Source organism: Oryctolagus cuniculus, chromosome 20 (genome assembly GCF_964237555.1).
Source record: "Oryctolagus cuniculus chromosome 20, mOryCun1.1, whole genome shotgun sequence".
NCBI classification, from domain to species: domain Eukaryota; kingdom Metazoa; phylum Chordata; class Mammalia; order Lagomorpha; family Leporidae; genus Oryctolagus; species Oryctolagus cuniculus.
Window position 1 is genome coordinate 5,847,771 of NC_091451.1, and position 121,896 is coordinate 5,969,666.

Here is a 121,896-nt window from a genome sequence, read left to right on the forward strand (position 1 = left end):
AAATATTCCTTTTAAATGCCATTATTTGTGGAGGCATTACATGTCATGAAATGGATGAGGGGCTGGCGCTGTGGCGCAGCGGGTTAACGCCCTGGCCTGCAGTGCCAGTATCCCATATGGGCGCCGGTTTGAGTCCCGGCTGCTCCATTTCCAATCCAGCTCTCTGCTGTGGCCTGGGAAAGCAGTAGAAGATGGCCCAAGTGCTTGGGCCCCTGCACTCCCATGGGGGACCCAGAAGAAGCTCCTGGCTCCTGGCTTCAGATCGGTGCAGCTCCAGCCATTGTGGCCATCTGGGGAGTGAACCAGCGGATGGAAGACCTCTCTCTCTGTCTCTGCCTCTCTCTGTAACTCTTTCAAATAAATAAAATAAATCTTAAAAAAAAGAAAGAAATGGAGGAAACATGCTTCAGTTGAGTCATTCCTGCTGGTAAACATTTAGGTTGTTCGCAGTTTTCTCCATAAACAGTGCTACTAAGTCATCTTGGAGGAATACACGGTGGGGTTGGCACTGTGGTGTAGTGGGTAAAGCCACCCACTGCCTATGGTGCCGGCATTCCAAATGGGTGACAGTTCACGTCCCAGCTGCTCCAGTTCCAATCCAGCACCCTGCTAGTGCTCCTGGGAAAGCAGCAGAAGCCCCTACACCCACATAGGAGGCCTGGAGGAAGCTCCTGGCTCCTGGCTCCTGGCTCCTGGCTTCAGATCGGCCCAGCTCTGGCAGTTGTGGCCATGTGGGGAGTGAACCTGTAGATGGAAGACCTCTCTTTCTCTCCTTCCCTGTCTCTCCCTTTCTCTCTCTCTCTCTCTCTCTCTCTCTCTCTCTCTGTGTGTGTGTGTGTGTGTGTGTGTGTGTATGTGTGTAACCCTGCCTTTCAAATAAATAAATAAGTGGTTATTTCCTTAGGATAAATAACTCAAGTAATTCTTTCTTTTGGAAGAAAAATAAGGATCAGCAAAAAGAAAAACACCATCTATAATTTCACCAGTTTGAGAAAACTGCCATTAACATTTTGTGGTATACCCTTCCAACCAGCAAGCTGACTTGCTAGCCATCTGCATTTTTTTCAATATTTCTTTCTTAAAAAATTTTATTTATTTGTTTGAGAGGCATAGTTACACATAGAGAGAGACAGAGACAGAGACAGAGAGAAAGGTCTTCCATCCGTTAGTTCACTCCCCAGTTGGCCACAGTGGTCAGAGCTGAGCCTATCTGAAGCCAGGAGCCAGGAGCTTCTTCCAGGTCTCCCAAGGGGTGCAGGGGCCCAAGCACTTGGGCCATCTTCCACTGCTTTCCCAGGCCACAGCAGAGAGCTGGACCAGAAGAGGAGCAGCCAGGACTTGAACACCAGCCCATACGGGGTGCCAGCACTGCCGGCCCCCACTAACTACATTTTTTAGAAGATTTATTTGAAAAGCAGAGTTAGAGAGAGAGAGGAAGAGGGAGAGGGAGAGGGGGAGGGAGAGAGAGAGAGAGAGATCTTCCGTTTGCTGGTTCACTCCCCAGATGGCCACAAAGGCCCAAACTGGGCCAGTCCGAAGTCATGAGCCTGGAACGCCATCATCCAGGTGTGTTCACATGGGTGCAGGAGCCCAAGCACTTGGGCCACCTTCTGCTGCCTTCCCAGGGCATTAGCAGGGAGCTGGGAGGGAAGTGAAGTCACCAGGACTTGAACCAGTGCTCATACGGGATGCCAATGTTGCAGGTGGCAGCTTAACCCAGGGCACCACGATGCTGCCCCTGAAATATGAACTCTTGAAGGCTCTGGATACACGTCGCCAAGAGCTCATGGTGTTTTAGTCCGTGCAGCTGGCAGCCTTGCCTACATCCATTGAAGGAAATGCAAAGCTTGAGGATAACCTCCTGCAGAGTCCAAGGCAGACTCGAGGGAGGACTGTCCCTAAAAGCCCGAGACGGAGGCCCGAACCCCTCTAGAAGCTGCTGGGTAAGCAAAGCGAGGAAGCGAGAAAGCCAGGCTGCTCTTGCACACCCCATGCTTGCCTCTGCCGAGCCGATCCCAGAGCCGCACACTCTAACGAGCATTCGATCCGACGCAGTCCTCGGAGTTTCACGCTTTGCCAAGGGTGCATGGCCAGACACCCTCTCTCTGCACCTGGGGGAGGAGCTCCTAAAGACTGGGCAGCTGGGCCGGCGCCGTGGCTCACTGGCTAATCATCCACCTGCGGCGCCGGCACCCCATATGGGCGCCGGGTTCTAATCCCGGTTGCTCCTCTTCCAGTCCAGCTCTCTGCTGTGGTCTGGGAGAGCAGTGGAGGATGGCCCAAGTGCTTGGGCCCTGCACCCCATGGGAGACCAGGAGGAAGCACCTGGCTCCTGGCTTCGGATCGGCGCAGCGCCGGCCATTTGGGGGGTGAACCAACGGGAGGAAGACCTTTCTCTCTGTCTCTCTCTCTCTCACTCTCTAACTCTATCTGTCAAAAAAGAAAAAAAAAAAAAAAAAGACTGAGCACCTGCCAAAACCAAGAGCTGGACCGTGGGACAGGCCCCAACAGGTGAACGGCTCCCAGCTGCCAAAACCAAGAGCTGGACCGTGGGACAGGCCCCAACAGGTGAACGGCTTCCAGCCCCAGCACCTGCACCCTCCGGAGAGGAAAGGTGGAAAGATGAAGAGCCGGTGTTCTTTTTACCCAGCCGTTCCAGGTACAGGTGTATGCTCAAGCAATTACTCCCCAGGCCAACGTAAGAAGCAACGCCGGGAAGTTGTGAGCCAACACTGCTTTCTCCCTTCCTGCGTGGCAGGCCCTGGACCCCAGGAGTTTGTCAGTATTACGGCTCAGTTTTGTAGATGAGGAAATAGAAGCTCAGAGAGGGTAAGTAACTTACCTGAGGCTGCACAGTTCACACGCGTGACTAGAACCTCTCTGATCAGATCCGTGTTACACGGACGCACATGGCCTAGTAAATTCCTAGTCCTTTCCTGCTCTCCCATGCCAGGCAGCTCCGGGAACTGTGGAAATGTCACATCCAGGAATAATTCCTCGGCTCCTGCACGTGCACCTGGTCACACTGGTGCTTTGGGGAGGGCGTGCCCAGCACGGAAGGCTCGGGACTGCATCGTCTGAGACACTCAGGTGAGGGAGGCAGCATGGTGCAAAGGGGCGTGATCCTAGGATTAGAACGGCCGACGTCTTGCTTGTGATCTGTCATCAGATGCCTGCCGGGGTGTCTGTGAGCTCCCCCGTGCACTCCTGCAGCCCTGTAGCGCCTGTGTCCCCATCTTTCAGGGGTCCTGGTGGGGCTCACCAAGCCATGCATTTGAAGATGGAGCCACCAGTCAGTGCTACCAGTGCTGGCATTGTGGCCATGCCATATGGGAGCATCTGTTCAAGTCCCGGCTGCTCTGCTTCTGATCCGGCTCCCTGCTCATGTGCCTGGGAAAGCAACGGAAGATGGCCCTGAGTGTTTGGGCCCTGGCTACCCACATTGGAGACCCGGATGGAGTTCCAGGCTCGTGGCTGTGGCTTTGGCTTGGTCCGCACCTGGCCATTGCAGCAATTTAGGCTATGAACTAAAGAATGAGAGAGCTGTGTGTGTGTGTGTGAGTGTGTGTGTGTGTGTGTGAGTGTGTGTGTGTGTGTGTGTCTTCCCGCCTCTGTCACTCTGCATTTCTTCTTCTTCTTCTTCTTTTTTTAGAAAACTTTTATTTAATAAATATAAATTTTAAGAGTACAACTTTTGGATTATAGCGGTTTTTCCCCCTATAACCACCCTCCCACCCACAAATCATCCCATCTCCTACTCCCTCTCCCATCCCATTCCTCATTAAGATTCATTTTTTTAAAAGATTTATTTATTTACTTGAAAGTCACACACACACACACAGAGAGAGAGAGAGAGAGAGAGAGAGAGGTCTTCCATCCACTGGTTCACTCCCTAATTGGCCCCAACAGCCAGAGCTGTGCTGATCCAAAGCCAGGAGCCAGGAGTTTTTTCCAGGTCTCCCATGCAGGTGCAGAGGCCCAAGGACTTGGGTCATCTTCTACTGCTTTCCCAGGCCATAGCAGAGAGCTGGATCAGAAGTAGAGCAGCTGGGACTCGAACCAGCGGACACATGGGATGCTGGCGCTTCAGGCCAGGGCGTTAACCTGCTGCACCACAGAGCTGGTCCCCATTGAGATTTATTTTTAATTATCTTTAGATTCAGGAGATCAACTTAGTATATACTAAGTAAAGATTCCAACAGTTTGCACCCACACAAACACACAAAGTATAAAGTACTGTTTGAAGACTATTTTTATCGTTAATTCTCATAGCACAACACATTAAGGACAGAGATCCTACATGGGAAGTAAGTGCACAGTGACTCCTGTTGTTGACACTCTTATTGATGACATCAGTAATCACCCGAGGCTCTTGTCATGAGCTGCCAAGGCTATGGAAGCCTCTTGAGCTCACAAACTCCGACCTTATTTAGACAAGGCCATAATCAAAGTGGAAGTTCTCTCTTCCCTTCAGAGAAAGGTACCTCCTTCTTTGATAGCCCCTTCTTTCCACTAGGATCTCACTCACAGAGATCTTTCTTTTAGGTCCTTTTTGCCACAGTGTCTTGGCTTTCCATGCCTGAGTCTGCATTTCAAATAAATAATAAAATAAATCTTTTTTTAAAAAAAGATTTATTTATTTATTTGGAAGTTAGAGTTACACAGAGAGAGAAGGAAAGGCAGAGAGAGAGGGAGAGAGAGAGAGGCAGGCAGAGAGAGAGGCAGAGAGCGAGAGGTAGAGAGGTCTTCCATCCACTGATTCACTCTCCAGCTGGCCACAACGGCCAGAGCTGTGCTGATCTGAAGCCAGGAGCCAGGAGCTTCTTCTGGGTCTCCCACGTGGGTGCAGGGGCCCAAGCACTTGAGCCATCTTCTACTGCTTTCCCAGGCCACAGCAGAGAGCTGGATCAGAAGTGGAGCAGCTGGGACTGGAACCAGTGCCCATATGGGATGCCGGCACTGCAGGCGGCAGCTTTACCCACTACACCACAGCGCCGGCCCCTAAAACAAATCTTTAAAAAATGTTCCATTACCATTAATAAGATGCACCTGGCATCCCAGGCCTACCTAGTGCGTCTCCCCTGTTGTGTGAGCCCCGTCCCAGCTGTCTCACCTGTGCTGATGGATGAAGCCTGTGCAGCTGGCTCTGCACTGGGACAAGATCCGTGCTTGTGCTGCTACTGGAATGTGTTTAAACCCAGAGCCAGGGAGACAGCGACTCCTGCTCACTGAAGAGAGACCCTCCTGCCTCTTGGTTCACGGCAAGCATGGCACAATTGGTGCAGGGCCTTGCGTGAGATTCTGTTATGTGGGTTCACAAAAGCACACGCACGTGGGAACTGAAACGGGGACAGATCTGGGGTGCGGGGAAGACAAGGATGGCCTGCAGACATCACCCAGGTGTTCTTCATTTTAGAGTCTGACGAGAGCGCAGGGTCCTCGCTCCTGTATTTAATGAAACCTCCCTGGTTGTCCATTGTTTTATAACCTGCAGACAAACCACACCAACTCAAACTTTGGATGTCAGCATTGTAGGCTCTTTTATCCAATTCCAAATGTTGTCCTATTTTCCCTGTGATTTCTCCCTCATCCCGTGAAATATTTCTAAGTGAGTTGTTTCATTGCCAAATATGAAGGAATTTTCCAATACCTTTCTTTTCTTGACTTCTGGTTTAATTCCACTGTGGTCAAAGAACAGACTTCGAGTTCAATTCTTCTGCATCTCCCGGTGTTTGTTTTGGGCCCCGATGACCGTGGGAGCTCCTCTATGGGTGTTGGAAGAGGATGGGCGGCTACGCTAGCTGGGTGGCCATTTCTGTCTACGTGGACTGGCTGAGCTGCCCAGGTCTTCTCTTTTCCATCTGTTATGTCTGTTTCTTATGCTGAAATTTCCGTCTATAATTATGGGGTTTTCTATTTCTTCTCTACGTTCTGTCAGCTTTTGTTTCACATATTTTGAAACTTTGTTATGCCTCAATGATAAATCCATTCCCTAATCATTGTGCAACACACCCTTTTACCTGGGTAATATTTCTTGCTTTGAAGTCTACTCCAGTATTCCTCTGATTACTGTCAGCCTGGTTTATCCTTCTCCATCCTTTTGCTTTAAATCTATCATTTTTATATGAAAAATGTGCTCCTTGTAGGAAATTAGAGTTTGCAGTCTCTGCTTTCTACTTGGGACAGTTTAGACTACTTACATTTAGTGTGATTATTGCTATGTTGGATTTAAAGCTACCATCTTGCAGGTTGTTTCCAATTCGCCTTTTCTTTTTCTCTCTTCTCTTTGAATCGTGTATTTTTTCAATTATTTCATTTAATCTCCAGTTAAACTGTTTTAACAGAAAATGTTTCCAGGGCCGGCACTGTGGCACAGTAGGTTAATCCTCCACCTGCAGCACCGGCATCCCATATGGGCGCCGATTCTAGTCCCAGCTGTTCCTCTTCCAATCCAGCTCTCTGTATGGCCTTGGAAAGCAGTAGAAGATGGCCCAAGTGCTTGGGCCCCTGCACCTGCATGGGAGACCCTGGCTCCTGGCTTTGGATTGGCACAGCTCTGGCCGTTGCGGCCACCTGGGGACAGAAGACAGAAGACCTTTATCTCTGTCTCTCTCTCTCACTGTAACTCTCTCAAATAAATAAATAAATCTTTAAGAAAAAAGAAGATGTTTCCATGCCTACTGAAGCTAAATTAATGATTTTGTTAAGGTATTGCCAGGGGGAAGACTTTTTGTTTTAATTAAAAGAGTGTGGACTTTGGAGCCACCAGACCCATTTACTGGGCACCTGGCTCTGTCCCTGACTGGCTGTGTGGCCTTTGTTGACTTCACATCCATAGGATTCAATTTCTCCATCTGGAAAATCGGCACACTCGTTACTACTCACCAGAGTGCAGTGAGAATCGGATGAAGTTTGTCAAGTACCCAGAGTGGGCCCAGCACATACGAAATGTTACTGTGTGGGTATGGACTGTCCCCCAAAGGCTCCTGTTCTGGAAGTTGTGTCCTCACTGTGGTGGGGGGGCCTTTAAGAGGAGGGGCTCTGGGCTCTCCTTGAATCTGCTAAGTCCCTGCTCAGGAAAACTGCACCTGATAGCAGAGTGCCTTGTTTGGGTCCTGGCTGCTGGGCTTCTGACCCAGCTGCCCGGGAAGCCGCAGATGAGGGCTCAAGTGCTGGGGTCCTTGCCATCCCCATGGGCGAGCCCAGATTAACGTCCAGACTCCCAACTGCGGCCTGGCCCAGCCCTGTCTGTGGCCAACATTTGAGGAGTGAAACAGTGGATGGAAGAGTCTCTGTCTCTGCCTGCCCCTACGTGTCCCTGCCTTCCAAATAAAATGAAAATAAATAAATAAAAGCATTTTGGACAAAGAGGTAGGGCCTAACAGAAGGTCATTAAGTCACTGGGCCCCACCTCACAGGGGGACTAACGCTGTCTGTCCTGTCTGGAGTGGGCCACGCCCCGTGGGACTGGGCAGGTTATTATAAAGTGAGGCCCCCACCACGTGCATTGATTATTGTTCATTGAGTTACTTTCCCCTTCCTGGAACAACTGGTATTTAAAGGTTTATTTTGAGAGTCAGAGTCAGAGTCAGAGAGAGAGAGATAGGGAGAGGGAGAAGGAGAGAGAGAGAGACAGAAAGAGAGAGGTCTTCCATCCACTGATTCACTCCCCAAATGGCCACACCAGCTGGGGCTGGGCCAGGCTGAAGCCAGGAGCCCGTAGCTCTATCCGGGTCTCCCACAGGGCGAGGATCCAAGCAGTTGGGCTGTCTTCCACTGCCTCTCCAGGTGCATTAGTGGGAAGCTGGATCAGAAGCAGGGCAGCCGGGACTCGAACTGGTGCTCTGCTAAGTGAGAACCCAGCCTGTCACAGCACGGCGCTGGCCCCAACAACGTTTTTGTGCTACTCGTTGATTTCTCTACTCCTTCTGCAAAGGTATTGCAATGGAAAGCTTCCGTTGATGCAGCTCCAACGATGCCAGGCAGTGAGGGTTTTATTTCCCATCTGTGAAACCAGACCCAAAGAAGAGAAGGGAGTGGGGTGGTCTTGTTTTAGACAATGACAGGGGCCTATGAGGAGCGTGTGCTGTCTCCTGACAGGTACCCACTATTCCTCCTAGGGCCCCGGGGATCAGTTAGCTACAAGTGGACAAAAGACTATCTGTCCTTGGCTTTGAAAAAAGCCTTGACCTTGTACCAGGGAAGGCACTGAGCACTCTGCATTCAGCTGCCTCTCCCCAGCCCGGCTCTGAACAAAACCACTTCCTGCTAGCAAGGCCTGGGCTGGTCCCAGACGCTCGGTGGTGGCCAGCACAGACATGCAGCTTTGTCTGCCCGCCGGGAACCTGGGCCTGCTGCACCAGGCCGGGCTGTGTCAGGGGCACGGCCGCTCTCCACATTGGAACCCCAGGAGAGGCTGATTTGTGAGAGGATTCACACTTTACTATTTAGGGAAACTGCCAGAAAGGGAATCCAGAGACTCCTAAGCCCCAAGCCCTCCACCTGCAGCTCCCCCTCGGCCTCCGCCCTCCCATTCTGAGTTGTCTGGTTCCTGTCACGGTGAACTTGGGTTTTCTCGAGTTTTCCCATTACTAGTAGGGTGGTCTAGACTTTTACTAATTTGGAACATAGATTTATTTTTATTTTTAAAGATTTATTTATTTATTGGAAAGTCAGAGTTAACACAGAGAGAGAAGGAGAGGCAGAGAGAAAGAAAGGTCTTCCATCCGCTGGTTCACTCCCCAAATGGCTGCAATGGCCGGAGCTGGGCTGATCCCAAGCCAGGAGCCAGGAGCTTCTTCCAGGTCTCCCACATGGGTGCAGGGGCCCAAGCACTTGGGCCATCTTCTACTGCTTTCCCAGGCCATAGCAGAGAGCTGGATCGGAAGTGGAGCAGCTGGGACTAGAACCGGTGCCCATATGGGATGCTGGCACTGCAGGCAGTGGCTTTACCTGCTATGTTACAGCACCGGCCCCTGAAATATAGATTAAACTGGGATGCGTGCCTGCTTCTGACACACTTCAAGGCTTTGGGTTCAAATAAAGAGTTTCCCTCTCCGTTTATCACAGATAGAACATCTTGCTCTGACATTTACTGCTTTGCAATTTAGAAAATGGTCTGGATCCAAATGTGTAAGAATGGTTATAAATGCTTACACAGGAGGGTGCTTCAAAAGGTTTATGGAAAGTTGAATTAAAGGATAAGTGTATTTTCACGCCAAAAAAAGAAAACAACTTTGAAATCCATGCATACCAGGGAGCTTTTAAAAGTTCATGAACAATGCATCTTAGGAAAAAATTTTTACCACCAAAATAATTTATTTTTATTCCATTTTCCATGAACTTTTTGAAGTTTGCACACACACAGTATTTTTACTCAAATCTTTTTGCAAGGTTGAGGGACAGCTTCAACCCACCACCTCCGAGTTCTGGCTGCCTCAAATATTCCTTCACGTTCATATTCCTTGCAGCGTGCCGTAGCTCTATGCCGACCCTACTTGAGCAAGATAACAAAAGCAAAAAACTCCTCAAGCATTAATGGAGCATTTACTATATGCTACCTGCTTCACTGGTAATGTTTCCTCTCCTCCTTACACACCGCTCTGATCTGGGCATTGTCAAACCTCTGTGCGGAAAACTTGAGTGTTAGCGAGTGATCCACGCAGGGGAATGCAGCTACTAAGTGACTGCTCTGGGCTTAGAACCCAGGCCTAGAACCTGACTCAATTCAGCACCTCTTAGAGAGGGAGAGATAGAGAGAAAGATCTTCCATCCACCGGTTCACTCCCCAGATGGCTGCAACAGCTGGAGCTAGGCCAATCCAAAGCCAGGAGCCAAGAGCTTCTTCTGGGTCCTTCACATGGGTGCAGGGGCCCAAGCACTTGGGCCATCTTCTGCTGCTTTCCCACGCCGGAGCTGAGAGCTGGATTGGAAGTGGAGCAGCAGGACACGAACCGGCGCCCATATGGGATGCTGGCTCTGCAGGTGGAGGCTCAGCGTACCATCACAGCGTCAGCCCCTCGGCACTTGTCCAACTCTTCCTGATACGTCCAGAGGTGCGTCACTCTCCTAGGATCGTGATTATGAACCGCGGATTCTGTCTGTGGGGATATGGGGTCCACACAACAGAATGAATAACTTCCCGACACAGCAGACAGGACGGGAACTGGCACAGGCCACCCAGCCCCTCCCCATTGCTTGCTGACAGACAGCGAGGCAGGTGGGGTTCCAGCAGAGCCAGCAAGTGCAGCCTGCTGGAATCAGCCGCTTCCGTCTCCTCAGAGTGTCGCCTCTTCCCCGCACCTCCTGCCACAGGGAGGGCCGGACCCCAGGCCTGCACGAACTCCCTAGCCATGCTGCTAGAAGGGCTCGCCCTCCTCTGCCTTCCTTCAAGGCCCCTTTAAGAGCCCGGGCTTCTGAGAGCCTTGGGTGATTGCCCCAGACAAAACCCATCAATCAAGTTCTCTGTTTCCATAGCAACTTGCACCTAACGTACAGCATCAGACACATGATATGAAAAGGAACTACTTTTCTTTCTTCATTGTCTCCTTAGACTGTAACATCTCCTCGGGCCAGTGTGGTGGCACTGTGGGTTAAGCTGCTACTTGCTACCGCTGATGCCACAAAAGCAGGGTTTCAAGTCCCAGCTGCTCCACTTCTGATCCAGCTCCCTGCTACTGTGCCTGGGATAGCAGCAGCAGATGACCCAGCCACCCCCTGGGAGAACCTGGATGGAGCTCCTGGCTCCTGGTCTCAGCCTGGCCCAGCCGCAGCTGTTGAAGCCAGCAGCTGGGCCATCGTTCTCTCTGTCTCTTTATCTCTCCCTCTCTGTCACTCTGCTTTTCAAATTAAAAAAAAAAGACCTGTGACCTCTGTAAAGGCGTGATTTGTAATTCTGTCCCATCAAGCATGATAGCATGAGGTGATTTTGAAAAAGTGACTGAGATATATCAGCGAGATGTTTAGTGCAGACACCATGTGTTGTTGACGGAGTTGGTTCAAGTCAGAGCCACAGGTTGCTTTTAAAGATTTTTTTTTTAAATATTTATTTATTTACTTGAAAGTCAGAGCTACACAGAGAGAAGGAGAGTCAGAGAGAGAGAGAGAGAGAGAGAGAGAGAGATCTTCCATCCACTGGTTCACTCCCAATTGGCTATAATAGCTGGAACCGCGCTGGAAATTAAGTTTATTTTGGTGCAAAAAAATCTTGAAATCCATATTTTTTTTAAATATTTTTCCATGACCTTTTTAGGGGCTGTGGTGTAGCAGGTAAAGCCGCTGCTTGTGGTGCTGGTATCCCATGTGGACACCAGTTCAAGTCCTGCCTGTTCCACTTCCGATCTAGCTCCCTGCTAAGGCACCTGTGAAAACACCAGAAGACAGCCCACTGCTTGGGCCCCTGACCCACATAGAAGAAGCTCCTGGCTCCTGGCTTTGGATCAGCCCAGTCTCTGGCCATTGCGGCCCTTTGGGGAGTGAACCAGCAGATGGAAGATCTCTCTCTAAATCTGCCTTTCAAATAAGTAAATCAATCTTTTTTTTTTTTTTTTTAGAGATTTTATTTATTTATTTGAGAGACAGAGTTACAGACAGAGAGACAGAGACAAAGAAATCTTCTAACAGCTGATTCACTCCCCAGATGGCCACAACAGCCAGAGCTGGGCTTATCTGAAGCCAGGTATAGGTTTTTATCTGGTGCAGGGGCCCAAGCACTTGGGCCATCTGCTGCTTTCCCAGGCCACAGCAGAGAGCTGGATTGGAAGAGGAGCAGTCGGGACACGAATTAACACCCATATGAGATGCTGGCGCTGCGGGTGGAGGCTTAGCCTACTGCACCACAGCACTGGCCCCAGAGGAAGGAAGAGGGGGAGGGGGAGGGGGAGGAGGAGGAAGAAGGAGGAGGAGGAGGAAGGAACCCCTGTACCCTCGAATAAGCTATTTTTCATCTTGCAATTATGGTGGTTTTTTTGTTTTGTTTTGTTGTTGTTGTTGTTGTTGTTGTTGTTGTTTTTGCTTTTTCAGGGTCAGTCTGGACAGGGCTGTGTTGAGTTTGCTTCTCACTGTCTGGGATGTGAGCAACTCCACCTAATTTGGTATCACCCAACCAAAGAGAAGATGTTTGTTCTCAACTCTGTCATGTGGGTCACTGAAGAAAGTATTGCTATAAACCTCTTTTCCCATAAATATACTTTTCTGGCTTCCAGAGAGCCTGGGCGTGGTGAGCTGGGTTCACATTTTAATCTCTTTCCAAGAACTGCAGTTGGTTATCTGAGCCTTGTGTTGCTTACGAAGACACCATCAAGATTCAGTTCCAAATCTGAAGGCACACAGAGATGCGGCCAGCACTCAGCTCCTGCAGGAGGCAACCAATACTGAGTCTGTGCTGCCAAGAGACAGGCAGCAGTGTCCTTGGGAAGCAAGCACTTGGCCAGGATACCTGGAACCGAGGGCTCGGCCCCTCCTGCTGCTCCTAGACTGGCCTCCCTTTCAATTTTTGCTAAGCAGAGAGAAATTGCAAGCTGGTAGCGAGCCAGGACAACTGAGCAAGAACGTCTTCAAACACAGGTTTTTAATATTGGTCACTTTATAGCTTGTGTCCTGAAGGGAAAAAAAGAAAAAGCAGAAACAAGCCTTTTATTTTAAAAAAGGAAGCTCCAGGGTCCGGCGCTGTGGTGCAGCAGCTTAAAGCCCTGGCCTGAAGCGCCGGCATCCCATATGGGCGCCGGTTCTAGTCCCGGCTGCTCCTCTTCCTATCTAGCTCTCTGCTGTGGCCTGGGAAAGCAGTAGAAGATGGTCCAAGTCCTTGGGCCCCTGCACCCATGTGGGAGACCCAGAAGAAGCTCCTGGCTCCTGGCTTTGGATCAGCACTGCTCCACCCGTTGCGGCCATCTGGGGAGTGACCCAGATGGAAGACCTCTCTCTCTGTCTCTACCTCTCTCTGTAACTCTTTCAAATAAATAAAATAAATCTTTTAAAAAATTAAAAAGGAAGCTCCAGAGCTTTCAGTTTGCTTTTATATTTGTAGAATGACCTGGCCTGTCGTATGCCAATGCATCCCAGACCTGGCGGATGGCCAGCACCACCTGGCAAGCTTTGAAAGACACGTGGGGTCCACCCCTCTCAACACTCTGTGTCTCCACCATGGTGTTGAGTGGTGGGGGTGCTATGCCTCTATTTTTAAAAACCTCCCCAAATTGGTTACATCAGTGGTTAAACCCCGGAAATGGAACACAGTCATTTTTTTAAAATGAAGCGAAGTTAAATGTGTGAATGGGAGAAATCTCACATTAACCACACAGAACATATAGCAGGTTCCCACAATACTTCATGTATACAGTTGTCCCCTGGGGATCAGTTCTAGGGCCCCCTAAAGGTTTCCAAACAGCATATTCTCTTGTGCATTTGTTTTATTTTTTAAAAGATTTATCTACATCTATCTATCTATCTATCTAAAAGGCAGAGTTACAGAGAAAGAGAAAGGAATAGACCAAGAGAGAGAGAGATCTTCCACCTGCTGGTTTACTTCCCAAATGGCCACAGCAGGCAGGGCTGGACCAGGCTAAAGGTGGGAGCCTGGCCCTCCATCGGAGTCTCCCATGTGGATGGTAGGGGTGCAAGTACTCGGACCATCTTCTGCTGCCTTCCCAGGCATGTTAGCAGGGAGCTGGACTGGAAGTGGAACAACTGGGACTCGAACAAGCACTCATATGGGATGCTGGCATTGCAGGTAGCAGCTTAACCTGCTGCACCACAAGGCTGGTCCCCTCTTGTATATTTGAAATCGTCTTTAGGTGGCTTATAGTATCCAATATAATGTAGAGTCTATGTCAATTGTGTATTGTTTAGATATTTTCCACCTGTGGCTGATTGAATCCATGAATGTGGAATTCACACATGCAGAGGGCTGACGGGGTCACTGTACAGATATTTATGTACACACATGCTGCACCCAGTCCTTGGCGGGCAACATAATGGGTTGTCAGGCAGAGGGTCCAAGGGGCAGAGGAGTGATGGGATCTTAGGGGGCTGCGGCAGTGTCTGTTTGTCGACTGATACAAAACTATCTCAGTAAGACTCAGTCCTGCACTAACCTGCAGAAAACCATTCTGGAAAGGGTCCCAGAACCTGAAAGAGTGGTCTACCCATCTGCATCGGCTGCAAGAGGATTGACTGGGAAGATTCAGGTTAGGATCACCAGGAAGGCTTTGGAATACAGTTGTGAATAAAAAGAGGGTGGACAGTGGGCCAAAACCACAGCACACCATGGGACCAGTCCCATGAAGCCAGTGCTGCCACCTGCTTAGCTCCAGGTGCTGGACTGGTACCACTGCCATTAGCAGACAGTTGAAGAGCACATCACAGATTGCCCCGTGGCTCAGGAGATGTCATCTGTGAGCCCCTTTAGCATAGCAATGACATCCTTTTTTTTAAAAAAGATTTATTTATTTATTTGAAAGTCAGAATTACACACAGAGAGAAGGAGAGGTAGAGCCAGAGAGAGAGAGAGAGAGAGAGAGAGAAGTCTTTCATCTACTGGTTCACTCCCCAAATGGCCGCAACAGCCAGAGCTGCGCCGATCCAAAGCCAGGAACCAGGGGCTTCTTCCGGGTCTCCCACACGGGTGCAGGGGCCCAAGGACTTGGGCCATCTTCTACTGCTTTCCCAGGCCATAGCAGAGAGCTGGATCAGAAGTGGAGCAGCCAGGATTTGAACTGGCGCCCATACAGGATGCCAGCACTGCAGGTGGTGGCTTTACAGCCGCTACACCACAGCGCTGGCCCCAGCAATGACATCTTACTCATCTTCACACTGCCAGCCCCGAGACCAGTCTCTGGCCCCAAATGAGCTGGACGCTGATGAACTACAAGAGCAAATACATTGCAGTCGCTGGATCTTACGTAGCAAGTGAAGGGGTGGGAGGCTGCACTTGCCTGACTGTGTCACTGCCAAACTCAGGAATGAAAAGGGCCACAGACTTCTCTGTGTTCCTGCACAGGTGGTTTGTCAGACAAGGCTTCTGCAAAAAGCACATGGCTTGGGTTTCATGGTAGATTTGTTCTGTCTCTTTCTCTGAGTATTCTTTTTAGCAGAGATTTTCATACAAGCAGGATTCTGTGAAGTGATTCTTTTATTTTTTTAAAATTTATTTGAAAGTCAGAGTTACACAGAGAGAAGAGAGAGAGGGAGAGGGGGTCTTCCATCCACTGGTTCACTCCCCAATTGGCCGCAATGGCCAGAGCTGTGCCCATCCAAAGCCAGGAGCCAGGAGCCAGGAGCCAGGAGCCAGGAGCCAGGAGCCAGGAGCCAGGAGCCAGGAGCTTCTTCTGGGTCTCCCATGCAAGTGCAGGGGCCCCAGGACCTGGGTCATCTTCCAGAGGGAGAGAGAGAGCAAGGTCTTCCACCTGCTGGTTCACTTCCCAGATGGCCACATGGCTAGAGTTATGTTGATCCGAAGCCAGGAGCCAGGAACTTCTCCCGGGTCTCCCACATTGGTACAGGGGCCCAAGGACTTAGGCCACCTTTTATTGCTTTCCCAGGCCATAGCAGAGAACTGGATTAGAAGTGGAGCAGCCTGAACACAAACCGGTGCCCATATGGGATGCTGGTGCCACAAGTGGAGGCTTAGCCCACCCCCCACAGCACCCACCCCTCACATTTCTTGATCATTGAATGTGAGATCCTGCTAACATAGTTTGAGAATCTTAACAAGACTTGTTTTCCTCTTTACACTTGGTAGGGGTGGGGAATAACTAAGTGTTTAAGGACTATTTATTTTCATTGCAGTTTTGAAACCGAATGATTCCATGTTTGTTTTGTTGTATCCTTTTGTGAATTAGCTCTTTGGGGCCAAGGAAAAACTCAGTGTTTCATCAGTCAAACTGTTCCCTTTTGTTTCAACCCATAAAATGCTGATTCAAAGCAAAGTTAACACAAATGCTTCCAAACGAGGTTTCTGGCATTCACAAATGTTTTTCCTTACTAGATAAGAGAGAACTACCATTAACATCATTAGTGTTATACCGCTTTCAAAAAGAGAAGGTGGACAGAACTAGGTAGGACGTTCAAAACACTCATAGAAAATGTATATCATCTTCTCATTCCATTTCTCCAAAGATGTTTATTAAAGTTTAAAAAAAAAATACTCTGTTTAAGAGTCAGAGACACAGAGAAACAGACACAAGACAGAGAGATCCCAATTATTAAATGCTTGCAACAGCCAGGGCTGGGCTGGGAGCCAATCCAGGTCTCCACATGGGTGGCAGGGACCCAACGACTTGAACCATCACCACTGCCCTCCAAGGTCTGTAGTGACAGGAAACTGAACGTGGCGCGCTGGTGTCTTAACCCCCAGGCTGAACGCCCGCTCCGCCGTCTGTTCCACTCTCCTTGGCTGTTCTGAATATACTGTGTATCACTCACGTACCCGTTGTTGTGTGAACTTACTTTCAGGTCTCAGTGGGACTGCCTGTGTGTGGTCCTCTGCGCTTCACTTTCCGTGGAACTACGCAGTGTGGCACGTTCCCATCAGCGCTATCTGACATCTGACATCTCCACATTCCCATGAGCACTTGCTCTTCTTGCTCTTTGCTCACAGCCACCCTGGTGGGTAGGAAATGCTATTTCATTGTGGTTTTGATTTGCATTTCCCTACTAACTAATGATAGTGAGTATTCTTTTCATCTATTTATTGCCCTTTTATATATATATATATATATATATATATATTCTTTGGAAAAATGTCTGTTTAAGGGCTCGCATTGTGGCATAGCAGGTAAAGCCGCCACCTGTGTTGCTGGCATCCCATATGGACGCCAATTCAAGTCCTGGTTGCTCAACTTCCAACCCAGCTCCCTGTTAATGGCCTGGAAAAAGCAGCAGAAGATGGCCCAAGGGCTTGGGCCCTGCCACCCACATGGGAGACCTGGAAGAAGCTCCTCCCTCCTGGCTTTGGCCTGACCCAGCCCTGGCTATTGTAGCCATTTGGGGAGTGAACCAGCAGATGGAAGACCTCTCTCTCTCTCTCTGTCTCTCCTTCCCTCTCTCTGTAACCTTGACTTTCAAATGAATAAACAAAACTTTTTAAAAAAGAAAATGTTCAAATCCGTTAATCATTTTTAAATTTTTAAATTGCTCTTTTAAAAGTGGAGTTGGGGGGCCGGCACTGTGGTTCACTGGGTTAATCCTCTGCCTGTAGCACCGGCATCCCACATGGCTGCCGGTTCTAGTCCCGGCTGCTCCTTTCCCATCCAGCTCTCTGCTGTGGCCCGGGAGGGCAGTGGAGGATGGCCCAAGTCCTTGGGCCCTGCACCCACATGGGAGACCCAGAAGAAGCTCCTGGCTCCTGGCTTCGGATCGGCGCCACTCTGGCTGTTGCGGCCATTTGGGGAGTGAACCAACAGATGGAAGACCCTTCTCTCTCTTCTCTCTCTCTCTCACTGTCTGTAACTCTACCTCTCAAATAAATAAATAAAATCTTTTAAAAAAAAAAAAAAAGTGGAGTTGGAAGCTTTTTTTTTTTTTACATTTCAGATTTTGTGTTAATTCTCTGCACATCCACATTCAAAACAACTTTTTTTTATATTTCTGAATTAAACCAGTTTTTAAAAATTAATATTAGTGGGGTCAGTGCTGTGATGTAGTAGGTTAAGCCTCTGTCTGCAAAGCCAGCATCCCATATGGGCACCGGTTCGTGTCCTGGCTGCTCCACTTCTGATCCAGCTCCCTGTTACGGCCTGGGAAAGCAGTGGAAGATGGCCCAGTCCTTGGGCCCCTGCTCTGTGCCTCTGCCTCTCTGTAACTCTGCCTTTCAAATAAACAATTTTTTTAAAAAAAAATTAGTGTAAGAGTTCTTTATACTTTCTGAACACTGGATCTTTATCACATACGTGATTTTAACACATTGTCTCTCATTCTGGAGGTTGTGTTTTCATTGTTTTTTTCTTTATGATAGCTTTTTTTTTAACAGATTTATTTATTTATTTATTTGAAAGTCAGAGTTACACAGAAAGAGGAGAGGCAGAGAGAGAAAGAGGTCTTCCATCCGCTAGTTCACTCCCCAGTTGGCCACAATGGCCAGAGCTGAGCCGATCCAAAGCCAGGAGCCAGGAGCCAGGAGCCAGGAGCCAGGAGCTTCTTCTGGGTCTCCCACGCAGATGCAGGGGCCTAAGGACTTGGGCCATCTTCTACTGCTTTCCAGGCCATAGCACAGAGCTGGATCAGAAGTGGAGCAGCCGGATCTTGAACCAGCACCCATATGGGATGCCGACACTTCAAGCCAGAGCATTAACCTGCTGCGCCACAGCACCGACCCCTAGGATAGCTTTTTTGAGATGTAATATAATCATATACCCTACAAAGTCATCCATTAAAGTGTACAATTTGGTTTTTAGTATATTCTTAGAGCTGCACAACCATCAGCATCATTTTCTATTTTTTTACCCCCAATCAGATTTTGTTTTATTTCTCCCAATCCCTGCAACAGCGCAGAGCCTCATCATGTCCATCTCCAACTGGTTTCTAGTAGGCTAAGATTGGGGCAACTCTGTCAAAGCCACTGACGCAAAGGGCACGCAAACACTGTGCCCAAATGCATCGGCCAAACACGAGGAAGTAAACAGTGCACTGGCGCAGATATTTAATAGGACTGGTGTGAGTAGAGTCTTGATTTGTTCTTGATAGTAGTGGGGAGAAGTTTCAACAGGACGCCAGCTAGGGCTTCTTCATAGATGCCCTATCAAATTGAGATTCTCCTTGTTTTTGTTTTTGTTTGTTTGTTTGCTTTGACAAGGCAGAGTGGATAGTGAGAGAGAGAGAGAGACAGAGAGAAAGGTCTTCCTTTGCCGTTGGTTCACCCTCCAATGGCTGCCACGGCTGGCGCAATGCGGCCGGCGCACCACGCTGATCCGAAGCCAGGAGCCAGGTGCTTCTCCTGGTCTCCCATGGGGTGCAGGGCCCAAGCACTTGGGCCATCCTCCACTGCACTCCCGGGCCACAGCAGAGAGCTGGCCTGGAAGAGGGGCAACCGGGACAGAATCCGGCGCCCCAACCGGGACTAGAACCCGGTGTGCCGGCGCCGCTAGGTGGAGGATTAGCCTAGTGAGGAGCGGCGCCGGCCGAGATTCTCCTTGTTTTGATGAGCTTAATAATTTTGAAGAGTTTGAGCCAGATATTGTCCCTCTATTGAGATCATCTGATATTCTTTTATGAGTAGACTGGGATTATTGGGTGTTGGGAAGGTCAATGCCATTCTCAGTCGTGTGTGTACCATCAACACGACGTCTTGCTGCTGAAGCTACCAGAGACAGTGTGCGTTAGGGGTCTCCACCCTGAAGTTCCTCTTCTCCCTCCTTTCCATGCCACACTTGTTGGGAGGAAGCCACCGTGGTAGGCCCGCTTCCTTGAGGGGAGTATCATTATGCATTATTTGGAATTCTCCCAAACAGGGGAGTTTACCTATTCTTTCCATCTATTATTTATTTATTTATTCAGTCACTCACATCAGCATAGACTCATGGGAATTTACTTACACCCTGGGTTCTAACCCAGTGGACTTTAGCTGCTCACTCAGACGATTCCAGCTCTTTGAGTTGCTTGCTGAGTCCTGTTGACATCCGTATATCCTCATGGTTATGGGTTGCTCTGGTTTTGGTTTGTTTTTGTGCACTTTCTTAATTTCTAGCACTACAGAATGCTCCAGGCTCACCTTGTCTGTTTCCTGCCTTTGTCCCAGATTCAGCCATTTTCTTCCAGCAGCCATGGCTCCTTTTCATTTTATTTTCTTTTTTTTAAAAAAGGTTCATTTTTTATTTATTTGAAAGGCAGAGTTATACAGACAGGAGGAGAGACAGAGAGAGATCTTCCATCTGCTGATTCACTCCCCAAATGTCCATAACTGCCAGGTCAAAGTCAGGAGCCAGGAGCTTCAACCAGATCTCCCACGTGGGTGCAGGGGCCCAAGCACTTGGGCCATCTTCTGCTGCTTTCCCAGGAGCATTACCAGGGAGCTGGATTCAAATTGCAGCAGCCGGGACACAAACCAGCGCCCATATGGGATGCCAGCATTGCAAGAAGAGGCTTAACCTGCTACACCACAGAGCCAGCCCTGGTTCCTTTTTTAGAGAATGGTAACAGAAACCAAGACCATGGGGCTGGTGCTGTGGCACAGCAGGTTAAAGCCCCAGCCTGCAGCATCAGCATCCCATATGGGTGCCGGTTCAAGTCTCAGCTGCTCCTCTTTCGATCCAGCTCTCTGCTATGGTTTGGGAAAACAATAGAAGATGGCCCAAGTCCTTGGGCCCCTACACCCATATGGAAGAAGCTCCTGGCTCCTGGCTTCGGATCAGCTCAGCTCTGGCCATTGCAGTCATTTGGGGAGTGAACCAGCAGATGGAAGACCTCTCTCTCTCTCTCTCTCTCTCTCTCTCTCTCTCTCTCTCTCTGTAACTGTCTTCCAAATAAATAAAATGAATCTTAAAAAAAAAAAAAGTAAAGCAAGAAACCAAGACCTTGGAGACAGATGTTCTCGTTGTTATTAGGTGTTGTGGCTTCTAGGTCCTCTCAGGTGACAGAACAAGGAAAACTGTGTGTTCCAACCTGTGTGTATATATCCCTAGCTATAAATGTCTCTACAACAAGAATACTTCAAAAAGTTCATAGAAAATGAGTATTATGCAAAAACTAGCACAGGTTTCAAAATGTTTTTGTCCCAAAATCAAATTTATCTTTTATTTGTTTATTTATTTAAAAAGGAGAGTTACAAGGGCAGGCGCAGGGGAGGGAGAGAATCTTCCTCCCAATGATTCACTCCCCAAGTGGCTGCACCAAGCTGGGCTGGGCCAGGCCAAAGCCAGGAGCCAGGAGCTTCTCCCAAGTCTCCCACGTGGGTGCAGGGGCCCAAGCACTTGTGCTGTCTCCCGCTACTTTCCCAGGTACATTAGTAGGGAGCTGGATTGGAAGTGAAGCAGCCAGGATTCGAACCAGCGTCCACATGGGATTCAGACTTTGCAGGCAGTGGCTTAACCCACTGTGTGCCACAACACCGACCCCCCCCCCCATTTGTCTTTTAATTTCATTTTTCCATGAACTTTATTACTGGTATCACAATATAAAATATATAAATGCTCTCAAATCCAGCCCTGACTGATATGAAAGACATACTCTCTCTCTCTCTCTCTCTCTCTCTCAATCTCTCTCAATCTTTCTCTCACACACACATACATACACACACACACACACACACAGGTATTTCAGAAGTTCATGGAAAATTTATGTAAAAGATAAGTTTAATCTGGTGCAAAAAATTTGAAATCCATACCTAGCTTTTTCATGACATGAATTTTCTAGTAACTTATTAAAGACTTCGTGTATGCATGGATTTTAAAGGTTTTGTGCAGGAATGGGAGTTTGGCACAGCAGTTAAGACTTGAATGGGATGCTCACATCCCATAGAGGAGTACCTGGGTTTGAGTCTTGGCTCTACTTCCAACTCCAGCTTCCTGCTACCAGGCACCCAGGGAGGCAGCAGGGGATGGCTCAAGTCCTTGGGTCCTTGCTACAAGGTGGGAGCCCCAGATTGAGTTCCAGCCCCCTGGGCATTTGGGGAATAAGCCAGTAGATGGGAGGGTAGGTCTGTCTGTCTCTCTCTAATAAATTAAACACAAAATTTTAAAAAGAAGCCAGCTGGAGGAGAGACACCTTTGAAAATCTCTTTTCCATTAAAGTAAGCTTATCGTTTAACTTCATTTTCTGTGACCCTCTTGAAGTTCCCTCACATAGCCAAGGGAAAAGATTCCATGTTTAAAATGTTTTAGTTTGCCTTTTTAAATGGAAATCTGTTTTTATATATGCCCAGAATGCTCTCTCATAAGGCAAAGATCAACTGAGAAATGAATAAACAAATGTTTTTTCACCAGTCCACTAAGACACTACTAAACTTAAATAGTTACCCAAGGGGCTGGCGCTGTGGCGTAGTGGGTAAAGCTGTTGCCTGTGGTACCAACATCCCATATGAGCACCAGTTCGAGTCCCGGCTGCTCCACTTCCAATCCAGTTCTCTGCTATGGCCTGGGAAAGCAGTAGAGGATGGCCCAAGTCCTTGGGCCTCTACATTCATGTGGAAGATCCGGAAGAAATTCCAGGCTCCTGGTTTTGGATCGGTGCAGCTCCAACCATTGTGGCCATCTGAGGAGGGAACCAATAGATGGAAGACTCTCTCTCTCTCTCTCTCTCTCTCTCTCTGCCTCTCCTTCTCTCTCTGTGTAACTCTGACTTCCAAATAAATAAATAAATCTTTAAAATAAAATAAAATAAAACACTGGCATCCAGGTAGTTTTTAAAAAAAAGTTACCCAGAAGTCGAGGAGGGAAATAAGTAACAGACAATCCACCAAAAATAAGACAAAGTGCTTTTAAGTTCTTCAATGGCTTTCTGGAATTCTTTAATCGTCCACAGCTGTTCTTTAGGATGCACACTTGGGCCATTTTTGAAGGCTTACTGACAGTATGATACTCATCCCGTATCAAGCGGCTAAGGTCGTGTGCTTCATTTACAAACGCAGGGACTCTTGCGGAGACGGGAGACCCCAGGTTACTTGGAGTAGGGCGTGTGAGAAGACAGGGTTCTCATGACCAAGTGCAGTGTGTCCTGAATCTTCATGTTGTTCCTCTCTATCAGGGACGGGTGTCTCCCAGCCTTCACGGTCTCCTCAGGCTCAAGGGGGAGAAGGGTGTGCGGGTTGAACAGAGACCGAGGCTCCCCCAAGATGCCAACTCTGTGAAAAGAATGACTGGTACAGATGAAGCAGTAGGCCAAAGACTGTGGGCACGCCTCTGTGCATGTGTGTGTGTGTGTGCACTAAAGCCAAGACTAACACACGCACATGCACACACACGCCCGTTTTTGTAAAGCTGTTCTATTTCCCGTGAACTTCCACTGCATTCTTACACGTTTCCCAAAAACATTTCTATTTTTTGCATAGCAGAAAAAGCTCCTCCTTAGGAAGTCTGTGACTTAGGGCTGGCGCTGTGGCACAGCGGGTTAACACCCTGGCCTGAAGCGCCGGCATCCCATATGGGCGCCGGTTCGAATCCTGGCTGCTCCTCTTCCTATCCAGTTCTCTGCTATGGCCTGGGATAGCAATACAAGATGGCCCAAATCCTTGGGCCCCTGCACCCACGTGGGAGACCCAGAAGAAGCTCCTGGCTTCAGATTGACGCAGCTCTGGCCATTGCAGCCATCTGGGGAGTCAACCAGCAGATGGAAGACCTCTCTCTCTGTCTCTACCTCTCTCTGTAATTCTGTCTTTCAAATAAAAAAAATAAAATAAATCTTAAAAAAAAATAAAGTCTGTGACTCACTCCTCCCAACTCAAACTCCTTGGAGTCTGGCACGACCTTGCAGCAATGTCTTTCTTGTCTAGGCGGAGGTGCCTAGGGATGCTCTGGCTGGGAGACAGGTGGGGAGGGGCAGGGGGAATGTAGGGAGGCAGGTGCTCTCATCCCTGCAAAACCTGGCAGCGCCCCCCCGCCCCCCGCCCCGCCTAAGCCACAACAGGCCTACCCTGTCTTGCTCCTTGGACCACTTACTTCGGCAGGGGTACAAAGTCCAGGTGTGTCTGAGCCGGGAGTTTGGCGCCTACTTGAAGATACTTTTTCTCAACGATAGTCTGAGCTTTTTCCCGGTGAGAGGGCAGCAGGGTGGACATGACGGGGGAGCGCATATTAATGGCTTTCTTGATTGCTGGCCGTTTTGCCATCATTCTCCTGCGAGGGGAGGAGGAGGTGACATGTGGGTCACTTTGCCCTGCTTTCTAGAACCCCGCTTCAGCTTAGGGAAACCGGAAGGTCATACCTGAACTGCACGAAGGTCATGCGTTTCTTCTCCCCTCCTAATTCTTCGTCCTCACGTTTTCTTCGAGGGATGTTGAACATGCTGGTACGGAAGAGCCGTCCTACCTCTTCCTCAATCTCTGTCAAGTGCTGACGCCGGAAGACAACCCAAGCCACATACGTGCAGAAAGTGTAAAAACACTGCAACAGAAAGCAGGCAGGGATTACCTTCCCCAGCCGCACTAAGTCACACTGCCATGTAGACGCAAGCCGCGGCGGGGGGCAGCTCCTCAATGTTCCTGCAGAGCTCTGCGAAATCCAACACCTACTCACGTTTGCAGGGGAAAAATCAGATCAGAAATTAAGGTGGGGCCGGTGCTGTGCTGCAGTGAGTTACAGCCCCGATCTGCAGTGCCGGCATCCCATACGAGTGCCAGTTCCAGTCCCGGCTGCTCCTCTTCTGATCCAGCTCTCTGCTATGGCCTGGGAGAGCAGTAGAAGATGCCTCAAATTCTTGGGCCCCTGCACCCATGTGGGTGACTCAGAAGAAGCTCCTGGCTCCTGGCTTCGGATCAGCTCAATTCTGGCCATTGTGGCCATTTGGGGAGTGAACCAGCGGATGAAAGACCTCTCTCTGCTTCTACCTCTCTCTGTAACTCTGTCTTTCAAGTAAATAAAAATACATCTTTAAAAAAAATTCAAGGCACAGCATCTAGTGTATTAGCATCCTTTTCAGGTAGGATATGTAATAAAACTGAGTGCCTGACAAAATGTACAGGTTACTGCTGTATGTCATGCTTCCTGCCAAAGAGAAAAGCTCTAAAACGCAAGCTGGCACTGTGGAGCAGTGGGTCAAAGCCACAGCCTGCATCCCATGTGGGTACCAGTTCGAATCCCGGCCACTCCACTTCTGATCCAGCTCCCTGTTAATGTGCCTGGGAAAGCAGCAGAGGATGGTCCAAGTGCTGGGGCCCCTGCAGCCATGTGAGAGACCTGGATGAAGCTCCTGACTTTGGCCTGGCCATTGTGGAACCAGCAGATGGAAGATCTCTCTCCTCCTCTCTTCCTCTCTTTCTTCCTCTTCCTCCTCTCTCTCTAACTCTTTCAAATGAATAAATAAATCCTTTTTAAAAAAAAAAAGTGGGCATCTTAAAGAAAATTAAAAATATAAATGTAAGTGACTCACCTCAAAGAATTTCCAGTCTTTCTGCGTATCTGAGATTTTCTCCCTACAAAATAACAAAGCATGACTCTCGGGTGAGGAGAAAGTTCAGTCTTCCAGTGGTCTGGCTCCTGTCCATCTTCCCCGATTGTGGGGTCATCACCTCCGGCCCCAAGTCTAGTTAGCCGCATCAAAGCTATCAAATGGCGTTGATAAGGAGTCTCAACACCTTATTCAACTGCCTTGGTTACTCCAAACGAAACCCTTAGAGGGCACGATCAAATGGTGTGCTGATTCTACAGACTGGGTACAGTGAGGAAGCGCGTCCCTGCCCATGCTGCTGGGGAGGGGAATGCCGGGAGGAAAGGCAGTGGAAAAGCGACCAAGAGGTGATGTGAAATATCAGGAGGGTTTGGCAGCACAGAACCAGAGGGTAAGTCCCAGTGAAGGAGAAGAAATCTTCAGTGACGACTGTGGTTGCTGGGTGTAAAAGCAACAGCCATGCAAGGCAGGCATTGTGGTTCAGGGGGTCCATCTGCCACTTGGGACGCCTGCACCCCATACCAGGGTGCCGGTTGGAGTCCCAACTACTCCACGTCTAAGCCGGCTCCCTGCTAATGCACCTGGGAAGCAGCAGGTGATGGCCCAAGTGCTTGAGTCCCTGCCACCCATGTGGGAGACCCGGATAGAGTCTGTGATTTCTGGCTTCTGCTTGGCCTAGTGTGAACTGTTACAGCCATTTGGGGAATTAGCCAGTGGGTGGATAATCCCTGTCTCTCTCTCTCTCTCTCTCTCCCTGTCTTTTAACTATACATATATGTACACACACACACACAAACACATACACACAACTTTTAAAAAAAGGAACACACAAAATGGACAAAATTCTATATCATGCCATCAATAGGCTGACTTGCACCTTATCTCGTAAGGACAGAAATTTCCCCAAGAGTCCTTGCAACCCAAATTCAGGCCCAAGAGCATTGTACTGGTCTGGACACACTGAGTGAGACTGTTTCTCCTCTCAACATAGGCCATGCCAGTTCCGACCCCAGCTTTAGGGAAGCAGGCAGGCCTGGAAGGTGGCTATGCGCCTGCAGTCACTTGACCTGTCCCGTGGGCCAGAGCTAGCCCGAGCACTCGGGTTCTGCTGCTGCTTTTGCAGGCGTGGGTCTTCCTTGCAGTAACCGTGACTCCTGGGACTGGCCCTGGGACTGGGCTCTCCAGAGCCATCCACAAACCCAAACCCCTCAAAACCTATCACCTCTTCACTTTGCCTGTAGGAACCCAAACTAGCCAGTCACTTATGGGTGTGAGGCTGATGAGGCGGCTCAGCATTTGCTGGGACCTGTTCTCTCTTCCTTCACACTCTTAACTATACACTAATGTCCTCAAGTGCAAGCATTTTTTTTTAAGATTTATTTTATTTATTTGAAAGGTAGAGTTACAGAGAGAGAGAGGGAGAGGTCTTCCATTCATTGGTTCACTCCCCAAATGGCCTCAATGGCCAGAGCTGTGCCAATCCAAAGCCAGGAGCCAGGAGCTTCTTCCAGGTCTCCCACGCAGGTGCAGGGGCCCAAGGACTTAGGCCATCCTCTGCTGCTTTCTCAGGTGCATTAGCAGGGAGCTGGATGGGAAGTGGAACAGCTGGGACTCAAACTGGCGTTCATATGGGATGCAGGCTGGGGTTTTAACCCGCTAAACCACAGTGCCAGCCCCAACTGCAAGTCTTCAACAAAGAATTAAGGCAAGAGCTACACTGGGTACAGACTGGATGCCAAATGCTATGCTGGCCCTTCTCATTTATCGCTGCACCTGGTCCTTGTGGTTTCCCTTTGAGGTCACCAGTGTTGTTATTCCCATTTACAGCTGAAGAAACTCAAGTTGTGGCTCAGGTCACATACATGGGAATTTCAAAGAGTCCCTGGGGAACACTCATTATTAGAAAACTATGTGTACATCAAAATAAGCTTATCTTCCTCTCTCATTTTCCACAAATTTTATGAAGTACCCTCATGTACTCAGGAATCCAAGCAATATGATAAAATATTTCCTTGTGGCATAATTATTTATAGTTTTTAAAATCCCAAGTCAGTTTGTAATGTGTATGTGAGTTGACATTAAGTACAGGAAGTGAAATTATCATTATTATTTTCATTTGAAAGACAGAGGGCAAAGGACAGGTACTGATTCACTTCCCAAATGCCTACAATGGCTGGAGCAACCCTAGGGTTGAAACCAAGGGCCAGGAACCCGATCCAGATCTCTCTTGTGGGTGCCAGGGACACAATCACCTGGGCTATGACCACTCTCTTCCAGGGTCTGTGTTAGCAGGAAGCTGGAATCAGGAGATGGACTGGGGATTGAACCCAGGCATTCTGATATGGGATCAGGTGTCCCAACTGGCTTCTTACCCGCTAGGTCAAATGTTTGCCCCTAGAATTAGCTTTTTTAAGATTTATTTATTTATATTTGAAAGGCAGAAATACAGAGAGAAGGCCGGGGGCTGAGAGAGAGAGAGAGAGAGGTCTTCCATCCACTGGTTCCCTCCCCAGATGGCTGCAATGGCCAGAGCTGCGCCTATCCAAAGCCAGGAGCCAGGAGCTTCTCCCAGGTCTCTCTCGTGGGTGCACGAGCCCAAGCACTTGGACCATCTTCCACTGCTTTCCCAGGCCATAGCAGAGAGCTGGATCAGAAGTGGAGCAGCCAGGACTCAAACCGGCACCCATATGGGATATGGCCTTTACTAGGCCAAGGTGAGCATTGGGCTAGTAGTTAAGATGCCGGTTAAGACAATGGCAGCCAACATCCAATGCTGAGGCTGAAGACTCAGATCTGCTCCCAATTCCAGCTTCCTGCTGATGTGCACTGAGGGAGGCAGCGAGTGATGGGCCAAGCACTCAGCCCCTGCCACCCACTTGGGAGACCTGGCTTAAGTCCCTGGCCTCCAGCTTCAGCCTGGCCCCAGCCCTGGCTGTTGTGTGAATGTGGGAAGTGAATCAGCTCCCGTCTGCCTCTCAAATGAACGGAGCATTATAAAACCGGTCCATCCTTGCTACAGGAACATACAGAGGGATTATACAAAAGCCAGCTTCCAGTTGGAAAATGGTCAACCCTAAATGAACAGGCAACACATTCTTTCATACCAAAAAAAAGAGCACAGTCGCTGTCGTCACAAATGCTTTCAAAGTCAGATAGAATGAGTTTGGGATTTTTATGCACTTTTAAACTTCAAAATTGTTAAAATAATAAAACCCAACACAGGTAAGGGTGCTTATTGGTAATGATAACAAAATGTTTTAGCCTTTCCGGAGAACAATCTGGCACTACATATCCAGAGCTGCAAAACAGCATGTGCCTTCTAGGTAAATATAATCTGGGTAGCAGGCCATGAAGAAATTGCCCAAATGGGGGCTGGCGCTGTGGTGTAGCGGGTATAGCCACCACCCGCAGTGCCAGCATCCCATAAGGGCGCCGGTTCAAGACCCAGCTGCTCCACTTCTGATCCAGCTTTCTGCTATGGGAAAGCAGTAGAAGATGGCCCAGGTGCTTGGGCCCACGCACCCATGTGGGAGACCTGGAGGGAGCTAGTTTCGGACCAGCCCAGCTCTGAGTGAACCAGCCGATGGAAGACCTCTCTCTCTCTCTCTCTCTCTCTCTGCCTCTGCCTCTTTGCAACTCTGCCTTTCAAATAAATAAATAAATCTTTAAAAAAAAGAAATTGCCCAAATGAAGTAATTTATGTAGATATTGAATGCAGAAATATTATAAGACAGAAAAAAATGAAAGCACACCAATGTACACAAAAAGAATGGTTAAATAAATGACAGTATGACATGACAGAATAATGACAGCTGCCATTCAAAGTTCTAAGAGAGATCATATAAGAATAATAGAAAGTACACAGAAAACGTGGGCAAGGAAAACGTACATGTGAATGACTGCATGTGTATGCCCATTGACAGAGCTGTATACACACTCTGAAAAGGTGGGGAAGGGGCCAGTGCTGTGGCAAAGCAAGTAAAGCTGCTGCCTACAGTGCCAGCATCCCATATGGGCGCCGGTTCGAGTCCTGGCTGCTCCACTTCCGATCCAGCTCTCTGCTATGGCCTGGGAAAAGCAGCAGAAGTTGACCCAAGTGCTTAGGGCTCTGCACCCACTTGGGAGACCTGGAAGAAGCTCCTGGTATCTGTCTAGCCCAGCTACAGCTGTTGTGGCCATTTGGGGAGTGAACCAGCAGATAGAAGATCTGTCTGTCTGTCTGTCTCTGTAACTTTGACTTTCAAATTAAATAAACAAATCTTTAAAAAATAAGAAAGAAAAGATTGGGAATGTGGAGACAAATACATCGTGCATTAGATTCATCTACTGAGTTAAAAAAAAATCCTAGCTGTGGCGAGGATGCATGATGCAGATCTTAGGCTGCTGTGAACCTGCTCAGAGGAGACTGTGGTTTGAGGACTGGAGCTTTCTGTCCTGTGACCCCAAACAGTCCTGTCATGAGGCTCTTTTTAATAATTTTTTTAAAAGATTTAATTATTTATTTGACAGAGAGAGAGAGAGAACGAGCTTCCATTAGCTGGTTCACTCCACAAATGGCCACAATGACCAGACGAAAGCCAGGAGCCAAAAACTCCATCCTGGTCTCTCACATGGGTATCAGGGGCCCAGGTACTTGGGTCATCTTCCACTGCTTTCCCAGGTGCATTAACAGGGAGCTGGATGGGAAGTGCAGCAGCCAGGTCTCAGATTGCCATTGTCACAGGTGGCTCCTTAACTCACTGTGCCCCAACACCAGCATCCTCCTTTTTGCATTCTAATTGCAATAGCATAGAAACTGCTGCTGCAAAGTTGTCTTCCCACAGACAAAGTCATCTCATAAGCACCGCTTAGCAGGTGGTACTCACAACCAGGGTGCTGCACACTAGGCAGCGAAAGGGACGGAGCCATGCAGTCCCCTTAGGACCACACTGGCCGCTCACTTGCCTCCCCCACCCCCCAGCCCCTACTCCCTGCAAGGCAGCAGGAGCCCCTCCTGGCTGAGAGGCTGAGGTATTCACTGCCATACAGTGCAGTTTCTAAACCATCATTGGAGATTCTGGGGTTCCTTCCAAATCCACTTCGGCTCTCTCAAAGGAGACATCACAGGTGTTTAGGACAGAGTCTCACCTGAGTTCAGGTATTCTGGACAAGAAAAATGGGACACTTTCTCTAGAGTACCAAAAATTAGATGAAAGTGGGATCTCTGGACCGGCGCTGTGGCGTAGCAGGTAAAGCCGCCACCTGCAGTGCTGGCATCCCATATGGGGGCCGGTTCGAGTCCCAGCTGCTCCACTACTGACCCAGCTCTCTGCTATGGCCTGTGAAAGTAGCAGAAGATGGCCCGAGTGCCCCCTGCATCTATGAGGGAAACCCAGAGGAGGCTCCTGGCTCCTGACTGCTGGTTTCGGATAAGCCCAGCTCCAGCCGATGTGGCCATTTGGGGGATGAACCAGCAGATGGAAGACCTTTCTCTCTGTGTCTCTCCCTCTGTCTGTCTGTAACTCTGCCCCTCAAATAAATAAATAAAATCTAAAAAAAAAAAGTTCATGGAGAAATGGGATGAAAAGACAGGTTCACTGTGGTAGGGAAAAAACACGGAAATCCAAGTGTGGTGTCTTCAGAACCCGCATTTCCCGCGACCTTTGGGAAGAGCCGGGCACAGTGGGGCGGAGGGAGGGCCCTGGGCGCTGGCTTACTTCCCACAGGACATGTGGTGCTTGTCCGGCATGCCCAGGCCCAGCACGAGGACACAGTACTTCTGCGCCAGGTATCTCTGCGCTGCTTCCAACTTACTCGCAGCCAGCTCCATCTCTTTTTTCTCCACAAGGCCTCTGCGGGTGCGGAAAAAGACACTGTGCGTTAACCTCGGCAAATGCCTATCAGGGTCCGCAGAAACGTCAGCGCCGTCAGCTATGATCATGAGAGACACAAGTGAGCCCACAGACCTCACTTTCCCGATGAACTCACCTGAGCTGTGGCAGGAAAAATCCTCAAAGCCCCTTGCGACTTAATCACTGGACTCGGCATCTCGGGTTTACGGAGAATTTCTACGGTTTTATATATCTGTTATTACTTAATGCTATGTGTCCTTAATTTTTATTTTATTTTTTTATTTTTTGACAGGCAGAGTGGACAGTGAGAGAGAGAGAGAGACAGAGAGAAAGGTCTTCCTTTTGCCATTGGCTCACCCTCCAATAGCCGCCGCGGCCAGCACGCTGCGGCCGGCACACAACGCTGATCCGAAGGCAGGAGCCAGGAGCCAGGAACCAGGTGCTTTTCCTGGTCTCCCATGGGGTAAAGGGCCCAAGCACTTGGGCCATCCTCCACTGCACTCCCTGGCCACAGCAGAGAGCTGGCCTGGAAGAGGGGCAACCGGGACAGAATCCGGCACCCCGACCAGGACTAGAACCCGGTGTGCCGGTGCCGCAAGGCGGAGGATTAGCCTAGTGAGCCGCGGTGCCGGCCTGTCCTTAATTTTAAATTTTATAAAATTTGTGTTAATGAACTTATTAGACTCCACCTATACCGATTCACTCCCTAAATGCCCACAGTGGCAGGGGCTGCGCTGAAGCCAGGAGCGAGGCGCGCAAGCCAGGTCTTCCACATGGGCGACAGGAACCCAATCAGTGCGAGAACCTATTTAGGCCACTGAAGCCTCAGGGCCGATGAAGCTGGGTGCAGATAGGGACTCTGAAGGCTAGGGAGGCGCTTCTTGCTCTGGGCATTCCCAGCTGCTAAGACAAGCACTGCAAACATCACCAGGCAGCCTTCTGCTGGCCCATCCGCCTGCAGGGTCCCTGTGGCGCCCTGCACCTCCCCCAACAAGCATCTGAGCACACCAGTGAAGCCTGGCTTCAACCCTGCCCTGTGCCCAGCGGGCCCGACCCCCTGCCCCCACCCCTGCCCCCACCCCGACTCTCTCTCTAAGATTTAATTTGAAAGGCAGAGTCACAGAGAGAGACCGAGAGACAGAACAGCCTCAACAGCCAGGGCTGGGCCAGACCTAGGCCAGGAGCCCCTCATCTGGGTCCCCCACATGGGGGCAGGGGCCTCAGGACTTGGGCCATCCTCTGCTGCTTTCTCAGGTGCATCAGCAGGGAGCTGGATTGGAAGTGGAGCAGCGGGGACTTGAACCAGTGACCCTATAGGATGCCAGCATTGCAGGCAGCAGCCTAACCCATTATGCCACAACGCTGGCCCCAAATAAAGTCTTTTCCATTTAACTAGCTGCCTCCTTGCCTTCTTTGAATCTTAAAGTGCAAAAAAACTAACAATCACTTGGGCCATCACCCGCTGCCTGCCAGGGTCTGCATCAGCAGGAAACTGAATTCAGGAGCTGGAGATGGCAATCAAACCCAGGTACCGTGATGAGGGGTGTGGTGGATTAACCCACACTGTGACTGCCAGGCGGTTGCCCCGTCCCTAGGTCCCCAGTGTCACATCCGGGTAGTCCTAGTTCCCATAGAGCAGTTCAACCAACAAATGACTCAACTGGTTGTTGAGGGCTGGCTGTCTCAATTTTCCAATTTTCCTGATACCTTGCCTCGGCAGCACTGGCTGTGGTCCTGGTGTCACCACAAAGCCTGCGCTTGGGGCTGCGGCCACGGGCCCACCTTTGGTTCTGTGTTTAGCTGGGCTCACTGGGGGAGGCAGGTATGGGTTATCAATCACTGTGGGAACCCCGGGCATCAGTGACATAACCCGGCTCCCCTGTGAAAACACAGCCCCACCACCCATCAAATTGCAAACGAACTTTCTAGAAGACAAAGCTGTTCTTGGCTGACACCATGGCTGAAGGCTAATTCTACAAGACTTCTGCAGTGTGATCCTGCCGGAGATTATTAAAAATAATATTATTAAAATAATTATAGGTTATTAAAATAATCTAGGCTAGGGAAGCTGACTCAGATGCAAATGCAGAGTCCAAGCTGATGTGGCTGCAGCAATTCTGTCTGTGAAAGCCATCCCTCCTCCTCTGCTTCTCTTTCCACTTCATTCTGCAACACGGCCTTAAATACGCCCGAGACACTGGTCTTTAAAAATGCAAGCGGCTGGGGCCGGGTCTATGGTGTAGTAGGTAAAGCCTCCGCCTGTGGTGCCGGCATCCCGTAAGGGCACCAGTTCAAGTCCTGGCTGCTCCACTTCCTATCCAGCTCTCTGCTAATGGCCTGGGAAAGCAGAAGAGGATGGTTCAAATGCTTGGGTCCCTGCACCCATGTGGGAGACCCGGAAGAAGCTTCTAGCTCCTGGCTTCAGAACAGCCCAGCTCCAGCTGTTGTGACCTTTTAGGGAGTGAACAAGGGGATGGAAGATCTCTCTCTCTCTCTCTGTCTCTCCCCCCACCCTCTCTGTAACTCTGACTCTCAAATAAATAAATAAATCTTTAAAAATGCAAATGATAACACTGATAAAATTTTGTTGAAACTGATATATTTATATATTACTGACAACAGAACAATGGTGTAAAAAAGCTGGAAAATAATTTTAAGAAACATGAGAATGATCATAAATTTTGACCCAATAATCTCTCGCATGGAAATTTATTCTTTAAGAAAACGATCATCCAGGGTTGGCGCTATGATGTAGCAGGTAAAGCTGCCCCCTCAGTGCCAGCATCCCATATGGATACCGGTTTGGGTCTCGGCAGCTCCACTTCCTATCCAGCTCTCTGCTAATGGCCTGGGAAAGCAGAGGAGGATGGTTCAAGTGCTTGAGCCCCTGCAGCCATGTGGGAGACCTGGAAGAATCTCCTGGCTTCGGATCAGCACAGCTCCAGCCACTGCGGCCATCTGGGGAGTGAACCAGCAGATGGAAGACCTTGCTCCCCCTCTCTCTCTACCTCTTCTCTCTCTGTGTAACTTATTTCAAAAAAATAAATTAAAAAAATCATTCAAGCTGGGCTCCTCTCATCTGCTCTCCTCTCCTCCTCTCGTCTCTCTTGGCTTCTCTCTTCTCTCTCTCTAGCCTCCTCTTCTCTTCTCTCACTCCCCTCTCTCCTCACCTCCCTCCTCCTTCTCTCTTACTCTCCTTCTCCCTCTTCACCTCTTCCCTCTGGTCTGCTGGGTTCTCCCCAATAAACCCTTTCCCCTAAAAAAAATCATTCAAAATTGGGGAGCAAATTTTACACACAAAATATCCAGTAAAGGTGTTATTTATTAGAAAAAGTGGAAATCACCAAAATATATAAAATAGAGGAAAATTTTAAAGACTTGATATTTATTAACCTGATATATCAGTGGGTCTCTGTGAGATTTAACCCAGGCATCAAAATCTGTACCCTGAAACACCATTTTATACTATCTCTTAATAGGTTGTCAATTCGTATATATTGGTTTGCTGGAAATTTGTGCAACTGCCATTGTGAGGATGGTAATAATTGGAAAAGTGCTTCTGATACGATGTTTGAAGCCCACACATAATTGTGCCTTTGTTCAGAAGCTTCAAATCCTAAGGATGAATGGCTCGACCCTAGAAAAGAGAGCGGGGGGGGGGGGGGTTGGGAGTGGGTATAAGACACACTGTACAGCGGGAAGGCAGAGGCTTTTAGACAGACCTGGGTTCAAATCTCAGTCCCACCAGCAGCTGCTATGTCCTCTCCAACAAACTCCCGAACCTCCCGGAGACCGAGTTTTTCCAGCTATCAAATGGGAATGAGGCTACCGCTTCCAGAATGAGGGCTTTTCAAAACCCAAGCCGGCGGCCTCTGACATCTCTCTCCAGCCCTATCTGCTCTCTTCCTCCAGGCTATGGGTTTTTTTCCCACATGCCCAGTACTGGGTCAATGCAACAGTTTGGATATTGACTGTCTCCCAAAGGGGCATGTATTAAAGGCTTGGTCCCCAAAGGTTTTTTTTTTTTTTTTTCAAAAAGAAGATTTATTTGAAAGTCAGAGTTACACAGAGAGAGAAGGAGAAGCAGAGAGAGAGATAGAGAGAGATCTTCCATCTGCTGGTTCACTCCCCAATTGGTTGCAATGGCTGGAGCTGTGCAGGATCCAGGAGCTTCTTCCAGGTCTCCCATGCAGGTGCAGGTGCCCAAGGACTTGGGCCATCTTCTACTGCTTTCCCAGGCCACAGCAGAGAGCTGGATCAGAAGAGGAGCAGCCAGGTCTTGAACTGGTGCCCATATGGGATGCCGGCACTGCAGGTGGTGGCTTTACCTGCTACCTCAAAGTACTGGCCCCTATTTTTATTCTTTTTTTTTTTTAAGGTTTTTATTTATTTATTTGAGAGGTAGAGTTACAGACAGTGGGGGGGGGGGGGTCTTCCATCACTGGTTCACTCCCCAAATGGCTGCAACGGCCAGAGTTGTGCCAATCCGAAGTCAGGAGCCAGGAGCTTCTTCCCAGTCTCCCATGTGGCTGCAGGGGCCTAAGGACTTGGGCCATCTTCTACTGCTTTCCCAGGCCACAGCAGAGAGCTCGATTGGAAGAGGAGCAGCCAGGATTAGAACTGGTGCCCATATGGGATGCCAGCACTGCAGGCGAGGCTTAACCTGCTGTGCCATGGCACCAGTCTCCCTATTTATATTCTTAAAACACATCTTGACCCAGGCTAGCCCCAGCAGGAGCTCAGTAACCAGTGTGGCTACTGGCTACCCTACCAAGCAATGCAAGTCCAGATGTTGTTTGAATGCTTTTTGTGCTTATGCAGTTCTTGCTAAACGGTTTGTAAATATCTAGTAAGAAAAGCCAAGAATTACAAAAATTAGTGGATTTGTCCAAAATGACATTCCACATGACGGCAGAAAAACCCGAGGTTTCTTAGGCGGCTTTGACAGAATTTAACTGCTCTAGGCAGAAGTGGCTCTGAGAAGCACACCCGGGGCAAGAATCTGGCAACTCAGAGTCCGGAGCAGAACAATGGCGCCCGGCATTGGTGACCTTTTGGAAGCCATGGAACTTTCCATGTGCCCGGAATGCCCTCCCCAGCGTGTGTGGCGCCAACCCAGTGATATTTTGCTCGCAGGAATGCTGGAGAGAACCATTAACTTGTCCCTGCAGACTGTTTCAAAATGCAAAGCCCTTGTATGCAGTCAAGCAGTTTGAAAAACAGATGTATCTGGCCAGCAGTTTTGAAAAGAAAAAAAAAAGGGCCGGCGCCGTGGCTCACTTGGTTAATCCTCCACCTGCGGCGCTGGCATCCCGTATGGGCGCCGGGTTCTAGTCCCGGCCCGGTTGCTCCTATTCTGGTCCAGCTCTTGCTGTGGCCCGGGAAGGCAGTGGAGGATGGTCCAAGTCCTTGGGCCCTGCACCCGCATGGGAGACCAGGAAGAAGCACCTGGCTCCTGGCTTCAGATTGGCGCAGCACCAGCCGTAGTGGCCATTTGGGGAATGAACCAACAGAAGGAAGACCTATCTCTCTGTCTCTCTCTCTATCTATAACTCTGCCTGTCAAATAATAAAAAAAAAATTTAAAAAAGAATAAAATAGACACCTGGTCTCCCAGATTTACTACAAGAAAAGTAAAATAGATCATTAATAACTTCCCAGTGTTGACAACATGTTGCAATGATCAAATTTCTGGATACCTGAGTTAAATAAAACATGCTATTAAAATTAATTTCACCTAAAGGATTTTGAAGGTTTTCACTGGGAAGAAATGGTAACTATGTGAGATGGGATATGTTTATCCTGATTTGAATTTTACTCAAGGTCTACAAGTATTGAAACACCAGATGGTACTCCATAAATATGTATGATTCTTATATATCAGTTTATTTTTTAAGAGTTATTTATTTATTTGAAAGTCAGAGTTACACAGAGAGAGAAGGAGAGGCAGAGAGAGAGGTCTTCCATCCACTGGTCCACTCCCCAGATGGCTGCAACGGCCAGAACTGCGCCAATCCTAAGCCAGGAGCCTCCTCCTGGTCTCCCACGTGGGTGCAGGGGCCCAAGGACTTGGGCCATCTTCTACTGCTTTCCCAGGCCATAGCAGAGAGCTGGATCGGAAGAGGAGCAGCTGGGACTAGAACTGGCACCCATACAGGATGCCGGCACTTCAGGCCAGGGCTTTAACCTGCTGTGCCACAGCGCCGGCCTCTATACATCAGTATTAAAAAGAAGCAGAAGCTGGTGTTGTGGTGCAGTAGGTTAAGCACCCAATACTGGAGTGTGGGTTTGAGCCCTGGCTGCTCTGTTTCTGATGCAGCTTCCTGCTAATGCGATGAGAGGGGAAGACGGCTCAAGGGCTTGGGCCCCTGCCACCCATGTGGGACACCCAGATGGAGTTCCAGGCTTCTGGCTTCAAAGCACCCAAGACTTGCCTGTTACAGGCATTTAGGGAGTAATCCAGCAGATGGAAGATTCTCTCTCTCTCTCTCTCTCTCTCTGTGTGTGTGTGTAACTCTGCCTTTCAAACAAATAAAATGAAGCATTTTTTAAAAATGTAAAAATATATATGTGAAAGTGACTTTAAAAATATTTATTAGGGGGTGCTGGTGCTGTGGCGTAGTGGGTAAAGCTAGTGCCTGCAGTGCCGGCATCCCATATGGGCACCAGTTTAAGACCCAGCTGCTCCTCTTCCCACCCAGCTTTTTGCTATGGCCTGGGAAAGCAGTAGAAGATGGCCCAAGGCCTTGGGCTCCTGCACCCATGTGGGAGACCCAGAAGAAGCTGCTGGCTCCTGGCTTCGGATCGGCGCAGCTCCAGCTTTTGCGGCCATCTGGGGAGTTGAACCAGCAGATGGAAGACCTCTCTCTTTCTGTCTCTACCTCTCTCTGTAATGCTGTCTTTGAAATAAATAAAATAAATCTTTTTTTTTAAAAAAGTTATAATCATCTCTACCTAAGACAATAATTAGTTTTGATACCGGCCATGGGGCTGGTGCTGTGACACCGTGGGTTAATCCTCTGCCTGTGGTGCGGGCATCCCATATGGGCACTGGTTCTAGTCCCAGCTGCTCCACTTCCAATCCAGCTCTCTACTATGGCCTGGGAAAGCAGTGGAGGATGGCCCAAGCTTGGGCCCCTGCACCCGTGTGGGAGACCTGGAAGAAGCTCCTGGCTCCTGGCTTCGTATCAGCTCAGCTCCGGCCATTGTGGCCATTTGGGGAGTGAACCAGTGGATGGAAGACTTTTCTATCTCTACCTTTCACTGTCTATAACTCTACTTCTCAAATAAATAAAATCTTTAAAAAAAAATACTGGTGTGATAAGAGTCCAAAGTACCTTATGAAATCTTACTTACACCATATAGCTTTTGGGTTTCTTTTCCAGTGAGTTTTTTTCCAAGTAATATGCTAAGTAGTACAATAATGCCATGAGAAAATTGTCAAGACTCTTATTCCTGTGAGGAGATATGAAAAAAAGAAAATACATAAACATTCGCATAATTCAAATATAAGGTTTCACATTAAAAAAAAAAAAAACCATGGGCACACAGCAAAAGAATAAGTAGAAATGTTTCATTGTGCCTTGTGCACAATTAGTTGGCCATTTAAAATTCCACCAACTGGGGCCAGCGCTATGGCAGAGCAGGTAAAGCCGGCACCTGCAGCACTGGCATCTCATACGGGTGCTGGTTCCAGTCCCAGCTGCTCTAGTTCTGATCCAGCTCCCTGCTAATGTGCTGAGAAAGCAGTGGAAGGTGGCCCAAGTCCTTAGGTCCCTGCACCAATGTGGAAGACCAGGAAGAAGCTCCTGGCTCCTGGCTTCGGACCAGCCCAGCTCCAGCCACTGCGGTCATTTGGAGACTGAACCAGCAGGTGGAAGACCTCTCTTCCTCTCTCTCTCTGTCTCTGCCTCTGTAACGCTCCCCAGATGACCACAATGGCCGAAGCTGGGCAGATCTTGAGCTTCTTCCAGGTCTCCCATGGGGGTGCGGGAGCCCAAGCACTTGGGCCATCTTATGCTTCCCCAGGCCATAGCAGAGAGCTGGATCAGAAGTGGGGCAGCTGGACTCGAACCGGCATCCATAAGGGATGCCTGCACTGCAAGCAGTGGCTTTATCTGCTACACCACAGCGCCGGTCCCTAGAAGCGGTTTTTAAACAATGAAAATATGCCGCCTAATAAAAACCTTTATAAAGTGAAAGTGCTGGCTCCTCTTTAAAATTTTTTTAATTAAGTACATAAATGTACCAAGTTAATAGGCTCTTCTCTCACGTCTTCATCACCATCCGCCTTCCTAGTGGCAGCCACTTTTGGGAGTTTGATGTGAAGACGCCCTAGGATTTCTAAAGCGGGCAATCACACACCACACCCTCCCTCGGCAGCATAGGCTGACACATGTCTCCTTCTGGCCGTCAGTGGGATGATGCTATAGACACCATTCTTTGCTTGTGCGACCTGGACCCCTGTGACACTTGGTACAGATTCTCCCTGTCTTATCAACAGCTGAAGAGAGTGCTTCGTATCTCCCAAGTTATTTAGCCAGGCCCTTATGGGTGGGTATTGACGTCTTTGAAAAATGCTGGCGGTATGGCCGGCGCCGCGGCTCACTAGGCTAACCCTCCGCCTTTCGGCACCGGCACACGGGGTTCTAGTCCCGGTCCCAGTCGGGGCACCGGATTCTGTCCTGGTTGCCCCTCTTCCACGCCAGCTCTCTGCTGTGGCCTGGGAGTGCAGCGGAGGATGGCCCAAGTGCTTGGGCCCTGCACCCCATGGGAGACCAGGAGAAGCACCTGACTTCTGCCATCAGATTAGCGCGGTGCACCGGCCACAGCGGCCATTGGAGGGTGAACCAACGGCAAAGGAAGACCTTTCTCTCTGTCTCTCTCTCTCACTGTCCACTCTGCCTATCAAAAAAAAAAAAGAAAAAGAAAAAAAGAAAAGAAAAAAAGAAAAATGCTGGCAGTAGAGTGAAATCACTGGAACATTTTTCTCGCCAGAGACTGGGCGGACATACAATGCCGTCTCAGGTGTTTTTCATTAGAAGTCATTGTCGTCTTTCTAACTGTTCTTCTCACACGACTTTTGTTGTCTTCTCTCTATGCCCAAATGGAACTTCTTATTCTGGCATGCTTTTTTTTTTTTAAGATTTATTTTATTTATTTGAAAGGTAGTGTTACACACACACAGAGAGAGAGAGAGAGAGAGAGAGGCAGAGAGGTCTTCCATTCACTGGTTCACTCCCCAAATGGCCGAAATGGCTGGAGCTGCACCGATCCGTCTCCCACGTGGGTGCAGGAGCCCAAGGACTTGGGCCATCTTCTGCTGCTTTCCCAGGCCATAGCAGAGAGCTGGATCAGAAGTGGAGCAGCCGGGCCGGCGCCGCGGCTCACTAGGCTAATCCTCCGCCTAGCGGCGCCGGCACACCGGGTTCTAGTCCCGGTTGGGGCGCCGGATTCTGTCCCGGTTGCCCCTCTTCCAGGCCAGCTCTCTGCTGTGGCCAGGGAGTGCAGTGGAGGATGGCCCAGGTGCTTGGGCCCTGCACCCCATGGGAGACCAGGAAAAGCACCTGGCTCCTGGCTCCTGCCATCGGATCAGCGCGGTGCACCGGCCACAGCGGCCATTGGAGGGTGAACCAACGGCAAAGGAAGACCTTTCTCTCTGTCTCTCTCTCTCACTGTCCACTCTGCCTGTCAAAAAAAAAAAAAAAAAAAAGAAGTGGAGCAGCCGGGACTCGAACCGTCGCCCACATGGGATGCCGCTGCTGCAGGCTGGAGCTTTACCCCGCTGTGCCACAGGCCCCCTGGCGTGCTTCCTTCAGCTATACCTGTATGGCAGAATGAAGGGGCCCTTTCCAAATGTTGGTAACTCTCCGTCTCCAGTTGAGTTGCCCAGGAAACAGACCCCAACAAGGAGACAGGAGAGTAAGAGGCCTATTTGGAGAGCGATTTCAGGTAACATCAGTGGGGGGTGGGAGGGCAGGGGCAGAGCTGTCAACAGGTCATCATCGTAGAATCCTGGGATACAGCTACCCCAACAGAAGGAAACTGGGGTTTTATCTGTGAGCTCCCCCTCTGGCACAGACACCTCCGTGTTCCCAGCATGCCCTGCGGTTGGACTGAGTGTGTCCTAGGGTAGAGGCAGGCCTTGCATTAGTCACAGGTGCTCGCCCTACAATGCGTGGTATGGGGATTTGGGGAGGGAAGTAAGAGGTTAGAATCCCTACCCCTGACTGAGTACTCAGAAGAGCAGGTGCCACGGGCCACACCACAAAGCTGCCACTACTACTTTCCAATTTTGAAGTTTAGGGAAGCCAGGCTGAGAAAGGTTAGGAGGGGTGGACAACTGGCTCAGCGGTGAGGACCTCGTTCGGGATGCATACCGGAGTCCCTGGGTTCAATTCCATCTCCGCTTCCAATCCACCTTCCTGCTAATGAGCACCCTGGGAAGCATCGAGGTGATGGTTCAGCTACGTGGGTCCCTGCCACCCACACGGGAGACCCAGACTGTGTGGCAGGGTCTGGCTGCTGCAGGCTGTCTTTCTCTGTCTCAAACACAATAAATTAAAAAAAAAAAAAAAAAAAGCTTAAAAAGGCCTAGAAACTTGTGTAGAATCACACACCTAGTACTTGTCAAGGCTCCCAAACTTAACAGGTGGAGAAAATAAATCGTTCATAAATTGGTAAATCCTGGGGCCGGCACTGTGGCGCAGCGGGTTAACGCTCTGGCCTGAAGCACAGGCATCCCATAAGGTGCTGGTTCTAGTCCCGGCTGCTCCACTTCTGATCCAGCTCTCTGCTATGGCCTAGGAAAGCAGTGGAGGATGGCCCAAGTCCTTGGGTCCCTGCACTCGCGTAGGAGACCTGGAAATAAACTCCTGGCTCCTGGCTTCGGGTCGGCGCAGCTCTGGCCATTGCGGCCAATTGGGGAGTGAATCAGCCGATGGAAGACCTCCCTCTCCCTCTCTCTCTGCCTCTCCTCTCTCTGTGTAACTCCGACTTTCAAATAAAATAAATAAACCTTTTAAAAAACTTGGTAAGTCCTTTAGCCATTCTACAAATATGAAATGTCCTTTAAAAGTTCACGCAAAATAGAGATGATCAGAAAACGATGCCTAGATTTCAAAACAACTGTTTGCACAGAAACAAGTGCATCCTTTCATTCCATTTTCTGAAGCCTCCTCAGTTTGCAGCCTATACTGGGACTCTGGCCTCCTCCTCCCTCCTGGGACCTGGGGGCCCTCAGGATCTCTGCCTCCTCCTCCCTCCTGGGACCTGGGGCCCTCAGGATCTCTGCATCCTCCTCCCTCCTGGGACTTGGGGGCTCTCAGGATCTCTGCCTCCTCCTCCCTCCTGGGACCTGGGGGCTCTCAGGATCTCTGCCTCCTCCTCCCTCCTGGGACCTGGGGCTCTCAGGATCTCTGCCTCCTCCTCCCTCCTGGGACCTGGGGGCCCTCGGGATCTCTGCCTCCTCCTCCCTCCTGGGACCTGGGGGCCCTCAGGATCTCTGCCTCCTCTTTCCTCCTGGGACCTGGGGGCCCTCGGGATCTCTGCCTCCTCCTCCCTCCTGGGACCTGGGGGCCCTCAGGATCTCTGCCTCCTCCTCCCTCCTGGGACCTGGGGGCTCTCGGGATCTCTGCCTCCTCCTCCCTCCTGGGACCTGGGGCTCTCAGGATCTCTGGCTTCCTCTCCCAGGATTCTTGGTGTCAGCCTTAGAGACTGAGTCCCGTGCAGACGGCTTGCCTAGGAGCCAGCCTCGTGCAGTTTCTCCAGAAAGCGGGTTTGTCCTCACTTAGCTGACGGGAGGCCTGCAGAATGAGGGTGAACGTTCGAGAACGTCTCGCCGGCACGACGCACCTCATAAACGTTGTAAAGGAACAGATGCGCTGCTTCTCAGAGTCCTGCAGCAAGAGCAGCACGACAACTGGAAGGAGAGAAGGGGACAGTGTGCAGAGCCGCCTTGGACGCTCACGCCAGACAAGCTCCGGGAGGGCCAGGGCAGGCACTCACACTTCACATCATCCAGCGTCACGCAGCCCAGCCGGCCTCGCTTCTCTAAGGCTTTGGTCGCGTCTCTTGAGGCAAGCCTTTTATCTGTCAACCTGTTTTGGAACATAACAGCCTCCAGCAGTGTTGCCAAAGGTTTTGCAGCTAATCTGCCTAAGGTCTGTACTATCGGGAGCCCCGGAGGGGTGGGGGTGGGGGGTCCTGCACAGCTTTTGTTTAATGCGACATCATCTCAGAATGCATTATATGAGGGGCCAGTGCTATGGTGCAGCGGATTAACGCCCTGGCCTGAAGTACCGGCATCCCATACAGGCGCCAGTTCTAGTCCCGGCTGCTCTTCTTCCAATCCAGCTCTCTGCTATGGCCTGGGAAAGCAGTAGAAGATGGCCCAAGTCCTTGGGCCCCTGCACCTGCATGGGAGACCCGGAAGAAGCTCCTGGCTCCTGGCTTTGGATCAGCCCAGCTCCCACTGTTGCAGCCATTTGGGGAGTGAACCAGCGGATGGAAGACCTCTCTCTGCCTCTCCTCTCTCTGTGTAACTCTGACTTTCAAATGGATAAATCTTTTTTTAAATGCATTATATGAAACATTATAATAGCTATGCTAAGAGCAAGAGAAATGCACACTGCCAGATATAAAATGATATTAAATTCCATCCAAAATAGATCATTTCAATCTTCTATTTCTGATGCCGCTGCTATCTGGGCCTTTAATGAATGACACAATATTGACTAGGAACCCATAGCGCAGTGATCCTAGAGACACATTTAAAGGGACTAATGTCACTCCCACAATCCTGAAATAGTGCATAGTATTCTTTCCTTGGAGGGCATCTGCGTTGCAGCCTAGAATGGAATGGGGTTCTCCCCCGAGTCTGTGAAGACTCGGGCCATTCCTCTGAGACGCACTGGCTGCAGAACAGGCATGGCTGAGAGGCTAAGCTACCTTTCTGAAGCTGAGCCATCCATTTCGGCAAAGTGAACGGCTCTGCCTTTCTTTCCTTTCTCCTTGAGTTCCACCGCAGGCATGAAACTGCAACAGAGATAAGATGATCAGGAACTTGACTTTTTCCCAGGGATAAACAAAAGCCCAGCTCGTGTATTCCGAGGACGAACAGACGCTTGCGGTTCAAAAGGTCCACGGGAAAGGGAATTGAGAGTTCACTTTGGTGCACCAGTTTCCAGGTCCTCCCATACGTGTCAAGTGCTCTTATACAATGTCTTAATTCTCCTAGCAAACCCATAAAAATACTATCATTATACCATTTATTTTTACATATGAGCAAAACCTAAGTTCAGGAAAAGATTAAAGAATCTGACCGAGATCCCAGAGCACTGGGCCGGCACTGTGGTGTCGCGGGTAAAGCTGCCGCCTGCAGTGCCAGCATCCCCTGTGGGTGCTGGTTTGAGTCCCAGCTGCTCCTCATCTGGATAAACACACCCGGAGCCTTGCCCTCTGCCCAGTGTTACGCGTCTCCCTGTTCCGGGGTGATGCAGTATAATAGGAACACTTGCCCTTGACCTTACTCATTTACTTTCTTCTCTCAGGAGGTTTGTTTTTGCCAACCCTTGTGATATTCTGTTGTTCCACAGGTTAGCTCAGTTCCTTCAAGCCTGTACATGGTGCCACCTCAAGAAAATGATTTTTTGGTCTTTTTCTGTTTTTTTTTTTTTCTAAACTATTGGCACCCAAATTGGCCAGTGGATGATTTTTTTTTTTAAGATTTATTTATATGGATGCTGAGTTCTAGTCCTGATTGCTTTTCTTCCAGTCCAGCTCAGCTGTGGCCCGGGAATGCAGTGGAGGATGGCCCAAGTGTTTGGGCCCCTGCACTCGCATGGGAGACCAGGAAGAAGCACCTGGCTCCTGGCTTCGGATAGGCACAGCACCGGCCATAGCGGCCATTTGGGGAGTGAACCAACGGAAGGAAGATCTTTCAACCTCTCTCTCTTACTGTCTATAACTCTACCTGTCAAATAAAAAAAAAGATTTATTTATTTATTTGACAGGCAGAGCTACAGAGAGGCAGAGGCAGAGAGAGAGAAGTCTTCTATCCACTGGTTCACTCCCCAAATGGCTGCAACAGCTAGAACTGGGCCCATCTGAAGCCAGGAGCCAGGAGCTTCTTCCGGGTCTCCCACAGGTGCTGGGGCCCAAGGACATGGGCCATCCTCCACTGCTTTCCCAGGTACATCAGCAGGGAGCTGAATCAGAAGTGGAGCAGGGTCTGGCGCTGTGGCTCAGCAAGTTGAAGCCCTGGTCTGCAGTGCCAGCATCCCATCTGGGCAGTGGTTTGGGTCCTGGCTGATAGGACCTCTCTCTCTCTCTCTCTCTCTCTCTCTCTAACTCTATCTTTCAAATAAATAAAATAAATCTTTAAAGAAAAAAACTATCAAGCTTTATAAAAAAAAGAAGAAGAAGAAGAAGTGGAGCAGCCAGGACTTGAACCTGCACCCATATGGGATGCCAGCACTGCAGGCGGCTGCTTTACCCACTATGCCACAGCGCCAGCCCCCAGACATTTCCTAATTACTTTCTGAAGCCCATTTTGCTTGCTGATGTCTAACATGCAGATTATCGCCTCCAGTCCTTAATATAACCACCCTAATTAAAAACACAAAGCGGGGGCCGTCATTGTGATGCTATAGGTTAAACTTCTGCCTGCAGCACCGGCATCCCATGTGAGCCCTGGTTGAGTCCCGGCTGCTTCACTTCTGATCCAGCTCCCTGCTGATGTGCCTGGGAAGGCAGAGGAAGATGGCTGGTGCTGGGGTGTAGCAGGTAAAGCCGCAGTGTCAGCACCTTATATGGGCGCCGGTTCGAAACACGGCTGTTCCACTTCTGATCCAGCTCTCTGCTATGGCCTGGGAAAGCAGTAGAAGATGGCCCAAGTCCTTGGGACCCTGCACCCACGTGAGAGACCTGGAAGAAGCTCGTGGCTCCTGGTTTCGGATGAACCCAGCTCCACCCATTGTGGCCACTTGGGGAGTGAACCAGTGGATGAAAGACCTCTCTCTCTCTACCTCTGCCTCTCTGTAATTCTTTCAAAAAAATAAATAAATCTTTAAAACAAACAAACCAAAAGATCATCTAGTGAAAGCTGTCATTGTGTTGCCAGAGAACTAAGACCTGGAGACACCGACCAACGTCCCAGCGTTTGAAATTCAGTGGGCAGTGCCTGCTCTTAGCCACTAACTGGCGTTTACTCTCTGATCTGGGCGTGCCTTCTCCACTTTGTGCTTATCTGAGTGGCTTTTGTTTGACTGAAGCCACTCTCTTCAGCTGATGAGATGGATTTCACTTGTGAGCGCCTTGCCAGGTTCTAAAGGCAGCCCATGGGGCTGACGCTGTGACACAGTGGGCTAAGTCACCATCTGCGATGCCGGCGTTCCATATGGGCAGTGGTTCAAGTCCTGGCTGCTCCACACCCTATCCAGCTCCCTGCTACTGTGCCTGTGAAGGCAGTGGAAGACGATCCAAGTGCGTGGGCCCCTGCCGTCCATGTGGGAGACCTGGGTGGAGCTCCAGGCTCCTGGCTTCAGCTTGGCTCAGCCCCAGCTGCTGCAGCCATTTGGGGAGTGAACCAGCAGATGGAGGCTTGCACGTGCTCTCTCTCCTCCTGCCCTCTCTGTAAATCTGCCTTTCAAATAAATCAATCTTATAAATAAATAAATAAACACAACCCATGCTCACGGCACATTTGGAATCACTACAAAGCTGCCTTAGTAATAACTGAAAATTGCTTTTTGAATCGCACCTCTGGTTGGCTCACCCAGCACAATATGGGCAATTTTCCCCTCCTACAGTCTCCCTCGTCTCCCCCGCCCCCCAATCTGGCACCTCATTTAGAATCTGGTTCTTAAGCAGACACATTTTGGAAATGTGTTTTCCTAGAATTACAACATCATCGTGCCATTCTCTTTGCCCCAAAATGAACAAGGAAAAAGTCTCATGCTCTCTCCCTCTGGAACTCATCACTCAAACGTAGAAGACTGGGCCGCTCTTGGCTTCCGCACAACCTTGAGCTTCTCCAGGGTGACTAGAGGCTGCCCTGTGCCATGATGAAGACAGAAGCATGGAGCTTCTGGAGGTGCGGGATCTCCTTGGCTGTGCGTCCTCAGGGGAGTGGACAATGACCTTAGCCAAGACTCCTGCAGACTGAGGTGCTCTTCCAGCTGGGGGCACAGGCACTTCACACAAGAAGACATAGGACTGGGGCCGGTGCTGTGGCGCAGTGGGTTAAAGCCCAGCCTGCAGCCCCAGTATCCCTTATGGGCGCCGGTTCGAGTCCCGGCTGCTCCTCTTCCGATCCAGCTCTCTGCTATGGCCTGGGAAAGCAGCAGAAGATGGCCCAAGTCCTTGGGCCCCTGCACCTGCGTGGGAGACCTGGAATAAGCTCCTGGTTCCTGGCTTCGGATCAGCACAGCTCTGGCCGTTGCAGCCAACTGGGGAGTGAAGACCTGTCTCTCTGGTTTTACCTCTCTCTGTAACTGTCTTTCAAATAAATAAAATAATTCTTAAGAAAAAAAAAAGGGATAGAGAGAAGCTTGTATGGTGGACAAGCTAGAAGCAGCCTGTGACTAAGGCATCTGCTCTTTGGCAAGAAAGAAACAAGTGTATAAAGGATGTGACACCCTCATGTACTCCTCCGAGGTAACGTGCTTTAATTTTATAGACTAGGGAACTGGCAATGAGTGAGGCTAACGGGACAAAGATGGCCACCCATAGCCTGCTTATTACTGTGGGTCTATTTCTTTCTCTTTTTAAAAATTAATTAATTTATTTGAAAGGCAGAGTTAGAGAGGTAGAGACAGAGAGAGGTCTTCCACCTGCTGGTTCACTCCCCAGATGGCCACAACGGCCAGGGCTGAACAGGCTGAAGCCAAGAGACTGAAACTTCATCCAGGTCTCCCACGTGGGCGGCAGGGGTCCAAGCATTTGGGCCATCTTCAGCTGATTTTCCCAGGCCATTAGCAAAGAGCTGGACTGGAAATGGAGCAGCTGGGACTTGAACCAGTGCTCTGGGATGCTGGCACCCTATGCCACAGAGCCAACCCCGAGGGTCCATTTCTTGAATGGAGAGTATGGGTACCCTGTTGTATTCTCATACAGTTTTCCCCTTAGGGTGTCAGCTGCAAAGGTAAGGTAAGATCTGTCTATATGAAGGGAGGTCTGCTTCGAAGGGCAAGATCTCTGGCATTTAGCCAGGAAAGACGTCAGAACACGGGGGAGGAGGGATCGTCTCTGAGCTGAAGTTGAGAAAACCTAGACGCTTGTGAACACCTCGGCTACTGGACGTAGCAGTGGGCCCACCCCATGTGGAGGAAGACGAAAATCTGGAAAAACTTCCAGGTTAAGTTGATGGGATAGAACTCGGATGCCCGGGAACCAAGCTGCTAATTTGCAAACTGGTTTGTCTGGGCTCATGACACTCGATTTCCCTCCCCTCTCTCTGGCTGCAATTTCTATTTCTTATCTTTCTTTTCTCCTTCTTATTCCTTCCTCCTGTCTCCCCTATCTCAGAAAATCAGTACCACCACCCAGCCAGGAGTCCAGGCCAGAAAAAGATGCCAGCCCATGAGTTATACAGTTCTTTAGTATCACTTGAATCTACTTCTTTCTCTTTCCACTGCTCCTGCCTTAATTTTAGCCACCATTTCTTGTCAACTGAATTCTACAATTGCTTGTTTAAAAAAAAATAAATGTATTTTTTGAAAGGAAGAATTCCAGAGACAGGGAGAGACATTCAATCCACTGGTTCAGTCCCCAAATGGCCAAAATGGCCAGGACTGAGCCAAGGTGAAGCCAGGAGCCTGGAACTCCATCCAGATCTGCTACATAGGTGGCAGGGGCCCAAGCACTTGGGCCATCTTCCACTGCTTTCCTGGGTGCATTAGCAGGAAGCTAGATCAGAAATAGAGCAGCTGGGACTTGAACTGGGATGTTGGTATTGCAGGCAGCGGTTTAATCTGCTGTGCCACACTGGCCCTTACAATTGCATCTTTTTTTTTTTTTAAGATTTATTTATTTATTTTAAAGTCAGAGTTACACTAAGAGAGAAGGAGAGGCAGAGCGGGGAGAGAGAGAGAGAGGTCTTCCATCCACTGGTTCACTCCCCAATTGGCCACAACAGCTGGAGATGTGCTGATCCAAAGCCAGGAGCCAGGAGCTTCTTCTGGGTTTCCCACATGGGTGCAGGGTCCCAAGGACTTGGGCCATCTTCTACTGCCTTCCCAGGTCATTGCAGAGAGCTGGACCGGAAGTGGAGCAGCTGGGTCTCCAACCGGCACCCATATGGGATGCCAGCACTGCAGGCGGCAGCTTTACCTGCCACAGACCACTTCTGCTCTGATATCTCACCCATGATGTGGCCCTGGTTCGTCTCTTCGACGTCCTCTCAACACTGGCCTGGGGCTTTCCACCCAGCCTACTGCACCTGCACAGCCCCGCACACATCCCATGCTCTTTCTGGTCTGGGTGTAGCTGGTACTTACTTCTGCAGAGAACACACTCTCTTCTCCTGCAACCAAATCTCCCTTTGCCTTGCCAACTCCTAGTCTTTCTCTGGTTAAGCTTGGGTGTCACCTCCCCTAAGAAACTGTTCCTGTCTACTGGGATTCAGCAAATCCATCCCCCATACATGGATCAGGATGCTGAACCCTGCCCAGCTTGGGGAGGGGGTGGGGGGGTGGTGGCAGCAATACCTGGTGAGAGCGCCCCAAGGGGAGTGGCAGCCTCTGGCAGAAAGAGGTGCACCATCATTGCTACCAAATACTCCCCTCAATAGGAGCCAGCAAGGGTCTGGTTCATTTAAGAATTATTTTATTTATTTGAAAGACAGAGTTACAGAGGTAGAGACAGAGAGAGGTCTTCAATCCTCTGATTCACACCCCAAATGGATGCAACAGCTGGAGCTGAGCTGACCAAAGCCAGGAGCTTCTTCCGGGTCTCCTGTGTAGGTGAGGGAGTTCAAGGAGTTGGGCCATCCTCAGCTGCTTCCCCAGGGACATCAGAAGGGAGCTGGCTTGGAAGCGGAGCAGCCAGGACTCGAACCGGCACCCATATGGGATGCCTACACCGCAGGCCATGGCTTTAACCTGCTGTGCCACAGGGCCAGCTCCCTGGTTCATTTTCAGGAGAGCAGTAGACACGCCTGTCCGTGCCTCCAACCACCAAGTTCCTTCCCAGCACACACGGGGACAGGGGCTGTGTCCCTTCCAAATCTCTTATGTTTTCTCCTGGTCCCAGTCCCACCTTCCTTGTTCTATTCATCTCTTCTTTCTCCCAGAACAAGTTCAAAGTCTTCCTGCTTTAGAGATGGAACCAACATAGAACAGTATGTCAGTTGTGGCGCAGCGGGTTAAGCCACCACCTGCAACACCAGCATCCTATCTGAGCACCTGTTCAAGTCCCGGCTGCTCCGCTTCTGATCCAGCTCCCTGCTATGGCCTGGGAAAGCAGCAGCAGATGACCCAAGTGCTCGGGCCTCTGCATGCACATGGGAGACCTGGAAGAAGCTCCTGGTTCCTGACTTCGGACTGGCCCAGCTCCCACTGTTGCAGCCATTTAGGGAGTGAGCCATCGGATGGAAGACCTCTCTGTCTCTCCCTCTCTCTCTCTCTCTGTAACTCTCTCATATAAATAAATAAATATATTTTTTTAAAAATGTGTTTGGGATACCTACATTCCATATTGGAGTATCTGGGTTATAGTCCTGGTTCTGCTCCCATTTCTTGCCTTCTGATAGTGCACACCCTGGGAGCCAGCAGGTGATGGCTCACGTGGGAGACCCAGATTGTACCTGGCTCACCCTGAGCTGTTGCAAACATTTGGGGATCTCTCATGGTCTGTCCGTCTGTCTCGCTCTGCCTCTCTCCGTTTCAAATAAAATAATCTGTACATGATTATATGTTACAGCGTGATATTCCAGTGCCCGAACACAATGTTTAATGATCGGAGCATTGGCATGCCCACCACCTCACACATTTACCATTTATTTGTGTTGGGGACATTAATATTCCTCTCTATACTAGCTATTTTGAAATATATAATTAACTAAAACCTATATTTTAAATCATACCACCTCACAGGTATTCTCCAAAATCAGTGGGAATCAAATCAAGCTATCTTTTAAGAACAGGGGCCTGCGCTGTGGTGTAGCGGGTAAAGCCACCACCTGCAGTGCCAGCATCCCGTATGGGTGCCAGTTGCAGACCTGGCTGCTTTGCTTCCGATCTAGCTCTCTTCTATGGCCTGGGAAAGCAGCAAAAGATGGCCCAAGTCCTTGGGCCCCTGCACCTGTGTGGGAGACCCAGAAGAAGCTCCTGGCTCCTGGCTTTGGATCAGGCAGCTGTGGCCATTGTGGCCAACTGGGGAGTGAACCAGTGGATGGAAGACCTCTCTGCCTCTGCCTCTCTGTAACTCCGCCTTTCAAATATATATATATATATATATATATATATATATGTAACACCACTGTAAATCACATATCATGATGTGTGTGTGTGTGTGTGTGTGTGTATATATATATATATATATAAAAAACACCACTATAAATCACATCTGCTGAGCCACTGTCTCTCCTGGCTGCCAGCCTCATTCACGTGCACATATCAGAGCAATGTCAGGCAAGGACTCTGTCTCTTTGATTCTGCACAAGGGCGAAGGGCAAAGCTAGCCAGCACCCAGGAGCTAATCTGAACACCGCCCCCTCCCTCTCCCACCACGTCCAGGCACGGCGCCCTAGCAATTCTGCCCAAACGTCCTGGCAACACCATCTCAGAACTATGTCAGTCTCTCCTGCCTCCTCTCTGTTTCCCCGACATGGAGCTCTTTTAGGCTGTTTGCCACGTGTGCAGGAGTCCTCCCTTATCTGCAGTTTCTTTCCAAGGCTCCAGTTACCTGTAGACAACCATGCTCTGAACACAGTGCAGTATAATGAGCTATTATGTGAGCAATTGCATCCACTTCATTTCAACTATGGCATACGGTTACCCTTGTTCTATTGAATTGTTAGTTATTGTTGCTAATATCTTGCTGTACCTATTTTGTAAGCTAAACCTTGTCATACATGCGTATGTATAAGAGAAAACATTATATGTAGAGTTTGGGCCTATCTGGTCTCAGGCATCTACTGGACGTCTTAGAACTGCATTCCTACACAGATAAAGGGGAACCACAGTGTAACTCTCTGTAATTCATCTTTTTTTTTTTTTTAATTTGACAGGTAGAGTTACAGACAGTGAGAAAGACAGAGAGAAAGGTCTTCCTTCCGTTAGTCTACCCCCAAAATGGCCACCACGGCCGGAGCTACGCCGATCCGAAGCCAGGAGCCAGGTGCTTCCTCCTGGTCTCCCAAGCGGGTGCAGGGCCCAAGCACTTGGGCCATCCTCCACTGCCTTCCTGGGCCACAGCAGAGAGCTGGACTGGAAGAGGAGTGACCGGGACTAGAACCCGGCACCCATATGGGATGCCGGCACCACAGACGGAGGATTAACCAAGTGAGCCACAGCATCGGCCCCTCTGTAATTCTTCTAATCAGTGCCCTCTCTCTAGTCTTCCCCCACTTGAATCTAGCTGCTTTCTTTTTTTTTTAATATTTATTTATTATTTATTTGAGAAGCAGAGAGAGAGAGAGAGAGAGAGAGAGAGAGAGATCTTCCACTTGCTGGTTCACTTCCCAAATGGCCGCAACGACCAGGGCTTCCTCCAGGTCTCCCACGTGGGTGCAGGGCCCCAAGCACTGGGGCCATCTTCTACTGCTTTCCCAAGCACATTAGCAGGGAACTGGATCGGAAGTGGAGCAACCAGGACTTGAACCAGAACCCATATGGGATGTCAGCGTTGCAGGCGGCAGCTTTACCCGCCACGACACAGCACTGGCCCCTACCTGCTTTCTTAACAGGCTCAATAAACATTTGTTTAGCTCCTGGTTTGTGAAGTTTCTGTAGTGGCTCCAGAGAAAAAAGAGAAGTGAGAGAGCCCCTGCCCCTGAGGGGCTTGCAGTCTAGCAGAGAGAGAGCACGCACAGTGCAAGGGTTTGGCATCAGATAAATCCTGCTTCGTACTGGCAGTTCTGCAACTTACTAGCTCTATCACTTTGGTTCGGTTGTTTAATCTCCCTGAGCTCATTACAGCTATAAAATGAGGATATTAATGATCACTTTCTACAGCTATTGTAAGAATGAGAGCAATATGCAAATAAATAAATAAAGGTATACAGCATAGTGGCTTGTATTACTAATGTAGCTATAATTGTTTAAAGGCTAGTGTTTTCTCAATGGAGCTTAAAATTAGTTTGGATTTTGCAAGAGGGGTCGGCGCCAAGGCATAGTAAATTAATCCTCCGCCTGCAGTGCCGGTATCCCACATGGACCCCAGTTCGAGTCCCTCCTGTTCCACTTCCAATCCAGCTCTCTGCTGTGGCCTGGGAAAGCTGTGGACGATGGTCCGAGTCCTGCCACCTACGTGAGAACTGAGAGGAAGCTCCTGGCTCCTGGCTTTAGAGCAGCCCAGCTCCAGCCTTTGTGGCCATTTGGGGGAGTGAACCATCGGATGGAAGATCTCTCTCTCTGTAATTTTGCCTTTCAAATACATGCATCTTAAAAAAAAAAAAAAAAGGAATTTTATGCAGTAGTTGAGAACACAGACTCTGAGCCAAACAGACCTACATTTGACTGGTCTTAGCTGTCCTTGAACTGCATGATTAGGCCAGCTCCTGCAATTTTCCAGAAAGCACTCAATCCTTGGATTTCTGGGTTATCAGGCAGTTCGTTCTTTCTTTCTTTCTTTCTTTCTTTCTTTCTTTCTTTCTTTCTTTCTTTCTTTCTTTCTTTCTTTCTTTTTTTTTTTACAGGCAGAGTGGACAGTGTGAGAGAGAGACAGAGAGAAAGGTCTTCCTTTTGCCTTTGGTTCACCCTCCAATGGCTGCCGCGGCCGGCGCGCTGCGGCCAGCGCACCGCACTGATCCGATGGCAGGAGCCAGGTGCTTCTCCTGGTCTCCTATGGGGTGCAGGGCCCAAGCACTTGGGCCAACTCCACTGCACTCCCGGGCCACAGCAGAGAGCTGGCCTGGAAGAGGGGCAACCGGGACAGATCAGGTTGTTTCAAACAGTGGGCTGATTAACACAGTGCCCAGCACTCACTAACTCCTCTCTGTCGCTGAACACATGCCCATTGTTAAAAATAAATATTCTAATACAATCTGGGGGAAAATTACCTTCTGAATTCAAGAGTTCTGGTCTCATCTTTCCAGTACCACATCCCTAGTCGCAATCCCAATTGCTGTGAAATGAGATAATTTCAGCAGAAGCAATGAACAGTTCAAGCCACAAGCCACATGTCGCAATAAAAACTTTCCCAACGACCCCCACTAGTCCCTCTTTTTATAATAAAGATGGAGACTCTTCAAACTTTTTTTTTTTTTTTTTAACTCGAAGCCAGGGTGTTCGTTAGGTGTAGCTTCAGCAGGAAGGGAGAGGGGGGGAAGACAACTTAGACCGCACCTGGTTCAAAGCGGGTCGTAGCCACGACTTGAGTAAATGGGGTGTGGCCCCCAGGGTCTCAACTTGTCAGCTGGCACTCAGGAGGGCGAGCCACCCCCCCCCCCGCCCCTGCCTCTCCCGGGACCCCACCCGCGCCCTGGGGCCAAGGGTGCCACCAACCCCTTGGGGGCCGAGGCGGGCATGGGCACTAAGGAGGGAGCCACAGATCAACGCCGTCCACCTGCCGGACAGTCTGGGTGTTGCGGGTGACCAGGGCCAGGGCGCGGGCGGCCACCGCCTCCGGGGGCGACCCCCAGGCCGCACTTACTTCCAGCAGGGTCGAGGTCTGCCAGTCCAGGCGCCTCCGCCTCGAATACAGCTCGGGCACCGAGTACATGGCCTCGCCCGGCGCCTCCCAGCGTCGCCCAGGCCACCGCCCGCAGGGCGCGGGGTTGGGCGCGTGGCCAGGCGCGGGGTGGTACGCGGGGCGGGGACCGGCGCGGGGCGCGAGGCCGCGGGGCTGGGCGCGTGGCCAGGCGCTGGGTGGTACGCGGGGCGGGGACCGGCGCGGGCCGCGAGGCGAGGGACGGGGCGGGCGGCCGCGGGGCGGGGCGCGGGGCGCGGGGCGCGAGCCGAGGGACGGGGCGCGCGGGGCGCGGCGTGGGGCTCAACGCGGGGCAAGGCGCGGGGCGGGGACCGGCGCGCGGCGCGGGGCGGACACCGGAGCGGGGGACGTGGCGGGGTGCGGGCCGGGCCGGGGCGGGGCGGGGACCGGCGCGGGGACAGGCGCTGGCGGCTGCGGGGCTCCGGCTTCCGCTGCGGAGCCGCGCCAGTCCGGGCGTGCGAGGCTGAGCCCGGGCTGCCCCACCGCGCTGTGAGCTCTACAAACCCAGCTTAGGGTAGCTTCTTTCCCGTGTCGCTGTCGTCGAAATACCGCAGGCTTGCAAGCCTGGCACTCCGTTGGTGAGATTAGTGTTGCTTCGACTTCGCCCTGTGCCAGCGGGTATTTGCATTTGTGTTTCAGATCATGTGTCTTTTTTTTTTTTTTTTTTTTTTTTTTTTTTGCAACTGAATTGACATCCACGTTCTAACTTTTTTTCTCCCAGTACAAGACGGTGCAAGGAGAACGGGAATGTTGTGTATCCCCCTACAGTTTAATCGGTAAAAAGACGCTCAGTAGCCACTTAGCAATTCACGCCAACTTGAAAATTCTGACGGTAGACCCTCCACTGCTCCCCTCCCCCCCAGTATCATTGCCTGGTGGCGCCCAGTCTCTAGTTGTAGCGGTAATAAAACTGCAATCATCTCGATTCCTGTTCTGCTGGGGTGAGCTCACAGCGGGGAACCCACCTACAGCCCGGCTGTGCTGGGTCGGAGCTGGGAACAATGCTTGTTTATCACAAGGTGACTCAGCTGAAAAGGAGCTGAGCCCGGAAGCCAAGCCAGAGCTTCTCACCAAGTGGGTCCACATCGCGGGGAGGGGAGGACAGGGAGCTCCAGCCAAGACTGAGAACCGGGAATGTGGCTGGAATCCAGTGACTGCACCACCATTATTAGGAAAACCCACAAGTAGGTGAGTGTGTTCAATTCATCCCCTAGATAAGTGCTAACAGAAAACTGAAGATCTTATATTGCTTACTGTAGTGGGCTAGCCAATGTACAAAAAAAACTAAAGTAAAAATAAGAATTGAGAACCCTACGCAGTAACTACTCAAAAGTTACATGACAAATATACTTAAGAAGCTACTTGGTAAAGTAATTCACATGTACTAGAGGAATATACAGTTTAAAGGACAACTCTGAAAGGAGTTATATATCTATTCACTTTAACAAAAGAAGGTTTTTATGGTTCTAAATCATTCCTTATTCTAAAGTGTGCTGCATTCATTTCCTAGGCCAGAATTTTCACGTTAGGTTTTTTAAATATTAGAAACTCACAACCTGCAATGAAATATAAATTTTTTCCCTTTAAAGGCGGAAAAGCATTTCCTGATGTTATACAGTAGGGTAACACAGGGTTACCTTCTAACTACTGAATAATTCCAGCTATTCCGTGAGGGAGTTTCTTGCCCAGTTTAGAGAAACTCCTCAAGGTCATGCAACTAAGTTGCTGGTCTCAGACTTCAGGCCCAAGCCTTTAACTGAATATAATGTATGCTTAAATTATGAAATGGATAGATTTTCATAGTATTACAGTTCTACCCAAAAAATTCAGTTTCATGACGGAAAACAGCAGTGTCAGATTTTGAATCAGTTAACTCCAGTTTAGGTTGCTCATTTATCTCCCTAGCCTTCAATTCACAAACAGCCTCATCTTCTCTGGGAACAGTATGGCCAAGGGGCCTATGACCTGGCTGGTTTTAAGGGAGCAAGATTCCAACATGAAATACCACCCGACTAAATTTCAGAAATGCTATACCTCTAAAATATGCCCACGCCCAGAGCTATCTCAAGAATAAACACTGGGATCTTTTTCTGATGAACCACCATTTTTCTTCAAGGAATGGAATGAAGTATCTAACTTCTAATCCTGAACAGTTTACACATACCTATTTATACAGTAAGTGCATGGACGCAATCGAATACTCCTGTTTCTTAATCCAAACATAATGTATTCCCCTAGCAGTGTCCTCCTAGAGACACAGCAGGGGTTTTCAAAAACTTCGTGGAAAATGTGCATTATGAAGCGACACACGTGCATCTCAGTATTTTTTTGCACCAAAATGAAACTAATTCCATTTTCCACCAGCTTTTTGAAGGGTTCCATGGGGATGTGAGTTTTTAAAGCTTGAATCTGATCCCAGTGTTCAGCAGCAAGAGGAACATGCCTCATAACACAACAGGAATGCCTTAGGGGCCACTACTTGGGGGTTCAGAAAACGAGCTCTCCTTTCACCTGGATAGCCAGCTTGTGTTCCTGTGTGCTATTATAGCCGAGATAGAGCAGTTCTCCTTAAGTCTCCATGACACACTGAAGGAGTGATATATTACATATCCTACCATGTGTGTGAAATTGAAAGATTTTCCTCTCTCCTCATGCATGAGTTTTAATGCATTTCCATAGGTATATTAAATGACTATAAAAATGTACTTGTTTTGAAGTTTCACACACCTCAAATACTGTGAACAACTTGTCCTTATAATGACAGGTTTTGAGATTCAGTGCCTCAAAACAGGGACAAAGGCTAGTAAGACATTCTGGTAAGAATGTAAGTGCTATTCAGAGAAATAGATGCATTCTATCACTTGGCGTTCTATACACGGTGCCTTTGGATTAGTCATGAGCTCTAGTCCCTCACATTGTCTTGCTGCTTTCAAGTTCAAATAATGCTAATTATTCCCGAAACTGTAATTCAGCCGGTCCTAACATCAAGGACTTTTTCCACTGTTATTTGACTCTGACTAATCTAACATCTACTAAGGAGTCCACAGGAGTTATCAGATTACTAGTTTCAACTGACTCCTGGTAACTTGCTGGCTTTATCTTAGCAAAATATTCAACTCTGGGTACATTTGAGAAGACATAATTGAAAGCAATTCAAAAAGGCTAAGAGTTTTTACAAATCACTTTTCAAAACAACTGAAAATGTGGCATGTAATACGTCCAGGCTTGTGTGACGCTGTCTGTAGACAACGAGACACCCTTCAGTGCCGCTAAATCCTTTCCACCAGTGTGACACCAGCACTGGCAATTTCCTTAAAAAAAAAAAAAAAAAAAATTAGGTTTATTCTGAAGTAGCTTCACAATTGTCTTGTCTTTCAAACCACCCCCCCCAACCAAGTGAGACTTCATAAACAAAAAATGACCTATACATAAGGGGCAACTCTTGTGTGAAGTCATTACTAACCGCAGTATTCTTAGGCTAACTTGTTTTCGAGTTATTAGCGATAATCTCTGTATGACACAGAGGGGACCATTACTGAATTAAATAAAAGTACAGCTTCAGTAATTCACTGTTATCAACAATAGGAAGTGAATACTTGGAAAGAGATTGTCAGCATGTCCGTGTGCAGTGAAAACACTAGGTTAACTGTGCATTTTTGCAGTCTCTCCCAGCTTTTCCTTAAAGAGAATAAATCAAAACAAAGCAAAAGTGTCATTCCATCAACAATTCATTTCTTCCCGAGGACACAAATTTGAAAGCTGAAGCCCAGGACAGTGGATCTCCAAAGGGTTGCAATTTTTTTATCTGTAACAATTAGATATAGAGGAAAATGGATAAGTTGTATAATAGCAAAATACTAGGGTATGTTGTTGTACTTTGCCTTTTAAAAAAAATTATAATGATTTAAGGCAAAGGTATCTATACAAGGAGTGTCAAATGTGGGAAAATTGAATGATTTGAATTTTCCACGAACTTTTTGAAGCCCCATCCCATCATCTTCCCCTACCCTCTCCCCACCACCACCACCCCCAAGTAATTATAACTTCTGGAAACATGTTCTGGGCTGTTTTACTAGAAAAGTAAAACAAGTGTGATTACATTTGGACTCTTAGTATCAAGCTACTTCAAGTCTGCCTGCTGGTACCTGATGTCGGGAAAAGCAGCTGGCTAATTATTAAGGAGACAGACAGCTCCTGTCCCAGGCTTGTGTTACTTGTCAGAAGAAACAGTTTCGTTCTTAACCCTAGAATACAGCTCACGCTTTCTTGGGGACATTCAGGCGGATTTTCACTTGAACGCTTCAGCCAAGCCTTAGGAATCTGAGTACTCTAAAAGATCCCCCAGTCGGGTTTTGGTACCAGAGAGAGAAAAGAAAAGTTGACCCAGATTCTTCTCCCCTTAAGTTGGGAATTTGAGGCAGGAACCTCCTCTGAGACTTAGACAAGATTGGGTTAGATAAAGTTCACATCATCTTAATATCTTAAAAAGACCCACCTGGCTGAAAAACACGGGAAGAGGGGAAATTAAAAACTCCAAGATAGTGAATTTTTAGGTCAATTACAACTTTACTTTAAATTTGCATTTATTTGCAAAAAAAAAATAGTATACCTGTCCTTAACATTACTGATCTCTTCTCTTTAAAGCAGTGCATAAGAATAAACAAGCTTCTCTCTATATTTTATTGTTACCAAGCCCCCACAGGACAGGTGTGCAAGCTTCAGGTTTCCCCACCTCAAAACAAATCCCCATGCACAAACTAAGCTAACCAAAAATAATCAAGTCAGCAAACACACAAAATGCAGCAAAGAGAAACCTCCAATAAGGTTTGCGGGTTTTTTTTTCTTTTCCAAAATCAAACTTGAGAACTAACCTTTTATAAGTAAACTAAGTTGTTGTACCTTTCCTTTCATAATCAGAGTCCCGGGCGCTAAAGACCTGCAACACTAGGTCTCCTACTTGGCAGGGCGCTTCAGAGGAGAAACAAAAACAAAAGGGAGAGAAAGAAAGGAAAAGAGATTCAGGCTGACCGACTACAGCTTAGTCCACTTCCTCGATGGTCGGTCCCCCGGAGCCGCCGGAGCCGCCGCCGCCAGGCCCGCCCTGGTAAAGTTTGCTGATGATGGGGTTGCACACTCTTTCCAGCTCTTTCTGCTTGTGCTCGTACTCGTCTTTCTCGGCCATCTGGTTCCGGTCCAGCCAGCTGATCACCTCCTGACACTTGTCGAGGATCTTGCTTTTGTCCTGCTCGCTGATCTTGCCCCGCAGCTTCTCGTCCTCCACCGTCTGCTTGATGTTGTAGGTGTAGGACTCCACGGCGTTCTTGGCCGCCACCCGCTCGCGGTTCGCCTCGTCCTCCGACTTGTAGCGCTCCGCCTCCTGCACCATGCGGTCGATGTCGTCCTTGCTCAGGCGACCCTTGTCGTTGGTGATGGTGATCTTGTTCTCCTTGCCGGTGCTCTTGTCGGCGGCGGTCACGTTGAGGATGCCGTTGGCGTCGATATCGAAGGTGACCTCGATCTGGGGCACCCCGCGGGGCGCCGGGGGGATCCCGGTCAGGTCGAACTTGCCCAGCAGGTTATTGTCCTTGGTCATGGCGCGCTCGCCCTCGTACACCTGCACCAGCACGCTGCTCTGGTTGTCCGAGTAGGTGGTGAAGGTCTGCGTCTGCTTGGTGGGGATCGTGGTGTTCCTCTTGATGAGCGGGGTCATGACCCCGCCCGCCGTCTCGATGCCCAGCGACAGGGGCGTCACGTCCAGCAGCAGCAGGTCCTGCACGTTCTCGGACTTGTCGCCGATGAGGATGGCGGCCTGCACCGCGGCGCCGTAGGCCACGGCCTCGTCGGGGTTGATGCTCTTGTTCAGCTCCTTGCCGTTGAAGAAGTCCTGCAGCAGCTTCTGGATCTTGGGGATGCGCGTGGAGCCGCCCACCAGCACGATCTCCTGGATCTGGCCCTTGTCCAGCTTGGCGTCGCGCAGCGCCTTCTCCACCGGCTCCAGCGTGCCGCGGAACAGGTCGGCGTTGAGCTCCTCGAAGCGGGCGCGCGTGATGGACGTGTAGAAGTCCACGCCCTCGTAGAGCGAGTCGATCTCGATGCTGGCCTGCGTGGACGAGCTCAGCGTGCGCTTGGCGCGCTCGCAGGCCGTGCGCAGCCGCCGCACGGCGCGCTTGTTGGGCCCGATGTCCTTCTTGTGCTTGCGCTTGAACTCCTCGGCCAGGTGGCTCACCATGCGGTTGTCGAAGTCCTCGCCGCCCAGGTGCGTGTCGCCGGCCGTCGACTTCACCTCGAAGATGCCGTCCTCGATGGTCAGGATGGACACGTCGAAGGTGCCGCCGCCCAGGTCGAAGATGAGCACGTTCTTCTCGCCGCCCGCGCAGCCCTTCTTGTCCAGCCCGTAGGCGATGGCGGCCGCCGTGGGCTCGTTGATGATGCGCAGCACGTTGAGGCCCGTGATGGTGCCCGCGTCCTTGGTGGCCTGGCGCTGCGAGTCGTTGAAGTAGGCCGGCACCGTGATGACGGCGCTCTGCACCTTGCCGCCCAGGTAGGCCTCGGCGATCTCCTTCATCTTCGTCAGCACCATGGACGAGATCTCCTCCGGGAAGAAGGTCTTCACCTCGCCCTTGTACTCCACCTGCACCTTGGGCTTGCCGCCCTCGCTCACCACGCGGAACGGCCAGTGCTTCATGTCCGACTGCACCGTGGCGTCCTCGAACTTGCGGCCGATCAGCCGCTTGGCGTCGAAGATGGTGTTGGCGGGGTTCATGGCCACCTGGTTCTTGGCCGCGTCGCCGATGAGGCGCTCCGTGTCCGTGAAGGCCACGTAGCTGGGCGTGGTGCGGTTGCCCTGGTCGTTGGCGATGATCTCCACTTTACCGTGCTGGAACACGCCCACGCACGAGTAGGTGGTGCCCAGGTCAATGCCGATGGCCGGGCCGCGGGCAGACATCCTGACTGCGAAGGCGGGCGAGCGACGTTAAAAGACGACACGGCCAAGGGAAGGCGATCCGCGGCCTCGACTAACGGTCAGCCGGCACCTCACGCCGCGAGCGCCACCAGCGTCTCCCGCCGCCCCCGCCCGCTCCGCCCCGCTCTTATAGCCGCCTTCTGGAAACTCCCGCAGCCAATCGGCTGCCGGCACCGCCCGCGCAAACTCTTCCCAGCCCCGCCACAGGCTGGCCTGGCTCGGAGTGACCGGCCCGCGGCCCAATAGATATCAAGTTGGGTGAGGCGGGGAGGAGGGGGGGGGCAGCACCGCCCCCGCCCGCCCGCGCGAGAAAGCCAAGGGGCGGCCGTTATGCAAATAAAGCTCCTCCCAGAAGCCTAGCGCCCGGGCTCCCGCGCCTCGCGCGCGCCGCCTGCTGCTTGGGGGGCGTTAGGCTCGCGCCCCCGGGGGCCAGGTGTACGCGCCTTTTCGCGGCTTGGGCCTTTCCTGAGGGCGGATTCGTCGACGTCCGTCGGATTGGCAGGGCATGCGGCCAATGAGAAGCGCAGACTCCCAGAGGGGTGGGGCAGGAAGGGCAGGGTCGCGGTGAGGGAGGAGGAGGAGGAGGTGCGGGAAGGGAGCCGAGCGGGTTCTTTGGTTTCTTAAAGATCCCCTGATGCGGTGCAATGCTAGGTGTCCCGACTAACGCAACCCACAAGGGCCAAGGAATTCATTCTGCGTGGGTGGCGCTGAGGAACCGCGGCCGGGATCGGCCATTCTTCAGCGCGCCCTGAGGGACGCGGAGTTGGCGTGGTTGGGGCGTGAGGGCGGCTCCCTGGGGCGGGGTCGACCAGAAAAAGCAGTTCCTTCGGCCGGCGGCCCCGCGGCGGCTCGGGGGAGGTGGCGCCCGGGAGAGACCAACGGTCGGGCGCGGGGCGCGGGGCGCGGGGCGCGGGGCGCGGGGCGCGGGGCGCGGGGCGCGGGGCGCGGGGCGCGGGGCGCGGGGCGCGGGGCGCGGGGCGCGGCGCGCGGCGGCTCCCCCTCTCCCGCCCTGCCGTCAGACGCCGCCGCCTGTCTGGTTTCGTCCCCCCGAGCCCCCACTCTTCGCCTCATTTTCGATTTCAAACGCGCTCTCCGCCGCCCTGAGTTCTTCACGGGGAAAAGCCCGTCTTCGAACCCGCACGTTGCAGCTCCACTGAGCTAACCCAGCCGGGGAGCCCAGCGGCACGAGCTGGTTTGTTCAGGCTGCAGTTGGCGCTGGAGGCACGAAGCCTCCGAGAGAGACGCTGGTTCGCTCAGGGGTCACGGGGCTGCAAGGTGCGAGCCGGCACCTGGCAGAGACGGGAACTTGCGGTTTTAACCTGGTGGAGGGAAGCCGGGGACTGGCACGCGCAGCTGCTGCGTGAGAGCAGGAGGAGAAATGAAGTGCGTGCGCCAGAGGTGAACCTAATTAGAAATGCTGGAGCGGGCGGGGGGAGGTGTCTACGCGGACAGGGCGAGGGCTTCCTGGAATAATCGTCAGAATGAAAAATGCACGCCTCAACCCGGGGCTGACTTGGGCCCGCAAAGAGGGTAGGGGAGGCGCGCTTCACGCGTGGTGGGGAGCACACGGAGGGCGGCCGTGCGTCCTGGCGGGAGGCCGAGGCACCCCGCCGCACACCCCCAGTCAGCGCCCCCGGGAGAGCTTTGGTGCCCGGAGACGAAGGCCCAGGAAAACGCATCCTGAGCAGCCGGCGTGTGTGGCCCGCAGGAAAGCTGTGTGAAAAGGCTGTGCGAAACAGACGCCATCTGTGCCCGGGAGGCAATGGTAGCAAAATTCTTAAGAAGTCCCTCGACGCTCGTTTTTTTAAAACCAGCTTGTGCAACTTCCAATTGTTCGCTTAAGAAAAGAAAAACTGCATTTGCTAGTAATTTGTCAGTCTCATTGGTTAAAGTGGTGCTGGTTTTAACAACTCCCATCTTCTGGATCATAAACGAAACTGAAGAAAAAATTTTCAAACAGGAAAACTCTTAAAGCCAATGTTATGTTAGGAAGACAAGGCCAAAACCAAAGAGTTTGTAATGAGCGCTGTTACAGATTTCGAGGACAGATCTGTTGGTTTTGTTCTCAGAAATGCGTCTTCTGTAGCTTTCTGCTGTTTTGTTTCATGTAGAAAAGGGGATTGGTGGGCTGGGGAACAACACAGATTTTGGAGGAACTGATGATGGGATATGATTTAGAGACAGAGTCCCAGCTACAACTACAGGAACTGGGAGAAATAGAAACTTCAGATCTCTTGTATGGTCAGCCCTCCCAAAGGAACCTCAAGCAAAGCAAGACTGGGGAAAAAAAAAAAAAGAAAAAGAAAAAAGGCAGGCCAGGGTTCTTGCACAGAAACACTAAAATTAGAGCTTCAGAAGGGAGAGGTTCTTTTGCATAACCGTGTCCTACCTGCGTGCATTGATCACGAACGTTGCAACCTAACCACCACGTGTGGTCTTTAACCCAGCTCTCCGAAACCATGGTAGCAGTTTTCATTAGCTATATATACTTCTTCTGCTCTAATTTATCACCTTTTTGTAAATTGATGTTTCGTATGTTTCATACTTTACATGGCATCCTGATTCTTCCCCAAGGACACAGAATTTGCATTCTGATTTTTTTTATGAAATAAACTTTTGCAGTAATAGAATATTATCATACTGATCAGACTTTGAATGTATACATTTTTCTTCTTTGAACTGATTTTTAATCTTAGTTGTTCTCTGACGATTGTGGTTCAGAATCCATTACAAGTCTACAGTAGCACATCACATTAGGAAATGCATACTCAAATAATATCCATCCATACCATCAATGCTGCAGCAAAACATGGACAGCGAATTCCTGACAGCGAATATGATCTCTTTTGGAAGCCCATGTGATACTAATTTTTCTTTAACTTAAATATGACCAGACCTTTCATTTGGTGGAATTCATCCTAAGGAAGTAATAGAAAATACAGGCAGTATTATTTATGTTAACAACAATAAAAAAATGGCTTACATATCAAGCAATAAGAGAATGGTTACATGAATTATAGTACATGGACATTATAAATTATTATTCACCCATAAATGTTGTTTACAAGGGTTTTTTGATGACAGGAAAGTATTCTTAATATAATTCATATATGTAGAATAATCTTAAATATATGAAAAATGCATCAAAATGGACTACCTCTGGATGACAGGTTTATCAGCAATTTTTATGTTTCCTTACTGTACTTGTACAGATTTTTAAAACTCGACTATTAACATTCAATTGAAACAAAAGTGCACTAATCCTGTTACTTATGTACAAATTACTATTGATTTTCAACATGCAACATTTCTGACTGAATATGCTAGGATGTTTCAAAATATTTTTACAACCCAAAGTTTGAGGGGTTCCACACAGATTGAACCATGGCCCAAACAAGGGCTTTCACATAGGTCAAAGCAGCTCTAACGAATCCCCAGAACCCAGAAGAGTACCTTGGGGCACAGTGGTGATTCATGTGTTAGTTAGAAGTGACCGGAAGCACGGTATTTATCCATAAAACTGAAAAGCATTTCATTTTTTCCTGTGTAAGATCATCTGCCTGCCTCTTCTATTTCTGTACTAAATGACACCACAGACACCAAAAGTTGGAACAAACATCTGGAAGTCCTTGTGCAGGAGACACAACAGTGAATAACACAAGGTCTAAAGCTACCTGCCGTGGAGAGGCTCACTCACCAAGAGCAAGTGTTTGCAGTCACTGGGGGAAAACCCTTTTGTATTTGCCTGGAACGGTTTCAGCCCCTCCGCAGGCACAGCTTTCAGAAGGGCTGTGGATTGTTTTGAGCGGGTAGTGTTGGCCTGCGTAGAAGGCCAAGCGACAGCCTGTAATTTGAGGACCTTTGGGCAAACTGGAGTTCACCTAATATTTAAGGTGCCATTTTGTAGTTCTCTGAAAGCAAACTTTCCTAAAATAATTCTCGAATCACCCGTCACTACAGGAAAACATTCACTCTTTGCTTCTGAACCTTCATGAACCTCATTCTTGGAGTTAAACTGCAGATACAAAGTAGACTGGAGCATGAAACCCACACTTGGAGTGGAACCCTAGGAGACGTAGCCCCTGGAAGGCGGCTTCCCCTTCACCACAGAGACAAGCTGTGCCCACTTCCGTTTTGGGTGCTAGCTCTAAGGATAGGCCCTTGGAACTAGTCAGATTATCTGGAGGAAGCCAGACTCAATATGCCACTTGCTAGATTCTGAAAAGAAACAAAATGAATTAACTGGCAGAGAAGTTACTGCTCTGGATAGAAAACTGTTATCTTGACAAATGCATTTACCCTCTCAAAGAACCAAAATACTATATGAGGGCCTTTTTATAAATAATTATTTCTTTTTATATTATGAGGGAAACCGATTAATTTGTTGCCATCTGTGTTTGCTGTGAGATAATACTTTGGCAGTCATTCTTCTGTGTTGAAGAAATCAAAATTTGGCAACAAGAATTTTAGCACATCCTCTTGGCTCTCTTCTTTCGCTGTGCAGGAACAACATAATTGACTATCTCAGTTACTCTATTATTATGGTATCAGAGGATGGGAAGGGTTGATAGCTTTTTAGATTGTTTTTTAAAAGAGCCAGGTTGAAAAAAAATAGTGTAAATAAAAGTGATATACAGACAGCTTAACTTATGAACATAAAGGAGGAAATTTTATTAGTTAAAAGCAATGGATTTAAAAATGTTAACAAAAAGTACTTCATGTAATAATTCCAGTTTACTAATGTACAGAAAATAATCACATTATAAAAATGCATGTATGTCATTTATAACTCATTACATTTGTAGTTAGTACAGTCAAAATTTAAGCCATTTTTTAAAAAGTGAGTCTAATTCCACCAATCAAAAGCTATTGTTGAGTCATTCCTGTATTGATCTGGCACCTTTAATTATTAGTAATATTCTCTTCTGTTTACTGCTTATTTTCAGAAATCTGCAGTTCTTTATGTCTCCTCGTGTTCCCAAAAGAGATTAACTGTAGTGTTTTTTAGACTCTTACTTCTCTAGACTTCTTTATTTATTTTAAAGCAGTTCAGTTCTTATGTATTTGAACTCTCTAGGGCTTCTCTTCTCCTTTATCCCCTCCTCTACACACTATCACATTGTAATGAATCTTCCTCTGAGTTTTGGTCTAATTATTAGAATGAATATTCAAGCTATCATACTACTTTATAGCTAGGATTTTTAAATGACAACTTCTGCATATACTATTAAGTATACTTCAAGTTATATCTTGTCTAACTTCTTACAGCATTTGAAGAAATAGGTATAAAAATACTAAGCATTTCTTGAAAATATGTAACATCTTAATATTGCACAATAAACATCATCATAATAAGGAACTGAGTACATAGTTAACAAAGGTAAAACTACAAATATATTCACAATAAAGAAATAACATGGCTACATGATTCATATGCTTGAGAAATGTGTGTATGTGCACGTAAGTATATGGAAAACATTTTGTACTTAGGTTACTAAGTCTCGCTGAAGACTTTTTCTATGAGTTTTAAAAACATGTTAACCATCATTTCATTCAATACTTATTTGAATTCTATTTTGAAATTTGAAAGCTGAGAAGCATGGCATTATACGTTAATACTGAGAATAAATGCTTAACAGAAATGAATTCTGCCATTTTATACTGTTAAGACGATGTGCCTGATTTATGAAAATCTAGCACTGCTGAAGTAATACTACTTCTGGTCTTCTTTCAAGTTAACACACTTAAAATGGAGCTTCATTAATACTAATAATCAAGTATGTCACTGATACATCAAGTGAGGGAGAAGAGTGTTATATTACAATGAGTAATAACCAGATCATCTTGTTCAAACATTGGTCTTAAAAATTTTTTCTGTGTACTCATTGTATTTTACTTATATCTCTAAACTGCAATCTTTGGATATAGCTTCTAAAACTGCCTAACTACATTCCATAATATATAAGCCATAATTCTGGTTAAGTTTAGAATTATATATGTTTATACAGATATATGATTCTCTCTTTATATTTACAGTAGCCTAGCAAGCCCTTCTATTTTAGAAGGGACGCTTGACGATAATTAGCATATAAAGTTTCATCTTAACATAGCTCTAACCACTGATGTCATAGAATCTTAGTGAATTTTCTTCAGCAGATTTTCCACGAGTATTAGGAGAGTCACCATGAATCGATTTTGTTACAGCAAAGTGATTCCCAAGTGATCTTTACTGAGTTTTCTTGGATCTTTGCAACTGGAACTTTTGGGGTTGATGGAGTTTGTCAGGAAGACACAAAGATGGTGCCACTTCAGATCTGATATTCCTGGGTCTGCACTTAAAGATTATCTGTTGAAGAGTGATTCTTCCCCATGTCCTCTCCAAATTCAGATCTCTCACTTCTCCAGAGGTTTAGAAGGCCCTATTTCACCACTGCCACACAGAAAAAGACAAAACTCAAGAAAAATAATATTACAAGTTGACTGCTCTACAAGATAAAACATTTTTAGCTCAGAATTTCTTGGCTTTTGGCACCAGGCCAGCATACTATTAACCAGATTGGGAACAAAAAGGTTAAGCCCTAGAATTTAAATGTATTTACTTCTCTAATGTAACTCATTGTACCTTTCAAATACAAGGTGTTCTTATTACTAAGGTAATTCTCCAGCTCTGGGGGGCACCTTTCATTTTTGTTTTTGCATGTTCTGAGCTACATCAGGTAGGGCACATAAATACGTAACATAAAAACAGACAGGTCAGATAGGTAGAGGATAGGAGGGGGAAGCAGTTGACATATATTTTCCTTCAAATAATTTTACAATGTCTTTTAACTTGTTGATGGCAAATCTCTGACTGAAACACAGATCTAACAAATTTCAGAGTTCAGGTTCTTTTTACAGAACGTCTTCAGCCATCACACTAACACTGCTTTCTTCAAGCCTTGCGTGTTGTATACTCTGCAGATGAAAATGAAGGGCAAATTCCAAAGCTGAAGGGTAGAATTCTATTTTCTGCAGCCATGTTTTGCCCTAATGGATCCCAAATTTAAGAAAGAAAAAGTCTCTTAAATTTTTTCCACATCAGGGAATGTAAACATTTGAAAGAAAAGATGGCTTGAATTATCTGGGTGCTGAAAATTACATTTCTGACATAAAATAAATTGAGCTCTGTTGATTCTGGTTGACATAAGCAATTGGTTTAAATAAAACAAACAAAATAGTAATTTTTAAAAGAAAGCTTAAGTAGGAACTTATAGGATGTATACCTAATTCTATTCCTATCTCATGTAGTTAAAATCAGAGAATTATGCATATTTTCTCACTTAAAATCTCTTATAAATTTTAGTCATCCTGTGGCTCTAGACTTTCTTACGATTTCTAACTTAGTACCATGATGATTAGTACATCAATACATCCAATTCACAGCCACAAACTGAATTGCAATCTTCATAGCATCTTTTTATTGCCAGCATAAGAAGTTAATGAGAAATTAGTTTCCTGCCCCATAAATGACTGGTGGTGGATTTTGATAGAAATGAACAATTCTGTTACTAATGATTGACCTAGATGATTTGATTCTCCTGAATAAAACTGATGCTTTTTTACCCCTTGCTAGCATACAGATATGTAAATAGCTAAGTTTCCTCTGGTTTTAGTGAAGTCATATTTTCTTGAGTCTGACAGAAAGCAATGAAAGTAGGCCACTTAAAAGAACATACAGCCATTGTCTATGCAATCTCCCTTGCCACATTCTTCTATTCTCCCTTGCATATAACACTTGATGGTAACCAGATTAAAGTAGTTGGTTAAGCATAGTAGCATTGAACCTGTTGTTGAGAAATGAGGTAATAGATGCATAAAATTAAAATCACAGTGGGTTGGGAAAAGTTGTTTCACTTAAAGCACTGAATAACTTTTTTGTGAGTCTGCGCTAGGTTAGGGTGGTTATATAACCACCCTATCATTTCCTGAGCTTATTTCTCATTTCTTCTATGAGTGTGCCTGTCTTCATAAGTTTACCCTGAAAATCCACATTTTCATAAACTGAATTGTAAATGGAGTAGCCAATTTTTATTTTGAAGCAAACTCAGATTGCTCAATAATCAAATCAGCCACAGTATGGTGATTTGTTCATAGTTGGTTGTTTTGCTTACTGGCCAAAGAAATGATGAATTTCTTATCCCTATCTTCTGTAACCCAGGGGTGGGGCACCTTTTTTTCTGCCAAGGGCAATTTGCATATTTATAAGATCATTTGTGGGACATACAAATTACCAACTGTAACAGATTTTTTGAATTTCAAGCACTGCCTGTGGTTGCCTTGGCAAGTCCAGGCCAAATGATTTTGCCGGCCTTATATGGCCTTTGGGTGGGGCTTTCCCCACCTCTGGTTAAGCAAAAGGAAGCAAATGGTTGTCCTGTCATCTTGCTTTTTCTTGGGAATACTTATTTTGAAATGACTTGAATCCCTCGTCAGTCTCACAACCAAAAAAAAAAAATAAATAAATAAAAGGAAACAAAGATTGGTGGGATAGGTTAAAACACAAAAGACAGGAATGGGGAAAACAGAGAGGGGAAAAGTCAGACATAGAAATGTGGAAGTTGAATTCAAATTATTTTTGACTCATCTACTGCGGGTGGAGGGGGAGAAGGTTGACAATACCACTAACTGTTTTAAATGAAGGAAAATCAAAACATTTATCAGCATTAATATTTATTTATGAAACATCATTCTGAATGATCCATTCAAGTAAGTTTTGTCTTCCACTCATGTACTTTGGCGTCACTCAGCATGTTCATTAGGTACCCACTATCAGCAGCCACCTGACCAGGCACACAGCAGAAGAGGAGCAAGGAGCATAACCTGCTAGCTTTGTCACACGTGTTCCGAGGCTGAAAAGGCCCCTCTTCGTACTTCTTGGTAGGTGGAGTGTGTAGCTTAGATTAAGTAGGGAATGTAGAAGGCTCGGTCTAGTTCAAATCCCAGCCCTCGTATATACTTTGTGTGGCTTTAGGAAAAATCATCTAAGCTTCTGTCCCCTACCTGGAAAGTCAATATGATACTTACCTCAAAGGCTGTGAGGTCTGATCAAAAGTATGCATGTAAAGTATTAGCAGAACACAAGAGTGCTAAAGAAATGGATGCTGGGACCACGGAGCCCTAGCACGGGACCAGCGACAGGTTCCCAACATCAGATACTTGCCTCAGTGTCCTGGCGTTCTTCCTATCACCTTGGTTTATGGGCGGGATTCTAGAAGCCTATGTTCCCCCTGAGTCTTGTGGTACCCTGCAAGCCTAGAAATCCTCGAGGCTGGGCCCTAGAGCTGACTCCGTGAGAAGCATTTGTTACGAAGGAGATGGGGGCAGTGAAGCAAGTTGAGAAACTGATCAAAATAATTCAATGGTAAAAAAAAATTATTTTAACTCATAAAAACAGCTAAATTTAGGCATATCAAGATTTCTTTATTCTCAACTGAGTATACACATACATATTCAAGTTGTTTTTTCTTTTGGTTTTGATTTAGCTCTTTGTTAACAATGACGACTTTTATGTTTAATTTAAGTATTAACAACTGCTATACTAGGTCTTTGGGAGATTTCCCAGAGATCTATTAAATACAGAAGTTCTCTAACCAGTGATATAGGAGAATGAACAATCGCCCACCATTCTCTCTTCCCACTTTTTAGAATGCGACAGTTAGTATGTTGAGTGTTTAGACATATCCTTGGCCTGTTTGCAACAACTGCCACATTAGCGATTCTGTAATTATACTTGAATTATTTTAATCTAGTCAAATTATTTGAACCCCTAACTCACTTCAGCTGTAATTTTCAAATGTTTAATTTTTAATTTATATTCTGTTCATACTTTTAACTACAGTAAAACATGATTTTTCATGTCTATTACTTTTAATTAGTGTTCTGACTGCCCTGGCAAACTCTGTCCTTATTTTAATTCTTTTATTTTTATAACTAGCCCCTCTGGAATCCTGATTCTAATTTTCACCTGCACCCAAACTGTTAATTACTCTACACATGAAACATCTGCCACGTTCAATGTTACCCATGTGGGTCATTTCACTATTTTTACTGTGAAAATAGGGGAGAAATTAAGAGCAATGAGACCTAACCCACTGTTGCCTTGGTTGTGCTTTATTAATCTGTGCAATTCTCAGACCAACTGACTTCAGAATTACAGAACCTCCAAGCTGCACATCACTGCTGGCAAGCTCATTACACACCCAGGATCTCTTGCCATTCAGAACCAAGGAGCCTCGAAGCACCAGGGTCTATTTGTGAGGCAGAGAGGGACAAGATCCCTGTCCATCTATCTAGTTTTTCATTTTTAGTTTTGGAGCCCACACACGTTAAGTTCCAAAGGCAGGAGAAGCAGCCTGGATTCATTGCCATCACATCCCAGAGGGCAAGAAGCAACAGGGGCGGGAAATACTGCTCTGTAGCTGCACCCCAGGAGAGGTGTGAGGAACTGGGCAGGAGACCTGCGACATGTCTTTCATTCCCCCTAATTCACAAGGCCAGTATCCTTCCAGCGACTTAAAGGAAAACTGACACATGCAACACAGAGAAGCCTGTGCTGCCCCATAGCCAGTTCCAGAACAAAAAGGACTATCTTGTACGATAGGGAACTGGGAGAACGCATGACGAGGTGCGGCTCTGTGAAAATACAAACATTCCAGTCACGTGAGATGAGATTAAGTTTAATGTTGACATGTTTTCTCGCTAACGGCTGGCTGCTAGCACATGTCAGATAACCAAGTTGAACGCCCCCTTAACTGTGTAGATGACCCCTTCTTCCAAGCCCTGTTCTGCACTGGCAGGAAAACCACTGCGCCGAACTTTGATCAAGCTCATGGAAAAAAGTGATTCCCCTCCCAGAATTATATCCACTAAGATAATACAGAGTTTGGAAAACTGGTTTATCTCACCTATTTATACTGCTCTCAGAATGGTCTCCAGCAGTCACGTATACATGTACACCACGTAGCAAGTTGCAGCTCAGACTCAATCACTAGATGAACTACTGTATCCAAGACTAAGGCAAACTCCTTTTCCTGCTGTCACCTACGTGGCTTTAAAAACAAAACCCCTGGCTGCTTCTTGTGTATCTCTTTGTATATCTCCCCCTTCTCTACCTACCATTATTTTGTTTTAATTCTGCGCTGGCTCCCCTGCTTTTCCTATCCTTAACACTTCAACATGTAAACCCTCAAAACCTCTGAGCTCTGCGTTCTAATATTTTCCGTTAAATCAGTATGAGCCAGTGTCTTGCAATTCTCTTGGCAACTTCTTCTTTTATGTAAATTGTATACGAAAATGATTATTGTATACGAAAATCTTAAAAATTTGATGTCAACAAAAAGGACAATGCTATTAGATTACTGTTCATAATCACAGAATTATATTTTAAAATACACAAGTTAATTAAAATCCCTTTCATTACGAGAAGGGTATCGTCACATTGCAGGTCATTCCCATCAAAAGGCATTCTAGTCAACAGACGTGTTTATTGGTGGGTCAGCTATGCCAGTGTTTTAATCCACATGTACCTGATATAGGCCCTAAAGTTGGCAACAACAATAGTACTTTAGCTGAAAAATGATAACCTGTTTCCATTTATATGCTCTGTGATTATATTATGGTCCTCAAATTTTGTAATCCTTTCCAGAAAAAAAAAAAAAAAACATGGTGATAAACTGCAATTTGCTGTAACACATTTTCCCCAAATGTTGGATAGTATAAGACACAAGACATTTTTGTGCACTCTACTTTTATAGAACAACCAGATTTATAATTTCTTTATTTTATTAGATTTATTAATATACATGGCGGCTTTCTCAAATCTCAAAGTTCCAAAAGTATGTAATTTTAAAGGTGAAAAATCATTTTTCTTTAGATGTCATATTCCTAGAGAGCTATTAAAGTCTATTTATAAACAAAAAATAATTGATAAACTAACACACTTTAGAAATCGGAATATTTTAAATTAAAATATTTTTAGTGAATACAAGATATGTCTTTTTAATTAACTATCATAGTTAAATTTAACATCACAAAACAAAATGGCTTATCCCCACTAATCTCTCAAGAGGGGGAAAGTCATTGGGATTTACACTTAATATAAGTTTTAAATCTGATTATTAAATGATAATATTTTATCAATTATAGGAAATATTCATTTATAGGAACTTCCTCAGGTCCATTCATCTTTTTAGGCCAAGTTTGAGCCCATGTCAACCTTAAAGGTTAGATTCAGTGCACCTAACTTGCCCAATGAGCTTGTCAATTTAAGAATATGAATTTCACTGATAATGAGGGAAAATAAAAAGTAGCCAACTCATTGTTTGACCAAAACCAAAACAACAAAAGAAAACTAAAGGCAATTAGGATAGTTTCAAAAAACTAATTTCTTTAAATTTTTTTTAATTTAAATAGGAAGGGCCAATGGTGTTGGGTTTAAAATTTCACAGGATAACCTTAAAAAAATAAAATAAAAATAGTGAAGTAATGACCTTATGGATTTAAAAAAAAAAAAAACCTAAAGTTCAATAGTCACCAAAGGGGTACCAACCAGTAATCTACATTTAAAAGTAACTGTAATCATAGCTATGAAAAACTAAAAAACAAAGAATCTAGTAAGAAACAATGAAAATGATAAACATTTAACACCTAACATGTAGATACTTAAGGTCCTAAACAAAAATTTTAAAGGTAAAAGGGCCTTGAAAAATTTTCCCAACAATTCATCTTAAATTGATTTCTAAATAGCTCATATCCTTTGCTTTGGTGTGTTTTGTCTGCTACCCACTAAAACATTAGTACAGTAGAAAATCACTTAGGTTCTTTTCAAATGCTTGGCATTATAATGGGATCTCATATCTTTCCTCAAATTAAATTTGGCTCCACATATTCCACATGTGTACAGATGAACATCCATGTGCTGCTCCAGCTGCTCATTACTCGGGAATATCTGAAAGCACACCTGGCATATCGTCTCACCCGCAGACAAATGGGAAATCATATGGCGCACATGGTCATGTTTTCTGAAGTTGCCTTGATCACAAATGGAACAGACATACCTGGCCATGCCCTTGTGCATATCATTGTGCAGTCGCAACTGACGCTCCCTTAAAAACTGCTTTCCACAAGTCTGACAGACAAACTGTTTCTCCTTAGTATGCACCGTGTAGTGTTCTCTCAGGTGACAGCGCTGGTAGAACCCTTTCCCGCACAGGTTACAGAAATGCTTCCGTCTGTGGTCTCTCTCGTTCTCCTCCAGGATGGCACTCTTAAACATCTCTTGGTCTAGGCAGCCGGACATATGCTCGACCACCAGGTTCTCAGTCTCGAAACGCTGGCCGCAGTTCGGGCAGCGGAAGGGGCAGGCGGAGTGCTTGAACAACTGCTTCTTCTGGATGCTGTTTATCTGGCAGTGCGCGTCCCTGAAGTCGTCCAGCATGTCCACGAACATGTCCCTGATCTCGGCCTGCTCGTCGGCGTGCTCCTCCAGGTCCATCTTCTCCTCGGGGTTCCCGAGCCCGTTCATCGTCAGATCCTGCGGCTCCCCGCACCTCTGCGCGTGCTCCTGCAGCTGGCGCCCCTTGACCAGGATCTGCCCGCACTTCCCGCACGCGCAGATGTTCTCGATGTGCTTGGCGAGGTAGTGCGAGGACAGGTCCTCCTCGGTGATGGTGAGCCCGCACAGCTCGCAGGCGGCGTGCTCGGCGTCCTCGGGCGCGGGGCTGCCGCCGGGAGGGGCCCGCAGGGCCTCCAGGACGCCGCGCTCGTCCGCGCTCAGCGCCATGCGGGGCTTCAGGGGCTTGCGGCCGCTGCGCTTGACGCCGACGTCCTCCTCCACGTAGTACCTGTAGAACGGCTCCTCGGGCTCGTCCTCCAGCTCGTCGTTGTCCGTGGACTCGTTGCAGTCCTTCTCGGCCACCTTGATGATGTGGAAGTCCTTCAGCTCGGCGGCCGGCACGTCCTCCGGCTCCATCTTGACGACCACGCGCTTGCGCTCGGCCGCGCGGCCGCGCTCCTCTGCCGCCGCCTCCGGCTCCGCCGCGCCGCCCTTCCTGCCGCCGGGCGCCGAGGCCGCGTCCTCGGCGGCCTGGCCCGCGTCCCCTCTGTATTTGTCTGCCTGCGCGGAGCAGCTCTTGGAAGGCTCCTTCTCGCCGCACTCGGCCTTCACGCCGGCGTCTTTGCCGTCGCGGATGTCCACTATCCTGTGGTAGGACCTGGGGTTCTGGTACGAGTGCCTGTTGGTGCAGGTCAGCACGTGCTCGTCCAGCAGCTTCTCACAGCTGAACCCGAAGCCGCAGCTGTCGCAGGTGAAGCTCCGCCCGAAGCGCCGCGACACGCGTTCCTTCGGCGTGGACAGTTTGGACACGGAGCTCTTCTTGCACACGTCGAACAGGGGCTCGGGAAAGCCGCCCAGCGGCAAGGCCTCCTCGTCCGGCTCTCTGCCGTGCGGGGTGTTCACCGTGGAGCTCGGCTCGGCACACCACCTGCTGGCTTCGCTGCCGCCCCTCGCCACGGTGTCCTCGTACATCCTGACCCCGAATATCATCTTGCTGTTCTGCTTGCTGGACGCGGAGGACGAACACTTGGAACTAGAGCAGTCCGCGTCCTGTATGTCTTCCAGGCAGTCGGGCACGTTGTACAGCTGCAGGTAGTTCATGGCCACCTTAAACTGCTCGAAACTGGAGGGCGCGGTCATAATCTTCCCTAAATACATGAACTGCAGGATGAGGTCGAAGCACTCGGCGCTGATCTTCATGTTGCTGAGGTTCAGCTGGGCGGTGCTGTGCTGATGGTTCATGAAGAACATCCTGAAGTAGGAGCTGCAGGCGGCCAGGACAGCTTTGTGAGCCTGGAAGTAGATGTCGTCGATGGCGATGCAGCAGTCGCAGAGAAAGCCCCACTCTCTCTGGTTGTTCAGCTGCTGCAGGACGTAGCTGCTGTGGCTGGGCTTCGCCATCTTCTAGGAATCACAGACCTGGGAGAGACAACAACGCTCACGTCAGAGAAGCAGCCGAACACAGACAGCGCCTGCCGCGATGCTGTGCTGCGGACACTGCTACGGCTACCAAGGTACGAACAGCTTTCCCTTCTGACGGAAACGTAGCAAGAGTCAGTGACGTGTGCCTGGGGCAGTCTTAAACCTGCAAGATTCTCAGACATTTATTCGGAATTCTCTCATTGAACAAAGGCATCAAAAGTAAAAACCAACATTTTGGTTTCATTTTGCCCCGAGGGAGAAAATATATATACTAAATTTGAAAGGAAAAAACCACCCCCACATTAATTTAAAAGTACTAGAAGGATATAAGCAATGAAAACACATAAAATAGCAACTTAAATGGAAAGTAATTAGATCATACAGTAGCAAAAACTTGTTAGAAGATTGGTATTAACGAACTATTGCTCATTTTCTAAGTGTAATAATAAGAGTTTGGCTTTTAGGTTAAGAGTCTATCTTTTAGATATAGATGTTGAAGAAATTATAGATGAAATGATGTATCTAAGATATGCTTCCAAATAAATGGAGGTGTGGGGGCTATAGATGATACAAGACTGGCCATGTGCTGATAACTACTGAACCTTAAAAGTAAGTATAAATCCTATTTTTTGTAGCCTGAAATTGCTAACAGAAAAAAAAAACTATTTTAAAAGTCTTATTAGAACATGTGGAAATATAACCAAATAGGTTTGATGATTTTCTCTTTAATTATTGGGAAGAGCAGTAATTCTATAGAGTAAGACTATGTCTTTTATTGTCCAGCATGTACTTTAGGGTGTAAAACAGCAGTGGATCTATTTGGGAAGTATCTAAACTTGACTATACATTTTCCTTATATTTTGTTCATTGTTAAAAAAAAAAAGTGTACAGGCCAGCGCCACGGCTCACTAGGCTAACCCTCTGCCTGCAGCACTGGCACCCCGGGTACTAGTCCCGGCTGGGGCGCCGGATTCTGTCCCGGTTGCCCCTCTTCCAGTCCAGCTCTCTGCTGTGGTCCGGGAGTGCAGTGGAGGATGGCCCAAGTGCTTGGGCCCTGCACCCCATGGGAGACCAGGAGAAGCACCTGGCTCCTGGCTTCAGATCCGCACAGCGCGCCAGCCGTAGTGGCCATATGGGGAGTGAACCAACGGAAGGAAGACCTTTCTCTAACTCTGTCAAAAAAAAAAAAAAAAAGTGTACAAAAGTGACCCATGCTCACTGCAAAGAATTTAACCGAAGTGTGTAGGATGAAAACATTCCTTGGGCTGCATGCCTTTTCCCAGAAGTAACCCCGCCAAACACAATGGATTATTTACCTTCAGATCTACGTAGATGCACACACACAGGGTGCTATGGTTTGAGAAACATCTGGTTCCCGAACTCGTGTTTAAACCCCAAAGTCACAATAAGTGAACGGCTGTAAGGGTAAAAACTCAACCCAATCATGGTATTTGGGGTGTAGGCCTGGGCGGCGGTGGTCCTTAGGTCACCGCATACCCTCAGGCAGTTCTGCAGGGGGGTTTGTTACAAAAGCCGAGCAGGGTCCAGCACAGCCAGCTTCCCCGCTCTCCTCCCCCCCTGCTCTGCTGCTGCCATGGGCCGCCCTCACCAGAGGATACTTCATCCTGGACTCAGCCCTCTGGAACCCCGTCAAGCTGCCTTCACTGCAGGATGGAACCTAACACACACAGCCTCCTGGGGACCTCTGCCAGGCACAGGTATAGTTTTGCCTTCGTTAGGTTTTTTAACCTAAATGCTTTCACACCACACATTTCTACAACCAGCCTTCTTCACGGCACAACATCAGTGGATCTCTTTAGTAGTTTTAACATAAGGAGGCTGACTTTAGATAAAAGAGAAAAATACTAAAATCACTACAAGTCTTATATATTACCTTACAAAGCTAAAGTAAGATCCAGTTTCAACCTCACAGTTTAATCTGTATACATAAAGTGGCAGAATCTTTTTACTAAAAAACAAGTTCCTGTGCATATTTTACTGAACTTAAAAAGAACATTTAACAAGCTGTTCAGAGAAATACAAGATGTTCACTCTATAGTCCCCAAACTCTTCAAATCTCTGCAGTAATAATTAAGAGAGTAAGTTGATTTGCTTCTGTTTTTTTTAAGATTTATTTATTTGAAAGGCAGCTCTGTGCACACGTGGCCATCTGTATGTAGGTGCATGGCAAACAGGATTCCTTGCTGTTCCGTACTGTCAGCTACAGAGGTTTGAAATATTGTGCCTACTTGAAACGCTGGATCTGATGGTTGCAGTTTTTGAAAGGCAGCACGTTTCGTCTCGTTACCCTCATTTTACACCCAATTGGGTGCAACAGCCAGAGCTGGGCCGATACAATGCCAGGAGCCAGGAGTTTCATCCAATTCACCCATGGGAGTGCAGGAGCCAAAGGACTTGGGCCATCTTCCATTGCCTTCCCAGGCCACAGCAGACAGCTGGATCGGAAGTGGAGCAGCCGGGACTGGAAGTGGGCACCCATATAGGATTCCGGCATGGCAGGCAGTGGCTTCACCTGCTACACCACAACACCGGCCCCTCTTACAGTTTTTTGTCTGTTCCTCTCAGGTCAAATATGGATCACGTACCCCTTTCCTCCATTACTCACAGGCACAGGTGCCTCCTCCTTCCCCAGTTCCCTATCTAGGGATAGAGAATTCCATAGGCAGGGATGTGAGGCTTGTAAAATGAGGGTAACGAGACGAGACGTGCTGCCTTTCAAAAACTGCAACCATCAGATCCAGCGTTTCAAGTAGGCACAATATTTCAAACCTCTGTAGCTGACAGTACCGGAACAGCAAGGAATCCTGTTCACCATGCACCTACATACAGATGGCCACGTGTGCACAGAGCTGCTTGGCCCTGTGTAATTTCTAATTTGAACGCCTGATAGTAAGGCAGTTGTTAAGTAAACTAAGGTAAATCTACTTCCTGTAATTCACTTTAAAATCCACTGGCCCTTCAAAAATATATTTATGAGTGAAGACTATAGGAGAGAAGAAATGTTCAGGACAGACAAATAACACAGGACACAAAGTTATGTTACAATTGGAACTATAGAAACAAGTCCAAATACCCCCACCAATATAGCCTTATTCCAAAGTTGGAAAAAAAGAAAAAAGTTGACCTGAGCCCATTTCAAGTGGGATGAGGTTTCTAGGTCTATAGTCATATCCGTAGGACTAAAGATCTTTAATGAATAAGAGAGAAAAGGCAGAATGAAAACTATTATCTCTAGGAAAAGCTCTCTAGGCACAGGAGCCATTCAGTGGTGTTCAGAGGGCTGTCACGCATGTTGGACAGGAGTGAACTGCGACTGCGCGTAAGAAGGGCACAGGCCTTGGGTCGTACAACCTGGGGTTCGAATTTGGCTTTGCCACTTTTTGTTTGTGTGTGTGGCACCTTGCGTAACCTTGCTGACCTTCAGTGTCCCGAACCGTCAAAGTGGGATAACAACGCCTCAGATACAAACAGGAGGCTTCACGGAGGCAATGTATACACCGTGCCTGGTACGGAGTCGCAAACCAAAGCGGCAGTGGCTGTCCTCGCTGCTTAGTGCGTAACTGGATGACCTTGAGGTTTCCTTCCAAGTAGTGTCTGCTAGAAGGCCAGCAGTTAACTTGTAAAAACTTTCAGGTATTAAGTAGTCCATTTTTGAAATAGTGACACAAATAAAAGTTCCCAAACCCTGTCTTAACTAAGTGAAAAGCAGTTTGATGGTCAGCAACCACAATTATTACAACAGCACAGAAGACCAGAATGACACATGCACCTGTAGCTATAGTCACTACTCAATTAAATCAGTGAAGATATATACAGTCTGTGTTTTAGTGTAACCAGAACACTAAGATGTAGCGCAGAGGAAAAGAATTCTGGGTCAGATCAACCTGGGTAGGAATCCCATTGCCTCTACAAGAGGGGTCTTCCAAAAGTTCATGGAAAATGTGCACTATGAAAAAACTGTGGGGCTGGTGCTATGGCATAGCAGGTAAAGTCACCACCTGCAGTGCTGGCATCTTATATGGGTGCCGGTTCGAGTCCCAGCTGCTCCACTTCCGATCCAGCACTCTGCTATGGCCTAGGAAAGCAGTGGGAGATGGCCCAAGTCCTTGGGTCCCTGTACCCGCATAGGAGACCCGGAAGAAGCTCCTGGCTGCGGATTGGCTCAGCTCCGGCCACTGCAGCCAACAGGGGAGTGAACCAGCAGATGGAAGACCTCTCTCTCTGCCTCTCCTCTCTCTCTGCCTCTCCTCTCTCTCTGCAACTTTGACTTTCAAATTTAAAAAAAGAAAAAAAAACGCATGGATTTCAGAGGATTTCTGCACCAAAATAAATTTATCTCCTCATTCCATCTTCCCATGCACCTTCTGCGGTGCCCTCCTGTGTCTGTCTGTCTGTCCTCCTACCTTCCACTCACAGAGCTGGGAGCTAAACAGCGCTGCGTCTATCAGTGTCAGCCCTCCAGCTTCCAGGCTGACATGCACCTGTAGTTTAAGCATCGTTACACAAACACCGCATTCATTTTACTAGCATTCAAATAAATAAGTAAATCTTTAAAAAATCATCTTTGCTTTAAAAATTTTTATGATGCATTCACTTTCATTAATAGTTTCATTCAAATCCAAAAGAAGTTTTCCAAAAACCTTTAGTGAACTTTGTTAAAGCTTATAGAAAATTTTAATAAAATTGCTTCTATTTCAGATGTTCCTGCTTTTTTTATTATCCTAAGATTTATTTATTTATTTGAAAGGCAGAGAGAGAGAGAGAGAGGAGTGAGAGAGAGAGAGAGAATCTTCCTCTCTGGGCTTTTGGATGAGGTCAGTTTCCCTGAGGCTTTGGTTCACTCCCCAAATGGCTGCAACAACCAGGGCTGGCCGGGCTGGGCCAGGCTGAAGCCGGGAGCCAGGAGCTTCTTCCAGATTTCCCACATGGGTGCAAGGGCCCAAGGACTTGGGCCATCCTCTACTGCTTTCTCAGGCGCATGAGCAGGGAGCTGGATCAGAAGTGGAGCAGCAGAACTTGAAACACTGCCTATATGGGATGCTGGCGCTGCAGGCCATGGCTTTAACCTGTAGCACCACAGCGCCAGCCCATTCCTATTTTTATGACTGAAATCGCCAATAGCATTTGTATTCTTCGCTACATCACTGGCAGAAGACGTGTACCTTCTCCACGTAGAAGTCAAGGGCAGGGGCTCAGAGAAGAACTTTCAAATGTGATTCAAGGGACTTAACCGCTTTTGGATGAGGTCAGTTTCCCTGAGGCTAGGACACCCAGTGTGCAGTGCTCAGCAAGAATAAAGAACTAGGTGATCCAAAAAGTTTTACACTGGATTTTAAGATTTAGGTTACTGGCTCATCTCAGGTCAGAAACAGTCACCGAGCACATTAGGCATATTGTGTAATTTGGAGAGTCAGACTTTTAGAGCTTGGCGAGATCCAGTCCAGCATCCTTATTTCTCAGAAGGCAGAGACCTAGGCCTGATAAGCAGTGTACCAGGGTACAGTTACCTGTAGTCAAGCGGGTACGATACCTACAAAACAAGGACTCCTGACCCCTATAAAGCATTTCCCTGGCCTTCTGCACAGCACACTCAACAAGGACTGGGCTTGGATCCTTAACATAAGGTCTGCTGGCCAGGGGACATCGCGCAAGTGACAGTCCCCTTCTGAACTCTGCATCTGTAATGTGGTTTTACCTCTAAGTGTCCAGCTAGTCTCAGTCAATACACACGTTCCCTAAGGGATACTGGAAGCTATTCCAGTAAATTTCTCCCTGCTGTAGTTAGGTTTCAGAAATACTCTTCCTCCATTGCTAAACCTCTTAAATTGGAAATAACAGCTTTGCTGGAACTTTCTTTTGCTCCAGCCTCAGTCAAATGGTAACTTAAAGGTCTATAAATATAAAGCATTTAAAGTGAAGAAACAACTAGAAGGACTTTTGAGGTGACTCCTCCTGTGGGGGAGAGGATCCTCCTCTAACTGTGTCTAGATTCGCTTCATCAATGAATCACACTCCCAGTTCAGCACCCCAGTCTCTGGACTACCAGGAACTCCCTCTGGATCTCAGGGGAGATTTAGATATATACACTCATTTTTTTGTTCCTAGTTCTTACATGAGTGAAAATTTGAGGATTATAGACTTATAAAAATTTTATGTATCTATCTGAAAGGCAGAGTGACAGAAAGAGAGGTCTTCCATCCTCTGGTTCACTCCCCAAATGGCTGCAACACCCAGAGCTGTGCCAGTTTGAAGCCAGGAGCCAGGAGCTTCTTCTGGGTCGATACAGGGGCTCAAGTACTTGAGCCATCTTCCACTGCTTTCCCAGGCACATTAGCAGGGAGCTGGATCAGAAGTGGAGCAGCCAGGACTTGAACTGGTGCCCATATGGGATGCCGGCATCACAGGCGCCAGTGCTGGCCCCAGACTGTCCTTTTTAAAAGCCTGAAAAGTACTGGATGCTAACAGTGTCCCTAATACTAGAAAAAGCTTTGAGGTAGAAGTGGAGAGGGATGGTGGACAACAGAGCCAACTGCAGGTAAGGGATTTAATTTGAAACCTTGGGGCTGGCATCCTGGTGCATTGGGTGAAGCTGCTACCTGCAACACTGGCATCCCGTATCAGCACTGGATGGACTTCCGGTCTCCTGGCTTCGGCCTGGCCCAGACCCAGCTGTTGAGGCCATTTGGGGAGTGAACCATGGGATGGACGAGCAATCTCCTCCCTGCCCCAAAACTCTGCCTTTTAAATAAACAAAATAAATCTTTAAAAAAAATTTTTGAAACCAAGAAATGAGAACAATTCAGTTTTATATCGAATAAACTGCAGCAAGAGTTTAGAAGAAAAGCATGAATTATAGCAGAATCACTATTTTAAAAGTCACACCAGTGATTTTAGGAGTGAAGTCTTAATGAATAAGAGAAAAACAGAAAGCAAGGAGGAAGGTATCTGTGTAAGTGTACCTGGCGAGGAATACGTGCCACTTGGCTAGAAATGCATTGGAAGGAAAGGTTGATGCATTTCTTTGTAGATGGAGGTTTATGAAGGTAGGATAAATGACAACTATAACACAATAATTCAAGTAGTTAACGTTTGCTTAGCCTAACTATCGCCAGGTTCCAGGTTCCATTCTAGGTGGATGTATAGGGAGACATATACACTAGGTGTGCTTGTGCTACATAACACACCTCCCTAACAAACCCCACAAAGGAGGTACTATAATAAGATTCATTTTCCAGACTAAACACAGGTCTACAGTGTTCTAGGTGGGTGCTTCAAAGTTCATGGAGGGGCAGGCATTTCGCCTGGTCTGAAATGCCCACATCCCACATCCCAGGGCCCGGGTGTGATTCCCAGCTCCAGCCTCCTGCCAATGCAAACCCTGGGAGGCAGCCGAGGGCTCGGGGACTGGGTTCCTGCTGTCCCATGGGAAGCCTAGTCTGTGTTCCCAGCTCCTGGCTCCAGCCCCGGCCTGGCCCCAGATGTTGCATGCTTCTGGGGAGTAAACTAGTAGATAGGAGCTCTTTTCTGTCTCTCAAAAAATAATTTAAAAACTTTTTTAAGTTCACGGAAAAATGTAATTAAAAGTTAATTTCAGTGCAAAACACTTTGAAATCTATGCATAGTTTTTTAATAATATGTACTTCCTTCAAACTTACTGAAGACCCCTCATATACACTTCCTAAGGCTATAAAGAGAGGAATTCTAGAGATTAGAACACAAACAGCATGACCCTGGAGCCCAAATTCATGGCTTGAAGATTTTGTCACCTATAACAATGTCACACTGGCAAAATTCTTTCTTAGTATACTAATTTCCAGGGCACACAGTCCAACCTCTAAATGGATTAAATTATTCCATTTTCTCTTTAAAAGGCCCAGGCTTAATCAGTTGTAGAAGTTCCTAAAGACAAAAGTTTTATTTGAAGGCACTTAAATGATGGGCATGCTCAGGGCTAGCAAATTTTATTCACTATTTTTAAAAAAAAGGCATTCTGGCTTGTTACTGGACTCAATACAGTACCTGGTATAGGACATTCTGAAATGATACCTGGGGTACGTGCCAAAGCTGTGTTTTTATTTGGAACCTGCAGCACACATTCCCATAGGAACAATGCCATGAATGGCTCAGGGTCATGTTCACACCCCAGCGTCTCCTAAAACCATAATGTAGCTGTATGTCAGCCGAACAATGCTGCAGTATGCCTTGTATCAGCAGCACTGTCCAGCAGCGCCTACTCCACTGAGCCCTCAAGGCTGAATGGCCTTTGTGCTCCTTGTGCCTAGCACATTCTTCCCACAGAGCTGGCACTTAATACATGCTTGGTAAACGAAAGAATTTAAAAAACAGCCCAGGAAGCAGTCTCTGCTCTCTCGGAATACCAGCTCTACCGCTTCTTTGGTCACAAGGAAAGGTCTGTACCTAGAAAGGCCTATGATTTTCATCCACAGAAATTAGGATTATCATAATCCTTATAGGATTCTTGTATAAATTAGAGATGACAAGTGTTTGCCTTTTTAATCCGTGCACAGTATAATTTTTAAGAGGATTAATGCCATCATTGCCAACAGTGTTGATAGAATTTTCACGAAATGACCAAGTTCAACCCATTGCTTTATGGAGGAGGAGGCACACTGAGGCACGCGGTCTGCAGGGATAAAACCTTGGTCTCAATCCTGGTCGAGGGCTCTTCCCATCATTCTAACTGCAGCCCCCACGTATGCCTGTTTTCTCCTCTGCACCAATTATGTTTTGCTGAAATACAGGAGCTGTTCAAATCTGCAAGGGTTGCCTGCACTTAGACAAAAAGCCCTCAAACTGCTAATGCTTTCGGAAACTGCAGCTGGTTGGTATTTTTCTGCACCTTTGCTTGTCAAGCCAACAAGCTGTCACTTCTAAAAGGTGTGTTCAGCTCCTGGCTGCCCGCCGCTTCAGTGAAACTCAATGTTCATAATTTAGCTTCCAGTGAGGACCTGGGGAAGGGTTCCATGAGTTATAGTTCCAACTCCTGAGCTTTGCTGATCCACAATCAGACTGCTTTCTTCATTTGCTTCATGCCAAGGCACAGGACAGCTGCGATGGCCAATCAAGTAACTTATGAGTGAGTGAGGTGTTCTGTAGTTCAGCTGCATTATGGGTTTAAGAGTTGAATTTGTCCACCCAGAAAGCAAGGAGGGACACAGTGGTTTCTGGAATATTCCTCCCTGGCTTCAGGAGTGAAGAAGAAATGTGGTATCTACAATTTAATCCAGGCAGTCTTAAAATTTTTCATCCCTCTCAAGAGGCAGCGTAGCATCTTCCCGCCACCAGAGGGCACAGTCGAAACAGAAGGCTCCGGCAAGCCACAGGCAGCTTCATCAGGAAGGCAGGCCACAGGCAGCTTCATCAGGAAGTCCCTTTCTGCACGTGGCATTCACAGCGAGTTCCTCTTGCAGAACTTCTACCTACCTCGAGTACTCACTCTGCAGACTCAGGCTTTGTGTGGCCCGCCTCACCCTGCCCGTCTCCTGTCTCAGCAGCCACCCTCAGTAGTCCCAGGCTGCTTGAGAGTCACCTTGAGCAGAATTCTCCCTCACAATGGACTTCCAAGTCTCGCCCATTTCCCCACTCGGTAATTCTCAAATCTGTCTGTCCCATCTCCACCTCGCTGGTCCTCTATTGTAACAGAGGTGCCGAGGACCTGAGGTGCTACCACGGGCCCCTTGCTGGTCTCCCAAATCCATCCTTGCTCTCAGACGATCCGTGAAGAACAAAACCAGGCCGCGCCATTCTGCTGTGGTTCCCCTGGCGCACCTTCAGACTCAAGTGTGAGCTCTTCCTGGTGAGGCACACCAGGCCCTCCCTGCCCACCACCTGCTCTGTGCTGGGCTGCTTCCTGCTTTAACCTCATGTTCTACCAGCATGAAACTGCCTGCCACCCCACAGACACTTCACACATTTCTTAGCGCCAGTCTTACTCATGCTGACTGGGTCTTCTCTCTGAACCTCCCACGTATCATTTAAGAAATTAGTTTATCACCTCCTCCTGAAAGCTTTCTTTAACACCTTCCTCTTAGGTCTTGGTATTACTTTGTCCTTACCACACTTGACTTTAGGTACCACAACAGCAACACGAAGTAGGCATTCAAGCACAGGCTAACCTGACTCTCTCGGTTCCGGTCCTGGCCCTGCCACTTACTAGGTACATGTGACTTAGAGTAGGCCTCTTCAATTCCTGCATCTCAGACGGGTGGGAAATCCTTCCTGGTTGTAGCGATTGCGCGGCAGTGTCCTGTGACTGACCAGGTGCTAAGAACTGGCTACGGGGGCCAGCATCGTGGTGCAGCCAGTTATGCTGCCGACTTCGACACCACCATCCCACACCTGAGCAACTGTTCCAGTCTGGGCTGCTGCACTTCCGACCCAGCTCCTAGCTAATGCACCTGGGAAAGCAGCAGAAGGTGCCCCAAGTACCTCAGTCCCTGCCACCCAAGTGCAGTTGGAGACCCAAACGGAGTTCCCGGCTCCTGGCTTTGGCCTGTCCCAGAGCCCTGGCCTCTGTGGTCATTCGGGGAGTGAACCAGTGGATGGAAGCTTTCTCTCCTCTCTGTAACTCTGCCTTTCAAATAAATCAATGAAATCTCAAAACACACACACACACACACAGACAAAGGAATGAAAGACGTTGGCTATTACAGTGACCTGTGTGGTAGTCTCCCCCACCAGGATGTGAGCCACCTGAAGGCACGGATTTTGGCTGCTGGTTTCTGGAACATGCTAGGTATTCAGTAAGTGCTCCTGAAGGAATAACAGGAGGCAGCTCCACGACGACAGGAGAGATGACCCAATTCCCTTCTCTCCGGAGCTCCTACACATTTTTAAAACACTATACCGTTTCCAACTCTGGGGCTTCAATTATTTTGTTTACTTCTAACCCAAATCCTGAAAACATCACGCCTCTGATTATAATTCAGTAAAATTAAACCAATAGAGTATCATAAAAAGTGTTCCTTCTAAGAAGCGTAATACAACTTCATTTTTAAGCCTTACGTCTATTTAAGATTTAAGATTCCTTGGCTGGTGCTGTGGCTCACTAGGCTAATCCTCCGCCTGTGGCGCCGGCACCCTGGGTTCTAGTCCCGGTTGGGGTGCCAGTTCTGTCCCGGTTGCTCCTCTTCCAGTCCAGCTCTCTGCTGTGGCCCGGGAAGGCAGTGGAGGATGGCCCAGGTGCTTGGGCCCTGCATCGGCATGGGAAACCAGGAGAAGCACCTCGCTCCTGGCTTCGGATCAGCTCTGCTCCAGGCTTTGTGGCCATTTGGGGAGTGAACCAGCGGATGGACAATCTCTCTGCGCCTCTCAAATAAATAAATAAATATCTTAAAAAAAAAAAAAAGATTCCCTTTAATCCCAAATCACCTAGCACACACAAAAAAAGCCTTTCTGATTTCACACATGGTATTATTTCCTTTGCTTAGCATCTATAGGCTCCAACTACAGAGTGACAAATAATGTCTCAAACTGGGAGGCTGCACGTATCACCACACTCAAGGTATTAAGTATTTGGCATCCCTGCCTTATTCTAAGCTCAGAGCTTGTCTTATTAAGGCAATCCTTGGGCTTCCATTTATCTATCTATCTATCTATCTATCTATCTATTTATTTAAAGTGTAGAGTTACAAAGAGATATCTCCCATCCTCTGGTTCACTCCCCAAAAGGCTGCAATGGCCAGAACTTCTTCAAGGTCTCCCACAGATACAGGGGCCCAAGGACTTGGGCCATCTTCTACTGCTTTTCCAGGAGCATTAGGGAGCTGGACTGGAAGTGGAGCAGCAACTGGGACTCGAACTGGTGCCCATATAGGATGCCAGCAGGCAGGAGACAGTTTTACTCACTATGCCCAACTCCAGGGCTCCTAATAGTTGCCTGACATATAGTTGGTTTTTAATGAATCTTTGAATGAATGAATGAAGTAACTTTTATTTTGCTTATTAATTTTTTGCTTATTTCAATCCCAGCAACTTTTATATAGTGGTTGAAAATGCACAAAGTAGGGGCCAGTGCTGTGGCACAGTGGGTAAAGCCGCCACCTGCAGTGCCGGCATCACATATGGACACCGGTTCGAGTCTCAGCTGCTCCACTTCCCATCCAGCTCTCTGCTATGGCTTGGGAAGGCAGTAAAAGATGGCCTAAGGCCTTGGACCCCTGCACCCATGTGGGAGATCCTGAAGAAGCTCCTGGCTTTGGATCAGCACAGCTCCGGCCGTTGCAGCCAATTGGAGACTGAACCAGCGGGTGAAAGACCTTTCTCTCTCTCTGGCCTCTCCTTCTCTCTCTGTGTAACTCTAACTTTCAAGCAAATAAAAAAAGAAAAGAAAACGTACAGAGTATTTCCCCATACATTATACAGCCCACTCAAACCACTGTGAGATGGGTATTACCCTCATTTTACGATAAAAGGAACAGGCTCAGGCTCACTGGTTAGTTCAGCCCAAACTGCTCATCTTGTGAGCAGCAGCCACAACTCAAGCCTCTGACTCCTGATTCATAGCGCTAAGTTTCAGTGTTGTAAAGCAGACAGTTCTCTTTCTGGGCATGACTAGTAACTGAAGTGCCCCCTCTGGACTATTTTAAGCCTTCCAGGGCCACCTTTTTTTTTTTTTTTTCCATGAATCTAGATGCTGGCGTCATTCTCTTATCGTCCTGTCTCGCAGGCACAATGTCTGGCCACTTCCCCATCTCTGCTTTCATTTGCTGACTTTCACTGGCCACCAGAGCACGCCTTCCCTGAAGTCCCGATTTAGGGACTGGTGTTGTGGTGCAGCAGGTTAAGCTTCGCGTGAGACGTCAGCATCTCACATGGGTGCTTGTTGGGACCCCGCTGCTCCACTTCCGATCCAGCTCCCTGCTAATGCGTCTGGAAAGGCAGCGGTGGATGGCCCTAGTGCTTAGGCCCCTGCCACCTACGTGAGAGAAGAGGTTCCGGGGTCCTGGCTTCGAATCCGCCCAGCTCCAGCCATTGTGGCCATATGGGGAGTGAACTAGCAGATGGAAACTCTCTCTGTCTCCCCCTCTCTCTGTAATTCTGCCTTTCAAATAAATTTTAAAAAATAATTTTTTTGGGCCAGCGCCGTGGCTCACTAGGCTAATCCTCCACCTAGCGGTGCCAGCACACCAGGTTCTAGTCCCGGTCGGGGCGCCGGATTCTGTCCTGGTTGCCCCTCTTCCAGGCCAGCTCTCTGCTGTGGCCTGGGAGTGCAGTGGAGGATGGCCCAAGTGCTTGGGCCCTGCACCCCATGGGAGACCAGGAGAAGCACCTGGTTCCTGACTCGGATCAGCGTGGTGCGCCAGCCACAGCGTGCCGGCCGTGGCGGCCATTGGAGGGTGAACCAACGGCAAAAGGAAGACCTTTCTCTCTATCTCTCTCTCTCTCACTGTCCACTCTGCCTGTCAAAAAAAAATTTTTTTTTAAAGTAGAGATGGAGCACTTCACTCACATAGACAACTAACAGGAACTCTGGTTGCTAATTGAATTCTTTAATTTTCAAGTTTTGTTTTCCAAACAATTTTAATTTGAAAACATTAAAAAACTACCCGCCCAATACCCTCAGACAATCAAGGTTGTGACTATTTTGAGGCTTAGGTTTTTGATCACCAAGGTCTCCACAGTTCACCCTTTCTGAATACACTAAACGAAGGAGTAAGTGATTCTGTACTTTGACTAAGGTCTTTTGAGTTAATAAATGACTATGCATTTAGAAGCCAAAATCGAAGTATACTCAGAAATCTACCTTAAATGTATGCCAAGATGCCAATGATGAGTGGCATTCAGGAAGTCCCTTTCGCCCCTCCTCAACATCAGTCCTTGCCTTGCCACATCTGGGACAGCACAGCCACTGACCCACCCCCACCCCCCCCTTGTTTCTTCTAACGTCCTGTCCATGAAGTTCAGCATGCAATCTCTGGTCACAGAGCAGCACTGGGTAACTTGGCAGTGGCCTTCACGGCCAGTATAACCAGGACTTCCTTCCGAACTGTAATATTACAGCACTCTCTACACATGGGAGGGTTTGGCTCTGTCTGAATGAGTCTAGTGGGTGTACATCCATCGGAGGCTGGACTTCAACATTAACTAGCCCACCAGACTACCGTAAGTTCTCTACCAGGGCGCACCTAAAATAGTACCTGTTATATTTAAATTCTCCTGTTACTTCATCACAGAATTTCAGATCAGCCCAATGTAAAACACCCCCTTTTCCCCTTCCCTGGTAATTCTTGCCCTCAGCGAACAGAGAACACGAGCCCTGAACCACAACACACCAGCCCTGGGCAGGCCTTAGGCACACACAGCAACACGGCTGTGAGCAAACTCTGCCTTCTCTCAAGTTCAACAAGGAATTCACTGTTCGCAGTGATTATCCCAGAGGGAGTGGGAGTCAAAAGGACTTTCATTTTTATATGTAATGTACTTCAGTATAGGTTGAATCTTTACAAAGTGCCTGAAGTTTATAAGATATCTCCGTTTTAAGAAAAAGGACATAACTTTTAATTGTTTCCCAAAGCATACAATAATGCAATTTCACTATAAGAGCGACCAGCACAAGATGAAAAGTACCAGGAGGAAACTTCTATAAAGACCAAAGTGACCAAACATTTCTCAAATAAACCTCCTGGTGTGTGTGTGGGGGGGGGGGGGGGGGCAACATATTGTAGCTAAAAATTAAAAATCTACGGAAATTCCCCCGCATTTATATCCCGAATGATTTCCTCCCCTTTGGGCCAGGTTAACAGCAAAGGCTTAGCCGGCCAGGGAAGCACAGGCCTGCACGCAGGTGCTCCTCCACCCCTGCACAGCAGAAAGGGAAATGGTTTTGTGAACGCGCACAGAGACTCTTAAAAAAACAGGCCGGGGGGGGGGGGCGCGTCTTCTCCAGAGCCTGGCAGAAGGGGAGACGCAGGAAACCCTGCAGAAACCGAACAGCGTTCAAGCGCAATCAGAACACAAGGTCACGAGTAAGTGGCTGTGCTGCGCTCACGCCCGCTGCGCTCCCAGTCCCGTCTCTCTTGACAGTGCAGGCCATCCTGCTCCGTTCTCCGACAGCAATGACAACGTGGCCCCAGCTCCTGCTGCAGGCTGCGCTGCCCGCGCGCCCCCGGCCACGCGTCTTTCTCGGGACGAAGCCTCCCGCTAGCTCCCAAAGGCATTCACGCTGTCAAGACCCGGCCAAGGGCCTCAAAGGACAAGCTTGAAGCTCTGAGCACGTGACAGCCAGCCTCACCTTTTCCTGTCTCAATTCTCATTTTCTCCCGACCAGACCCATTTGCAATGACACAACTTTAGAGAATCAACGGAAGATGCTTTTCTCCGCTTCTCCCTCCCTCTCTGCCTTTCAAATCAATAAAATGAACCTTAAAAAAAAAGTTTCATAGACTTGAGTTCTCCCGTTTCAAAGACGACCGCGATCGCGTTTGAAGTTGGTCCCCAGCACCGCCATCCCTCACCCAATCCGCTTCAAAGCGCCAGAAGCTGCCGGAGTCCAAGTTACCTCGGAGAGCTCGCTCGGACCGCTCCTCGGGCGTGAGCGTCCCGGGGGGGACTGCTCCAGTGCGGAGCCTGCCACGCGGGAAGCCCCCTCGGCGACCCCGGCCCGCTCCGGCGCCCACGAGCCATCGCCGCCTCTGCCCCGCAGGCTGCCCGCCCGCGAACGGGCGGCCGGGGTCGGAGCCGTGCCTGCGCGCACCGCGCCCGGGCCCCGCACAACTTCGCGGCGAGCGCCCACCGCGGGAGCGCTCCGGGCACACAACCCCAGACCTACCCACTTCTACGGAACAAGCAGCATGTGTTGCCGGCGCGAGGGGGTGGGAAAAGCGCGCAGCAAGAATCCGCCGCCTCCTCCCTCGGAGCGCGCCCGAGTCGGCGGCCGCGGCCTCCGGGACGCTTCCCCTCCCACCCGCCCGGGAGCCGCAGCTGGGAGTTGAGAAGCGGGCTCCGGGCACGTCAATCACCCGCGCCCTCCCGCCTCCACCTCCCCTCCCCCCCCCTCCAAAAAACACAGGCGCAGGGGAGAGAAGGTAACTAATTTGGGAACCACGTCTCCACCGGGGGGCTTCGCCCTCCGACCCCAGAGGCGGCGCGCCCCGCAGCCCCCGCCGCAGGCCCGGCAGCCGCCCGCCGCCCGGCGTTCCTCCCCGCGCGTCCGGCTCCCCCGCACCGGCCGCCCCGCACTCCGGCCCCGGCCCCGCGCGGCCCGGGCCAAAGTTGCGCAAATAGCCCCACCGCTGGCAAATACTCACCGGCCGCAGCGGGAACCGGGGCTGCGGAGGTTTTAGGGAGTTTAAGGCAGATCGGCCGCGGGGAAAGGCGGGCGGAGGCCGCGGGCCGCGGGCTGCAGTGGCGGCGACGCGCGGCGCTCGGGCTGGCTGCGCGGAGACTCCGGCGCTGCCAGGGGCTGTGCTGCAACAAAGGACTTCCGCTGCCGCACAGCCGCGCCCGCCGCACCGCACTGAGCCGGCCCCGCTTACGCGGCGACTCCGGGTCTGCCCACCAGCTCGCTGCGGCGTCCGCCAGGCCTTCCCCTCCCTCCCGCCCGCCCACCCACTCCGCCGCCGGCTGCTAGGGGCACCCGCGGTCGCCTGTTTGCTGCAACAAGTTTCTGCGTCGGGCTCCGGGGAGGCTGGCACGACCCGCACCGCGGCGCGGCCCGGCCACCCGCGCGCCCCTCTTCCCGAGGGCAGGGCTCGGGACCTCCTCCTCCTGTTTGCACAGCTGGCCGGGCCCGGGCTCCTCCCGACTCGCGAGGGCGGGATGCTGCGGCCCCCGCGCCCGTCCAGACGTCAGAGCCCGGCTCCGCAGCGCCCGGAGGCCGGGGGCGTCCCGGGGGCGCCGGTCCCCGCGCCCCGGGCTGGCCGCGCGGGGGGCCCGCGCCCGCCCCCGGCCCTGCCTGAGTCACTCCCCCGCCGTGCCCCGCCCGGGCTCCCGCGGCCAGGCCGCCCCGGCCCCGCGCCCTCACCCCTGTCGCGCGGCGGACACGCGGGCGCATCCTCCCCCACCCCGACCCCGAGCTGACGGGTGCCCGTGCTTTTGCACACCCTGGGGAAAGTCCCCGGGTCACGCGGTTGTGTGTGTGGGGGGCGGCCGTGACGCGCACACGCGGCCCCACGCTTCCGCCTACAGTCACGACCGCCGGCCGCGCCGGCGCCCGGAGCGCGGGCCGACCCCCGCCCGGCCTCTCCGGCAGGCGGGCGGGCAGGCGCGCGCGCACGTACGCACGCACGCACTCCGCGGCGCCCCTCGCGGCCCCGCGGCCGGGCGCAGGGTCACGTGGGCCCAGCGCCCGGGCGGCCGGCGCGGGAAGCCGCGCGAGAGCGGGCCGCGGCGGTGCGTGAGCTGGCGCCACCGCGTGCCTTGCGTGGCGCGGGAGCCCGCCCCTCCCGCACGGCGGAGCCGGCCCGCCGGCGCGGCGGCGTCTGGGTAAGCGACGCGGCCCTGCCCCTGCCCCTGCCCCTGCCCCTGCCCCTGCCCCTGCGGGCCGCCCCGGGGCTCAGGCCGTCCCGCCGCGAGCCAGCGGGGGCGGCCTGCGAGCCGCGCGGGTCGCGGGACGGTGCGAGGAGCCGGGGCGAGAGGGGGTGCTCGGGGTCCGTTTGAGATGCCTGCCGGGGGCCGAGCAAGGCCGGAGTCGCCCCTCGCCGCCCGCGCGGGAGGCCGGGGCCGCGGGGCTGACCTTTCCTGGGCCGTGAGGACGCTGCGGCCGCCGCCCCTCCCCCGCCCACCGCACAGGAAGCTGCCCCCACGCCGTCGCTGGTCTCGCCCTGAAGCCGGCCCAGCGCTTCTTTCTGAAGCGGGTCGGCTTCCCCCCGCCGCTTTGCCTGGCACGCGTGGCTGTCAGTAGCCGCTCAGGCGACCCACGGCCACCCGCGCCCGCGGGCGACGGCTCCCGTTTGGCCGGCTTTTTTCCGGAGCCGCGAGTCCGTTTGGCCGAGGTGGTGTTTCTCCCGCGGGATTCCCACTTCGGAGTTGAGAGGGGGCGTGTGGAAAATCCGGGTTGTCCCCGTGGTTTTGCAGACGAAGGCCCCTGCGGGATGGAGGGGCCGCTGCGCGCTGCCTGGTCCTAGACTCGGCCACGCCAGTTACCCCACTCCGCGCCGGGGTGGCGTCTGCCGGAGGATCACTGGGCTTGGGAAGTCAGCCGTGGTCCCTGCGTGCTGGCCTTGGCCTTCGCATACTGATAGCATCCGTGTCCAGGCGGGAGGTGCTTGAGAGCCTGAAGCCCCTTCCCCTACCCCCGCCCTCCCCAGATTCAGCCCGATTCGCTGCCAGAATAACGTTTGCAGTGTAGTTTAATTCCTTAGGATAAAGGCTTGGAAGCTGTCTTTTGCAATCTGGATATGTGTTCGCTTGAAAGAGTTACAGAGAGAGAGAGTGCTTCCATCCGCTGGTTCATTCCCCAAACGGCCACAACGGCCAGGCTGAAGCCAGGAGCTTCTTCCGGGTCTCTCACATGGGTGCAGGCGCCCCAGGACTCAGGCCACCTGCTGCTGCTCTCCCAGGCACATTAGCCAGGAGCTGGATGAGAAGTGGGGCAGCCGGACTCGAACCTGCACCCACAGTGGGATGCTGGTGTCGCAGGTGGCGGCTTTGCCTGTCAGCCACAACGCTGGCCCCTGTGGATGTGGATGTGTTTAAATTGAGGGTACATTAGGAGTCGGTTGTCAGGCATCACCGGGGATAGGTTAGATCTGAGGACTGGGCGTAGTCGGAATGCAGTGAAACATCAAGCTGGGGTGAGCTAGGAAGCAGGGAGGGGCCCCACGTGACCTGCCCTATCTTTTTTTGCCCAGATCTACCCGGAATGTCTGGTTTGGTGGTAGTGGAGGTGGATCCAGTTTGGCTGCTGTTCATTGAGTACCTACTATGAGCTACTGGTGATTTCTAATTCTTCCCAAAACGGAGGTGGTCCTGTGTCCGTGGTCAGACGTGTTAGCAGCGGGAAGAGACAGGCCGAGAGGGATTTACCTGGCTGCAGTGCGGCAGGCGTTAGCAGCAGAGTTTAAGACAAGATCACTTATCTCCCGAGTCCAGCCAGCACTGGCTTGCAGTGTATCTCGCTCCCACTTGAAGCCGGGAAGGGGGATGAGAGAATCGCCTGTGGCTGATTTATTGGCGCCTGTGGTTGCCCAGAGAGGCCAGGCAGGACTTTGAGCTGCCCTCTCTGCTTTAGAAAGTGCAGCTGTGCGCTTCCACCCTATCTCCTGAGGGGAATGCGAAGGAGCCAGGCTGTCTAGCAGGGGAGGAGGGGCCCAGCGCCTTGGCCAGGGCTGTGCTGGGAAGTGTTGCATAATGCCCACCCCACCACTGAACCAGAGTGATTTATTTCCTATGGGCCTGTGGGTGGTGCTCCACCAGCCTGTCCCTTTCAGTAATAATAGGGCCAGAGGAGAGTTGGGGGTTGTAGGTTGCAGCTCCCCCACCCCACCCCCCCACCCCACACACTCGTTTTAAAGAAGCAGCGCAGGTGCTTTTGTGCTGGTAAGTTATAAAGGACACCACTTCTGTGCCCCCTCTTCTGCTGATTTCTTCCAAATGGTTTGAGTCTCGTCATTGGAGAGGAGGCTAAGGAAAATGCTGGTGCAGCATATAGTTGGCAGCACAGACTGTGGAGTCAGATCTGGTTGTTTATACCTTTTGCTAGTGGTGTGTCCTAACCCTAGATATCTTTTCCTCGTCTGGAAAATGGAAACGGAAATAATCCACTCATCTGAGGCTTCCAGGGATAAGGGATGGAGGGCGCTAGGCAAGGTCTTGCGTGTGGTATTTACTGTTGTAGGCACTAGCAGCTACTGAGAGTAACCAGGGTGGTGGTACTTTCCCTGGGAAAGGAAACCGCAGTGCTGGTTGAACCTGCTTAGGGAGAGTGGGAACAGACCTTAGTTTGAGGATTATTGGTTGAATTTCTTTACACTCCTGCCTTTCCTTTGCTAGCAGGAATTTTTTTTGTTTTCCCCCTGAGCTAGGGTGGTGGGGTGTGTGGATAAGTGTGTATAGTGGTAAGGCAGTTATTTGTGAAATTTTTCTAACTTCCCCGGTTTCAAACCAGTCATGTGTGGATTCTGAAAAACTAGGCACTTTGAGAAAGGATTTCTTTCGTTTATGAGGGCAGTGTGTTCAAGGGACTGGAGTTCTGTGGCAGAGGGAGAGGGTCTTGGTTCCCTTGAGTTCAGAAGTTACAGTCACCGTTTGTGTTGTATTCTGGGTCTGGACTAACATCGTTGTCCTTTGCAGCTTTCTCCTGTCCTGTGGGTACCTTTTTTTTTTTTTTCCTGTTAGAAATACAGTCTTCATCTTTTTTTTTTTTTTTTCAGTTAACAAAAAAGCTTTCCCCTTTCTTCACCAAGTCCTGACTTATTTTATTTATTTATTTATTTTTAGGATCCACCAGCCAGCTGCACTCACCTTCATTCACGTTCTTGTTTGCCTGGTGCTGTGGGTTTATCAGGCTCCCCACAGTGTCGGTTAGGTGGGTGTTAGAGGTACAGGAGGCCTCAAACTGACGCGGCCCTGTTCCATTAACGATTCCTGGAGCCAGACTGCTCCTCCTGGCTCATCCACCACATTTTCTGTGGATTTTCACAGGCAGATGTCTGGATCAATGGTAGATTTTACCTCCAACTGTATATTCAGATTTGGAATTTCTATATCATTTTTAAGTATTAACAAAAATTTATGTTATTTAACAAAAACATATTTACTGTAAACATTTCTCCTTTTTTTCTTTAAAGATTTGTTTATTTATTTGAAAGAGTTACAAAGAGAGAGAGAGAGAGAGATCGAGATTGAGGTCTTTGATTCGCTGGTTAACTCCCCAGGTGGCCACAGTGGCCAAGGCTGGAGCAGTCAGAAGCCAGGAGCTTCATCCGGGTCTCTCACATGGGTGGCAGGGGGCCACGCACTTGGACCATCTCCTGGCTGCTTTCTCAAGCTCATTGGCGGGGAGCTGGATTAGGAGTGGAGCGGCTGGGACTCCAACCAGTACCCCTGTGGGATGCTGCTGTCCCACGTGGCAGCTTTACTCACTGCATCACAACACTGCCCCTAAAAAACTGAAAATGCGTGTTCCTCCCACCCCCACCCATGCCTAGCCCCACTAGTTTAGGAGTTCTTCCTTCCTCCCTCCTTCCCTCCTTTTCTTTCTCTCTCTCTCTCTCTCTCTCCCCCCCCTTCCTCCCTCCTTCTCTCTCTATCTCTCTTTCTTTCTTTCTTTTCATTTGAAAGACAGAGTTAGGTCTTCCATCCGCTGGTTCACTCCCCAGATGGCCACAATGGCTGGAGCTGCACCGATCTGAAGCCAGGAACCAGGAGCTTCTTCTGGCTCTCTCACATGGGTGCAGGGGCCCAAGGACTTGGGCCGTCTTCGACTGCCATCCCAGGCCATAGCAGGGAGCTGGATTGGCAGAGCAGCAGCCAGGACTCAAACCAGCACCCATATGGGATGCTGGCGCTTCAGGCCAGGGCTTTAACCCACTGCACCACAGCGCCAGCTCCCAAAGAGTACTTTGTTAATCTGGCCATTTTTTAGTTTAAGCTTACAAGTAGAAATGCAGTTGTTGACATTTGTTTATTTAATGTAATCAATATTGTTCCCACACTTTGCATGCTTCTTGTGAAATTGCTTCTTTAGTGACAGTGGTGTAAAGTTGTTCCATCTTACTGAGTCGGAGCTAGTCTAGAGTTACTGTAATCTGGAGAGTATGTAGGTTTTTGTAGTCTCTTAAATACCCATGTAACTTTACGGTGAAATAGTCTCTTGGGTTCCCTTGGTTCTTTGTTCTTCTGTGGCAGCAGTTTGTAATGGAGCCATCATGCTAGAATCATCTGGGGACGTTTTTAAATACAATACTCAGGCTCTGAGTGCAGCATTGCGTGGCAGGTGAAGCTGCGGCTTGCGATGCAGGCATCCCATATGGGCGCTGGTTTGCGTCCTGGCTGCTCCACTTCCTGTCCAGCTCCCTGCTAATGCACCTGGGAAAGCCAATGAAAGAGGGCCCAAGTGTTTGGGCCCCTGCCACCCATGTAGGAGGCCCGGATGAAGCTCCTGGCTCCTGACTTTGGCCTGGCCCAGCCCTAGCCTTAGTGGCCATCTGGAGAATGAACCAGCAGATGGAAGATTTTCTCTCGTCTCTCTCCCTCTCACTGTACCTCTGACTTTCAAATAAATAAATAATTTAAAAATAATAACGCACAGATTGGTGCCTCATTCCCATGGGTTCTGTCTGGGTTAGTCTGGGGAGGGACGCAGACATCAGCACAGCTCTCCGCAGAAGGTGTCACAGTGGAGCTGGCACCGAGAATCGCTGCTCCAGGATAAAACGATTTCCACATTCCTTCATTCTCTACGTGATCAGATAGCCTGCCTCCACAGTCGCGGGGAAGTACCTTGGACAGGTTTAAATTCATTGTGATCATGTGGCACTCGGCGTATTTTGCTTTTACCTTTATGTTTATAGCCATGAGTTAAGTAGCTCAAAAAAACGGTACATATTTCTCTGCTAGCTCTCCGTCTCCTGTCTTAATTATAGTTCATCATAAAGTCTCAAGGGTGGGGACCTACTGAGAAGGAAAGGTTGTTTATTTTCCTGCAAAACAGATGTCTTGATTCTTTTGTTTTTTTCTTTTTTAATGTGTTTTTTGAAATCCGTGCATATTTCATAATATCCATGAACTTTTTTTTTAAATTTATTTATTTGAGAGGTAGAGCTACAGACAGAGAGAGGGAGAGAGAGAGAGAAAGGTCTTCCATCTGCTGGTTCACTCCCCAGTTGGCTGTAGCAGCTGGAGCTGGGCCGATCCAAAGCCAGGAGCTTCTCCTGGGTCTCCCACGTAGGTGCAGGGGCCTAGGGACTTGGGCCATCTTCTGCTTTCTCAGGCCATAGCAGAGAGCTGGATCAGAAGTGGAGCAGTTGGACTCAAACCAGGGCCCATGTGGGATGCCGGCACCACAGGCAGAGGTGTAGCCTGCTAGGCCACAGCGCCGGCCCCTGTTTTTTTTCTTAAGGGTTCCTACAGCCTGAGAGAGTGATGAGCTTTGTAGTTCAGTATATCATTCTGGCTACCGAGGGCCTAGTCTAACTGATACAATACATTTTTAAAGGAAAATAAAAGATATTGAATGTCAAGCCAATTTTGAATTAAACAAGTGTAGATACTGGTAAAGTTGTTCATCTCACTTTGAATTAAAACAGTTTAGAAAGTAAGATTTTTCTTCTCTCATATAAGTGTCAATGTTAAACCTTTTGTTATAATACAAATATCACTTTGATAATAGATTTTGTTTTTAAATGTAGCATCCTAACATTTGGTTCTTGTTTTTGTAAATAAAATGATAAATTATTTTTCTGAACCCTTTTCACATCTGAAAATTCACACCAAAAATTCTCAGATGTAACTTCTAAAATATTTCTGTCTGTATGGGAAACTCTGGATATGCCATATCCTAGAGAAAATCAAATTGATGATCAAAGAAATGATGTGACTGGGCAGGGCGGAAGGCATACAACCTAGTTAAGATGCCACTTGGGACAGCTGTATTCCATAGCAGAGGGCCGAACTCTGCTCCCAAGTCCAGCTTCCTGCTGGTGCACACCAGGGAGGCAGCAGCTGACGGCTGCGGTAATTGGGTCTCTCCCACCTACGCGGGAGACCTGGGTTGAGTTCCCAGTGCCTGGCCCAGCTCCAGCTGTTACAGGCATTAGGGGAGTAAACCAGCCAATAGGAGCTTTCTCTCTGTCTCTGTCCATCTCTCTAGTAAACAAAATATACCCATATTTTTAATAGGAAACCATAAGCAAAGGCTGTATAAGAAGCCTACCAAGTTGCAAAGTAGGTTGTATTAGAAAGTTTTCTAATAACTTTGCAATGGATTAGAGCTATTGACTCAAGGTAAAGTTTGAATATATTGCCGTAAAACATCAGAAGTCTCCTGTTAATACAAACAAGTTTGAATGAACCTGCTATATGTTTGTTTTTTTTTTTTTTTTTCTTTAACAGATCTGAAGTTGTTTCACTTTGTAAGCTTGGAAAACTTTACCCCTTTTTTTGAGTCAGCATTTTTGCAAGAACTGTCAGTATATGCTTATCTGTTCAGAGTTCTAGATGGGAATTTTGAAAGGGAAGACACTTGGTTGAAAGTCAGACTTGCAGCACTACCTCACTATGTAATGGTAGTTGCCTGTGTTGGGTACCTCTCCTGCCTTCTCTGAGCTGTGGTTCCTCAACCTCGCATAGAACTAATAGTCTCCTCTCTACTATGTCATAGGATCAGAAAGTCAGTGATTGTCAAAATGTGGTTGAAGGCGCCCCTGGAGGTTCCTGGAACCCTTTGCGAGGATCTGCAGAATCTGACAAGGCCAAATTCTCAGTGTACGTGAACCAGCACATCAAATGCAGAAGCAGAGAAGAATCCAGCTGTATTTTTAAAGCCAAATATTAAAAAAGATTGTAGAGTACGAAAGTGTCACTCTCTTCACTTGTTTTTGATGTTTTAGAAAAAAGTTAATATGAAATGCGTTTTTAACCATTATTTTAAATTAATATTTTTTATATTCTTTTAATTTTTTTAAGGATTACAGAGACAGAGATCTTCCATCCACTCATTTACTCCCCATATGTCTGCAATGGCCAGGATTGGGCCAGGCCAGAACCAGGAGCTTCATCCAGATCTCCCATGTGGGTGGCAGGGGTCCAAACACTTGGACTGTCTTCCGCTGCTTTTCCCAGGCCATCAACAGGGAGTTGAATCAGAAGTGGAGCAACCAAGACTTGAATTGGTGCCCATATGGGATGCTGGCATTTCAGGCAGTGTTTTTACCTGCTATGCCACAACGCTGGCCCAAATGTCTTTTTTTTTAAAAAGATTGTATTTATGTAAAGTCTTTGATGTGGGCCTGTGCTGTGGCGTAGCAGTGCTGGCATCCCATATGGGTACCAGTTTGGGTCCCAGCTGCTCTACTTCCTATCCACCTCCCTGCTAATGCTCCTGAAAAAACAGCAGAAGATGCCCCAAGTACTTGGGGTCCTACATCCACGTGGGAAACCCGGAAGAAGCTCTTGGCTCCTGGCTTCAAGTCGGCCCAGTTCCATCCGCTGCAGCCATTTGGGGAGTGAACCAGTAGATGGAAGCACTCTGTCTCTGTCTCTCTCTCTCTCTCTCTCTCTCTAACTTTGCCTTTCAAATAAAAATAAATAAATATACTTTTTTTTAAAAAGTCTTTTAAAGAGTTACAGAGAGAGAGGGAGACACAGGATCTTCCCTATGCAGGTTTACTCCCCAAATGGCTGCAATGGCCAGGCTGGCCAAGCCAAAGCCAAGAGCCTGGAACTTCATCCAGGTCTCCCACATGGATGCAGAGGCCCACACACTTAGGTCATCTTCTGCTACTTTTCCAGGTGCGTTAACAGGGAGCCAGATTGGAAGTGGAGCAGCCGGGACTGGAACTCGTGCCCATATGGGATGTTGGTGTCGTAGGCAGCAGCTTAGTCTGCTAGGCCACAGTGCCTGTCCCTAATTTTTAATATGGTGAATATTGATAAGCATTATCTATATAAACAACAGCTCTTCATAATCCTCAACACTTATTTTGAGAGTATCAGTGAATCCTGAGACCAAAGCTTTTAGAACTGCTGGATAAAGGATATTGGCTGAGTGGTTTCCTGTTGAGACAGTACTGCAGATAGAAATTGTAGGCTCAAAAAAATTTAAAAATTACCAGATGACATATGAGAGTCATAGAGACTGGAAGAGGGGCATGAAGGACCCAGCTGAATGCACGAGAGGATGGCTGAAACCAGGGTAACAGCCTCTAATCTTGTTTGAAAAAAGGGGCCAAAGCTCCATGCAACCACATGGCTGGAAAGTGTAGCAGGAAACCCCAGAAAGGACGCTGGGCTGCTGGCCCCCAGTACCGTGTATCAACTTTGCTGGGCTTGCTTGCCAACCCCTGGGCTACTCACGTGTAGCGCAGCCTCCAAACAGCACGCTTAAGGCTGCAAAAACTGAACAGAGATTGCAGCTGCTACCCACCATAGAGAGGCAGAACTTGGAGTCTAATGCCAGCCAAGCTGTCTGCAAAGACTTGCACACTCTCTGGAGAGGTATTGTAGAATCCAGAGTTTATTGCATGTGTATTGATCACACTATCATACTTTCTAGGATGTAATCCAAAATGACTAGCTACGGGAAAAACAAAACCAAACCAGGACGCTGACACCCTAATCAATGGAGATGGTGTGTACCGGGCCCCCGGGGTGGATTTAGCGCATAAGACAGAGCGGCTCTTAGAGGGAAAGCAGAGTGGGATGGTGATGTGTGAACAGATAGGAAGCCTCAGCAGAGAGACAGAAACTTCAAAAAGAAGGAGAATTTTAGACCTGAAAACAACTATCTAAAATGTAAAACTGTGAATAGGTTTGACGGATTAGAAAAGACGGAGGCGTTGAATTTCACGATTGATTGATAGAAATTATGTCGTCAGAAGCCGTGGAAAGAAATGGGTGTGTGTGAGAGTTCTCTGAAAGCCTCACTCCTCCATGTGTCAGGTTCATGACTCCGGGTTTCCTTCTAGGCCTGCGCTCACCTCCGCCCTTTGCAAGTGAACTGACTTCCTGGCCTGCCAGCCAGTGCCACCTGTAAGAGCTTGCACGTCCTCACCTCAGTCCTCTTGTCGCCACAGCTAGTTGCCACACTGGTACTTGTCTCAGTCCTGGCTTCATGGAGAGACTGCTCCTGTCAGTGTGAAGGGCTTCCTGGGGTCTCTGTGCCCACCCTTGGTAGCCTCTGCCTCCAACATCCCCTCCGTGGGGTAGTTTGCCCTCGCTGCTTCCCTGCGCTGCGCTGGCCTCACTTGGGGACAGTATCCGGGTCCTTGCGCCGTGGCCACCGCCTGCCTTCTGAACCCTTGCCTTCCCTCACCTCCTTTGCCCTCCTCACTGACAGCGACGCTTCCTTGTTTCGCATCTTCTGCCATATTGTGCCTCTTCTGTGTGTCCCCAGGGTTCATTCTTAACTTTTTCCCCTTTTATTTCTCTCTACTTTATAGTCCCCTTACCAGCTGGTCATTTCGGCCCTGTCACTTCAGAGGCCTGCTCTCCCTCTTGCCCTTGCGCTCTCTGTGGCCCAGTCCTCCTTATTGTCTCCTCTGATCACTAAACATTCCTACCAGGACGTCCTGGGGCAGGCACCATGAACACCCATGTCCAGAAGCTCCTCTTACCAACCCAGTTTTGTTTTTTAAGATGCACTCATTTATTTACTTGAAAGAGTGATGAGCAAAGACAAAAATGTCTTCCATCTACAGGTTCACTTCCCAAATGCCTACGGCAACCAGGGCTGGGCCAAGCTGAAGCCAGGAGCCTGGAACTCCATCCAGAGCCCCCGACGGATGGCAGGGAACCCAAGTACTTGGGCTGTCGTGGGCTGTCTTCATAGGTGCGTTAGCAGGGAGCTGGATCAGAAGTGGAGCAGCCGGGGCTGGTGGCATGACTCAGTGGGTTGAGCTGCTGCCTGTAACGCCAGCAACCCATATGAGCGTTGCTTCCAATCCAGCTCCCTGATAATGTGCCTGGGAAAGCAGAGGAAGATGGCCCAAGTGCCTGGGCCCCTGCCAATCAAATGGGAGGCTCCAGATGGAGTCCCTGGCCTCTGCCTGGTGGGGATTTGGGTAGTGAACCAGCAGATAGAAGATCTCTCTCTCTCTCTCCCTCTCTTGCTGTCACTCTGCCTTTCAAGTAAATAAAATAAATCTTAATAAATAAAGTGGAGGAGCCAGGACTAGACCAGGCACTTGGATATGGGATTGGGCATCCCAAGTGGTGGCGTAACCCACCAAGCCAGTTTTGAATGCCTCACCCCTGGCATTTGGGGATTTTGCCTTTATAGCAACACCTAGCACATAGCTGTTACTCTGCAAATATGATCTGAAGGAATGGATGAATTACTCCAGTTACCCACGCTGGGATTCTGAGACTCACCTTTGACTAATCTCTGTGGCTGACCACTTCCAGACTGTTACGTTACAAGTCATGTCATCTCTGTCTGGTCTGTCCCTTGCATTCCTTCTTTCATTCCCACTGCTGTTACTTGGATATTATGGTAGGATCTTACCCATTCTTTCCTTCTCTATTCTTTTCACTTGCTCATTCTTTTTATGTGTTCTTGCTAAAGCAGTCTTTTAATTGATTTGAAAAATGAGAGTGAAATCTTCCATCTGCTGTTTCACTCCCCAAGCCCCAACAGCTGAAGTTGGGTCAGGCTGAAGGAGGGAGCCTGGAACTCCCTCTGGGTCTCCCATGTCGCTGGCAGGAACCCAGCCTGAGCCTTCACATACTGCCTTGCAGGATGCACATTAGCAGGAAGCTGGGTCAGAAGCAGACCCAGGACCAAGTGTAGGGACTCTAATGTGGGATGTGAGTGTAGCAAGCAGCAGCTTAACCAGTGCACCAAACGCCCACCCCTGCTGAAGTAACCTTGACCCACAAACCTAACAGTGGTGATAACTGGGATTTATTGAACACTTAATATGGACCTCACTACTTGTAAGTGCTTATACATGTTATTAAATACACATAAAACCTATGAAGTAGATGCTATTATCCTGTCTTACAAATGAAACCAAAGGCCAGAGAGTTAATAGGTAGTAAATGACAGAGCTAGAATTTTATACTGAGTCCAGAGTCCAAGCTTTAACTGCGATTCTGCCTTACACCAAATATGTAACTAATCAGGCTGTTCTTACTCAAACATCCTAGATGGCTCATTTCAAACACAACTTGGGTTATCTTTTTTCTTTAAGTTTTATTTATTTGAAAGTCAGAGTTACACAGAGAGAGGAGAGGCAGAGAGAGAAGAGGTCTTCCATCCAATGGTTTACTCCCAAATTGGCTGCAACGGCCAGAGCTGCGCCGATCCGCAGCCAGGAGCCAGGAACTTCTTCCGGGTCTCCCACGCGGGTGCAGGGGCCCAAGGACTTGGGCCATCTTCTGCTTTCCCAGGCCATAGCAGAGAGCTGGATGGGAAGTGGAACAGCTGGGTCTAGAACCGGTGACCTTATGGGATGCCGGCACTTTAGGCCAGGGCGTTAACCCAGTGCGCCACAGCGGCGGCCCCAGGTATCTTTTTTTAAAAGAGAATTATTAGCACTACCATACACTGGCTCACTCCTCAAATGCCTGTGCTTGAGACCAGCCAGGCCAAAGCTGGGAGCTGAGAACTCGATTTAGGGTCTTCCTGAATGGGTGGCAGGAACCCAATGACTGGAGCTATCACCTGCTGCCTCCCAAGTCTACACTGGCAGGAAGCTGGAGGCAGGAGGCAGGTGTCAAACCCCCAAGTACTGTGATGTGGGATGCAGGCATGTTAACCCGCAGGCCAACACCCGCACCGAGCGGACCATTTAGTCTTAGGTTTAGCGTCGACTGTGAGCGGACCCCGTTTCTCCTTAACTCCTCATGCATCTGGTTTCCTACCCCTCCCAGTAGTTTTCCTCATTCGGTTTCTCTTGTTTGTTCATGTAAGTTCAAGTGCCCTGGTTTCCATTGGGTCACCTGAAGTCATCTCCCCTTGTACAGCGAGTGTGCTTACGGCACCTCACCGCTCCTACGTCCCTCGTGATGGCTGCTCTGTGCTTTGTCTCCCCGTGTGAGCCTGCACTCCTCCCGAGTACCGCATCTGTGTCTCTTCTTGCTGCTTCATGCCTCGTACAATCATGCTTTCAAGTATTTTTCTTTATGAAATTTCCCTTCGAAAGATCTCTGTTATTAAATAAGCAAAGAATTTGACTATTGCTCATAGACCATTAACCACGAGATTTCTCTATGTGGTTTATTAGCATGCCATTTCTCATTTCTATATTGTCCAGTAGCTCATTATACTAATGCACTATATATAATAAGAAGAAATAATGAATGCAAATGTCTATGATCTGTGGGTTTGGGGTTTTTTTTCTTTTTTTTTTTTTTTTTTTTGAGCCTATGTAAGATTAGTTTAAGTTACTTCGATTGGAGCCATTTCATTGATTTTTTTTTTTTTTTTTTTGACAGGCAGAGTGGACAGTGAGAGAGAGACAGAGAGAAAGGTCTTCCTTTTGCCGTTTGTTCTCCCTCCAATGGCCGCTGCAGCCAGCGCACTGCGGCCGGTGCATCGCACTGATCTGAAGGCAGGAACTGGGTGCCTCTCCTGGTCTCCCATGCAGGTGCAGGGCCCAAGCACTTGGGCCATCCTCCACTGCACTCCCGGGCCACAGCAGAGAGCTGGACTGGAAGAGGCGACTGGGACTAGAACCCGGTGTGCCAGCACTGCAAGGCAGAGGATTAGCCTAGTGAGCCGTGGTGCCGGCCCATTGATTTTTAAATGTGTGTTTTTCCCATGTTGAAATTCCCACATTAGTTTTTAATTTAATCGCCCTGATTTTTAATTTGAAATTGTTTTTGATGAAGAATTGTAGGTATCTATGAGGTACAGTGTGACATTTCAACACCTGGATACAATGTATCCTGATAAAATCACAATAATCAACATTGTCCCTTCTTTGACATTGTTTTATAATTAAGGAATCGGAGTGCCTCTCTGCTCATGTGAGTGTCATTAATGGTTTTTTAGATTCAGGGATATGTGGTAAATACAATAAGTAGTGACTTTTGATTAAATGACTTCTTGGGACAATACTCACACTTTGGGTTTGGGGTATATTTTAATATATATAAAGTCTCTGTAGCTTCTGTTATTTCATTGTTCCTTGAAGTCTTTTTTTAAAAGATTTTATCTATTTGACAGGTAGAGTTACAGAAAGTGAGAGGGAGAGAGAGAGAGAGAGAGAGAAAGGGAAGTCTTTTAAAAATGAGACAGTAAGGGGTAAGTTGTTTTGTTTTTTTTTTTAATTTGGGGAGATATGAAGGAAGTGTGTTTGAATAAGTAGGCTTTAAAAGTATTGCGTGCATAGGCCAGCGCTGCAGCTCCATAGGCTGATCCTCCGCCTGCGGCGCCAGCACACCGGGTTCTAGTCCCGGTCGGGGCGCCGGATTCTGTCCCGGTTGCCCCTCTTCCAGGCCAGCTCTCTGCTGTGGCCTGGGAGTGCAGTGGAGGATGGCCCAAGTGCTTGGGCCCTGCACCCCATGGGAGACCAGGAGAAGCACCTGGCTCCTGCCTTCGGATCAGCGCAGTGTGCCGGCCGTGGCGGCCATTGGAGGGTGAACCAACGGCAAATGGAGGACCTTTCTCTCTGTCTGTCTCTCTCACTGTCCACTCTGCCTGTCAAAAAAAGTATTGTGTGCATCTAGAGTTAAAAGAATCAAGTTGCAGGGGCTGGCGCTGTGGCATAGTGGGTAAAGCCGCTGCCTGCAGTGCCGACATCCCATATGAGCACTGGTTCAAGTCCCAGCTGCTCCACTTCCAATCCAGCTCTCTGTTACGGCCTGGGAAAGCAGTAGAAGATGGCCCTTCACCCTCATGGGAGACGCGGAAGAAGCTCCCAGCTCCTGGCTTCAGATCAGCTTAGCTCTGGCTGTTGTGGTCATTTGGGAAGTGTACCAGCGGATGGAAGACCTTTCTTTCTGGCTCTACCTCTGTCTTTGAAATAAATAAAATAAATCTCAACAAAAGGAATCAAGTTGCAAGATTGCTAGAGCACAATATTATTTATGTGAAATTTTAAAACATAAAGAAATCTTTACTGCACTGTTAAGGAACACATACCTAAATGGTAAGACAGTGAGGATGTATGAGAGACTTGCGAACACCAAATTCGGCATGGTCAGTACTCTGGTGTGGGCAGGATGAGGGAGAGATGTGGGGGTCTCTGTCCTATCCGGAATGTGTATGTTCTGTGCTGGTTGGTGGGCATTTGTTATGTTCTCCATACCAACTTCCCTATCTGAAACGTTCTATAATTTAAAAAAATAAGGGGGGGGGACAGTGTGGAGATTAAACCTCTAAGTTTGTTTAGCTCCCACGGTGGAGTTCTCCACTCATCCTTGACCCCCCCCCCCTCAGTTTCCCTCTCAGAAGTGAGCGTTTTACTGGTTTCTTTGAACCTTTCCAGCAGGAATATATTTACACAGAAATTCTCGAGCCACCCTTAAAAGTGAAGTAACCAGTGTGGGCATTTGGCAAAGCAGTTAAGACACCACGTGCCCTGTCCTAGTACCTGGATTCTGGTCCCAGAGCGTCTTGCTAATGAACACCCTGGGAGGCAACAGGTGATGGCCCACGGAGTGGGTCCCTACCACCCACATGGGAGACCCTGATTGAGTTCTGGGCGCCTGTCTTTGGCCTGGCCCAGCCCTGGCTGCTGTGTGCATTTGAAGAGTGAACACGCGAATAAGAAATGTCTGTCTCTCTCTCGTCTCTCAAGATGTCTCTCCATCTCCTCTTCCCCCTTGAAATAAAGTGAAAATACCTAAACACAATTTTTGAAAGATAACCACTTAGCTTCTTTTACATAAATGGTACTCTTCTCCCTACCCTTTTACACTGTACCTTTTGTACTTGCTAATATGTTCTGGAGACGACTACACAGCAGTACGTTAAATTTGTAGTTTTCATAAAAACTACCTTTTATCATTACTAATTCTCATCCTTGTTAGTAGTTACCTTCCAGACTTTATCTGCTAACATGCTTACAGGTTGGTTTGCCGCATGGGGTTTGCTTAACCAGCAGGAAATCAAGTTTCTCCCGAGTGCCAGGCTTCCCAGGGTGCCTTCATGGGCTAACTCTCCCTGGCCTGTCTGCTCCAGCCTTGGGAGAGGGGGAGGAAGGCAGTGAGGGCGGGCTGAGTTCCTGCCGCCGGCCAGCAGTGTGACCGTGGGTACATTACCTAGCTGCCCTTGCTGATCCCTCTTCTTCTGGCAGAGGCACTCGGTAGAGCCCCTGCCTGTGGAGCTGCATGGAGAACGAGCGAAACACACCTGCCCGACGGGACGCACCATCCCGTGTAGCTGTTTTTATTAGGCCACCCGTTACGCCGCGGCCGTGCCCCCTCGCCTGGTAGACCTTGGTCTCTGACCGCCCGCTCAGAACCTGCGCCCCAGGGGAGCCCTTTCCGCCGCGCTGCCTTCTCCCGCAAGCGCCGGCGCAGTGGGCGGAGGAGGTGGTGGCGCGCAGCCCAGGGCCACGGCGCCCGGAGTTTTGTTTCTCCTCCTCGTGCGTTGTCTTTGCCGCCTGCTCAAACAGTGATGAACAATTTCATTTAAATTCAGGTCTCCGCGCCACTCTGCAGGGATGTAGGAACTGTAGCTAATTACACACACACACACACATATACATTGTATGTAGCTACCCGCATGCACACGTACACTCACCTACTCACGTTGTCCCTCTTCTCAGAGCCACGATGGACACTGCTGGCCATAGCCTCGTGCTCCTCCAGCAGCTGAACATGCAGCGGGAGTTCGGTTTCCTGTGTGACTGCACCGTTGCTATTGGAGACGTGTACTTCAAAGCCCACAGAGCCGTGCTGGCTGCCTTCTCTAACTACTTCAAGATGATATTCATTCACCAGACGAGGTGAGGAGGGGACTGTGTGTGTCAGAACGACTTTTAGTGTTAAATGTATGCCTTGTTAGGATGCTATTTTGGGTGTTCTTTATGAGGATACCCTAAGAAATAAGACAGTTCATAATGCTTTTAATCAAGCTCAATAGGTAGGGTTCATGATGGAAGACAAGAGGGAAAACGGTAATGGCTAACATTTATCGAAGGCTTATCCCATACCCAAACACTTAAGTATTAACCCTTAATTAACAATTAATTATAATGTAAATTCTGTCGTCCTGTTCTAGAGAAAAGGAAACAGACCGAGTTGTTGCATAAGTTGCCCATCCAGGGTTGTACAGCTAATAGCTGGATTCAAATGAAGCTAAGGATCTGTGCCCTTACTCATTAAGTTGTTGATTTCCATTGCATTAGCATTTGGTAGCAAGGCCTCAGTGTCATAATTCACATTATAGTTCAAAGGCCTTTGGATATTTTTTTCCAAAGAGTTATTTTGCCCTTTTGAATTTGGGTTATCCTAACATAATAGGTGTGTAGGGAGAGAGCAGAACAGTGCTACTCAGACTCTGAGTTTTTAGTAAAGAGTAATTTTAGCCTGTCCAAAATTGCAAGTGATGGAGCACTCGGGTTTTTCCTTCAGGGTCCAGCTTCCGTGATACATGTTTGTTTAATTGTTCATTCGTTCAGATCCTAACTAAGAACTTAGGTGAGAGGTGCTGAGCTAGGCCCCGGGAACACCCCCTGCCCCCCAGAAGTTTGCAGTCGGGTAGAGGGCATCCGTAACTGCCCCGCGGCCTCCTTGTCTGTAAAGGACCGCAGCAGCATCCTCCCCCTTTGGATGCAGAGAAGGTTAAATGGATCGATGATGGGAAGACGCTCAGAGCTCTGCAGTGTTGGCTGCTGTCGCTGGCGTGGTGAGTCTGCCGCTGAATGGCACACAGGGTAGGCCAGCGTTTCCAGTAGCTCTGATGGAGGTCCTCAGAGCATCCACGAAGGGCTGGCATTCAGCCTAGTGGCCAAGACACTGCTTCAGAAGCCCGCCTCGGGAGGCATGTGGCACAGCAGTTAAGATGCCACTGGTGGGGTGGCATAGAGGCAGAGCCACCACCCGCAGTGCCGGCTTCCCATACGGAAGAGTCCCAGCCGCTCTTCTGATCCAGCTCTCTGCTATGGCCTGGGAAAGCAGTAGAGGATGGCCCAAGTCCTTGGGTCCCTGCACCCATGTGGGAGACCTGGAAGATGTTCCTGGCTCCTGGCTTCAGATTGGCTTGGCTCCGACCATTGCAACCATTTGGGGAGAGAACCAGTGGATGGAAGACCGACCTCTCCCAACCCCCGCCTCTGTAACTCTGCCTTTCAAATAAATAAATACATCTTAAAAAGGAAAGGTGCCACTTGGGACCCCCACACTCCATATCAGAGTGCCTGGGTTCAAGTCCCTGCTCAGCTCCTGATTGCAGCTTCCTGCTAATGTGCACCCTGGGAGGCAGCAGGTGATGGCTCAAGGACTTAGGTCTTTGCTACCCATGTGGGAGACCCGGATTGAGTTGCTGGCTCCTGGCTTCAGTTTGCCCCAGCTCCAACTATTGCAGGACATTTGAAAAGTGAACCAGTAGATGGAAGATCTTTGTCAAAGTCTTTCTGCCTTTCACTAAATAAAAGTCAATTAAAGAAGAGTACACATCCCACATCAGAATATCAGAATACCTTGGTTTGATTCTTGGCTCTGGCTCCTAATTCTAGCTTCTAATGCAGACCCCTGGGAGGCAGTGGCGATGGCTCAGGTAACTGGATCCCTGCCAACCTGGATTGAGTCCCTGGCTCCTGACTTTAGCCTTGGCCCGGGCACATTGCAGGAATTTGGGGAGTGAGCCAGCATACTCTCTCCCTGTCCATCTGTGTGTGACTCTACTTCTCAAATAAGTGAATAGATAAATAATTCATGAAAAATGCGTATTTTAATAGCTGCAAGGATCTCAAGGGTTTTTTGCAGCAAAATAAACATATGTTTTAATTCCATTTTCTCATAAGTTTTTTTGAAGTACCCCCATATTTTGGAAGCCAAAATAAAGTTAGCATAACTTAATTTTTTTAATAATTTTTATTTTTTTTATTTTTTTATTTATTTTTGACAGGCAGAGTGGACAGTGAGAGAGAGAGACAGAGAGAAAGGTCTTCCTTTGCCGTTGGTTCACCCTCCAATGGCCGCCGTGGCCGGTGCGCTGCGGCCGGCGCACCGCGCTGATCCGATGGCAGGAGCCAGGTACTTATCCTGGTCTCCCATGGGGTGCAGGGCCCAAGCACTTGGGCCATCCTCCACTGCACTCCCTGGCCACAGCAGAGAGCTGGCCTGGAAGAGGGGCACCAGGACAGAACCGGTGCCCCGACCGGGACTAGACCCCGATGCGCCGGCGCCGCAAGGCAGAGGATTAGCCTAGTGAGCCGCGGCGCCAGCCTAATTTTTAAATATTACTAATTTCATTAGATTCTTTCCACTTTTGAAATATTTGTAATGTACTTATGTATGTGTGTGTGGTGTGTGCATAAGATTTCACATCATAACAGTTGTCCTAGTTTAGCGGCAGTGATCATATTCCCAGTGTGTGCAGTCACTCCCTCTGCCTGCTTCCAGAACCTTTTCATCACCCTAAATGGAAACTCTGTCCCCTTAAGTCCATTAAGTCTCAAGTTTTCATTTCCATGAATATTTCAGTGAAATTGACACAGGTGCACTAAACTATGTTGGAAATCATAACTTAGAGCTTATATATCCTTTACTGTCCTTAAGAATGAAAACAGATTGTCTTTTATCTGGCACGTGGGACATACGTATCTTTTACATGTATAAGCGCTGCACTACAAGTAGCACATTGGGCACTGACAGCATCTTCTCATACTCTACACGGCATACCAAGAAGTGACTTTCATGACTGCCCCTGCACCTGTGTGGGAGACCCAGATGAAGCTCCTAGCTCCTGGCTTCAGCCTGGCCCAGCTGTGGCTGTTGCAGCCATTTGAGGAGTGAACCAGCAGATGGAAGATCTCTCTCTCTCTCCGTCTGTCTGTCTGTAACTCTGCCTCTCAAATTTAAAAAAGAAAAAAAAAAAAAAAAAAAGAACACCTGAAACATACTTAATTCAAAGTTACCATAAGTGGTATATTTATTGTTTAATTCCAGTTTTTATCGTCCTATATGAAACATCCCCTGCCCTATAACCTCTGATCTTTCTATGGATTTGCCTGTTTTGGCAAATTTGAGGTAAATTATACAATAATTGTCCATTTGTGTCTAGCTTATTTTACTCAGCATAGTATTTTCAGGGTTCATCCATGTTGTAGCATGTGTCAGAACATCATTCGTTCTTTTCTGTAGCCGATTAATAGTCCATTTTGTTTATTTTTTAAAATATTTATTTACTTGAAAGGCACAGTTAGAGAGGGAGAGGCAGAGAGAGCGAAAAAGAGATATTCCATCTACTGTTTCACACCCAAAGTGGCCAAAACAGCCAAGGCTGGGCCATAACAAAACCAAGAGCTTCTTTCAGGTCTCCCACGTGGGTGCACGGAGCAAGGACTTGGGCCATCTTTCATTGCTTTTCCAGGCCACAGCAGGGAGCTGGATTGGAAGCAAAATAGACAAGACTCAAACCTGCACCCATATGGGATATTAGCACCACAGGCAGTGGCTTTACCCACCACACCACAATGCCAGTCTATTTTATGTTTTTAAAAAGATTTATTTATTTATTTGAAAGTTAGAGAGAGATCTTCCATCTGCTGCTCTGGTTCACTCCCCAGATGGCCATAATGGCCACAGCTGGGCCAGGCCAAAGCCAGGAGCTAGGAGGGTCTTCCGGGTCTCCCACATGAGTAGCAGGGGCCCAAGCACTTGGGCCATCTTCCACTGCTTTTCCATACCATTAACAGGCAGCTGAATTGGAAGAGGAGCAACTGGGACTCAAACTGGTGCCCATATGAGATACCGGTGGTGAGGGCAGCAGTTTTACCTGCTGCGCCACAACCCTGGGCCCTTCCATTATATTTATATGCCACATTTTGTTTATTCATTCGTCTTTTGATGGACACTTAGGTTTCCATTATTGTGGCTACTGTGGATAATAAAGCTGCAGTAAACATTGACCTACAGATATCTGTTTCAGTCCCTGTTGTTCTTTTGGTTATAGATATATTAAGTAAATGCTTACATTTTTCAAGTGCAGGGTACCTTTTTTGTTTAAACTTGATGAAGGTGAGTTGTGTTTTATTTGTTTATGTATTTGAGAGGTAGAGTTAGAGAGAGAGAGAGAGAGAGAGAGAGAGAGAGAGAGAGAAAGGTCTTCCACCACTGGTTCACCCCACAAATGGCTGCAACAGCTGGAGCTGAGCCATCCAAAGCCAGGAGCTTCTTCTGGGTCTCCCACTCGGGTGCAGGGACCCAAGCACTTGGGTGATCTTCCACTGCTTTCCCAGGCCACAGCAGAGAGCTGGATCAGAAGTGGAGCTGCTGGGACAGGAACCGGTGCCCATATGGGATGCTGGCGCTGCAGGCAGATGCTTCGTCTCCTAGCGCTGGCCCCACAGTACCTGTTTATCATCATTCTTCTATAGTATATAGAGTGCGTATCACTTCGGAGTCCCTGGGAGAATGTTGAAATAATCACAATATCCGTGTTCTACTTCAGACAGTAGATCAAAGACACGGCCGCAGAAACTGGTGTAAAATGAGTGTTAAGTTTTTGTTGCGGTGTTTCATCGAGGCAGGCGAAATGTGAACTCCATGGGCAGAAACTGCTTTAGCCTGGGGTTGTGCTGTTAACTACACGGCTGGCCACACTGTTCCATCTGTCGTTTTCTGACAGCGAATGCATAAAAATACAGCCGACGGACATCCAGCCCGACATCTTCAGCTACCTGCTGCACATCATGTACACGGGCAAGGGCCCGCGGCAGAGCGTGGACCACGGGCGGCTGGAAGAGGGCATCCGGTTCCTGCACGCGGACTACCTGTCGCACCTCGCCACGGCCATGAACCAGGCGTTCTCGCCGGAGGCCGTGCAGTCCTCCAACCTGTACGGCATCCAGATCTCAACGACCCAGAAACCAGCCGCGAAGCCAGGGCTGCAGGCGGCCCAGGCCCCTTCCGGCAGCGGCGCGGGCAGGGCGGCGACGCAGGGCGACCACGCCCAGCTGCAGCTGTCCCTGGCCATTGGGCTGGACGAGGGCGCCGCGGACGTGCAGGGCGCCCACCGCGCGGCGCAGGCCGGCGTCGAGCTCCAGAGGCCGCCGGCGGCCGTCAAGCAGGAGCGGGGTGACCCGGAGGCCATGCCCGCGCAGGGCCAGCGCCCGCCCTCCGCAGAGGCGGCGGGCCCGGCTCTTCCAGAGAGCAGCAGCCGGGCGCACGCGTGCCACTACTGCGGGGAACGCTTCGACGCCCGCGGTAGCCTCCGCCAGCACCTGCACACCCACGTGTCCGGGGCGCTGCCGTTCGGGGTGCCGGCGTCCATCCTGGAGAGCAATGACCTGGGCGAGGTGCACCCGCTGCAGGACAGCCGCGCGGCCCTGGCGCGCCGCCGGCTCAGCGCCCTGGGCGGCCAGGAGGGTGGGCGGCAGCAGCCCGGGCCCGCGGCCCGCGGCCCCGCCGAGCCTCTGCAGATCAGCCAGGTGGCCTTGATCTCCAAAGACGCGGAGCCGGTGGAGCTCAACTGCAACTTCTCCTTCTCCAGGAAGAGGAAAGTGGGCTGCGCCGTGTGCGGCCACAAGTTCCTCCGGCGGAGCCAGCTGCTGGAGCACGCGTGCACGCACAGAGGCAGGCCGCACAGGCACGGCGGTTGCCCCCGGCTGGCCAGCGCGCTGGCCCAGAGCTTCCCGACGTTCTGCGACAGCTGGTCCGACGTCGCCCTGAAGGGGCCCCGCCTGCCCCAGGAACACCTGGATCTGCCTTGTGCCTTGGAGTCGGAGCTCACGCAGGACAGTGTGGACGCCATCCTGGTGGAGTAGCAGCTTCTGGAAAAGGAAGCGTCGTCCTGCTCTGTTACTGTCCTCCCAAGTCCCCTTGGCTTTTGTCCTTCACAGTCGAGCCATCATTTGAAGGTTGCGTATACCAGGTCCTCTAAGACATGAACATGTGGCTGTGAAAATGTAAGCTCCACTTAGCGCTGTCAACAATCGTAAATTATATCACCCTTTAGAAAACAGAGGTCAGTGCAGAAACAGGCAGACCTGAGAGTGAACAGTTGCTCATAGAATTTCTAGTTTTTTTCTAGAATTAGTAAAATGGAATGGAATAGGAAGTAAATGAAATAGGTTTTAAAGACTGTCCTGAGCTATCACTTTTGGATTGTTTCACATGAGGTCAGTCCCCATGAGGATCATTCTAAAATAGTCTCTGCCACACAGAACAGTTAATTGTTTTGTTTTTTTTTTTTTAAAGATTATTTATTTGAAAGAGTTACAGAGGGAGGGAGAGACAGAAACACCTTCCATCTGCTGGTTCACTTCCGGATGGCTGCATCGGCCAGGTCTGAGCCAGGCTGGAGCCAGGAGCAGGAGTTCTTCCAGGTCTTGCATGTGGATACGGGGCCCAAACACTTGGGCCATCGTCTACCACTTTCCCATGCCATTAGCAGGGAGCTGGATCGGAAGTGGAGCAGCCAGGACTTGAACCAGCGCCCATATGGGATGCCAGCGTTGCAAGCGTTGACTTTTCCTGTTTTGCCACAGTGCCATCTCCAATAGTTTTTTAATGCATAACTATATATTATAGTGTATAAAAATTGTTTTTAAGATATAGCTATACCAAATCATGAGTAGTTTTAAAAATTACTTTTTACTTACTAGCTCTGCAACATTACCCATGTCTTTTATCTATTTTTTTACACATTGAATATACCTCATTGTTAACGAAAACTGTTTCAGTTAGAAGAGAGAATGGGAAGAGGCAGGCATCAATGCACCTGCAACAGAAAGGTGCGTAAACGTGGACAAGCACATCACGCAGGGACCGAGCTCCGTCTACACTGCCTGACGCCCAGGCCGTTACCTTCACCTAGAGCACACCACGCAGGACTGAGCTCCGTCTACACTGCCTGACGCCCAGGCCGTTACCTTCACCTAGAGCATCTTCTGAGCTTTCTACCCCCGAGGTTCACTTGAGTTCAGTGAGGAAAGTGATCACACACAGATGTCTCTGCCCGCGCCCCAGAGGGTAGGCTAGGTTGCCTGGGTTGATGTGAATCTTCTAAAAGTCACTGGGAAAAAAGTAGTTTTTCCGTGGCACAGGTTTCACGTTTTCTGCCCATAAAGCCAACAGAGGGGCTGCGTTCCATCGTCTGGAACTGTGCTGAAGATCCTTGGCGACAGCTTTTTCTCTGCATACAGTTAACGCCCCTCCATGCTGGTGACATTAAAGGAATCGCCCAGGGGAGGGCGTCAGTGGTAGAGCCTCCTGCCCTATCCCTGGGAGAGAGCGGCCGGCCCTCGCCACAGAGCGTGGAGCGGAGTGGTTCCCACAGTGTTTCAGTTTCGGGTGCCAGCAGTCAAGGAAAGCAGGAGGCCGGGGCTCCCGGACAGCCTCCTGCGCTCCGTGTGCTGCTCTGCCGAGAGGGTCTACGTCAGACCCTCGCAGCCACCCCCAAAATGTAAGGCTTAGAACGTCCCCGCCCACAGAGCCCTGAGCCCCTTCCTGGGGACTGCATTTCCAGGCCCTCAGCAGCTGGGTAATTCCAGGCAAGCAGGGAGTGGAGCAGAATTATAGGAGAGTCGACTGGAGAAGAGCGCTAGACGGTGCCCTCGGCCAGTGGGCGAGTGAAATCTCACAGGGCAGCATTCTGTGGGGGAGAGAGCAGAATCCGACCGGCCGTGGATTGATCAGACGTGACTGAGGGTGGGCGGAAACAAATGCGCTGCTCTTCAGGATCAGAACTTCATTTATTTCTTTGGAAAGATTTACTTATTTGAAAGGGCAGAATCACTGGCTCACTCCCCAGATGGCTGCAACAGCCAGGGCTGGGCTAGGCTGAAGCCAGAAGCCAGGAGCTCCATCCAGGTCTCCCATGTGGGTGCAGGGGCTCGACCACTTGGGCCGTCTTCTGCTGCTTCCCAGGCACATTAGCAGGGAGCTGGATCAGTCGTGGAGCAGCTGGGACTCAAAGCCGGAACTCCTATGGGTTGTGCCAGTGTCATGGGCACAGCTTAACCTGCTGTATGCACCACAGGGCCCTCCCCATGAACTTTCCCTCACCAGCTCACTGGGCAGTGATTCAAAGCTGTCCCACCCTCACAGGAGGAACCCAGATAGCAACGTTGACTTCACGCACTCTAGGTCATTTGGGATTTATTCCCTAGTGTTATTCTCGTTAAAATGTTTTTTTCTGTCTACTCCATGTGCTTCCTTCCTGCCCAGCGTTAGGAGTAGTGGTGGGTGGGATGGTGGGTAAGGCAACAGCCCGGCTACTACCAGCAGATGGACCAGGCCAGACAGCGCTAATCGAAAGCAGAATGGGAAGACACTTAAGGAAGTTCCTGGGAAAACAGAAGTAAACAAGTATTATTTTGGTGCAAAGAAATCTTGAAATCCATGCATATATTTTTCATAATATACATTTTTCATTGACTTTCTGAAAACCCCTGGTATGCATGGATTTCCTCGGTTTTTTTTCCCTTGCACCAAAATAGACTTCTGTTTTAATTCCATGTCCCATAAACTGTTTGAAGTGCGTTTGCGTATTGAGAAGACAGTGGTTAACTGTATTTCTATTCTTGTTCATGAAGTTCCTTTTAATACAGGGAACTCAAAGCAAATGTGCTTCCCTGTGTCCTCATTTTCTGTTTTAGGAAGTGGAAAAATGTTAACTGCGTTTACAGAAAAAAAAAAAATCCCAAAAGCTGAATTCCAGAGAACCAATGAATAGTATGGGACTGACCTGAATTTTTTTTCTCCATTCATTCTGAAGACGTGTTTTGTTCTGTTTTAAGATTTACATATTTATTTGGAAGGCAGAGTTACAGACAGACATTGGTTCACTCCCCAAATGGCTGCAACGGCCAGAGCTGGGCCCATCCGAAGCCAGGAGCCTGGAGCTTCTTCCGGGTATCCCATGCGGGTGCAGAGGCCCAAAACACTTGGGCCATCTTCTGCTGCCTTCCCAGGTCATAGCAGAGAGCTGGATTGGAAGTAGAGCAGATGGGACTCGAACCAAGGCCCATATGGGATGCTGGCACTGCAGTCAGTGGCCTTACCTGCTACGCCACATCGCTGGGCCCCCAGACATTTTTTTTAAAGTAATTATCAACCCCAACACTGTGCCAGGGTATAATTTTTAAAGATATGATTCCTAAGAAAATCTACTTTAAAAATTCTTCCAACTAAAACCTTTAGCCTTGACTACATCAGACTGTATACTTATATATATATATATATATATATATATATATATATATATATCTCCTAATAATATAGTGTGGTTAGTGTAAGGATTACCAAGGTTAAAATGGAAGTGCCATTTGTATTTCATCCGCATGTCAGGCAGACACCACACAGGCATTTTCTCTTTCTGGAGCTTACATGTAGTTGTTCTCTGGAGAGTGGTAGACACTGTTTCAGTATTTGTCATTATTAGCATAACACCAGAACTCAACATCTAATATAAAAATACAGCCTGCCTTATGGAAGAAAACAAAACGTCTTGATTTATAACACTTGAAGGTGTTCCATCCTGCCCTGCCCTGGCTTTCTGATTCCCATGAGCAGGGGTGTTGAGCATTTGTATTAGAATCGTGTCAGTTCTCTCAGTGTTGCTGATAAAAGCCCAGCTGTGCAAGGACACCGGCATTCATTCTGCAGCTAAGCCCGTTAACCTCAGCATTCTGAGTTGTAAATGCTAGAACATCTGAGCAGCACTCATGTAGCAGTTGGTAATGAAGCAACAAACCCTTTTTTTTTTTTTTTTTTTTTGACAGAGTGGACAGGGAGAGAGAGACAGAGAGAAAGGTCTTCCTTTGCTGTTGGTTCACCCTCCAATGGCCGCCGCGGCCGGCGCACTGCGGCTGGTGCACTGCGGCTGGCGCATTGCGCTGATCCGAAGGCAGGAGCCAGGTGCTTCTCCTGGTCTCCCTTGGGGTGCAGGGCCCAAGCACTTGGGCCATCCTCCACTGCACTCCCGGGCCACAGCAGAGAGCTGGCCTGGAAGAGGGGCAACCGGGACAGAATCCGGCGCCCCGACTGGGACTAGAAACTGGTGTGCCGGCGCCGCTAGGTGGAGGATTAGCCTATTGAGCCGTGGCGCCAGCTAACAAACTCATTTTTTGCAGCTGCTTTAGAAACAGCATTACTGCTTGAATTCTGTTACTGTCTCTCCTGTTAGCGAGGAGGTTTCGTTCTTTGGCATTATGGAGAGTAAAACTTGCCAACTTAAACCTTACTGAAAGTTCACCAAACATACTGCTTTATATGTAGGAAGTGATTTTTTTAAAAGCAACAAAGAAATGTCATTCTCACTTCTTTGCTGTTGGTGATCTAGATGGAAGATAGGGAAGGAGAAGGGTGAGGACAATTCATAGTAATTCACTAGTGTTGTTTTAGAATAGTATCAGAGAAGTCTCCAATGAAAACTGGAGGAAATATATGTTAATCATGGGAAAAAATGGGAGAGTGTCATTCCACTGTATGTACAGGAGTCTTGGTGATGCAACTCAGATCCTTGGTGATAATATCAATATTTTCATAGTCGTTAAGGTAAAACTAGGCCATGTGAAGAGTTTTCACGTTACTTGTGTTGGTATGTTTTAAACCAAACATAGGTCTGTGACATTTTATTATAATTAATTTTCAAGAATGAAATCTGTAAGTGATTATTGTCTGTGTGTGTGGTTTGTCCTTCTAAAAGCGGGCGAGGTTACACAATTCCAAGCCCGGATGTGTTAAACACAAAGAACCAGACTGATTTTTTTGTTCTCAGGACCGGAAGAATCCATGCCCTTCAGAAGGGATCTGTGCTGCATTTGGTCACTGGGTAGCTATCACTGCAGTGCCACCAACACTGACCATCATCAAGTGCTCTATTTCATGCCAGGTAAACTGATTCCATCAGAATAGGCCAAATGCTACCTTAAAAGGAAACCCAGATTACAAAAACCTGTACAATTAAAAAGAGGTCAAAGTACAAGCAACACACAGGAGAGCGAAAGGAAACATTGTGGGTGAAACCCCTCTGCCCTATATGGGGCTGTGAATAAGCTTCACAGGCGTTCTTCTCACACGGTTTGTAGGGAGAGGGAGAGAGGGTTGGAACGGAAACAATGGATTTCATGTATTTTACCAAGACAAATTAATGTGCCGTAATCACAAATAAAACCTTTTATTATTAACTCTGCCCTCAGGATGTGTTCTTGTTTGTTTTTTTAAGATTTGTTTATTTGAAAGGCAGAGTGAAACAGAGGCAGAGACAGAGAAGTTGTCTATCCGCTGGTTCAGTCCCAAATAGCTGTGATGGCCGGAGCTGAGCTGATCCAACGCCAGGAGCCAGGAGCTTCTCCCGGGTCTCCCACGTGGGTGCAGGAGCCCAATGACTTGGGCCATTTTCCACTGCTTTTCCAGCCCATAGCAGAGAGCTGGATTGGAAGTGGAGCAGCCGGGACCTGAACAGGCACCCATATGGGATGC

At 48.9% G+C, this 121,896-nt stretch overlaps 4 protein-coding genes across 24 annotated transcripts; 1 reads left to right on the top strand and 3 right to left on the bottom strand.

Moving 5' to 3' along the window:
- Nucleotides 1-22,392: 22,392 nt before the first annotated feature.
- Nucleotides 22,393-54,860, bottom strand: PPP1R36 (protein phosphatase 1 regulatory subunit 36). Of its 9 annotated transcripts, none has more exons than XM_051826114.2 (11): nt 54,674-54,860; nt 54,081-54,145; nt 43,808-43,894; nt 42,866-42,957; nt 42,599-42,779; nt 38,216-38,314; nt 30,726-30,860; nt 25,012-25,054; nt 23,848-24,026; nt 23,583-23,759; nt 22,393-22,768 (listed from the first exon to the last, which is right to left on the bottom strand). In XM_051826114.2, exons 1-11 carry the CDS (start codon nt 54,740-54,742, stop codon nt 22,585-22,587), a joined length of 1,311 nt encoding a protein of 436 aa, XP_051682074.2. In that variant the 5' UTR covers nt 54,743-54,860; the 3' UTR covers nt 22,393-22,584. The 9 variants fall into 9 exon arrangements, with proteins under 9 accessions (XP_051682074.2, XP_051682075.2, XP_051682069.2 ...); XM_051826115.2 differs by having other exon boundaries at nt 42,713-42,779; nt 54,674-54,857; XM_051826109.2 differs by lacking the exon at nt 30,726-30,860 and having other exon boundaries at nt 54,674-54,857.
- Nucleotides 54,861-59,276: 4,416 nt separating this feature from the next.
- Nucleotides 59,277-61,820, bottom strand: HSPA2 (heat shock protein family A (Hsp70) member 2). The gene has a single exon (XM_002719559.5). It carries the CDS (start codon nt 61,674-61,676, stop codon nt 59,769-59,771), a length of 1,908 nt encoding a protein of 635 aa, XP_002719605.1. The 5' UTR covers nt 61,677-61,820; the 3' UTR covers nt 59,277-59,768.
- A 2,534-nt stretch (nt 61,821-64,354) lies between these two features.
- Nucleotides 64,355-93,925, bottom strand: ZBTB1 (zinc finger and BTB domain containing 1). Of its 8 annotated transcripts, none has more exons than XM_070065046.1 (3): nt 92,997-93,240; nt 74,789-76,704; nt 64,355-64,612 (listed from the first exon to the last, which is right to left on the bottom strand). In XM_070065046.1, the coding sequence occupies exons 2-3, from the start codon at nt 76,684-76,686 to the stop codon at nt 64,594-64,596; spliced, it is 1,917 nt and encodes a 638-aa protein (XP_069921147.1). In that variant the 5' UTR covers nt 76,687-76,704; nt 92,997-93,240; the 3' UTR covers nt 64,355-64,593. The 8 variants fall into 8 exon arrangements, with proteins under 8 accessions (XP_069921147.1, XP_069921146.1, XP_069921145.1 ...); XM_070065045.1 differs by lacking the exon at nt 64,355-64,612 and adding an exon at nt 66,337-68,124 and having other exon boundaries at nt 92,997-93,239; XM_070065044.1 differs by lacking the exons at nt 64,355-64,612; nt 92,997-93,240 and adding an exon at nt 93,713-93,925 and having other exon boundaries at nt 70,387-76,704.
- Nucleotides 92,682-121,610, top strand: ZBTB25 (zinc finger and BTB domain containing 25). Of its 6 annotated transcripts, none has more exons than XM_051826103.2 (5): nt 93,986-94,173; nt 97,129-97,216; nt 101,012-102,979; nt 110,070-110,249; nt 115,097-121,610. In XM_051826103.2, exons 4-5 carry the CDS (start codon nt 110,077-110,079, stop codon nt 116,232-116,234), a joined length of 1,311 nt encoding a protein of 436 aa, XP_051682063.2. In that variant the 5' UTR covers nt 93,986-94,173; nt 97,129-97,216; nt 101,012-102,979; nt 110,070-110,076; the 3' UTR covers nt 116,235-121,610. The 6 variants fall into 6 exon arrangements, with proteins under 6 accessions (XP_069921148.1, XP_051682063.2, XP_051682061.2 ...); XM_051826102.2 differs by lacking the exon at nt 93,986-94,173 and adding an exon at nt 94,199-94,682; XM_070065047.1 differs by lacking the exons at nt 93,986-94,173; nt 97,129-97,216 and adding an exon at nt 92,682-92,774.
- Nucleotides 121,611-121,896: the final 286 nt, after the last annotated feature.

Coding starts and splice junctions, on each gene's coding strand:
- PPP1R36 (XM_051826114.2), bottom strand. CDS start 54,742: ATGTACTCGGTGCCCGAGCTGTATTCGAGGCGGAGGCGCCTGGACTGG. Junction 30,861..38,215: donor AAACCCAAAAGCTATATGGT/GTAAGTAAGATT, acceptor CCGCACCCGCAG/AGGCCTTGTGGAGAAAAAAG. Junction 23,760..23,847: donor ATGACCTTCGTGCAGTTCAG/GTATGACCTTCC, acceptor CTCCCCTCGCAG/GAGAATGATGGCAAAACGGC.
- HSPA2 (XM_002719559.5), bottom strand. CDS start 61,676: ATGTCTGCCCGCGGCCCGGCCATCGGCATTGACCTGGGCACCACCTAC.
- ZBTB1 (XM_070065044.1), bottom strand. CDS start 76,686: ATGGCGAAGCCCAGCCACAGCAGCTACGTCCTGCAGCAGCTGAACAAC.
- ZBTB25 (XM_070065047.1), top strand. CDS start 110,077: ATGGACACTGCTGGCCATAGCCTCGTGCTCCTCCAGCAGCTGAACATG. Junction 110,250..115,096: donor ATATTCATTCACCAGACGAG/GTGAGGAGGGGA, acceptor GTTTTCTGACAG/CGAATGCATAAAAATACAGC.